The sequence below is a fragment of the Carcharodon carcharias genome, chromosome 9, assembly GCF_017639515.1.
Source record: "Carcharodon carcharias isolate sCarCar2 chromosome 9, sCarCar2.pri, whole genome shotgun sequence".
Taxonomy (NCBI): domain Eukaryota; kingdom Metazoa; phylum Chordata; class Chondrichthyes; order Lamniformes; family Lamnidae; genus Carcharodon; species Carcharodon carcharias.
The window spans coordinates 47,172,396-47,316,574 of NC_054475.1; the positions used below are offsets into that span (position 1 = coordinate 47,172,396).

The 144,179-nt window shown below is 42.1% G+C and overlaps 1 protein-coding gene, 1 non-coding gene and 1 pseudogene across 2 annotated transcripts; 1 reads left to right on the plus strand and 2 right to left on the minus strand.

Moving 5' to 3' along the window:
* Positions 1-2,960: 2,960 nt before the first annotated feature.
* Positions 2,961-99,031, minus strand: pacsin1b (protein kinase C and casein kinase substrate in neurons 1b). The gene is made up of 9 exons (XM_041195610.1): positions 98,972-99,031; positions 39,174-39,330; positions 27,987-28,222; positions 26,036-26,191; positions 18,793-18,968; positions 15,503-15,623; positions 10,617-10,738; positions 3,365-3,558; positions 2,961-3,070 (listed from the first exon to the last, which is right to left on the minus strand). Exons 1-9 carry the CDS (start codon positions 99,029-99,031, stop codon positions 2,961-2,963), a joined length of 1,332 nt encoding a protein of 443 aa, XP_041051544.1.
* Positions 60,920-61,746, plus strand: LOC121282123 (annotated as a pseudogene).
* A 37,601-nt stretch (positions 99,032-136,632) lies between the features above and the next one.
* trnag-gcc lies at positions 136,633-136,703 on the minus strand. Its single transcript has one exon. It is a non-coding gene; the product is annotated as a tRNA-Gly (tRNA).
* Between the last annotated feature and the right edge of the window lie 7,476 nt (positions 136,704-144,179).

Genomic DNA, 144,179 nt, shown 5'->3' on the forward strand with positions numbered 1-144,179 from the left:
CCAAAATGAAATAAAAACAGAGGAAGAATGAGTGAAGGTATCATACAAACTTTACAATAAAGGCTAAGCACTGATGATTAGTGGAATTGCTTTGAGAGTTAAGTAAAAATGGATAACCTCACATTTGACTTAAGTCTCTCAAATTTCCCTTCCTTTCTTTTCCTACCTAAAGTGCACCAGTGAAAGCCAACATTAAACAGGGTAAGAAAGCCATCATTGCTGTATCCAGCTTACATTAAGGATACAAATGTTGGACTCCACTAAAGCTCAAATCTTACATCAAAATATGCTGCTCTTGAGACAGGTGACAATTGCTGGGCATGGTCACTGACATCTGGGTTTTTGTCTTAGTGAGTATTACATAAAGACCTGGAGCTCAAGCATTTCCCCCTTATAATAATTTGAATCAAGTGTCAAGAAAATATTTTTAAAACCCTAAACATGCAAGTTAAGTCATAGCTTAAATGACAACGCCCCTTTCTTTTTATCCATCTTCCACAGAACATTCAAGCTATAACTCCCACTGGACTTAGCTTCATTACATAGCAGCTAACATTCAGAACTGCCAGGCTTCACCTCGGCCTTACAAGAAACTGCTGGGCGCTGGCAAACTTTGTCACTGCAGCAGCTGTGGGAAGTGCAGTATGTTTGAGGAGGTTTGCTCCAAATGAGATGCCACAAATCCATACGACCTTCCCACCCTTAAATTTTATCTATATATGATACCCGGATGCAAAGAGAGAAACGTCTGCACCCATTCCTGTCATCTCATGAGAGTCTAGTAAAATCTGCTGGTTGTTGATGATAGTTCTTTTTCCTCCTCCATATTGACTATTTTGACATTACTGGCCCAAGAAACAGATAGATAACTGAACCATAAAGATGCACACAACGGCTTGCAATTCCTACAAAGTGTGGGGGAAGGCATGGAGCAGAGAACCTGCTCATTAGAAGACCTGGGTTCAATAATTTAAGAAAAATATTGCAGAGAAACTAAACAAACAGACTTTGCACATAGGGAGAGGTGACAAAATGGAGAGGGGACTTTAGATGTAGAAATTATTCTCAAGCATTATTGCTTAATTTACCTTGCATTAAATATGACTTTGCTACTCTAGGTTAGGATTCCATTAGATCTTTGACTTTGCTACTCTAGGTTACGATTCCATTAGTTCTTTAGGTCACATGGTTTTTATTTTAGGACGCGGTAAAGAAAAAATATATGAATTTTCAGAAAATTTGTGTAAAAGTCATTGGATATGTTGAAAATGATGGCCCTTCTAGTATTGTGGTAATGTTTACTTAAATAAAAACAGCAAATGCTGGAAATACATAGCAGGTCTAGCAGGCTCTGTGACCTTTCATCAGTTCTGTCACAGAGCTGAAATGTTAACACTGTTTCACCCTCCACAGATGCTGTCAGAGCAGCTAGGTATTTCCAGAATTTTCGGCTTGAACCTCAGATTTCCAGCTTCTACTGTATTTTGCTTTTGTATTCATGCTTATATTTACTTAGACATCTGAGCCCTCTGGTGACAAAAAAACAGTAAGGGCAGCAGTATAAAAACTGTAAAGACCTTTCTATTTTACTTCAGGACTTGGTTATTTTAACTGCAAAGGTCTAGGGATCACACAGCCTTTACCTTTCAGTGGCATTTACTTTTCAGCTTCTGATTTTAATTCAACTGGATACTCTGGCCTCAGTGTGCATGACAGTTGCATGAACTGTGATACTCTACACTCCCCTGCACTAGTTAGGTTGAATAAGCTAAATATCTTTAAGAAAATATTCCCAACATTGCAATGCACAGCAGCAAAAGGAAATATGGTTACTGGCAACACATAATTCATTCTCCACACTTTCTAACAAGACATTGGCTACCTTTTAAAGGAGACATGATTATTTCAATAGGAAATATTTAGATTATTTGATCTATTGCAGCAGACTTAAATGCATTGACAATTAAATTAGTGGCTGATGGTGGACAACACAATTGTATTAAATCAATCACTTGTACAACAGTCATAAATGGGGCAGTGTCGTTATGAACTTTACACTGAAAATCTTCTTTTAAACACAAAAATGGCCAGTCTCACAGCTGAAACATTAATGTTTAAGTGAATTTAATAATTAGAATTTCATTTGCCTTAACTATCCAAGTGCCGCAATAAACAAGTGATTGGGCCCTTTAATGCCTATGAATGGATTCAGTGCAAATACCTCAACCAATTTTACAATTTCTGATAAATCAATGAAAAGCTGCAGAAATTTTTGAGAACCTAGCGGACACATCACTGTCCAATGGGGTAACCACATTCACCTTTAAATTGATCAATGAGTATTACTGGGCACAGGGAACACATGGCTCTTGGAATAGGCATTCCCATGAATGGCTTTCAATTGGAATCGCAATGAGCAATGGATTTGGTCAAAAAGAAACACACAATGAGCATCAAATTGATGCGTCAAAGTTCTAGCATGTGTGCATGCATCTACACCTATGCCTGTGTACCTTGGCCGTGGCTACGATTTAGTGACCATGCACAGTCAGTCAGTTAAGGGAGCTGGCGAAAGAAAATCAATAACTGGAATCCAAGTGACAGAAACAGACTACCTGTAAGATGGATAAAGGAGAGATGGGAAACTGAGTTCAGAATGAGGCTTCCTGGTAAAACAACGGGAAGAGCAAATGGGGTGCCACTTCAAGAATGGAAGAGGACTCACTATAGAAGTTAAGTAGGTTTCTTTTTAAATAGATGTTTTACATTGACTATTAAAGGATATAGTCTTTTGAGCCCACAGATGAAAGCATGATTTGCACAAATGATAACAGGGCACTATTCTACTAACAAAAAGTACAAAATGAAATGATTTGTCAAATCACCTCAGAACAAGAACAGCAGTATCTATAACACATATATACAGCAGCAGCAACTAGCTCAGCAAGTACAACGTGCAATCAGATAACCTCTACATAATTAGCTGGATACAAGCCAAGCTGTCCATTCTCCAGACGTCCTTTGCACCAACCCTGCTCATCTTCATCTTCGATCTTTGTTAAGAAATCACCTGCATTTGAAAGGGATAAAACAAGTAGTTAGTCCTTTCACTCCCTCTCCCCTCACTGCATCACTCTCAGTTCATGCTTTCAGCAACTTGTCGCACAGAAGACTTTAAAAACCTAATGGCAGACACAGTTAGATGGCCTGTTACAACAAATTCTGGCCATTATGTAAGTGGATAAGAAGTCCAGAAATCTGAGAAGCCTTTTATCTCATATGTGGAACACTGGCAAATATCCAAATGGTGACTTTCCAGTCATGTGACACATACACAAAAATGATCTTTTCTACATAGTCTCACCTGCTTTGAAGCTCAGTTCATCCTGCTCTTGCCCCTCGTAATCATACAGCGCGCGAACTCGCACACCAGGGGTGGGAGATACTTCCTCATCAAATGGATTTGCTCCTCCATTAGCATCATTTGTGCTAGGGTTATTTGTTTCATCATCGGACCATTCGGCAGAGTATGCCTGGTTCTTCTCGTAGCTACTCACACTGCAACAGAATGAGGTGGGCAGTACTGAGCAAAAAACAACCTGCACAATGTTACCAGATCAGCCTTTTCTCTGCCTATGGAAATTAATAAAAAGATGGAGAGAGACTGAATGCTGGAAACTTGAAATAAAAAACAAAGAGGGGAAATGCACTGACAGCCAGCACTGGAAAAAGAGGTTTACCCCCAGGACTTGAACCTATCATAATTGATATTCTACTGAAGGGTCCATTAACAACATTAAATCTCTCTCTCCTTCCCCAACCCTACCACCCCTTCCCCCCAAGAGTTGACTGGCATGCTGTGTGTTTCTGGAATTTTTTGTTTTTACTTCTTTCTAACACAAGGTCATCTAAATAGAATTTGATGGGTAGTAGACAAAGCCAGCTCAAACTACAGAAAAGTGAGTGCAATTTGATGCCAGTTTTAGAATTAGACGTCAGTCCTACTTGAATAGAGTTATGCAATGACAAACATCGTCAGAAAAAAGTGTACAGTACAGGTGGAGGAAAAAAATTCAGCTGAGAATGGTTTTCCTCCACACCTCCAAAAGCCACTGAACAGTCTGTTCAACATCCACCTTGAAGTGGATTCTTTATAAAGCAGAATGAAGTGTAATGTTCTCTCAAAAACAGCTAATCTCATACTACACATTGTTTCCCAGCATAGACAGCAAAATATGTATCAATGGCCTCGAGCCACTGGCAGAGCCCAGAAACTTTGGCTTCCTCTACCTCCATTCTGACTTGGATACTCAAGAAAGTACACTGCGTTATCCATCTACATGTCCTGAGGCGGCACTGTTCCAAGATTTAGAAGGCGTGGCACAGGTAAAGCTTGACCATGAAAGCAAGGCACCTCAAGCAGGTTGTGTCCAGTACTAAAGCTGTAATGGAGGGACTATTGTCATTTCCATGGTGATTTTTGATTCTGGCCTGTGGACAAGTGTTGCCAAAGCTTTTTTGACAAAACCAGAGCCTCCATGACATAGACGGACAAGGGCAGCAGGCACACAGGAAGACAACTACCTCCAAGTTCCTCTGCAAGTCACACACCGTCCTGAATTGGAAATATATCACCATTTCTTCATGGCTGCTGGATGAAAATGCTGGAATTCCCTACCTAACAGCACTATGGGAATACCACACGGACTGCAGCGTTTCAAAAAGGTGCCTTATCACCACCTTCTCAAAGGCAATTAGGGATGGGCAATAAATGTTGGCTTTGCCAGTGATGTCCACATCCCGTAAATAAGGGATATGGTTTTATAACTGCAGTGATGCCAAATGTAAGTGGGATGCACCAAGTAACACACAGAAAACAACTTCCTTCATATGGGCATTGGGTCATAAATGAGCTTTAACTGCCCTTTCACAGTATGACTAGAGGCCATAAACTCATTTGATTTGTAAAGGTTGGTCCAAAGAGAAAATATCAGAACTCCCCATGGTAAAGAAGAAAAGTAGAAAGCAGAAATCAGAAACAAATAGAAAATAAGGAAAATGCACAGATCATTCAATTTCTGAAAGAACACTAATACTAATCTCTCTCTCTTATTAGTTGACCTGCATGTTCAATTCTGACCCTTCTAAAAAATTTTTTACCATTACTAGTGAGCCAGTGTTTAATTTGATGGGTGTGTGGGCCTTGTCATGTCCTCAAATTTATTCTGGGACAATTTACTTCTTCCCACCATCAGTTAAGGGTTATTAAAATTACCTTAACTGGGGGAAGAGTTACAGTGCTAACACATAAGAACAGAAAACACTTCAAAATGCACAGCAAACCAGTCATCATCTGTAGAGAGAAAAGTTAACATTTGAGGTGTAACCATGCATGCCCGTTCTTATTGAAAGGTGCTGAATAAACCGGGTGTGTATTTCAGCATTTTGTTTCTATGCCAGATTTCCAGCATCTGCAGTTTTTTTCTTTCTAATCCCATCTTCAAATATTTTACATCAGTATAATGAAAGTAACACAAAGAAATTTATGACAAGTTTGGTTCAATTAGCATTATTAGGTGCATCCAATAGAGTTGAAGTTAAAGATGTGAGTGAAACACCATTGTTTGATCTGAACAGCCCACAGACCTAAAATAAATGAAGTTCAACTGGTTGATTTTTCATTAAAGGAGAAGGAAGGTACAGAAGATTCCTTTTGTAAGTACTCTCTTTTGTTGTAAAGAATATTCAGTACAAAAGAAAATAGTAACATCCATTTTGGAGCTGTATGAAGAACCTCGACTTCGGTCCTCCAAGGCTGCTCCTCGACATCCTTGGTAAGGACTGTAGAGCCACTCCACTAGTAAATGTGGAGCCAAACTTTGGACCAGCCAAAGTGCTAAACGGGTAGTGCCGCACCCTGGAAAACCAGACTATTGGCTGAAAATTCTCAACATCTGAAACAGAGAGCAGCTTGTGTTTTCTAAGGTTCTGTAGCTATGAATCAGTTTTTGAGTTGGTTCAACTCATGTCCATAAACAGGTTTCTAATGGAGTCATTCCAGAATGCATGATGGCATCATTGATCAGCCTTGCAGGAAGGATGTCTACATGGTCAGAAAAAAAACAAACACTACCTTTTTTGTGTTTAGGTGTAAAATGGGAGTGGAGTTTAAACACAAAGTTTAAACAAAGAGGAGTTTAAACACACAACTTCTTCCCCTTTAAGCTGCACTTGATATTAGAATACTAGAGAAGCACTACCTTTATTTATGAGGCTACATAATGCAGACAACATTCCAGAATATGATAAAAGCAATCCACCCTGGCAGCATTCCGCAGGGATCATTCCCTCTGGGACACCCTGGTCCACTCCTCCATCACACCCTACAGCTCAACCCCCTCCCACGGCACCTTCCCATGCAACCGCAGAAGGTGCAACACCTACCCCTTTACTTCCCCTCTCCTCACCATCCAAGGGCCCAAACATTCCTTTCAAGTGAAGCAGCATTTCACTTGCACTTCCCTCAATTTAGTCTATTGCATTCATTGCTCCCAATGTGGTTTCCTCTACATTGGAGAGACCAAAAGCAGACTGGGTGACCGCTTTGTAGAACACCTTCAGTCTGTCCGCAAGCCTAACCCAGACCTCCCTGTCGCTTGTCATTTCAACACTCCACCCTGCTCTCATGCCCACATGTCCGTCCTTGGCCTGCTGCATTGTTCCAGTGAAGCTCAACGCAAACTGGAGGAACAGCACCTCATCTTCCGACTAGGCACTTTACAGCCTTCCGGATTGAATAGTGAGTTCAACAATTTTAGATCATGAACTCTCTCCTCCATCCCCACCCCCTTTTCGATCCCCCCTTTTTTTTCCCCTAATAATTTATATAGATTTTTCTTTTCCCATCTATTTCCATTTTTTAAAATGTATTTCCATCCATTGTTTTATCTCTGCCTTTTAGCCTATTTCGATTCCTTCACCCCACCCCCACTAGGGCTATCTGTACCTTGCTTGTCCTGCTTTCTACCCTTAATTAGCACATTCCTTAGACAATATCATCACCTTCAACACCTCTTTGTCCTTTTGTCTGTGACATCTCTTGATTATCTCCACCTATCACTGGCCCGCTATCCAGCTCTACCTGTCCCACCCCCTCCCCCCCTCTCCCTTAAACCAGCTTATATTTCACCTCTCTTCTATTTTTACTTAGACCTATTGAAGAGTCATACAGATTCGAAACGTTAACTGTGTTCCTCTCCACAGATGCTGCCAGACCTGAGTTTTTTCAGGTATTTTTTATTTTTATTCCAGAATATGAGCTCATTATGCAGATTTTTATATATAAAAGGAATCTAGAAAGATGGTGAGAAATTCACCCAGATACACAGAACCATTGTGACACAAAGATTAAGGCAAATTAAGTCATTACAGAGACAGTGAGGGGAACACAAGCTAGGGCAACAGTCCTATTAATAGATTTGCCCCACTGAGTAGCTAAACTTAGTGAATGTTAGTGAATGTTAGTGAAAAATTCCCCAAGCAAAGACAGACGGTTTTCACCAACTTTTTCTTTTCCTCTTTCCGGATCTCCTTCACCTCGTGGTTGACTTCATCCTCAGCAAAAGGGTTATTACTGTAACTTCTCTCATTATTCTGGCAGATACTACCTCTGTTCAGAGAGTGAGAAAAGGACACCTGCATTTGTAAAGAATCCCTAGAAACAATTAACTGTTCACTGAGGTCTCAGAAAACTGCGCATTTTAACGAGTCACCAAACTGATCTTTTTCCCTACAATCACTGCGCATCATTACCTGCAAAAGACTTAAGAACACAAGGCCTTATAAATGCAAGTTCTTTCTTTTTTTGAATTATGGAGGAGTGAATTTTGATGAATAAATCCCAATTATTGCATCATTCTTTGAATGAATTTTAGTCTCAATATGTGCACAGGCCTGATTTTGAATACTGGTGAAGAACAGGCAGGCAGAGTGGGCATGCCTAATCTCTGAAATAGGCTCAAACTAACCAGAGGCCCAGGCCTCAATCACATTCTGCTGGTGAGCTATGGGTGGCAAATGGGCTCTCCATTCTGGGAAGGCAGGAAAGTGACCAGCTTCCACAGAGATGGTTGACAGTTGGAGCCCTGTGGGAAGACTGCGGCATTGGCAGAGGAGGGGGTTAAGGCAATTTCCTTCTAATGGATCTAAATGTCTCAACTCTCAGTAACTGTTACATACAGTCAATTCTTGAATGCATTTCCATTGCATGAACCATCTAATATTAGTGTGCTTATGCTTAAAAAACGCCAAAAACTACAATCATTCTCAGGGACTGGGGAGAACAACAGGTAATTTGAAGCAGGATGTCCTTGTGACTGTGGTACTAGTCTAAAAACCCAGAGATCATGAGTTTAAATCCCATTACTACTCACCCTCTTCTGAAGGTCCCCTCCATCAAAAAGGGGAATATCCAGTCAATTAGGTCTACTCAACATGATATTAACAAGTGGCGAGTGCACTAAATACTGTAGACCTGGGCCCTGGTGCTATAACAACATCTGGCAGTGGTGTTGAAAATCAGTGCACCAGAGCGACCTACTGCACTAGCCAAGCTATTCCACTGCGGCTGCCATACTGGCTTCTAGCCAACAATGCAGGCAAATGTCCACGTACGTCACATCCACAAAAAAAAACAGGAAATATGTAACACAACTTGTAGTTATATAGCATTTTTAACATCATAAAACACAGAACACTTCGTAAGAGTATTATCAAACAAAATCAGACGCCAAGCCACAAAAAGAGATATTAGGATGGCAGACGTAGGTTTAAGAGGTGTCTTAAAGGAGGGAAGAGAGATAGAGAGTTAGAAGTTTAAGGAGGCATTCCAGAGCTTGGGACCTTGGCAAATGACGGCATGGCTATCAATGATGAAGCAATTAAAATCCAGGATACTTATGAGGCCAAAATTGGAGGAGCACAGATACCTCAGAGGGCTGAACCAGATTACAGAAACATGAAGGGGCGAGGTCACAGTAGAATCTAAAATAAGGGTGAGAATTTTAAATTTTCAAGAGGGATCCAACGTAGGTCAGACAGCACAGGGTTGACGGGTGAATGGGACTCAGTGCATGTTAGAACATGGGAAGTAGAGTTTTGGATGACTTCAAGTCTATGGAAGGTAGAATATGGTAGGTCAGCCAGGAATACATTGGAATAGTCAAATCTACAGGTAACAAAGGCATGGATGAGGGTTTCAGCAGAAGATAAGCTGAGACACTTCTGACAGATAGGAGAGTCAAGGGTTACGAGGTGGTGGGGGAGGTGGAGGATGGCGGGGGGTGTGGAGCAGACAGGAAAGTGGATTTAAGTCTGCAACCGAATAACTGGGTAGGCTCGAAGGTCCGAATGGCCCGCTTCTACTCCTAACTCTTATGTTCCTATGTCAGAAGTAGAGTCCTAGGATAGGAGTGGCACAGATGTGGTTGGAAGCTCATCTTGAGGTGAAAAATGGCTCCAAAGTTGCAAAGAGTCATGTTCAGCTTCAAATGGTTGGCAGGGACAGCAATGGAGTCAGTGACTAGGGAAGAATATATGTTGGGGGCTGAAAACAGTAGTCTTCTCAATATTTTGTTGGAAGAAATTTCTGCTTATCCAATACTGGGTCTCAAACATGTGCTTGGATCTAGCCACATCATTGGTAAAATGATAAGAGTTGCCAATAATACCATCATGCAACATCGACTTAATAATAACCAGTTCACCAACGCTCAGCTTGGCATCTGATAGAATCACTTGGCTCAAGGCCTTATGATAGGGTTGATCCAGACATGAACACTCGAGCTGAGTGTCAGAGGAGAGCTAAGAGCAGCTTCCCTCAACATCAAGGTGGGATTCAACAGAGTATGGCACCAGGGAGCTTTGATCCTCATTTACTTACATTTTTGCCGAAGAGAGACTCTCCAATTGTTTGAGGCATACCCAATATAAAAAAGGTAGTTGTAGTTGTTGGGACCCAGTCAGGAGTTCCTCCTCGGTTATTTGACAGACGCTCCATCATGAGGAGGCTGTCATATACACAATCCATTGGATAAACTGTACCAATTCACCCAAGTTATTTCAACAGCATTTTCTCTCCTGCGAACACTGCCATTAGGTAGGACAAGAACAACAATATTGTGGGAACACTGACACCTACAAATTTGCCTCAAGGTCACACACTTGGGCAAAAATTGCTGTCATTGTTTTATGGATCTGCCACGTCAATTCCTCATTTTGTGTTTCCAAACTACTGGTCAGAGCAACTAGGAGCAGGCACTTCAGGTACACTTTCCTACCTATTTCACGATATTGCTGCTTCGACACAAATCACACAGCCCAGATCTGACCAGATATGATAAAAACACCAGTAAATATGCAGACATCCCATTTTATAACATTTATTACTAAGTGGTACTACAAGCTTGAAATACATTTGAGAGTGGACCCTTGGGGGACTGTACCTACCCAGTGTACAGATCATGAGGTGGAAGAATCAAACAAAGAAAAAACCAGATCCTTAGTTTTCTACCACAATTACTAATTTTAGAGGAAATCCCACCTTTGAGTGCACCTACCTGCCCCGGTCTACAGCCTGTGTCACCTGCTCTCCTCCTGGTGAGATGTTAGTAACACCTTCATTAACCTTTTTTACTTTCTCTCTTTTAGCAACTGTATGAGTCATGTCTTGAGAATATTCCTGTAAAAGATAAATTTTGCCCCTCTTAGGCACAGCAAGTCAAAATCATTTAACTGCATGCAAATGCATGCAGGCTTATGTTAAAAAAAAACTTCCATTTATATTGGGCTTTTCATGACCAGACATCTCAAAGCATTTTATGACCAATGAGGTGCTTTTTGAAATTAGTCACTGTTGTAATATAGGAAACACGGCAGCCAATTTGCATCAGCAAGCTCCCACAAACAGCAACGTGATAATGACAGATAATCTGATTTTCGTGACATTGATTGAGGGATAAATATTAACCAGGGCACTGGGGATAACTCCCCTGTTGTTCTGCGAGACGGTGCCATGGGATCTTTTACATCCGCCTGGTGGGCAGATGAGGCCTCCATTTAACATCTCATCTGAAAGACAGCACCGGGCTCCAACAGTGCTCTCTCAGTACTGCACTGGAGTGGCAGCCTTGATTTTTGTGCTCAAGCCTTGGATTCAGAGGCTATCAACTGAGCCACAGCAGATCAACAGTTTCCATTTAACTTAAAATTCATGAGGGACCCTTGGTGACAGTCATGTTTCAGGATCTTCAGACCATTTTTCCATAGAAAAGGATCTGGAAAAGTTACTTAATATATCTTTAGGTCTGAGGCAATAGGTTAAGATTTAAACAAACTAATATTGATTTTTCCTCAGACTGTATATAACAAGGAATGTGTTGGCTTATTTCAGTAGTGAATATGTACTTCACACCGACTTTACTAAGAAAGTTTTAAATCTCTTCATGGCTGTGAAGAGAAAGCTCCACAAAACAAAGACAGGGACAGGAACAAGGCAGATCTTTGACATATAATACTCTAAAACGGTGAGACCCAGGAAAAAGGCTGCAATTAGCACACACCAGGGGAGCTAGAGGTTAGTTTGCTTAAATCAAGCAAGGTGACTCACTGATTTGAGGAAGTATGGCTTATTGCTTATTTTCATATTATTACATAAAGACTCATTGCACTGATTGAACCAAATAAATATAATCACAGTTGTCCTTCTCTGTTCACTCACTATGAAAGTGAGTCAAGTTTTTGCTTGATCTGTCTTTAACAAAATCAAAGAAGATCCAACAACACTCAAAAAAGCTTGACACCAACCAGGATAAAGCAGCCTGCTTGATAGGCGCCTCATCCACCCCCTTAAACAATGACAGCAATGTGCACCATCTACAAGATGCACTGCAGTAACTCTTCGGCAGCACCATCTAAACCTGCAACCTCTACCATCTAGAAGGGCAAGGACAGCAGATGCATGGGAACACCACCACCTGCAAGTTCTCCTCCAAGCGACTCACCATCCTGACTTGCAACTATATAGCTGTTCCTTCTCTGTCGCTGTGTCTAAATCCTGGAATTCCCTCCTTAACAGCACTATGGGTGCACCTACACCACATGGACTGCAGCGGTTCAAGGAGATGGCTCACCACTACCTTCTCAAGGGCAGTAAGAGATGGACTTGCTAGTGATGCCCACATCCCATGAATGATAAAAATTAAAACCTCACTGGCAGTCTAGGGTATAGAACATTGTTGTAATGTTTAGTTGTCAAACTGCCTTGTTAAAACCACAGCTGTAGAGAAATCAGCTAATTTTGCAGCCTTTTGTAAATTGATGAGGTCAGTAAATTGCTGGCTTCACCACAGAAGCACCCAATATAAAATGCCTGCTTTTCTCCTTTTCACAAACAAAAAAGACCATCTTGAATCTATGACAAAGTATGATGCCTAAAGTGTGACATGCACTACGCACAAATCTTTTAGATAACCAAAAGTGAGTTGTGACATGTGAGATATACATGCATCATGAATAATTCATTACCAGCAAGCTACAGCAGTACATGCATGTCAGGTCAATGGTCGTCACAATATGATGCATTTAAAATTGATTTTCAAAATTTAAATATTTTGAATATAGACAAGTTAAGACCAATCTTCTGGGCCTGTATGTAGCAGATACTTAAAATTAGTTCATCATTGAGAGTTGGGAGACACTGCTCCTCCAGGTAGAAATCTGGTTAGATATTTGCACATTACCAAGTTTTCCTGGTCTGGCAAAATAGTAAAACATTTAAACATTTATTCCTGAAGAGACAACTTAAGAGGTATAAAAATTAAAACATAAGTTTATTGATTAATCATAGATTAAATTTGGCTTGGGTGGATCCAAAGTATTAACCACGGAAGAAAAATGGGCAACATAAGCACACTCCAAATGGTTGAAATAACTAAAAATGCATTGAAAGACATCCATAGGTTTCACTGAAATTGACACACTGAATATACAATCTCTACAAAAGTCATGTGGAACTACAGTGCAGGCCCATGTAAGTTATGCTTACACTCTAGTCAGTACTCAGGTCATACATCAACTGGTCACCAAGATAAGGATGGCATTTAAGTCCTGGAGATGGTTTAGAAAGATTGATCCCCAATATCAAACTTATGATGGGATAAATCTTAGCTTTGCAGTTTTGGACGGAAGCAATAAAGAGGGTCTTACAAAACAAAAACAGAATTACCTGGAAAAACTCAGCAGGTCTGGCAGCATCGGCGGAGAAGAAAAGAGTTGACGTTTTGAGTCCTCATGACCCTTCGACAGAACCAGGCGAATCCCAGGAAGGGATGAAATATAAGGTGGTGGTGGTGGTGGGGGGGTGTGTGTGTGTGTGGTTGTAGGCAAAAGCAGTGATAGAAGCAGATCATCAAAAGATGTCAGACAGCAGAACAAAAGAACACATAGGTGTCGAAGTTGGTGATATTATCTAAACGAATGTGCTAATTAAGAATGGATGGTAGGGCACTCAAGGTATAGCTCTAGTGGGGGTGGGGGAGCATAAAAGATTTAAAAATATTTTAAAATAATGGAAATAGGTGGGAAAAAGAAAAATCTATATAATTTATTGGAAATAAACAAAAGGAAGGGGGAAGAAACAAAAAGGGGGTGGGGATGGAGGGGGGAGGTCAAGACTTAAAGTTGTTGAATTCAATATTCAGTCCGGAAGGCTGTAAAGCGCTTTGCAGAACACCTGCGGTCTGTCCGCAAGAATGACCCAAACCTCCCTGTCGCTTGCCATTTTACTCTCCACCCTGCTCTCTTGCCCACATGTCTGTCCTTGGCCTGCTGCATTGTTCCAGTGAAGCCCAACGCAAACTGGAGGAACAACACCTCATCTTCCGACTAGGCACTTTACAGCCTTCCGGACTGAATATTGAATTCAACAACTTTAGGTCTTGACCTCCCCCCTCCATCCCCGCCCCCTTTTTGTTTCTTCCCCCTTCCTTTTGTTTTTTTCCAATAAATTATATAGATTTTTCTTTTTCCCAATTATTTCCATTATTTTAAAATATTTTTAAATCTTTTATGCTCCCCCCACGCCCACTAGAGCTATACCTTGAGTGCCCTACCATCCATTCTTAATTAGCACATTCGTTTAGATAATATCACCAACTTCGACACATATGCGTTCTTTTGTTCTGCTGTCTGTGACATCTTTTGATGATCTGCTTCTATCACTGCTTTTGCCTACAACCACACCAACCCCCTCCACTTCTCTCCCCCAACCCAACCCCACCCCCCCCCACCACCTTATATTTCATCCCTTCCTGGGATTCGCCTAGTTCTGTCGAAGGGTCATGAGGACTCGAAACGTCAACTCTTTTCTTCTCCGCCGATGCTGCCAGACCTGCTGAGTTTTTCCAGGTAATTCTGTTTTTGTTTTGTATTTCCAGCATCCGCAGTTTTTTGTTTTTATCAATGAAGAGGGTCTTGTCTGGCCTTAAATGTCATGAGAAAAGTAGACCACTTTTTCAAAATAAAATGTGACAGTAGGACAACTGAATAAGAGACAGAGGCATAGAACAAATGCCATGATGTTCTTCACACAAAGGATAGATCAGCATGTGGAATGGTAGCACAATGGAGGCAAAAAACTCTGGAATCATTTAACAAACTATTGGAGTGCTTTATTGAGGGGTGCTAATGGGTTCCTTTTGGATGCCAAATTGCCTCTGTATATTAACCTTCTGAAATCAAAGAAAATACTAATATTTATTCAACATCTTTCATCTGCTCAGGATATCCCAAAGTACTTTACAGACAATTAATTATTTCTGAATAGGGTCATTGTCTTTCTGCACATAGTCTCACTTAAAGCAATGAGATGAATGACAAGTTAATCTATTTTTCTGGCATTTGTTGAGGGGTGGATGTTGAGCAGAAGTTCCCTAACTTTATTTGAGTAGCACCATAGGATTTTTTTTGTTCACCTGAGCAGGCAGATTTAACATTTCATCCCAAAGATGGAGCTTCCAACAATGCAGCGTGTTTCAGTACTGGCCTGAAGAGGATACCTGAAGTCTTTGAACGGAGGCTTGATTGCACAATCTTCTGACTTAGAAATGCATGCTACCACTGAGCCAAGCTAACACTACCAAATATTTTCACAATAGAAAATACTGTCTCTGATCTACGTTACCAACAGTACAGTTTTATATAATTTTGGTTATTTGTGCTTTGTCAAAAATCTTTTTCTTGTTTAAGTTTACATTTTATTAAGCCACAAAATAGCACTCATGATGTACGTCAGAGCAGGGTTTAGCAATTAGGCCAAGTACACATAAAACAGCTCTTCAAAGTCAAAGCAATATTTAGTCAAAAAAGTAATGTTTTAATTATATATAATTTAAAGTTAAATCTTAAAACATTACATGTGCTATTATGAGGACAAAGAAAACTTTACCTCAAACTGAGGCCAGTTCATTGGCATTCCAGGTCCATGTGTGCTGTTAAACCATTTTAGATCCTCCTGTGAGTCTGCAATCCGGATTACCTGCTCCAGCTCTCGGTAAATGTTGGTGTAACTATAAGAGGACAGATGGATAAATGGTAAATAATAACACACACATTTACGACCAAAAGTGAGTTAACACATGCCCCTGTTGCAGTATTTCACACTCCTCCCAATATTCATAACTGCTTTCACTCAGCTTAATTATGAATATTTCCCCTGCCTGATAAAAGATTGACAACAGAATGTCATGGGCAGGTGGAGGGGGAGGTGGGGAAGAGGGGTTTAGTGGGGAAGAGAAAAGTAGAGAAAATGGTAAGACGGCACTGTTGAGACATCATCCTCTACTTAAAATATTAAAAGTGCATGATATAACAGTCATTCAAGAAAACTCTTGCACTTCCCATGGACTCCAATCCCACTGGGCTATCCTGGTTAATTGAGTTGAGAAATCTAGGTGTAGGAAAAAGCTTATGGCATAAAACACCAAGAGAAAGAGAGATAATGTAAATAAGTAATGGTTGGGGGCAGTCCAACTGTAAATGTCTCAAGGCATTTCACAGAGTTAAAAAAACTAGAAGAGGTCAAAGAAGGAGGTTTTGAGTAGGTTTTGAAGGTGGAAGAGGTCAAAAAAAGGGGCAACTTACGGAGACTGTCAATGAATGTAGGGCCAAGATGGGTCAATTTCTGAAGGCAGACCAGAAGAAGGGCAATGCAAGGAGACCAGAATCAGGTATTGGAGGGTACGCACTCAAATCCAGGACTGATTTCTGAAAAGCCAGTAGTTTTTATAAAAGGAAGGAAGCGTTAAGAAGATCCTATGACAGAATGAGCTTGTTTTTGATATCTCATCGTAGCAACATAGTGCCAATGCAGATTCATTAAGATTGTCTACTCGGCAAAATGTTTCTTTCAAAACACCACTTGCTAATGGCTAATGAATAATATAGTTGTGTTTTTCTGAAATTGCCTTAATGTTAATTGGTTTACCAGAGATGCTCCTGTGCAACCTGGCTCATCTGTATTCTGTAGACAGCGATGTTCCCTTGTTAGTATTCCAGGAACATTGTGATTGAGCAGTCTTATGGTTTGTGCACTAATGGCTGCCATTTGTTGTAATCTGTAATGTAAGAATTTGCCCTAGTTCTATACAAAGCTCACAGATCCTCTGGTTTTATTTAAAGGCTGGTCACTTTAGACTACTCACAGTCAGCGAGTCCCTGATTTTCTTCAAAACTTGCCATCATGTATGTTTCCACATGATACAGCACATATGCTTATGTGGCATTGGTGTGTTTACAGTGTCTAGTTTTGAGCACATCCCTTCACCCAGCTGCATGTAGGGCAGTCAGCCTTCCAACACATGTCTACTGACCTTGGGAGTAGGTGTTATGTTGTGGTTTCACTTGTAGATAGTATTGTTTTAATATGCATATGTACATAATTTTATGATAGATACATTTCTGGAACCAGCAGTTTCTAGCTGTTATATAGAAATAGATGCAGAGATACTCCACTTCTAACCCACCGATTTATCTTTGATGGAAGTGGCGCTGGTGTGCCAATTTCAGATTTTACTATTTAGATCTTCACTATGTCAAGCTAGTACAAAAGGGACCAATTAAAAGTGCCCCCTTGGAAAATCATCCAAACACTTGGCTTTGAGTAAACTGGCCCAGATTTCACTGCCAGCAGTGCAGTGCCTGCATTTGCAGCTGAGCTGGAAGAAAGCTACCCTCAATAGTCTAATGATATTCGATGGCATGGATTCAGCCTTTCCAGATGTTAGCTTGAATCTGGCACCAAGTCAAGGGGATCTCCAGATACAGAGCAACACAGTGGCGTATCAAACAAGGTAAACAATCATCTTGAAGGTTTTTTTCAACAGCAAACCAGGAAGTAAATGCACTGATTTTTTTTTCATTTTTCATTAAATTTTAAATGGAGTGAAATAAATGATTGAGACATTCACATGTGCTTATGCTGCTTAAGAAACTGAAGTATTATAAACAAAATGTTTTTAAAGAGTGTTTTTTTGATCATATTCCACAAATATAAAATTAGTTTTTCAGGGGCAGTGAGACTGTTCAGCAGTAATTACGAACTTAGTATGCCATTTAAAAACCTATTTGCAATTCATTCAACATAACTTTCCCAAGGGTTTTTATAGCGTGATTAATGGTGTAAAATGGCCAGGTCCTCTTCAGAAATTTTTTTAAATTGCAAACTGGAGTGCCTCAGCTGCACAGCTCTGAAGAAGCAAATAATCATTGACAGTATCTTCTGAATTTCTGCTTTTAGCTGAGCTTGTGCAGATCCCAGGAACTGCTGTCAGCTTGAGAGGAGCAATGTTGGAGAATGCTGATAGTTTGACCCTCATTATTACTGCTGAGTCTGGGCCACTATTTTTAAGAAGTTATTTTTCTTCCTGCAAGGCATGATTTTATTACCACACTACACATGTGCTCAGGGATCTTAAAATGTATGAGGCAGTCGCTAGGAGGCACACAAGCAACTTGGGATTACATTAAAGATTTCCTCTCCCTGTGAGAAATACATCTGGCCTGTCCCCAGCAAAATGAAGGACCTTGCAAGGAAACTAAAAGGGTACATTCATGCTCCAGCTCTTGGCAACGTGTGACAAAGACATCCAACCTGCTACACTTGGTTTTGTTTTGTCCAGAAATTGCTCTCTGTAAGAATTAAGCTAACAATCTTTAATATAGAAGTGCTAGTTCCTCTTAAAACAATGATCTTTTCCACAATTCTTAGCACCTACACTTTTGGAATCTCATCCAAAAACAGAGCTCAAACCATGGTCTTAGTTTATGGAAATATTTGCTCTTCTTTCATCCCTTGGCCAAATGTCCTGAAATCTAGTTTCCTGTGTACAATCTCCAAACTGCTGAGGCCAGTACCCAGCTGCAGAATAACTAGTTGTTTAGGTTCCCAATGGCATAATGCATTTTTGAATATGTAACAACATTATCATGCTGTTGCATAAGGCATTCTGGAGTAATCTCCACATCTTCATCTGTGGGGAGATAAACGGAGTTAGCATTTCAGGTCAATAACCTTTCATCAGAACTGATGTTGATCAGACCTGAAATGTTAACTCTGTTTTTCCCTCTACTGATGCGGCCTGACTTACTAAACATTTGCAGCATTTTTTAAGTGAAACATGATTTTGAATGTGTGTGTGATGGATAGTTATGTATTATATAGCTCTAATTAATACTCACTTGTTGTTCTCGGTGAGGTTTAGGTGTCTTTTGATGTCCTGAAGCACTTCCCTGAAGAAAACCAGTCGTTTCTCCTCAAATTGCTGGCACTGTTCAAACACTTGTTCCATATTCTCCATGTACTGCGGTGTGCATTTACTCAATTCATCCAAGGCCTTTTCATATTTCTCTTTTGTCTATACAGGCATTGATCCAACATAATTACAATTAACAAGTTTGCATAAAAATCCTAAGAAATACTAACGAGCCATTGTGGCAGCATAACTATGCACATAATGCCAAAAAGAGGCAGCTGGGATTTAACACAAGGAAAATCCAATCGATAAAAGCCACGTAGTCTAAATCCTTGTGCCATGTTATACGACCTGCCAAGAATCATCAATACATTTCCCATGAACCAGAAACATTTAGCATGGGTACAACGTGTTTCAATATTTTTTGGAAATCTTTCGGAGCCGTTTTATTCAGTTACCATTGGCTCACCTCTAGAGGGCAACAGTATTACAAAAGGAAACACCAGAGAGCCATATCATCATCATGCAAGTACCTGCTCCAGTGTGATACACAACACAAAATAATGGAAGAAGTCACCACCAATGAAGGATTCAGATAACACAATCCTCTTGAGCAGCTTCAGACACCTATATATGTAAATTTTACATACATACAATTATATTTGTTTATACATAGAAGATTTTTGAAAACCCCATTGTGATTATTAGTCTTCAAGTTCCAAGAGTTCAATCCAATTTATTTTGTAATTTTACACTCTATTGTAAGTAAGTTATTTTTGTGAAATTTAGCCTTATTTGCCTTCAAAACAAGTGCTGTCCTAAAATTAAGCATTTTGTATTTATAATGCTGTCCATTAGCTTTTTATTATTCACATACAGTAGTATACCAATAGCATTTATTCACAGCAAGCTTCAAATAATATCACATTATATCATTGTACTCATTAGCCAATTGCAGCTAATATGCCAAAAAGCATCTACAACAAATCAAGGTAAGCCATTACTAGCATTTTAATCAAGGAGCCTTCAACACTATCATATTACAACATCACTGTACAGTTGTACAAACAATATTGAGATGTATTAACAAAGAAACATTGGGGAATATAATGTCCCCAATTTTAACTATCTGCTGCCTGAAGAAAACCAGGTGAGAGGGGCATTTAAAACAAAGGCAGACATTCTGCTCTCCTGATCTTTAACTGCTCTTTTGAGCTGGTGAGTGGAACTAGGGTTGCTAACTGTGATTAAAGGTATTCCTGGAGGTTTCATCACATGACTTGTCCCCACACTCCAGCCATTACTTGGCCAACACATCCATCCTTGTGATGTACAGCCTTCCTATGTCAATTGGAAAGCAAAAAGATTCATTACCCAACTGGATGATGCTCAACTGTCAGCAAACAGTCTTTGTCCATCATTTTCAATATTTTTCTATCTGGTAAAGGGAGTTGAGGAGAAATTTTTTCACCCAGAGGGCGGTGGGAGTCTGGAACTCACTGCCTGAAAGGGTGGTTGTGTCAGAAACACTTGTAACATTTAAGAAGCATTTAGATATTCACTTGCATATTCACTTGCACACCCCAATTTTTTTTAACCAGCCGATGATTTTTCTCCAGGGTTGCACACAGTAGTATTTTGGAAATTGATCTTCAATTCCTGGAGATGTCAGACCAACCCTGGAGAGTTGGCAACCCTAAGTGGGACACCCGCAGGAAGGAATGTAGGTTCTTCTTTAAATATGGAGCTGGGCCCTCATGTCACCTGATCTAGACTGCAATATTAGTTGGAGGCCAAACAGGCGAGTTGGGATGGCTTCAACATCAGGCCATTTGGGAGATGGACCATGGGCAGGAAAATTTAAAAATTTTATTTTAACTGTCTGTAGGGCAGGAATGCTCATCCAGGCCTCACGAAGCAGCTTTGGGCCTCCAGAGCCAACATCACCCTCAGGGATCCATTTGTATGGATCCCTGGCTGCAACCTCCTGTTGCAAAATTCCTGCTTCTGCTTGCTGATCAGCTTGTCAATCTGGCTGGGTACAGTTGGGACTCTCAGAAAATTGAATGGCAATGACATCTGCCCATTAATATTAGCTGGGCTACCATGTCCCCGGATTCACCACCCACATTGCAGCTCACCATACTCAACCCTGTCTCCTCCTTTAAAGTTGGAAGTGTGTAAAAACTCAGATTCAAACGTTTACAGCGCAGAAGGAGGCCATTAGGCCCATCGTGTCCACACCAGTCAATAAAGATCTGACTACAATTTTCCAGCGTTTGGCCCAAAGCCCTGGAGGCTATGGCAATGCAAGTGAATATCTAAATGCTTCTTAAATGTTACAAGTGTTTCTGACACAACCACCCTTTCAGGCAGTGAGTTCCAGACTCCCACCGCCCTCTGGGTGAAAAAATTTCTCCTCAACTCCCCCTTAGCCTTCTACCTCTCACCTTAAATCTATGGGTTATTGACCCCTCTACTAATAGAAAAAGTGCCTTCCTGTCCACCCTATCCATGTCCCTCATAATCTTGTACACCTCTATCAAGTCCCCTCTCAACCTTCGCTGCTCCAAGTAAAACAGCCCAGCCTATCCAATCTTTCCTCATAGCTCAGACCCTGCAGCCCAGGCAGCATCCTGGGGTAAATCTCCTCTGCACCCTCTACAGTGCAATCACATCCTTCCTATAATGTGGTGACCAGAACTATTTGCAGTAGTCCAGCTGTGGTCTAACCAGCGTTTTATACAGTTGCAGCATAACTTCCCTTCTCTGGTATTCTATGCCTCAGCTAATAAAGTATCCCATATGCCCTTCTTAACCACCTTATCTACCTGCCCTTCCACCTTCAGGGATCTGTGGATATGTACACCAAGGTCCCTCTGATCTTCAGTACTTTCCAGGGTCCTACCATTCATAATGTAATCCCTTGCCTTGTTAGCCCTCCCCAAGTGCATTACCTTACACTTTCTGGGTTGAATTCCATTTGCCACTGCTCTGCCCACCTGACCAGGCCACTGATCTCCTCCTGCAATTTACGGCTATCCCCCTCACTATTTACCACCCTACCAATGTTTGTGTCATCCGCGAACTTCTTGATCATACCCCCTACATTTAAGTCCAAATCATGTATGTACACCACAAACAGCAAGGGCCCCAACACTGAGCCCTGTGGAACCCCACTGGAAATAGAGTTCCAGTCACAGAAATATCCCTGTACCATCGCCCTCTGCTTCCTGCCTCTCAGCCAATTTTGGATTCAACGTGCCACTTTGCCTTGGATCTCATGGGCTCTTACTTTCTTGACCAACCTGCCATAAGGGTCTTTACCAAAAGCCTCGCTAAAGTCCACATAGATCACATCAAATGCATTACCTCATCAACACTCCTGCTTACCTCAAAAAATTCAATCAAATTTGTCAAACATGACCTTCCTTAACAAATCCATGCTGACTATCCCTGATTAATCAATGTTTTTCCAAGTGCAGATATATTCTGTCCCTTAGAATTCTTCCTAGTAACTTCCCCATCAACGAGGTTAGATTGACTGGCCTGTAATTTCCTGGTCTATCCCTTCCTCCCGTTTTTTAATGAAGGGACAACATTAGCAGTCCTCCAGTCCTCTGACACCTCATATGTGGCCAGAAAGGATTTGAAAACTACTGCCAGGGCCCCTGGTATCTCTTCCCTTGCCTCCCTCAACAGCCTGGGATACACCTCATCCAGGCCTGCAGATTTATCCACTTTTAAGGCCGCTAAACCCACTAGTACCTCCTCTCGCTAGTATTTCACAGTCCTCCACCCTGATGTCTATATCTGCGTCGTCCTTTTCCATTGTGAAGGCCAACGCAAAGTATTCATTGAGGACTGTACTCATATCTTCTGGGTCCACACAGAGATTACCTCTATGGTCCTTCATTGGCCCTACTCTTTCCCTAGTTATTCTCTTGCTCTTTATATATTTAAAAAACCCTTTTGGGTTTTCCTTTATTCTATCCATCAATGCTTTCTCATGCATTCTCTTAGCTTTCCTAATTTCCTTTTTAAGTTTCCCCCTGCACTTTTTATATTCCTCTAGGGGCTCTGCTGTATTGAGCTCTCGGTACCTGCCCTAACATTACCTTTTTTTCTTAATCCTAACCTTTATGTCCTTGACATCCAGGGTTCTCTGGACTTGGTACCCTCCCTTGTCTTTACAGGAACATATTTGCCCTGTACTCCTGCTATTTCCTTCTTGAATGCCTTCCACTGCTCTGACACAGTTTTATCTGCAAGTAGCTGCTCCCAGGCCACTTGGGCCAAATCGTATCTCACCTTAGTAAAATTAGCCTTTCCCCAGTTTAGAACTTTTATTCCCGGCCCAGCCTTATCCTTTTCCATAACTACCCCAAATCTAACTGAGTTATGGCCGCTATTTCCAAAATGCTCCCCTACTGATATGCCTTCCACCTGCCCGGGCTCATTTGTGAATATCAGGTCCAGAACTGCCCCCTCCCTTATTGGACTTTCTTCGTACTGGCTAAAAAAGTTTTCCTGGATGCAACTTAAGAATTTTGCGCCCTCCCTACCATGCACACTAAAACTATCCTAGTTAATACTTGGGCAGCTAAAATCCCCGACTGTTACTGCCCTATTATTCTTCTGAAATTTGATATTATATATTTGATCCTCTATCTCTCCCTGACTGTTTGGGGGCCTAAAGTACACACCCAAGAGCGTGTTTGCCCTTTTTGTGTTTTTCACTTCTAGCCATATGGCCCAATTTGATGATCCTTCCGGGATATCATCCCTCCTCACTGCTATATTTGATTTCTTGATCAATATTGTGACCCACCCCCCAACCTCCTCTTCTATCCCCTTCTTTATCTCATCTGAATACCCTGTAACCAGTAATGTTGAGCTGCTAATCCTGCCCTTCTTTTAGCCAAGTCGCGGTCATAGCTATATTATCTTACTCCCACTTGCCTACCTGTGCCCTCAGCTCATCTGTCTTGTTCCTCAAGCTCCTTGCATTAAAATATATTCCATTTAGCCTTGCTAAACTCACTTCTTTCTTATTTAGCCTATGTTTCATCTGCCTTCCAGATTCACTTACTAGTGTTTTAACTCATAAATTCCATCTCAACTTCTCTCCCCTCTGAACTACTTTTCAGGATCCCATCCCCCTGCCAATTTAGTTTAAATCTGTCCCAACAGCATTAGCAAATCGCCCCGCGAAGATTTGGTCCGGTTCCTGTTCAGATGTAACCCATCCCCTAGAAATGGTCCCAATGCCCCAGGAATCTAAAGCCCTCCCTCCTGCACCATCTCTCCAGCCATGCATTCATCTGCTCTATCCTTCTGTTCCTATATTCGCTACTGCGTGGCACCGGGAAGAATCCGGAGAATACTATCTTTGAAGTCCTGCTTTTCAATTTCCTACCTAAAACCCTAAAGTCTGCTTGCAGGACCTAAATTTCTCTTTCTTCTTATGTCATTGGTCCCAACATGGACCACAACCTCTGATTGCTCACCATCCCCCTTCAGAATGTCCTGCAGCTGTTTGATAAAATCTTTGACCCTGGCACCCGGGAGGCAACATAGCATCCTGGAGTCACATCTACGGTCGCAGAAGTGCCTGTCTACTCCGCTCACTAACAAATGCCCTTCCACTCTTCTTCCTCTTCACCCTGAGCAGTTGGAACACCCACAGTGACATGGCCTTGGCTCTGGTTGGCCTCCAGAGGAACCATCACTGTCACCGTTTTCTAAGGCCACAAAAGAGTTTGTGAGCGAGATGCACTCAGGGGTTCCCTCACTACCTGCCTGGTCCCCTTCTTCTGTCTGGCAGTCACTCATTCCTGCTCTGCTTGCACTTCCTTAAGCTGCGGGATGTGACATCCTGAAATGGCTACCCACAAAGCTCTCAGCCTTGTGAATGCACCGTAGTGCCCCCAGCTGCAGCTCATGGTCCAAAAACCGGAGCTCGAGTTGTTCCAGTCGGAAGCACCTCCTGTACACATGGTCATCCAGACTACCAGGGGCGTCTAGGATTTTCCACATAGTACAGGATGTGCAAATCACGGGGCTGAGCTCCCCAGACATATATCTCAGCTAAATAGAATATGGGCCCTTGCTTTTATTTTACCCTTATTCCTACTGGAGCATAGACTAGATGCTAGATCCTCTAGATAGACTAGATCCTCTTGGTGCTGCTGGCTGCCTGTCCCAAGGTCCTCCTCTCGCACTCTCCTCTTAAAGGGCAGATTGTTATTCTAGCAGATGAGTGTGTACTGCAGTTATATTGAGTAAACTCTCCATTAATAAGACAGCAGATGTGTGGCTTCAGATAATCGGATGTATTCCTAGCACTGACGAGTCTTTATCTCTCTCTCTCTTTCTCTCATCTCTCATGATTACAATATATAGAAAGGAAGCAAAAGAATGGTAATGAAATTATATATTCATATATTGTCATATAAATATTGCTTTGTGATTTTTATGCTATAGACATCAAAACAGCAAAATTAATGTAAAGTTAGAACTGGTATGGGCTTGTATCAAAGATTTATACTTATCATGAGTTGTTTACAAGGGCTGAATGTTCACTAAGATTATTGTAATCTTTCACTTGCTAAGGAAATAATACCCACAACTGGTTATCCAATGTTAGCTCCAACTCCAAATCATATGGCCTACAAATATTTAAAATGCAATATAAAATGCACACATACAATATTAGTTAAATCAGAATCTCTGAATACAAGCTTATCTTGGATTCTAATCCAATATTTAGACTGAATTTCATTGCCATGTGGATGTATTGTAACTATTTTCTATTTACTTATGCATGTAATACATAAACTAGGACAAATTGGAAGAGAGCTTAGAACAGCAACTGTATATAGCACCTTTAACATCAAAAAACATCCCAAGGTGCTTTACAGGAGTGTTACAAAACAAAATTGACATCAAGCCACACAAGGAAATATTAGGCCAGATAAGTTTGCTCCAGAGATAGCTATCAAGGAACATCTTAAAAGGAGAAAAGTGAGGTAGAGACACGGCAAAAAATAGGGAGGGAATTCCAGAGCTAAGAGTCTAGGCAGCTGAAGGAATAGCCACGAAATGTGGCATGGTTAAAATCAGGAAAGTTCAAGATGCCAGAATTGTTGGAGCACAGGTCCAGGAAATATTGGGAGTTTGTTTGCACCAGGATACATTTATTATATTTCTACACTCAGTAATCTCACCTTCTGTACTTCTTGTTTACATTTCTCCACCTTGTCTAGTAGTTTCTTCTGTTGCTCGGGAGTGACTGACTGCTCTGCCTTACTGTTTGCCTCCCTTGTAGCTGCCATCTTTTCCTCTTTGCAGGCTAGGTGATAAGCTTTCTTGGCTGCTTCCACCTATGGAAAACAGAAAAATATATACATTGAAAAAGATTGGAAACAACTTTTGTGACAGGCCTATATCTACGGGGTACTTCAGATCAAACAGAGACCCAATGGGATTGCAGAGAAACAGAAAGTCATAGCCCAAAAAATAAAAGGCTTTGGGCTCCCATTTTATTTCCCACCTTCTTTCAATACAGTTGCAGAATTTCTAAGTGGCCATGATCATTGCTCATATAGCATATCTCCATAAGTTCCAAATGCCAATGGATGATCCAAGGATGGGAACATGGAGAGATCAAACACAAACTGGTGACCACTTTGCGGAACACCTTCGGTCTGTCTGCAAGCATGACCCAGCTTGCTGTTTCAACACACCATCCTGGTCTAATGCCCACATGTCCATCCTTGGCCTGCTGCAATGTTCCAGTGAAGCTCAACGCAACCTGGAGGAACAGCACCTCATCTTACGACTAGGCACTTTACAGCCTTCTGGACTGAATATTGAGTTCAACAACTTCAGATCGTGAACTCTCTCCTCCTTCCCCACCCCCTTTCCGATCCCCCTTTTTCCAATAATTTATATATATTTTTCTTTTCCCACCTATTTCCATTATTTTTAAATGTATTTCCACCCATTGTTTTATCTTTACCTTTTAGCCTATTTCGATCCCTTCCCCCCACCCCACCCCCACTAGGGCTATCTGTACCTTGCTCGTCCTGCTTTCTACCCTTAATGTCACCATTAGCACATATCTTAGCTAATGTCACCACTGTCAACACCTCATTGTCCTTCTGTCTATGACATCTTTTGACAATCTCCACCTATCACAGGCCCTCTATCCAGCTCTACCTGTCCCAGCTTATATTTCACCTCTTTTCTATTATTCCTTAGTTCTGATGAAGTGTCATTCGGACTCGAAACGTTAACTATGTTCCTCTCCGCAGATGCTGTCAGACCTGCTGAGTTTTTCCAGGTATTTTTGTTTTTGTGTTGTAGTAGAAAAAAAGGATGGGTAGAAATGAAATAAAAAACACTTTCATGAATCCAACTGAAGTAGGCTTTCTACAATGGGAAGTGTGATCTCTTTCACTGCCCCCAGGCCTAGAGTAGCAGATAATTCTTTTTACACAGGACTTTTGGTGACTCCCAGCAATACTGCTATCTATTCACCAGTTGAGTAGATTGGATATGCTCTGTGAACAGGCAAATATATACCTTATTCATCGGAAATGATTAAATATTTTAAATCCAGTTCACTGCATGTTTTCAAACAAATTCACATCTTTACAGATCACTTTCTTGCAGAAGCTGAAATTTTGCTGGAGGCCACATCAGTTCTGGACCTCAGATATCCCACTGTGAATGGAACTAGAAGTGTTTTTTCTATATATAATTGAGAGGCATGGGAAGAGCAAAGGCTGAAAAAAATAGATGAGGTAAGTAGAGTTAGGCAATGCCAAGAAGCTGTTTTAAAACCCTATAGACTGTAGAAGGAAGAAAAAGATGGCAGGAGCCAACAAGTCCCAGTATTACTAATCTGTTTATAATTGGATCATTCCAGGCCACCAGCTATGTAGATTATCTCAGGCACATTAGCTAAATATACCACAAAGTAAAAAGAATTGGTTAAACAGTTGCTAATTTTTGAAGTTGTCAGATAAGTCCTCCATTTTAACACACACTTCATAATCCTACCAGCCTGCAAGAGACATCTCAATTTTACAGCCTTTATGTAAAAGTCAGTAGCAAAACAGTAATGAGATATCACTCAATAAGTCATTTAAATCTGCTGAAGCTGCACATTACCTCCTTCAGCTTTTTAGCCCAGGGTTTTTGTGCTTTCCGGAATCCATCTTCGGCTTCTTTGGTCTCTTTGAAGCCCCCTATCATCTGTTTGTGGAAGGAATCTTTCTGCCAGTTCTTGACCTTTTCAAAATCTTCACTGGTCAGTGCATTTCTCACCTCCAGGTGTAGCTCACTTACTTTGTCTGCCTCAGTCATCAACGCCATCCAGGCTCTCTCCAGAGTGCCATATTGTGGTCCTGCAAGTGGCACAAATATCCATCAGCATAGCTCGTATCTCAATCACCAACAAAGCTGCTTTTTGACACCTAATCTTCTTCGGAGTGACGTTACAGCTGATGTGGAAGATAAACTAGGCTGCACTAGAGCACTAATATAAATCCTTTCAATAGGATGTAGGAGGATGGTCATATCTTCAGCCCAATTAAACTGGCCATAAACATACTCAAAGCAATTGGACTGAAGCACAAATTTCCACGGTGCTAAAAGCCAAAGAGAATCTACTGGTAGTATCAAACCAATGTCACATTCACCTCTTAACCCTGACTCCCCCCCCCAAAATATTTAAACACAAGAAAAATTAAGGTTTATTTAGCTAAATGTTAAAGTAATGTAGCAGTTTTCATGAAATGTTGACTGAATACAATTTTGAATGTAGATTGAAAACAAGAATATGTGACATGTGCAACAGGGTTATACAGGATAAGTTACTGATTTTTAAAAGTCTGCCTATAAACTTGCAAGAATCATTCTGATGCTTTCAATACTAGATTTAAAACCCTACTCTGCAACATGATGCCACAAGTCTGCTGAGCGGCCAGAAGCTCTCAGTAAAGCTCTACTAGGTCCTTACTTACTGGTTAGGCACCTCTTCATACTTACAAAAAAAAATAAAAAGATATTACCCCCAGAAACCAGATGCCATCTGAAGCATTGCATGGTGATGCCAGAGATATCTTAAGTGTCTGTGCCATTTCCCTCCCTTCCGCCCACCAGGATGCAAGGCTGATGATAAATGCAGCGTTAGATACAGAGGGAATTTCCTCACGTAACCAGAGCAGGAACGTGAATTGGGGGTGAGGTGCTTCCTCATGATGGGGAGAACTTGTAGGCAAATAAGTTCAAGTGGCTCTTACCAATATTCTACCAGACAGTTATACAAAATGATAGCAAATTGTCTGAATTGTACACAGTGCTGAGGAAAGTAAACTTAAAAGGAATAAGCCTCAGTGAACTGCATGGATCTCTGAAGAGTTAATTCTAAATGAGTAAACCCTGGTGACTGGCGTAAAAACATAAAAATGCAAGAATTGGTATTACTCTAATGCAAGTCATAACTTTTGGGATAGCTTCTAGTGGCTCCCACTGCTCAACCATAATAGCCCTTTCAGACTTCTGGTTCTGTCTTGCAGCATTCAGTGATGCAATACAACTGGTGACATGATCACATTACTGTCTTCCCTTTGCCTGGATGAAGTAACAGCATTTCGGTAAAAAAAGGAACTTAACACCCAAAAGTCTAATTTCCTGCTTTTGCACAAAAAGCATAAGGAATCACACAATCCCAAAACATCAGATAAAAAAAAAATCACAAACTGCAGGAAAAGGGATACTTAACTTGTTTAGTCACTAAAAAATGATGCCTAAGTTATTCAAGATTTATCAATTTTGCAAAAACACGTTTAATAGGAGAGGATTTCCACCAATAAATAAGTCAGGTGTGGGTTGCACAGATAATTACCAAGAATTTTTAGGGACCAAATTTAACACAATCCATACTCATTAACTTATCTCAAGTTACATAAGTCCAAGGTGATAACATTCTTGCCTCTTGAGGCCAAACCCTACTCCAGAGATTGGAGCACAGTGACAGACGCATTTGTTGCTTTTTTGCATTCATTCATGGGATGTGGGCATCGCCAGTTAGGCCAGCATTTATTGCCCATCCCTAGTTGCCCTTGAGAAGGTGGTGGTGAGCTGCCTCCATCAACTGCTGTAGTCCACGTGGTGTAGATACACCCACGGTGCTGTTATGAAGGGAGTTCCAGGATTTTGACCCAGCTACAGTGGAGGAAGGGCGATTTATTTCTAAGTCAAGATGGTGAGTGGCTTGGAGGTGGTGGTGTTCCTATGTGTCTGCTGCCTTTGTCCTTCTAAGGTGGCAGTGGTCATGGGTTTGGAAGGTGCTGTCTAAAGAGACTTGGTGAGTTCTTGCAGTGAATCATATAGATGGTACTGTCATGATGCTTTTGGGATGTATTGTAAAGTAGGAAAAGTGGGGTGTGTGTGTGTGTGCCTTAATTGAATTAAAAACAGCTGGTCTGAAGGCTTTGATGTATCAGAACAGAAGCTAGGTTTGAAATGCTAAATAAGTAAATGTGGCTGAAGTTTTAGAATGTGAGGTGTAAAGGAAAATTTGCATTTTTAGGTAAACCAAAGTAGTTTGAATTTCAAAAGAGGGAGTTTAACATTACACTTAACCAGAAGACACTAAACAGTATGTTTATTTTTCCCCAAAGCTTACTGATAAAATTGGTACTATGAAAGATTTTTATTATTAGAAAGGTAAAGTCCAAAGACATATTGAAACAATGAAATTTGCATTCAAAGGGGAAATATGTATAAAGGAGGGAAGACTATGTGTAAGAGGAAAGAATTCTAAGATCCAATAAGTGTGAAAAGCCTCCAGCCTCTATATACCAAGCTGCTGCCTATAGGAACTGAAGCTAAGAGAATTCACTGAGTATCCCTGTCCATGGTATCATGTCCTTTTTCTGGGTCTGTTAAAATCTATTTTATTTTTACAGGTGCCTTAACAGGGGTGTAACTGGGAGTCAGATTAATTAGGGGAGCTTGGAGTTATAGTAGAAAGTTGTAGACCTTTGTGCTTAAAATTATTTATTTTATTAATAAATGTTTAATTTAGTTTTGTAAAAAAAACCTCTAAGACTCGGTGGACTTTTTACTACTAAATTCAAGTCATGCATCTCGAAATAAAAATACAAAGCAAAACAGTTGTGACAGTTGTTTCACGTTTTCCTCTTGGGTTAGAGCAGCTTAGCATTTATCATCCACTCTGACTTAACAGTACACACTGCTGCCACAGTGCATCGGTGGATGTGAATATTTGTGGATGGGGTGCCAATGAAGCAGGCTGCTTTGTCCTGGATGGTGTCGAGCTTCTTGAGTTTTGTTGAAGCTGCACTCAGCCAGGCAAGTGGGGAGTATTCCATCACACTCCTGAATTGTGTCCTGTAAATGGTCAACAGGCTTTGGGGAGTCAGGTGGCGAGTTACTCACCACAGGATTCCTAGCCTCTGACCTGCTCTTGTAGCCATAGTATTCATGTGGCTGGTCCAGTTCAGTTTCTGGTCAATGGGAACCCCCAGAATGTTGATAGTGTGGGATTCAGTGATGGTAATGCCATTGAATGTCAAGAGGCGATGGTTAGATTCTCTCTTGTTGGAGGTAGTCATTGCCTAGCACCTGTGTGGCACAAATGTTACTAGTCACTTGACAGTTGAAGCCTGGATATTGTCTAGGTCTTGCTGCATTTGGACATAGACTGCTTCAGTATCTGAGGAGCTGCAAATGGTGCTGAACATTGCACAATCACCAACGAACATCCCCACTTCGGACCTTATGATGGAAGGAAGGTTAATAATGAACAGCTGAAGATGGTTGGACCAAGGACACTACCCTGAGGAACTCCTGCAGTGATGTCCTGGAACTGAGCTGATTAACCACCAACACTACAACCATCTTCCTTTGTAGTAGGTATGACTCCAACCAGCAGAGAGCATTCCCCCCCAATTCCCATCGACTGCAGTTTGCATTGTCATGTTGCTCTATATAAATCACGGTATTGTTATGGTGTAGAAGGAGGTCATTCAGCCCATTGTGTCTGCACTGGTTCTCTGAGCATTTCAACTTTGTGCCAATCTCCTTCCTTTTCCCCACTACCCTGCTCTTTGTTTCTTTTTAGATAATCATCCAATACCCTATCGAATGCCTATTGAACCTGCCTCCACCACACTTCCAGGCAGTGCATTCCAGACCGTAACTACTCGCTGGAGCAGGAACAGTTTCTCCCTATCTACTCTGTCCAGACCGCTCATGAATTTGAAAACTTCTAGCAAGTCTCCTCTTAGCCTTCTCCTCTCCAAGGAAAACAATCCCAACTTCTCCAATCTTTTCTCATAATTGAAGTGTTTCATCCCTGGAACCATTCTCGTAAACATCATTAGGGCCTCCCAATGTACTTCACAGCTAAAGTCATGACAGGTTTTATGAAATTTCAAGCTTTTCTCCTTTCTTTACCAATAATTGAGTTCTAAATGACAATATTATTAATAATGTTACGAAAATAAGAGCAGCCCCTTCCTAACTCACAAAAGCCAAAACTGCAAATAAGAAATATATCCACCATTACAGCCCTCAACTGGGACCTGCTGGCTGTATCAGCAGTTTGGATATCCCTTTTGTCTGTGATGCAATTTAAGACAGAGTGAAGCACTGAACCTACCATAGGGAAACACAGACCACCACAAATAAAGACCAACTGTTATATAAGAGAGAGTGCCTTGAAGAAAAAGCTACAAGTGTGATGGGTTTCAAAACTAAAATCACTGAGCCCAATATAGCACTGTACAGTCACAACCACTCTATAAATGGGATCTTAAAATATTTTCATTAAGGCTGGATTTCCTGCATGTACTGTTTTGCTTTTAAACCTAGGTTTGTAAATTAAACATTGAAGGTATTACTGGCGCTGTACCTATTATGCACATGCATGACTGCTAATCTGCTTATATAATAAAAATGACTTTTTAAAAGAAAACTTTTGAATACCGTTGCAACTTAACCAATTTAAAATACAAAGGAGGCAAAATTCAATACTCCAAAAACTTGTGCAGGGATCATGAAACATGATTAACCAGTGACTGTTGCTTCTAATACATGCAGCAGGCCAACAGTGTGCTGCCTACTAATTTGCTCAACCAGTGCTAAACATACTGTTGAGTGACTGCATAATTCAATAAGAAGCCCATGTTTGTGCAAGTGAGCACCACTTAAAGTTAGCCTGCACCTCTTAAGGGAAAGGTATGCATTCAGATCAGAGCAGGTGCTGGAACTGTTTGCAGAAGAGAGCTTGAGTGAATAATGGCACAACAGTAGAGAGAGAGCGTAATCGAAGGTTCTCTGATGTTGCGTGATACAGGAGGAGAGACGTGATCTATCTACAGGGGCCAGGAAACCCTCCAGACAGACTTTGTATAGGCAATGGAACAAGAGAGCCACGGTGGTTAATGCCAAAGTCAAGTCCTGAAGGCCTCGACGCAGTGCTGCAAAAAGTTCAATGACCTCATACGAGTGGTCAAGGTCAGTGTGTCTATCTTCAAATGCTATATCTCACCAACTGCACTACTGCACTATCCTCACACACTGCTCAATGCACCACACCCTCATCACTCACCTAAAAGCAACTATCAATTACAACTCATAACCAACACTCATAACCTCACCTCACCCTTCTGTACTTAGCACTACCGTATGCCTCACATCTGCAACTCACGGCTTTCACACACTGCCAGCTATTCAATCATGACAGGCACATCATCCCATCAAAACAGATTGCAGCACACTCATTCACACTCTTTCCCACCTCTTGCAGGAAAAATCAGCACATAACAAGAGACAGCAGGAGCTGAATGGCAGGGGCAGGCACAGCTGCATGTCTTAGACCCAATGGGGGTACGAGTGGTCAGCATCATTGGAGCAGCCATCGCTGAGGCCATGGCCGGCAACAAGGACGAGGAAGAGGACAAGATACCATTACTTGCTCTCACACTCACAGGCATGAGCTCAGATACCGTTACTGCGAGTAATTTAGAGGATAGCTTAGGAGGTGGGATCTCCATGTGGTGAGACGCCAGGCACAAGTGGCTGACAGCTAGGGCACTGGACAAGGGTAGTGCAGGTGCCAACTCACTGGAGGGTGAGGTTTCAGACAGGTTCTGCTGCATAGGACTCCAGTGTGCACAGCAAGGAGGCTGCTGTGTACACACAATGAAATGCCTGGTGCATTGGCAGGCCTGCCAGAAAGCCAATGAGCAACCTTGGGGAGCATGAAGGAGCCCTACATCAATCTGGCACAAGGTTTTGCACAGATTTAGAAGCCCATCCTTTCCAGCATGGAAGTGGTGGCCAACTTTATCAGCACATTTGCAAACCCAACCATGACGTTACATTCGATGGTTGGTCTTAACTACCATTACAGCACAAGTAGACACCGCCCAACATTTGGGTACAGCCGTGGAAATTCAGACATCTGGTAATGCAAGGTCAGTTTGCTATCATCATGACTGCAGATTCTTTTTTTATGCAAAGGCTATTACAGCAGTTCAGCAGTCCTCCAACAGGTTACTAGGATTGCGGAGATGCTTGTTTCTGATGAAATCGAATGAAACGCCTTCAGGTCTACTGGAAGGAGAGCTTCAGTGCAACCAAGGATATCAAACTGGAAGACGTCGTAAGCATCATCTGCTCCAGCCTGGAAGCAGCCTGGCACTTGAAGGTTCATGGCTACAGTCACGTTTACAGCCACTGGCAATGCCTTGTACTGTCCAGAGGCTGCTTTCTGGTTTCTGCAGGTGACAGATTTCATTGAAGACATCCTTACTGAGACACAGATTTCTTTCATTCTGTTCAGATTGCTTCCTGAACACCTGGGGTGGATATGGCCCTTTCACCCTCTCTTCCAGCAGCTTATTGTGCTGCGTCACCTCTGTTTATTCTTCCTACCATGCTGTAATCCAAGAAGAATTCATATCACTGAACCCATGTCTGGGGGTTTGTGTATAATTACTGAAGTCAGGACAACGTCCTTAAGCACATGTCACACCCCCTATACACTTTATCAACTTTACAGAACTCCAGGAATCAAACAATCTACAGTCATAGGAAGAGTGTAGAAATCAATCAGCAACTAACTGTAAGTAGTTGATGATCCCTTTAAACAGCTCTGGTGGGCTCTCCTTCTTGCTGATAAACATGTTTCAGCTGTATTCATTGAAGAGACATCTTTAGCTGCACCGTTGAATTCCAAAACAACAGTGCTGCTGTCAAATCAGTGTTACTGGCTGATTGTTATCACAATCTGCCTACGCTCTGCATACTTCCAGTAGCTGCTGCCTGTGCCTGTGCTAATGCCCTCATCAAAATAATACTCACACCAGGATTGTGCATGTGTGACACGGGCACCATTTTGGAGCCAAAATGACACATGTAGCATTGAGAGAAGGGGCACTGAGGAGCCAACTTTTGCAGACAAAATATAAAAACACAAAACACAGGTGGCATTGTGGACAAAGATACAAGGCAAAACTATGCCCGTCAGATCAAAAGGCCCTTGGTTTGATTCCAGGGCTGTACTGAGTTAACTAATCTAAAACAGGGCAACATGCTATAATTATGGATGCTACAATAAATATAATGGATGCTATAAATGATCCTGTGCATAAGGTTGCAAAAAAAGAGAACAGAGCGTAAGTATTCCAATCAGGTTCTGGAAATAGTATTACTGAGTGCCAGAAATAGCTGCTGCAACTGCAATGGCAGACAGCTGGTGATATCTGAAAATACCAATACATCTAGAGTTTAAATATACATCAAAAAATGTCATCCAGTGGTCTACCGTAGTTTCAAACCTAAACATAAGATTGCATCAATGAAATTTATGTATTATAGGAAATTATCATAGGTCAAGCACATCACATTTGTCCTAATGGCAAGATCAAATATTTCCTTTTCCAAAATATATTTTAAATAAAATCTACAATGGATAATTTGTGTTGATTCTATGTAATCAAGTCAGAAATATATTCTTTGTGAAACTGGTTTCCATGGTAACTCAAATTTCACTGCCAATTATTAAGATTTATTCTATCTTGCATCAATGAATTGCACACAGAATTAAATATATAGGAAAAGTATATGTGCGTGATTTCAGTATGGAAAATCAAGTGGAATTAATGGTAAAATATGTTTTTGTTCCTTTTACATGAAAGTCCCTTCCGACAAAAATGATACAAGACCCTTGAAAGGGATACAAAGGAGGATACCCAGTATCTGGTTAACACTAGCCAACCAAAAACATAATGCTTTAACTGGCCAGGACACCAAAGGGGACTCCCTCCTCTTCGAAATAGTGTCAGGGGATGTTTTACATCCACTGAGGGAGCAGACAACCCCTTTGATTAGCGTCTCATCCGAAAGATGGTAACCCCACCTGTGCAGCGCTCTCTCAGTATTGTGTTCAACTGTGTTGTGAGGTACTTGAGATGTCAGTGAAGGGAAAGAAGTTGGAATGCTGAACAACTTTTTGTGTTGTATGTGCGCAATAGAGTGGAAATGTACTCAATAATTGGAATGGTCACTCCCAAAAACACGAGTATATCTTCCACAACTCTACTATAGTCAGCAGGTTAAAAGGACATCAACATCAGGCCTACAAATACACTAATTTTAAAAATGGGCAGGTTCCCTAGATTCTGTGAAACATAGACATTGTTTCCTGTGCTTTTCCACTGTACTGTGCACTTGTAACACAAAACATTTAGAACCCTTTGATGTACCTTGTTCAGCATTCCAACTTCTTCCTCTTCACTGACACTCAAGTACCTTACAACGCAGTCGAACACAATAGTGAGAGCGTGCTGCAAAGGGGGATGTGCCATCTTTTGGAGGAGATGCTAATCCAATGTGTTGTCTGCTCCCTCAGGTGGGTGTAAAACATCCCCTGGCACTATCTTGAAGAGGAGGGAGTCCTCCCTGGTGTCCCAACCAATATTTTTCAACATCACAAAAACTGATTATCCAGTCATAATCACCTTTGCAGTTTGTGGGAGCTTGCAATGCATAAATTAGCTACCACATTTCCTACATTACAATATAAAAGTGCTTAATTGGGCTTAAGGTGCTTTGGGACATCCTGAGGTTGTGAAAGGTGCTATCTAAATACAAATCTTCCTTTACACAAAATACTTGAGGCTTACTGGTGCTTTGCAGACGTTATATGTGGCTTTGAACAGAAGAATCCCTTCACCCTACAGATGGATCTCTTTCCCTTTTAATTAATTCTCCTTTTAAACAAATGATGAATTCTTTGCAGACTGGGAAATTATCCTGAGCTGCTTTTGAAATGAGTAAAAGGCTTTCCCCCCCTTCCCCCGTCTCAAATATCTGTAGGAGTCTATGTAATTATGGCTTGCACATGCGATTCACACGTGGGGGATTCAGCCCTGGTTAGTGTTGGAGAACCATACTGATTCTGCCTAATCATATTATGATTTTCCGAGTACCTTGTTGACACCCCCTTAATTATGGATTCCAGCAATCTCCTGGCAACTGGCCTTTAGTTGCCTGTTTTTTCTCTCCCTCCTTTCTTGAATAGCGATGTACTTTTGCTACCTTCTGATCCGCTGGGAGCAGAATCTAAGGAATTTTGGAAGATCACAATCATAGTAGATAGGGGAGATTCAGATAGTAGTAGTTTCCTCAGTTTATTAGGAAAACAGGAAAAGGTCATCCCGGAGAAGATATTCTCAATTGCACATTAAAAAGCAGACCAATAGAAACCTGCCAAGTTGGCTTTTTGACTGGAAAAGATCCACCTGGATGACATACCCAATGTCCATCCCCAGACAGCTGCCATTGAGCTATGTTGTGATCAGCAGCCTTGCCCAGCCTGGATATTGATTCAGACATGCCAAAGCTCAATGCCAGTTAAGTAGCAAGTGCCAGATGTGAATGGTACGTGTCAGCCATAATTACATAAATTCCTCCAGATATTTTGAAAGAGATAAAGTGAAAATTAATTTTAATTTCAGTACCTCTGCGCCATGTAAGTAGCTTAAGGAAAATTTCCCCATCTGCAGAGAAATTATTTCTTGAAAACTAGACTGTAATAAAAAGGGAAAGAAAGTCATCAGGATAAGGGACTCTCCTGTTCAAAGTACCACACAGCGTTTACATTAAAAAATACAAAAATATACTTAAAAAATTCCATTACAGCCCTAGTGAAGCTGTCTTTTTGGATTTCTTCCTCTTTGTGGCTATTCAGTTCCACTCAGTTTAATAGCATTAGAATTACAGACTGAAGCATTGTTGGAAAAACTCAACTGAAAGCACACACTACTGATTGGTTATGATCCACAATTTGAAGGAAGCATTTTTCATCTACTTTCTTCTCAAATAACGTTAGATTATTTTTTATTCATTTACAGATGTGGGCTTCGCTGGCTGGGCCAGCATTTATTGCCCATCCCTAGAGCTGCCTTCTTGAACCACTGCAGTCCATGTGGTTGGGGTACATCCACAGTGCTGTTAGGGAGGGAGTTCCAGGATTTTGGCCCAGTGACAGTGAAGGAACGGCGATATATTTCCAGGTCAGGATGGTGAATGGCTTGGAGGGGAACTTCCAGGTGGTGGTGTTCCCATGTATCTGTTGCCTTTCTCCTTCTAGATGGTAGTGGTCATGGGATTGGAAGGTGCTGTCTAAGCTGCCTTGGTGAGTTTCTGTAGTGCATCTTGTAGATGTTACACACTGCTGCTACTGGTGGATGGAGTGAATGTTTGTGGATGGTGCGCTAATCAAATGGCCTGCTTTGTCCTGGATGGTGTCAAGCTTCCTGAGTATTGGAGCTTCACTCATTCAAGCAAGTGGAGAATATTCCATCACATTCCTGACTTCTGCCTTGCAGGTGGTGGACAAGCTTTGGGGAGTCAGGAGGTGAGCTACTTACTGCAGGATTCCTAGCCTCTGACTTGCTCTTGTAGCCACAGCATTTATGTGGCTAGTCCAGTTCAGTTTCTGGTCAATGGTAACCCCAGGATGTAGATAGTAGGGGATTCAGCGATGGTAATGCCATTGAGTGTGAAGGGGCAATGGTAAGATTCTCTCTTGTTGCCGATGGTCATTGCTTGGCACTTGTGTGGCACGAATCTGCACAAGATTGCTGTAATAATTGCGATGGTTCAAAAATAACAGCAGCAAAGCAATTCAGCCATTTTAAAATCCAGACCTGTACATTTTTCCCCAATATCAGTACAAATGAAAATACCACTTTTTTAAATTGCGATTACAATTTAACAACACGCATATGCTTAGCCCAATCGTGGTTCACATACCTTTCTCAATGAGTTGTTTCCACCTTTTAGACCAGTCAGTCAGCTGCTGAGAATAAGATTTCTCTATCTTAGCCCGTTCATTGACACAGTTCATAAGATCATTGCACAACCTGTGACCATCATCAATACGCTTCACAGAGCGCTTATAATTCCCAACCTGCAAAGAAAGTGTAGGGTATCATCAGAACCAATAGAACTATGAAAAATTTCAGTTTTCAGCTACTTTACTGGTTGTTGTTCTCTCCCTAGCTTATGTTCATTAAAGCATGGTTACCGCCCTAAAAAAATTGCCAATGACCTTTTGAGACAATAGTGCCAAGCTGAATATTTAGCCAGCTGTTTTCCCATTTACTGACCTATATGGATCCTACCTGTCTGGAAATAACGTCATAGCTTACAACTTTCAAACAAATAAAGTTGAGCAAGAATCTGCATACACAGTTGTTTCCCTGGTACTACTGGTGACGTAGAATCTGTCTCAAAGATGTAAAAATAGAGAGGTGACAGACAAGCAAAGACAGCAAAGTTCCATAGCCCTGAGGGCTCAGGTATGTTATGGAACTTACTTGAAGGGGTTCTGTAAAATGAAAAAGTGATTACTGAAAAAGTAACATCAAGCGCTCCCAATAAAAACATCAGATATATTTTGAGCAATGTTTACAAAACTCTTGTGTACAGAAAAATAACTTACAGCAGTTACACAAAATAAACCAGGAACCCACACTGGAAAGAGCAATAAAGCAGAGATCTGAGCATCAGTTCTACTATTGAAAACTAGCTTGGTTTCTTAATGCCTCTGGAGAGACTCCAGATTCCCAACCTTTAATCCAGCACAATCTGAATCATTGATTAGAAAATGCAAAGTAAGGATACAAGATATGGCTGTTTTTTTTTTAATCAAGCAATGTAAATCACTTGAGGGGATTGTCAAACCCCATTTCAACATTGCACACAAACTAATTCCATGCCTGTGGCCAGAAGTAATATTCAAATACACATCATGGAGAGGAGAGGTGCAGAGTGAAACAGATTACCACAGACTGGATAGTGATTTAACCATCACTGCAGTTTGACTTTCCGAAATACTGCTGCATTCTGATCACCAGATTTTTGAATGCCGCCAAAAATAAATCTATCCGCACTTAATAAAATTCGCTGTAAAAATTAGGTTTTTATTGGAACAGCATATATTAGGTTTCGAGTTACAGACACATTGGTCCTGAAAATCCACTAGGGAATCTTGATTTCAGTGCTGAGGTGGATCCGCCCATAGCTTCCTTTCATGAAGTCAGAGGGGATGGATTTGAGTCTTTTGTGGTTCGGGGTGCATCTTGGGAAAATTCTGGCTCTACTTGAAAACACATTTTGACTATATGCATAAGATCTCCCACCAACACTGATTGAAAGATCATAAAGACAGTCATCACCTAAGCAGCATAGGCTGTCCTGAGTTACTCCATTCTGATGTCACCTGTGTGTGTGTGTGTGTGTGTGTGTGTGTGTGTGTGTGTGTGTGTGTGTGTGTGTGTGTGTGGGGTAGTTTTACCCTGTACAATACCACATTAATTGCATGTTGCAGCCTTGAAAAGCAGAGTGTTTCTCTCGGAAACTGCACTAAGTAACATTGGTGGAATTTAAAAGAATTGAACACCGGGGAGAGAGAGGGTTCCAGGGTGGCAGATGCAGCACTACTGTTGAAGCTGGTCGGGAGAAGAGAAGCAGAGGCCAGGAGGCCCTCAAGGACCACACTCTCAGAAGGGAGTGGGAGTAGGTGGCTAGGAAGGTCAACTTCTACAATCTGAACTCAAGGACCCAGCAGCAGTGCCACAAGAAGTGTAATAACCTCATGTGGGTGGTCAAAAATCAGTGAATGCATCTTCATATGACATCGCCTACCCACCAATGTTCAATACACCACATCCCCATCACTCACTCAGCAACACTCCCAGGCACTCAGGACTTAAACTTAACATCAAAATACTCGACCTCAACTTAACACACCTTCCAATGCTGTTAGCCTCTCAGTGACCTCCCCCTGCCTCCGTATACCTCCAGCTATTCAGCTATGCCAGGAACGTTACTCAAAAACAGTGCTACACAATGAGTGAAATTCTGCCCCCTCTCTTGCAGGGCAAGATGGCACACAGTAGAAGGGAGCAGAGCAGAACTGGCAGGGAACAATGATGCCTGCATCTCCCGAGCTGACGGAGGAGATGACTTTCAGTGTTATGGCGTCGGCAGTGACAGAGCCCACGTCACCTGGTGTCACTGCGAACATCGAGGATGACCAATCCTCAATCTACTCTTGATCCCACTGTCCTTGAAAACTGCCACCCCATCTGAAACCTTCCTTTCTTTCCCAAAGCCCTTGAACATGTTTCCTCCCAAATCCATGCCCATCTTTCCCAGAACTCCATTTTTGAATACCTCCAAAATGGTTTATGCCCCACCACAGCACTGAAACCGATCTTACCAAAGTCACAAATGACATCCCACGTGACTGTGACAAAGGTAAACTATTCTCATCCTCCTGATCCGTCTGCAGCCTTTGACCTGATCAATCACACCATCCTCTTCCAACACCTCTCTTTCAATGAACTGAGTGGGACTATACTTGTTGGGTTCCATTCCTATCTACCTAATCATAGCCAAATTATCACCTGCAGTAGTTTCTCTTCTCACTCTCATAACTTTACCTCTCATGTCCCCAACGCTCTATCCTTGGCTCCCTTCTATTTTTCATTTAGTGTATATGCTGCCCTCTGCTTCATCTGAAAACACGACATTAGTTTTCACATGTATGCTGATGACACCCAGCTCTGCCTCACCATCACCCCTCTTGAATCCTCCACTTTTGCGAATTTATCAAACCTTCATCCATACCTTTGTGTGTTCTACATCCTGTACTGGATGAGAAGCTTCTTCCAGTTAAATACTAGGAAGACCAAAGTCACTGTCTTCAGCTCCCACAACAAACTCTGTTCCATGGTTACCATCCCTCCATTCTTCTCGCTGCCAACTATGGGAGACCGAACCAGACTGTGCGCAACTTTGGTGCCATATTTGACCCCAGCATTAGTTTCCAACAACATATCCATCGTATCAGTAAAGACTGTCTATTCCCATTGCCGTAGCAGCACCCAACTCAGCTCATTTGCTGACCAAACCCTCATCCATGTCTTTGTTACTTCAAGACTTCAATATTCCAATGCATTTCTGGCCAGTCCCCCACATTATATCCTCCACAAACTAGAGGTCATTCAAAGCTCTGCTGCCTTCAGCAGGGTACAAATATATTCAAATTAATATATGTCCATCTTCATGCACAGTCCCATTTACCCAATCACTGTGTACCCACTGACCTAAACTGGCTCTCAATCAAGCATTGCCACAATTTTCTAATTCTCATCCTTGTTTCAAGTTCAGCCACTGCCTCACCCCTCTCTTTCTCTGTAATCACCTTCGCTCCCAAAACTCTGAGATATGGACACTCATCTAATTCTGGCATCTTGAACATTCCCGATTTTAGTCACTCCACCATTGTTAGCCATGCATTCAGCTGCCTAGGCCCTAAAGCTCTGTAATTCCATCCTTAAGCCACTCCATCTCTCTACCTCACTTCTTCTAAGACATGCCTCTTTGACCACGCTTTTGGCTATCTGCCCCCAATATTGCCACAGTGTCAAATATTGCTTTATAACGATCCTGTGAAGCCCACTGGGACATTTTATTAAGTTAATGAATACAAGTAATTTTTGTTAGTCTGCTCCTGCCTCATATCCTAGCTCAACCTCATCCTGCCATCTGGTATGGTGATCATGGATCTCTTGCTTAGCAACCCACTTTACCAACAAAACAGCTAATGCTCCACTAATTTCCCTCAGTGCCTTACGGGTGATTTTCCTGGCTTAGTAGTCCTATGCACTGCGACCCTAGTGGCTGCAGCATGTTTGGTAGAAGGGTGCTAATGTTCAGTGGGGGAGGCTGCAGCTGGCCTTACAGGATGCCCTCCAGCGAGCTCTGAGCTAGAAGGCCTTGCTTCAGGCTGCACCACCTCAGCAACTCATTCTTGCCTGGGGGCTCAGCATGTGCAGATTCCACTTATGTTACCCTCAAGTTCTTTCAGCCTCCTGCACCATGCCAGGCCAGCTCCCAAACGGCAAATTCACAAACAAGTTCTGCTGGAGGGGACTCAAATGAGGGCTTTGATACAGCACTGTACAGAAAAACAAAATGGTTGAGCACGCGCACAGAAGTGCTTGATGTACTGGCAGGCTTGCCAAAAAGCCTGTTATCACTATCAAGGAACACGGAGAGGGCCTGTTCCAACTTGGCACAGGGCTTTGAATCCAGCTTGAATGTGGTGGTCACTCCATGAGAACACATGTGGACCCAACCATCATATCTCAGCTTCCAGGGAAGTATAAGCAGAAGCTATCCAACATCTGAGTGCTGCACTTCTTGGATATCTGAAAGCATAAAAAATAGGGTTGGGCTCAGGGAAGGAGAGAAAAAGGAGAGAGGTGCATAGTTACACCATCTAGTTTGTAAATCATAACAAATTGTGGCATGAGGGCAGTGGAACTTGAGAAGGTGGATTAGGCAGAATATACAGCCATCCAGGATGGTTTCAGCCTCACTGTTGGCTACTGCTTCAGTGACAGTCACTTCAATGATGGCTAGCTCAGTCTCCTCCATTGGGTGCGCACATGCATCTGTGCCAGCCCCTCATGGAGGAGGGCTGCTCGTGATCTATTATAAGCCATCTTGTCCTACAAGAAAGGGGGAACTTTGTTAGTGCACATGGTATAATGTATTTGGTGCATGTGCCTGACACAGTGGAATAGCTGACAGTGGGTATAAGTTGCAAGATGAGAGTGAGCATCTTGCAGTGGTGCTAAGTATACAAGGACGAGGGGTGGCTATTAATGTGAGGTTGATATCAACCAATGTCTTGGTTGATATTGTTGGCAGTCAAGTGAAGATGCATGGGGCAGTGTAGCTAGAGGTGCAGTAGGTAGGATATGGCATATGAAGTTACATTCACCGACCTTGACCATTCACACAAGTCATTAGGCCTCTTGTGGCACTGCATCTGTCCTGCTGGCAATGACTGTAACAGTTAACTGCTCCCAATTCCTTCTTTGGATTTGTCTGGAATACCTCCTGCCCCTCTAAAGGAAAGAGGATCTCTCTCACACAAAAACAAAAATTGCTGGAAAAACTCAGCAGATCTGACAGCATCTGTGGAGAGAAAGACAGAGTTAACGTTAGCTCTGTCTTTCTCTCCATAGACGCTGTCAGACCTGCTGAGTTTTTCCAGCAATTTTTGTTTTTGTTTCAGGTTTCCAGCATCTACAGTATTTTGCTTTTATCTAAGAAGATCTCTCTCCTCCTTTGTTCCTCTTGCAACAAGGTCTCCAATATAGCATCTGTGAATCTTGGAGCAGGCTTTCTAGCCTGTTGCCCCATCTTTATAGATATTTATTGGCTCCTCACTGTTATTTAACCAGCTTTAGCACCTGATTCAGGCAACACCTTTTGCTACCTATATCATTAGTTCCAATTGAACCATGACTTCCAGCTGTTGCCCTTGCAGAATGTTCTGCACCAGTTCAGTAATATCCTTTACCTTCGTATAAGGGTGACAACGTATCATTCAGGAATCACATTGGTGCTTACAGAAACATCTGTTTATTCCCCTACTAAATCCTGTATGGCGAGTGCATTCCTACTCTTCCGTTTCCCCCCCACCATGTGCAGTTAAATCTCCCGTGGTGCTGGGAATTTAATTCCCCCTGCATTCCTCTGAGTTACCATCACCCTCCCCAGCATTCAAAGCTGAAAACTGGTTAGCGAGAGTCACTGGCTTAGGACATTTCTGCTTTACTTGGGTCTTTCTTCTACCCAGTTTGGCGGTCACCCATTCCCTCACCTCCAGCGCCTTCTGTAGCTGTGGGGTGACCATGTTCCGGAATATACAATTGAGGAAACTCTCAGGTTTCTGATGTGCGACAATGACTCCAGCCACTCCTCAAGCCCTTCATACGCAAGCAGTTACCCAGGATGCAGGAAGTGCCCTAAATTTCCCAAGTACAACAGGATATACACGTAACTGCTCCCTGCTGGCCTGCCATGGTCTTCAATCCACTGACCTTCCATTCATTCAGAATTTGGCCAACAAACCACTTGACACTGAATTCTAGAATTCCAAGACATTGACATATAAGACAATGACCTATAAAATTCTGAAATGTCTTCAATTATAATAAAATATTGAGGGAGGAGATTGTAATCTCCTCCCTCAAATGTCTCAGTCTCTATGCCTAACAATCATCAGTTCCAAGAATACTTTTAGGGAAGGTTATTTGTTTTGATAGAGTGAAGAAAATTCCCTGCTAGATTGGTACAGGTTCTTTGACAGACCTGTGTAAATACCTAACTTCTGGGACCTTGCCTGCCTTCCTATGTCCCCCCGGTTGAAAGGTGCAATCTGAAAAATTGACCCACCGCCTCTCTTTTTTAAATCCAGTGAGCATTTCCTGTTTTACTCCAAAATCTATGGATTTCTCTAGCTGCCGCCAGATTTATTATGACATGGAGGGAGAATGTGGATGGGACAAACCATGGTAACTTAATGGTAACAGGACAGGCTTACTACAATAAAACTCGCTAGTGATGGAGATGCCTGGGAAAAAACATTAATCATTTTATTGCAAACATACAGACGATGTCAAGCTGGAGATATATATGAATTCATTTTAGATTTAAATCTACACTATGGCATTATTCATAGCTATTGTAATTAGCAATGAATGTATGCTTGCCCTCATTTAATTGTGGTCTCCAAGGTTAGTGCAGCATTTAATGGGGAACATTGCAGGAATAGAAACTAGAATAAATTAGTCTTATAAATGACAGCAATTGACTGGAACAGGCTTCTTCTAGTTACTTAAAATGTATAGTATGTAGATTGCAGAACATAGATCTTTAAATTGTATACTTAATGCACATAAACTTAAAATTACTAAAGACCAAAATTCAAATCAAATCTCAGAAAAGGTATTCTTTACTTAAAGGATGATAAAGGTTTGGGACGGTCTACCAGTTAAGATAATGAGATCAAAGATATTAGGGGGCTAAAGTTACAGTTGGATGATAGGCTGGAAAAGTTGAAATAAAGCAAACAGTCAAGTTCAATGGGCTAACTGGTCTTGGCTTTTTCCTTATTGCATCACCGAAAGAACAGATGGACAAAAATCACTAAACCAGCATGATCATGCTAGACGTAGATGCAGTAATTAAGGTAAATTATTTCAACCACTCTTAAATTTGAATACCACATTTCATAATTCTTTTCACACTTCTGGGGCTCAGTAGATGCCCTCAAAAATTTTCCCCAACCACTGGGGCATTTACTCTACAAAAAAAAAACCAGGAAGGGCATTAAAGAAAAACACTTCTGATGTTTTAGTTATGTAGTCCAGCACCCACAGTTATTGAGGATTTTTTTTTGGTCATTTTTGGGATGTGGGCATCACTGGCCAGGCTAGCCTTTATTATCCATCCCTAATTGCCCTTGAAAAAGTGGTGGTGAGCTGCCTTCTTGAACCGCTGCAGTCCATGTGATGTAGGTACACCCAAGTGCTGTTAGGTGGGGAGGGGGAGTTCCAGGATTTTGCAGCGAGTGAAGGAACGGAGATATATTTCCAAGTTAGGATGGTGAATGGCTTGGAGGGGAATTTCCAGGTGGTGGGGTTCCCATATATCTGCTGCCCTTGTCCTTCTAGATGGTAGTCGGGAGTTTGGAAGGTGTTATGTAAGGAGCCTTGGTGAGTTCCTGCAGTGCACCTTGTAGATGGTACAAACTGCTGCTACTGTGTCAGTGATGGAGGGAGTGAATGTTTGTGGATGGGGTGCCAATCAAGTGGGCTACTTTGTGCTGGATGGTGTCAAGCTGCTTGACTTGTTGGAGCGGCACTCATCCAGGCAAGTACAGTGTATTCCATCACACTCCCGACCTGTACCTTGTAGATGGTGGATAAACTTTGGGGAGTCAGGTGATGACTTATCACCAGACGATTCCTAGCCTCTGACCTGCTGTTGTAGCCACAGTATTTATATGGTTAGTCCAGTTCAGTTTCTGGTCAATGGTAACCCCCAAGGGCGTTGACAGTGGGGAATTCAGTGATTGTAATGACATTGAATGTCAAGGGATGATTGTTAGATTCTTTCTTGTTGGAGATGGTCATTGTCTGGCACTTGTATGGCACGAATGTTACTTGAAACTTGTTGGCCCAAGCCTGGATATTGTCCAAGTCTTGCTGCCTTTGGATATGAGCTGCTTCAGTATCTGAGGAATCATGAATGGTGCTGAACATTGTGCAATCAGCGAACAGCCCCGATATAAATCTATATTATTGTATGCACATGCAAAACATAATTAGTTCACGTTCAGTATTTCATCAGGTAAATTATTCCTTCTAGTCTAATAACATGCTAAATGGATGTAACCAAGTGATTCAAATACCTACATCATGATATTAACTAAAACATAGGAATGATCGTTGTGCTGCCTGGAACAAATCCAAACAAAATCAAAAATAAGTTTACATACTATTCAGAAAATATTTTACATGGGCACTCTGAATTCCATGTTCTTTTTGAGAAAAGGTGCTCTGAAATAGATCAAAATGAAACCTTTCCTTAAAGTGGTATCCATCACACTGATACTGTCAGTAGAATCGAAATAAATACCACTACCTTTTCTGGCGATCTTGTCATCTTATCCCATATTCATGATGAGCGCTGAGTGTAATTACAAAGGATATATATCCATTTGACAAACCACTATTATGCAATGCAATGTCATGAGATGCCACCTGAGATATCTATTTTCTCTCCTCTCTCCAGTTTTCCCTCGTCACCTGAAGACACTGAATCTAGTCTGCCACATATGCCAGCTACTTTTCAGAACCTTCCCCAAATAAGTATTCTTCAAATGGGACCTTAAATGGCAGGTCATTTCACTGTAGAGGAATCACAACTATGCTCAAACTAAAATGAGTTAGTTCCACCATAGAGCAAGTGAACCTGGTCTGTCAAAGTTTGGATGACTCGCCATATCACTGGGGCTGTATTTATTAGCCAAATCATCATTGTATTGCTGATTTGCCAACAGATTATAAATTACCAAGGTTATTTCTACAAGTATTCTACCAAGCAATCATAATCAAATCTAACTCATAACATATTTTCAATTTGTTGACCTTTGAGAAAATTAATTTTATAGAATCTCTTGATAATACAATTTGCCTTACTGCAGTCAATAAAGCAAAGTCAATGTCAAATATAGTTATATAGTTCAATGAACTCTAGGTCAGATAGATAAATGGAAAATGGGCATTCTTTTGAGAAGAGACCTACGGCATGTAATCACTGGGCACAGCATTAGTAGGAAAGTATAGGAAAAAGCAATAAATAAATCAGACTTAAAGCCAATGCTTTAAGTTCTAGCCTAGCACGTCTCTTGTGTCATGCTTTGAATTTGTTATCTCAAATTGCTCCCACCACTATTATGAGCGGGTGAGAAACAATAACCATCAATAATTCACTCTACTACAGCACAAAATTTTTTTTTCACCAAGTACAACCCCCAAGTTTGGAAGGACAAAATCTGCAAGTGCACTGCCAAATGTTTTCACCTATCCAAATAACAAAAAATTCACATTCATCATTTTGCCACATTGAAATCCACAGTCGTATGTAACGTGCTAATAGCAACGGAGAACTCACTCCTTTTCCTGCTTCCACAATGTGAAAGAGTTGCATTTACATAGCGCCTGTCAAGACCCCTGGGCAACCCAAAGTGCTTTGCAGCCAATGAAGTGCCTTTGAAGTGTAGTCACCACTTTAATCTAGGGGAATGTAACAGCTGGCGACTGCACAGGAAGCACCCACAGACAGAATTTGATAATGACCAGATAATTTGTTTCAGTGATGTTAGTTAAGGGATAACACTGGTCAAGACATTGGAGAGAACTCCCCAGCTCATCACAAAGATGGTATCTGTGTATGAAGGCAGCCCAATACCACAACTTTTTCAAGGCAGTCAAGGATAAGCAGAAATACAGCCTTGCCATAATTGAGAATGAAAACTAGGTTGAAATAACCAGACAGTTGGAATTTTAGATCTCTTTGAAGGCATTGTATAAGCTTATTTTTCCAATCATATGGTTGTTTATTTACAATGTGCCAAGTTCAAGTAATAAAGTGTGTTAATTGGATCCACGCCAGTTGGTGAAGTTAAAACTAAGACACTGCTGCTTTCTTTGCCGGAGAGAGGCTATTGACTTAGTTCACAGTCAATATTACATCCACCCCCCCCAGTATCCCAACACTCCCCATTTATAGGTTTACAAACATCCATCACCTGTTTAACAATGTGAATGCCATTAAACCTTAACAATGTAATACCAAGACATTGACAAAGTGGGTGTGTGGAACATAGGAACAAAGAGTTCTTTCATTTACTAGAATTTACCACAATTAAAAAAAGATGCCTGCAACCAAAATTGCTGTCTTTGTCTCTTTCTCGCTTTCAATTAAAAACTCCTACTGTAGTTATAGCTCCAGTGTAGAGAACATCAGATGCATGTTATACAGTTCCCTGACCCCTTGTGGAATGGTTTAATCACAGGCAATGCTGGAACAGCACAGCAGTGAAAAGCAGTTGCTTCAAAATCAATTTATTATGGCAACTGGGCTAGTGCAAAAGCATCAAGTTCCTTCTATGCTAGAACAAAAGTGCAGAGATTCTTCCTGCAGTTTTCCCCATGCTGTGTTCCTGATATAAACTGGTTCATTGGGGGGAAAGAGAGGAATCAGCAGGCACATAAACCAGCAACACATTAAACAAACATAGCAAAGAGCAGCATGGATGGATTCTTCCAGCAGCTCAGTGCAGCCAAGTATCTATCCTTTGAGCAAAAGCCATGCAGACTCAAAAAGTTCCAGGTTCAATCCCCTGTCAGTTCCTTCATCTCAACCAGGGTAACAGTAGGGGGCATCAGAATGGTGTTCAGAATTCAGGTCTGTGGTGGCAGGGGTGGAGGAGTGAAGAGGAAAAGTGAGGAAAGGGGAATAAATTGTCAGCCAGATATTCTGTTCCCAATTGGATATATCCCAGCAGAGGTCACTGATTGCCAGGATCCATACAGCAATAGTCACTGCCTTAAGATCACAAGGGTGAGAAATGGTCATTCAGTCCATTCCCCCACCCCACCCCCCCCACCTTTTGAGTACTCCCAAGTCTTCCAACCCAACATTCAAATACATATTGAGTCTTTGATTCTTAACTGGCAGATCATTTGAACCATTTATTATCCTTTGAGTAAAGACATTTTTAATATTTGACATCCCTCAGTTCTAGGCTCCAATTACATTTGCTTTGCCCCCTCCAATATACTAACCTCATCTTAAGCTAACTTCTCAACCTTTCTTTTTCCTTATAAACTGCAAACATATCACCCCAAACAACGTGCCACCTCACATGGTTTTGAATCCAAGTAAAAGTCATAGTTCTGCACTTTAACTCGTTCTTTCCCAGGCCCTCAAAACTGTGGAATTCTTTGCCACCCCTCACTCTTCCTTTCTTTCTAAAACCTTCAGGCTTTTAAAACCCAACCACTAACTAGTTACTACATCCTGATTCATCAAGTCTTCTATTTCACTCTTTTTGACCTTGCATCACATGCAATCCGTCTTGGCTCTACACTTTGATTTTTCAAAAACCCTCCATTTGAATGTCAAGAAAGACTTTCTCAATCTTAACTCTAAAGAATTGATCCACCAACTGCATGACAAAATTTGAAAGAACGCAGCATTCATTGGGTTTATTCATAACCTCTTGATAAAGATCAAAATGTCACTTCAGGTCTATTAGTTGTCAGCTGATCAAACTATGACCCAACCTAACTACACAATGCCCTCAGTCTTTTCAAACTGCAGTGAATGAAGTTTACCTTGCAAGAATCCATAACTGATCTGTAAGTCAGATTGTTTTACAAGCTATTGTATTTGAAGCAAGTTGCTTAATAATTGATTGAATGTTCAGCTTGCAATGCAATGCAATGAAGTATTTAGTACTGACCTAAGTAATGAATGAATACCTAGAGGCCATTGACAATACACTAACCTAATTCAGGACTTCAAGAAAAAGTTAAATGAAGGATAATCACATAAATAGAATTACCTGGAAAAACTCAGCAGGTCTGGCAGCATCGGCGGAGAAGAAGAGTTGACGTTTCGAGTCCTCATGACCCTTCGACAGAACCCTGGGTCATGAGGACGCGAAACGTCAACTCTTTTCTTCTCCGCCGATGCTGCCAGACCTGCTGAGTTTATCCAGGTAATTCTGTTTTTGTTTTGGATTTCCAGCATCCGCAGTTTTTTTGTTTTTTAATCACATAAATGTTTGATACATTTTAAAAACCTAGTTAAGATTTTTGTCTCCCCTGCCCAGCTTAGTACAAAGGAATATGGTTGTGGTTGTTGGAGTCAGTCATCTCAGCTCCAGGGTATCACTGCAGGAGTTCCTAAGGGTAGTGTTTTCGGCCCATCTTCAGTTGCTTCATCAACGACCTTCCTTCTATCACAAGGTCAGAAGTGGGGATGTTCGCTGATGATTGCACAATGTTCAGTACTATTCGTGACTCCTCGGATGCTGAAGCAGTCCATGTCCAAATGCAGCAAAACCTGAACAATATCCAGGATTGGGCTGACAAGTGGCAAGTAACATTTGCGCCACCACACAAGTGTCAGACAATGACCATCTCCAGCAAGAGAATCCAGTCATCGTCCCTTGATGTTCAACGGCATTACCATCACTGAATTCCCCCACTATCAACATCCTGGGGGCTACCTTTGACCAGAAACTGAACTGGACTAGCCATATAAATACTGTGGCTACAACAGCAGGTCAAAGGCTAGGAATCGTGCAATGAGTAACTCACCTCCTGACTCCCCAAAGCCTGTCCACCATCTATAAAGACTCAAGTCGGGAGTGTGATGGAATACTTCCCACTTGCCTGGTTGAGTACAGTTCCCACAACACTCAAGAAGTTAGACATCATCCAGGACAAAGCAGCCTGCTTGATTGGCATTGCATCCACATTCACTCCCTCCACCACCGGTGCACAGTAGCAGCAGTGTGTACCATCTACCAATTGCACTGCAGGAATTCACCAAGGCTCCTTCAACAGCACCTTCCAAACCCATGACCACTACCATATAGAAGGACAAGGGCAGCAGATAAATGGGAATACCACCACCTGGAAGTTCCCCTCCAAGTCACTCACCATCATGACTTGGAAATATATCGCCGTTCCTTCACTGTTGCTGGGTCAAAATCCTGGAACTCCCTCCCTAGCAGCACCATGGGTGTACCTACACCACATGGACTGCAGTGGTTCAAGAAGGCAGCTCACCACCACCTTCTCAAGGGCAGCTAGGGATGGGCAATAAATGCTGGCCAGCCTGCGAAGCCCACTTCCCGTGAATGAATTAAAAAAAAAACAAACTAGAACTCTATCAAGACACTGAATGCTTTCAGGGATCAGCAAATGTCACTGTTTGGAACCCATGCAGTAAATGGTAAAAGTGAAGCCTACACTGTCTCTAATACTCCCTACAACTGCTCAGCTTATTTTTCTTCTCCCACTGAGACCAACTCTCCCCGTTCCACAGCCACCCTTAGAAACCCAAGCTTCTTTTCAATACACAGTTCCAACTTACTACCCAAATATTACTCTAATTTTTCTTAGTTCGTTTTCAAGTCCATACATAAAATTTAATTCCACGCTACCTCCAACATATGGCTTTTAAGCAGTTGATTCTATGCATCATTTTGAAACCATTAAGAATCATGTCAACAGTCATATTTTAAAAAAATAATTTTAATCTGTCCAGCATTTTGCACAATTGTCAATGTGAATGTAGCAGTTGAACCCCACCATGTCACATTTCCACTCCACAGACAAGCTGTGTGACAGCCAAATAACAACGAAGCCTTGACTTTCATGGGTTTGGGACATTCTAGTAGGAAACCAGCAGATGGAAGTGAGCAAACAGCTCATGTCATTTTAAAGAATTTATGCAGCCGAACAGAAACAATTCCCTAAACTACTGGATCAGTTAACTGCTGCTTTTGTTGCATTTCCTATGCACTCTTGGATCTCGCTATGCTGCGTAATAAAGAGTTAACCTACTGTCAAGTTATTTACTAATGCTGATAGACCATTAGTTAGATACACAAAAGCAAGTCAAGGTAACAACCTCCAACTTTAGCCCCTTGTGATGGTGGACACTGAGCAAACACAAAGCATTTCCTAGATGCCAAGGTGGCTCAGTTCATGGATGGAAAATCAAGGAAGTAAAACCCATGACCTATCACACAAGAGTACAATGTTCAGAGTTACCAATGCACAGAACAGACACTCCCATCCGAGATATCCTTACCTATTAAATTGCAGTTATCCCGGTTTGGAAGGGGAAGAAAGTTGCAAATCAATACTTCCTCAAGGATGAGGACCAGCCCTTTAATTCTAAGGGAGAATAGGTTAGTAGCCTCTCTGAAGTGAATTTTATTTCTTTTTCTCCTCTTTCCTCCCCACTCTGAAAGAATTTCTGGCCCCATTTCTGAGTGAGAGAAGAAAAAGACCATAGCCTGATAGGGTAGTTTAGTCAGTCAGTCACTCACTCATCACCATGGCTGTGAGATAAAGATTACAAAAGTAGACTGCACCCACATATCACCAAGATTGGTCCTTTTGAAATGTAGATGCTCACAGTTGGGGAGAAGGACAGTGAAAGAGAGGATGGATAATTTGGCGATAACCAAAGCCATCATCAAAGACAGCACTCATTTTTGAGCCCTCTAAGAATGTATCAATGCTATTTTAAAGGTGGGGGTACCCAAAATTACAAGTGGCTATAAATTTATACAAGCCATACAATTAAATGCATGCTAATCCTTGATTGTCCTAGTTGATTACAGCTTCACATCAACTGGCTAGTTTCACTGAATAGCTAATCATTACAACCATACCAAATCCTTGCTCTTTTCACCTTGGATAATTTTTGTGTTACTTTATGTAACCATTACATTAAATAGTTGCTCCACTATTATGGCTGGATTTCAGTCCTACCCCATTTATCTTTGATCAACTCGTGATCCAGCAGATCAAAATATCTTTTACTGGGTCTGTTCCTTGACCTATCTGAGACTGCCTTTAAGTTCAGATAGGATCCTCTAAGAAAATCACTCCAGCTGCTTGCCTCTTGTGCCCTCGTTCGAGGCTGCATGAGTGTCCATGATTATGTTTAGGGCTTTCTGGGATCAGTAAGTAAATGAATATTACAATTTAATATATTTTAGTTCTGTATGGACCACTGAATTAGTGGTGTCCTCCTGTCAGGGGAGGGCATTTGTAGAATGGATTTTTTATTGCGATCACTGGTGGAATCCAAATGCCAGGATATTGAGCCCTCAAAAGAGTCTTGGTGGACAAACCTTGGGACCCAAGATTAATGCTTCCCAAAACTAAAGGGTTGATCAGCCAGTTTTGGGCCATCATTTGACTTGTCCAATTCAGGGACCAGCTCAAAGAGAGTGGAAACAGGTTTTAATTGTGCACATCTGAACTTTCTTACTACTTTGCACTGTTTCAATTTTTAGTTACTGTTGTTATAAAGCAGTGCAATGGCCTTATACATCCAATGGTTTCCAGCTGCTTTTTAGTGGCAATGGGAATAGTGTAAGCTTAAAAACACTGTCACTGGTTTATATATTAAATCTAAGGCAACCATAGTTGTGTAGAGACCATGCTGAAGCTTTAAATTTTGTTTCTGCAATCTTATTTAAGAAAAAATGGCACATCATAAAGCCCTGCTACTTTATTGCAGTTAATTTTTCCATTGAAGTGGCCAAATTTTAAACATTCCAAAACATAGGACATTTGGATATGAATAGCAGATCTCTCAAGACATTGCTCACAGAAAGTCAAGATTAAGACCAGTTTTTAAATTAAGCTGTGTCAGACAGTGGGAGATAATTGGGCCAGAGCTCAGGGAGGAACAGAAGTTTGGAAAGCCAGAATGGGAAAAGTTAGTACATGATCGACAGGGAAGAAGAGATTGAAGGGCACAGTAACAGGGAAGGTAGAGCAGTGCTCATGATGGGTGTAAGATGTGGAGCAAATAAAAAGGTAAAGCAGGGCTACAAGCTGACCTCTTTCTTTGACTACGTACACTGTTGAACTTGTGACCTGATTTCTCTCTCACCCTCACTCTTTTTGACAATTTTTCTAATTAATCTTTCTTTAATAATTTCCCACGCTAGCATCATGTCCTAAAAATTAGGGTAAAGAAATGGATTAATGTGCCAATCTCTCACCTTCTGCTGCTCTCTCTGTAGGTATTTGTCTTCCTCCCATTCCCTTGTCTCTTTTCTACTTTCTCTCACTTTCCCCTTCCTTTGTGTGACAAGTTGTCTCAATAGGCTCATTAATGTTGTGTCAGATTGTGCTTATTCAGGATCCTGTCCATGTCATCACCCCAAAAATGGTAATCAGAACGTGGGGACATTTTATTCATCTCCACAGAACATTCAGAAATATACTTTAGCAAGGCACAGGATTTTTACAACAAAGTGAGACAATGTAGGTTTCATGTACCTGAAATCAATAAAAGAATATTTTGACCAATAAGTCTGAAAGTGATTTTGGCAATGGAAGAAAATCATCTGGGGTGACTTGCACCAGAATGCCATCAGTGGTGGGAAGCCTACTACTACAGGCTGAAGATTCAATATACAGTAGTTCAATATGATTACTGTCCAGGACTCATCAGAACATTAAATCCTGGGGTTTTACTCACAATTGCACCCATAGAATGTGTAACCTGGAAACAAACCAATTTTGTGGCTTAAAAGATTGCCAAGTTTTGGGTATAAGCGAGTTACCTGCATAACTAGAATATGCCCAAGTCTCCGCAATCTTTTACGCCCATTCATCAAGTGCCCAGTTTGAACAAATCTCCACCTATGAAACTTGTCACACCCTGACCTCAAATGTTAGTATCCTCCAATTGCACTTGTGGGGTTTCTTAACATTGTGACCAGATTTCCAGGAAAGAAAGTCATTCATCAGGTATTTGCAATTGTTGAGCATTTAAAAATACCTCACTAAGAGTTGCTCTGTATTTTCTGTTGCTTTGAATTGATTTTTGTGGAATAAGTATCCTGATTGGAGTTCCTAAACATTCTGTACCTGAATGATCGTTAATTGAGCTGAAAGTGAATTTTTTTTTATAGAAGAATGTATGGTTTGGGTTCGGTGCTTTCCTTGGGCTCCAATTGTTTAAGCTAATTTATGCCTATTTAAAATTCGAGTGCCATGTACACAAAAGTGATTCAAATTTAAGTTATGCTGTCCATTAGCTACCTGGGAGAGGAAAGAGATGGGGAATGGTGTGAGAAAAGAGAACATTTTTCCTCAAACTATATAACACTACATCAAAACATGTAGCTGCAAGCAGTCCTGACTGCTATTATATTTGACAGAAGGCAACAAGTGGAGTAAATAAATGCTGGAATAAATGCAGCATTTAATTACATTAACATTGATCTACACTTCCAGGGGCTAGGTTACTGCAAGATTTACAGATTCAGAAATAACCAGCAACATTTTGAATGTTTTCAGTGAGGTTGAACGAAGTGCCCTTAATCAAAGTGCTCTTATTAAAGATCTAGGAGTACCGCAGCTTTAAAGTATCTATCATGCTAATCATAAGGAAATAATGCAACAGTTGGTAGCATGTGTGCCTCATTTTTATAATAGCCATGGCTACAGTGTCTGAACCTGTCAAGAATTTACAAAATGATGCATTGTTATGCTTTAGTCCTGATTAGTATTTGTAAAAATAACCACAGGAATTGCATAACTGAGAACAGCAAGTAAATGAAACCTTACTTGCAAATGTCATGAAAACGACTAGATGAATAACTAAAATATCTCCTTATGTGCATGTACTTTATTTGCAAAGTTGCCTGCCTAGCATTTCCCTCTGTTCTCAGCTCACCAGAATATCTCTAAGCTGTGAAAACATGCATCTGGTTAACACACCGCACAGTATAACTAACATACATTAATCAGGCTATTTTTATCTTCAGCATACTGGCATGGTTTTGCAAAGACCTGATGGTGAGATTTATTCCTGCATTTTAAATGCCCAGGACTAACGCAGTTACATAGGATGTTCTCAGCAGGTCAGCTCCACACAGAATGAATTGTGCGTGTGCTCGCATCTAAGCAATTTCTTTTCTTCCCCTCCATTCTCCTAAACAAATTTAAATCCAAAGTGGTGGCAACAACGAGTCGGTAAGATGATGGTTTCAGGACATGGTAGCTGGAGGGGGTCACAACGGGTGGAAGAGTAGGGAAATTTGGCCTCCAGTCTGCTTCAATGCAGTGACACTACTGTAATAAACACTATAATAGGGTCTCATGCATGCAGAGACTCAGAATTCACATGACAGCATGAATTGATTGTACTGCAGAGGGTGGACTTTAGGGAATGATGTAAACTACTAAAACTAAATATATCCTTTTAAAAAATTAAGGTTTGTTAACTGTAGGTTTACTAAATGACTAACAGTCCCTTTTATAGTGCCTTTCATGTAGAAAATGTTCAAGTGCTGCATGAAGGTATGACTAAAAATACAAATAAATGTTGTGATAAAGGAGATATTAAGATTAAAGAGGTGGGTTTTAAAGAACTTCTCAAAAGGAGAGGTAAGTGGAGATGCAAAGAAATTTAGGGAGGGAACAGCAGAGGCCTAGGCGGATGAAGCCATGGTAAAGGAAGGAAAGTAGCAGAGATCAGAATCAGAGGAAGTGGGGTGTGAGGCTGGGTTATGGAAAGTGCAAAGTTAAGTTGTAGGCTGGTTAGGGAGATAGAGACAAGGAAATGGAGATTTAAACATTGACCATAATAAACACCTCACATTAAAGTCTTGCATATTGACATGTGTCAGTGCACCTTGCCATGTGCTGTATACCTTACAAGGTGCAGAATTATGAAGATATTGTTTCACATTTAAGAAAAGCCTTTGACTGGATCAGAGGACTGAACTGTGCAGAAAATGGAAAGGCTATAAGTTGTTGCAGAAATAAGGCAGGGAAGACTGTAGATGTGGTTTTGAATTCTAATCAGAAGGGGACTTAAGGAATGTATGGTGTTAGAGAAAGGAGATGTGAATCAGGGAGATGTGAACAAGAGTATAATTGAGCAAGAGAATGTAGGAGAGCATAGGATAAGCCTTGGGAGATAGCTATAAAGAATAATTGTGATCAGGGAGTTAGGCCTAGATTTTCATGCCTCCATCCATGTTGGGATGAAGATGGACATTTTTTTATGATGTGGGATAAGGGTGTGGGTAGTGAGTTGGCATTCTGTGCCACTAATTTAAAGAGTTTAATACATTCAGCTCTGGAGGCTTTGTTTATATAATTGTGCAATGGAATCCCATTATAAATGCTGGGCTGAGTTCCAAATCCCAATAATGAATTCAGCTAAGTGGGGTTTGTTGACACAGCTGTCATGGGGGCTGAGTTTACTTATCTTGACGGCTTTATGAGCTGAAAGGATTAAGGTCCTTTGAGGTGGTTTTTGAACAACTTTTGTTTATTTTGACAGTTTCTTCAGTCATCTCAAAGGCTTCCCAATGTGATTATAGGGCTCACGAGTTCTGTAGATAGTAGAAATTGGATGCCTGGAGGAGTTGATACGAGATGGGCAACAAGTACATAGCCCCTTTAATTATAGCAAATTATATGGGAAGGGAAAAGAGGAGAGAAAATACACACAAGCAAGAGAAGGCAATGGCTGGGGAGCAGACAGGAGTTTATGGATTTGGAAGATAAGGAGAGAGATAGCAAAGGAGAGAGTTTAAGAATAGAATTGATGATTGCAAGGTTACCTTGATAATGCTAAATTAATATCAAAAGTGGAGGCTAAAAGCTGTGATTCAAGCCTAAAGTGGGTGAGGTGCAGCAAACCAAGTGGGATTTGCAACTGTGAATAAAGATTTGAAATTTGTATGTTGGACAAACAAGAAGCCAGTGCAGTTCAAAGACATGGGGGGAATAGGGAACTGGACACAGCACAGGAAAAGACAGGGATGGCAGATCAGTAATCCCTGGCATAAATTGAGGTTTATGTAGGGCAGGACTCAGAAACCAAGCAAGGTTCTCTAGTGGAGGAAATGAATGAAGGATCTAAGCAGTCGAAGGAAGCGTGCCAGTAGAAAAATTATTAATTTGGTCGGTGCTGAGGTTAAGGGACCGAGGCCGAGGCGGGTGGGATGGACAGCGAGGCTGAGGCAGGCAGGGTCGTCAGAGGCTCAGGCTGGGCCTGAGTCTGAGAACTGACCAGGAGGGAGCAAAAAAACATAGGGATGTCATTGCACAGGACTCACATGAGGTGAGTCTACAGGTAGACATTACCTTGATTGATTAAATTAAATTTAAACAGGAACAATTAACAAATTCTAAAAGTAGCCAATTTGATAAAATACATAAACATTTACATATTTTGTATAATTATCCTAATTACAGTGTTTATTAATCAGATTTGGGAGATAAAGTTAAAATAAAACAGATTTTATCCCACTGAAAAAACTGAGATTCATAGATAATAAGACAAATATTTTATTTAAGTTTATCTTCCTATAAAGTGATTTCAACAAAAAGGAGCTGATTAATGAGTAGCTGGTGAGGGTTTGTTTAAGTCTATTTCTCTTCATTTAGTTAACAACCTTGTCACACCTAGTATAGGGACGTCATACTATGAACTTTCAGTTAATACTTTTAAAAACTGGACACAAATAAGCTATTAAAATGGCTGTTGCAAATCATGTGATCTTTGGCATTTGAGCTTCAGACAGTGCCAAGTCTCAAGCAAATACCCAATTAAATATGGCCATTCACAGCCAACTGGTGAATTCACACATGTCTTTGCTTAAGGATGAACACACAAAAACACTAGAATTTCCAGACTGCCTTCCTCTTTGCCTCATGCTAGACAAAAGGGAAGGTCGAAACTGAATTGTGGTAGACAGAATTGAATAGACACTATCGACCTTTCATTGTATTCTGATGGTTTACCCCATCCAAATTGGACTCTATGAAACTTAAATACAAGTTGTAGAATCAACATGAACACCAACACCCCCTTTTTAGGAAGATTTTGAACTTGTGAAAAGTCACATGGTGAGACAGCCATGTTTTCTTTGTCTGCTTAAAGCAACAGCTAGAAGTTGTTTGCAGTCAGAACCACCAAAGCCATCAAAACCATCAGTTCAGCCAGTCTGTGAATTAAAGTAAGCTGTGAGACATTAAGCAGCTTAAGTTCGCCTATGAACCAACCTCCTAGCTAGTTGAATATAGGAAACCCCACAACCTATTGTGAATCATTTGCCTTACAAGGCTCACACTTCAACTTTAAAGCCTCAACTTCATTTAAGAAACCAGGCCTGCCACGTGAGAGACTGGTGATCGTAATCCAGAGACTAAGTTAACTATAATAAGTATAAAGTGCACTACCTCATCTCTATCTAATCATTGTGTGTGAGGAAAGTGTATGCCAGAGAAAAGGAGAGACATCACATGTAATTCAGGGTAAGCAGTAAGATGCCGGTGGATTTGCACGAGTGGTCGGGGGCTCTGGCTCTGAATGAAGTGGAGGAGAAGCCGGGGCAGCCCCTGAATGTTAGTTATGGTACGGTGGAGATAGATGAGCTAGGCAAGGTGCTCACCCCCACTCAGGTGCAGGACCGTCCGGTCAGCATTAACTGGTCTGGATGTGATCCAGACAAACTTTACACTCTGATTCTAACTGACCCAGATGCTCCAAGCAGGAAGGCACCAAAGTTTAGGGAATGGCACCACTTCATTGTGATCAACATGAAAGGGAATAACATTAAAAGTGGAGAGATTCAGTCTATGTTGGCTCAGGTCCTCCTAAAGGAACTGGTCTTCACCACTATGTCTGGCTGGTTTACGAACAATCTCAGCCACTGAAATGTGATGAACAGCGTTTGACCAACCGTTCAGGCGATAAACGTGGGACATTTAAAACTGCAGCATTCCGTAAGAAGTACAACCTAGGTGTACCAGTGGCAGGGACAGGCTACCAGGCCGAATGGGTAACTATGTCCCAAAACTCTATGAACAGTTATCTGGAAAGTAATTTGCAAAATCCTAACTAGATTTGTTTTTCTTTTTACAAAAAATATGTATTTCCTCATAACTGTCGTAGCAACACTTGTTTGGCTGTATGGAGCCTGAAACAATATTATTGATGCACAGTGACTTTTGGTTCTATACCCCTAAATAAATGTCAAAGTTCAGTTTTTTGCACCTGAACTGAAAGTACAAGGAAAAGTACTGGTGCCAATTTGATTTTACGTTTACAATAAATTATTCATGACATGGAAAAAAAAGTAAGAGAATAAGCAATCTTTATTTTTAAACTTACAAAAGTTTGCTTATGAATTATTTAATTGGGGAACACACTCCAACAGTAAGAAAATACACATCTCTTTCCATACAAAACATACTGATCACGGGCAGTAAGAGAATCCATAAATTTTGTCTGTGACAGCCAAATAAAATGAGGTTTAGTGGGGCATCTCAGGCCCCAGAAATGCACACCCTGCAGTATATGGGAACTTGTGGACATTTCCAACGTCCTGGGCAACATGATCGGGAAGCATTGACAGTTTTTAGCCTCCACTTTTGACATTTACTTAGCTGGAAGAGCTCGAGCTCCGGGTTTAGAGTTAAGATAGAGCTAAGAGACATTAGAGATGCCAGTACACTACAGGGTGTATTATATAGGCCACCAAATAGTGGAAGGAATATAGAAAAACAAATTAGCAAGAAAATTACAGAAAACCAAATAAGTAGTGATAATGGGAGACTTCACACTATTACTTTCTATATCAGAATATTTAAAGGCCAAAGAAAGGAAGTATTGCTGGAATTGGGTCATATGGATCAAGTGTCAGAAGGAGAACATTTAGGGAAGTGATCATTGTATCGTTTTATGAAGCAATGTGCTCAGCAATAATGCTATATATATTACTCCTTGACATTATTTCCATTGCTGTTAGCTTTGTATTGCACAATATTTTAAGTTTCCCTCAATTAGATTAATTGCAACCTTCAAGATTTCAGGGCAAATGTAGCAATTTTCAGAGATGCCAGTATCTCCTGTTTGTCCAAGAGTTTCTGATCAAGCTGGAGGTGCGAAAGAGTAAAAACTGCAGAATTTGCTGCTGCCTCAATAGCAGCAGGCAATGCTGAAGGACAAGCTATCTCCAATAAGACTTGCATATCTAAGTGACTGGGCTGAAGGGATCAAAACAAAAGCCACACTCAAGATAAATATTTCTAGGGCATGCACGTGACTATTCAAGCAGCAAAGAGATCTGCACTGCAGGGCTATACGTTTCATACAAAATCAAATCAGAAATCAATAATTGAAATGATTTCAGCTTAAATGGTACTGCACAGCATCTGTATAAGTAAACAAAAAAATCTCAGTGCAAAGCTATTTCCTCTAAAACTGAACATGCCTGTTCAAGTGTATTAATCATTTGAATTATTGGATGGAGGGAAAGGTCTGTAAACGTAGCTGAATAGCCACCATAAAGCATAACATGAGCAAACAACATTTCCTTAAAAGAGCAAGACACAAAGATTGACAAAATGCATTGGATGAAAATGTTCTTCACATGTGACAAATGGCCAGGATTTGGCAATCAGTGACGAATAAACGATAATAGAATGCTGGCTTTTGCACTGTGACCTAGGATAACGAGACACAAAAGTGTTGCACCCTTTACAGTGGCGTGTCTTCTCAGCCAGGCTGAAGAATTCTGAGATATGCAGGGGCTAAATTGGATAGACCCCAAAAATGGGTGCAGGGATTGCATCAACTTCGTGCTGCCTGCTCAAACAATCGATGCATATTGTTGCTAACTGCACTGTTGTTTCACTGTGCACATCAGCAGCAGGCCATTAACACAAGTGGTTAGCACCATATAAAACTGGTTAAAACTTAATGCACTTCTCAAAGGGAAGGTGCATTGTGGCTTGGAGCAACTGCTGAAGTTGTGCAGGAAATCAATCTGACCTGGGAAACATTGAAGAACGGCACAACATTGGAGAGAGCAGGCTCTGAGATTTTTGGATGCTGCACTGAAGGCCTTGGTGGGAAAAGTGGAAATTAGGAGTGCCGTCCTACATCCACAGGGACCCAATAGACCCTCCAGACACACACTCAAAAGGCAGTGGGAGCAGCTGGTCGTGCAGTCAAGTTGAGAGCATCTAGATGCAGTGCTACAACCAGTTCAATGATCTCGCCTGAGTGGTCAATGTCAGTGAATGCAACTTCAAATGCTATATGCCCTCCACTGCACCACCAATCTCAGCCACTGCTCAATTCATCACACTGCCAACCCCCGCAACACTTACTGACAAACTATCAATCAACACCAATAACCCAACATCTATAGGCTTCACCTCACTCTCACACTTGGTGCTGTTGTAAGCTCTACACCCACAGTGAAACATAGAAAAGTTACAGTACAAAAAGAGGCCATACAGCCCATCGTGTCTGCACAGCTGAAAAAAACTAACCGCTATTCTAATCCTACCTTCCCGCACGTGGTCTGTAGCCTTGCAGGTTACAGAATTTCAGGTGAAGATCAAGTTAACTTTTAAATGAGTTGAGGGTTTCTGCCTCAATCACCAATCCAGGCAGTGAATTGCAGAGACTCACCACCCTCCGAGTGAAAAAGCATTTCCTCATGTCCCCTCTAATCCTTCTACCAGTCACCTTAAATCTGTGCCCTCTGGTAATTGACCTCTCTGCTGGGAGAAACAAGTCTTTCCTGTCTACCCTATTTAGGCCTCTCATAATTTTGTACACCTCATACACCTCAATCAAGTCATCCTTCAACCTCTTCAGTTCTAAGGAAAACAACCCCAGCCTACCTAATCTTTCCTCATAGTTGCAATTTTCAAGCCTTGGTAACATTCTTGTAAATCTCCTCCGTATTCTCTCCAGAGCAATTATGTATTTCCTGTAATTTGGAACCAGAACTGTACGCAAAACTTCAGTTGTGGCCTAATCAGCATTTTATACAGTTCCAGCACTACATCCCTGCATTTGTATTCTATATGTCATACAATAAAGGAAAACATTGCATATGCTTTCTTTACCACCTTATCCACCTGTCCTACCTTCAGGGACCTGAGAACATGCACTCAAAGGTGTCTCACTTTCTCCACCCCTCTCGAAATCCTCCTGTTTATTGAGTATTCCCTTGCTTTGTTTGCCCTCCCCAAAATGTACTGCCTCACACTTTTTGGGTTTGAATTCTATTTGCTGCTTTTCTGCCAACTCAACCAAACCATTGATATCATTCTGGAGACAACAGCTCTTCACTATCAACTATAAGCCTACCTTTGTGTTATCTGCAAATTTTCAAATTATACCTCCCACATTTAAGTCAAAATCATTAATATATGTCACAAACAGCAAGAGACCCAAGACTGAGGCCGTGGAATGTCACTGAAAACTGCTTTCTGTTCGCTAAAAGATCTGTCAATCATTACTCTTTGTTTCCTGTCACTGAGTCAATTTTGGATCCAACTTGCCACCTTCCCCTGTATTCCATGGACTTTTATTTTTTTGACCAGTCTGCCATGTGGGACCTTGTCAAATGCCTTACTAAAATCCATGCAGACCACATCCACTGCATTACCCTCATCAATCCTCCTTGTTACTTCCTCAAAAAATGTAATTAGGTTAGTAAGACACAATTTTCCCTTAAAAAACCATGCTGACTATCCCTGGTTAATCCGTGCCTAAGTGACAGTTTATCCTGGCTCTCAGAATTGATTCCAATAATTTGCCCACCTCTGAAGTCAGATTGACCAGCCTATAATTATTTGGCCTATCCCTCACACGCCTTTTAAACAGTGGTACAATGTTTACAGATCTTCAGTCCTCTGGTACCTCACCTGTATCCAGTGAGGATTGAAAAATGATCTTCAAAGCATCTGCTATTCCTTCCTTGGCTTTTTTTAAACAGCCTGTGGCAATTTTTAAACAGCCTGGGGTACAATCTAACCAGCCCTGGTGATTTATCCACCTTCAAGGATGTCAGTCCCTCCAGTACTTCCTTTCTCATTATGCTTGTGTTTAATATTTTACATTCCTCCTCATTAACTAGAATGTCTGCATCATCCCTCGCCTTTGTAAAGACAGAAACAAAGTACTCATTAAGAACCCTGCCCACATATCCTGCATCGACACATAAGTTACTTGCACATCCCTGATAGGCCCTACCCTTCCCTTAGTTATCCTCTTAATGTACTGGTAAAACATCTTTGGGTTTTCCTGATTTTACCTGCCAATACTTTTTCATATCCTATCTTTGCTTTCCTAACTTCATTTTTTTACTTCTATATTTCTGTATTTACTTTCTATATTCCTGTAGACTTTCTAATGTATTAATGTTTCTGTGACTGTCATAAGCTTTCTTTTTTCTGCTTTACCTTACCCTGTATGCTCCTGGATAACCAGGAGATTCTAGATTTGGTAGTACCACCCTTTTTCTTTGTGAGGACATGTCTATACTGTGGCCATAGAATCTGGCTTTTGAATGCCTCCCACTGGTCTGCCACTGATTTCCCGTCAAGTAACAGTAACCAGTCCACTTTCACCAGATCACCACTCAGCTTCATAAAATTTACCTTTCCCCAATGTAGAACTTTTACTCCTGCTCTATCTTTATCCTTTTCCATAATTAATCTCACATATCACAGCTTACGCACACTGCCAGCTATTCAATCATAACAGCCACACCATTCAAACAGGCTGCATGACAATTATTGATATACTTCCCTCTCACGTGCAGACAAAGTGGACAGAGAGCAGGAGATGACCAGGCAGCAATAGGCACTGCAGAGGATGAGCACATTAATGGAATAGCACACAACAAAAGAATGCAGATGGGGATGCAGACCAAAATGTGCTTGGTGCATTGGGAATCCTGCAAGAAAGCCTGTGGCCAATGTCAAGCAGCATGAAGTAGTCTAGCACCAATTTGACACAGGGCTTTGCACAAGGTTTGGATCCATCCTCTCCAGCACTGAACTGGTGGCCAACTTCAATCACACACTTATGGTCTAGGCCATAATGCAGTGTCTGGTGTTGCAGCTTCCATTGTAGCACAAGCAGCAGCCATACAATGTTTCAGTGCTGCAGTAGAAGTTCACACTGCAGTCACGCAAGGTCAGTTTGCTGCAAAGCAAGCTCGGACAGATGCTGTCATGGCTGAGCATTACAATGTGTGAAAAGAGCTTACTGGGTATCACAGCAGTCTAGCAATTTGGCCTCCAAAACATTATTAGGATTGCGGAGGTGCAGCCTTTAGGGAGTGGCAGTGTCTCAATGGAGCACAATCTGCTGTCCTCACTCAGGAAAACAGCATTGATCTCCCCACTCACATAATTCAGCCAGTGTCCTTGCTGTTGCCCCTCAGTCAGCTAGCCCAGACTGTGGCCCATGCCTAGATGGTGCAGTCCACAGCTAGGCTTACTAGGCTGAGAGTGGTTAGAAGTCGTCCTCCACAGCCATCAGCAGCCTTCTACCTGCTGTGCTGCAGCCACTGGATTAGTACAGCATAGGACAGACTTTGTCACCTACTAGCCACCCTTTGGTTAGTTTTTGTGGCTCAAATGCAACTGGAACAGCAGACTGCCACAGAAAGAAGACATCAAGACAATACACCAGACATTTACTGGAATGTTTCGCTGGTTATGGTCACACACCAGTGGGACATTGAAGGAATGCAACCTCTTTTGATTGAGATTACATGCAACGGCAGGAAAGCAATGTGCTTGCAGTCAATGGCATCTTGTACTATGGCAAAGCCTGCATTCATTGTATTGCCATAAGCTAGCTCTACATTCTTCTTTCTGGTAAGAGAGAATGAAATGGGGCTAGCTTTCATTGACTAGGGAGCCTCAATAACCTCCCATGTGCAACAGTGGATGGCATGTGTTACAATGATATAAAGGCACCAATCATTCATAAGGGATTGTGCAAACACACAATGGGTTCGTTTGTTAATTCTAGGCACATGTGAACAGATAGTCATGGATAGGAAGCTTGAGGACATCAGAGCTGTGTGTCTGTGCTCTGCTCCAGGCCGAAGTGAAACTGAGGTTGGATCATATGACACACTTCCCTTAAAGTGATGATGTGCTGCTATCCCTTAAAGGCATATTATAACAGCAAACTGAAAAATTTTGCAATTATCTCCAGCCTCAAAGGAACCAGACACCTAAAATTTGGTCACCACAGTCACCTTCACAGCACTGGAAATGTGATACATGCCAGCACTTGTAACTGCTGCAGGTATTAAAGTTCAGTGACACCATCTTTACTGAAGCACATGTGTTTCACACATTGCTCCATTTGCTTAGATTTGGCTAGAATTGCTCCTCAAACATTCTAGACAGATATGATCTCCTGCTGAGAGCCCTTTCCCTCCTCCTTCTAACACCTTGCCCTGCTTTGTGTGACCTCTGTTCACTCCCCAAGTCACTCAGTATTCCAAGGGGGATGCACACTGAAAAAAAACATGTCTGGGAGTAACTAGTTTGTGCAGAAGCCTTGAAGTCAGCAGGTCATTCAGCACCTGCCACTCCACTCCCTGTAGACTTTTTTCAACTTGAAAAACACTATATAATGCACCAAACCTGTGTTGAGCCATAGCAGCAGCTGGAAGAGACCAACCAGCAACTAATCAGTAAGTAGTTGTTGATCCCTTTAAATAGCACTGGTGGGGGTTGGGGACAGAGCTCTTTTTTGCTGCTGAATATGTGTGCAAGATTAAAGAGATGGTGTTAGTGGGACCAAAAAGTTCCAAAATGGCATTGTTGGCATAAATCAGCACTGCATGCTGACTGACATAATGATCTAAAACTCTGGATAGTTCTGGCAGACATTCACTGCCTGCACCAACGTCTCCGACACTATGGTGTCCATCGTGATTCTCCCCAAAAATGTACATGCGTGCACACATACACCATTTTGGAGCTCTAAGGGCATTTGGAATGTCCAAATAATGAGTGCTTTCAAGCCCAATGTCTCACCCAGTGTCTAAGCCAGGAAGTGTTAGTTAGAATATTTAATTCAATTCCAAATCTTTCACAGAACATGGAATAAGCGGGAAAGAAAGATGAGATTAATATAGAAATATAGAAGGGAAAGAAAAAAACATTTTTAAAAAATCTTCAGCAAAAATTAAAATCCAAACGACTGAGACTCCATACTGGTAAAAGTAATTTTTTAGTGCCACAGATGTTGTTTGGCAGTAATTAAGGCTTATCATGTTGTTAGAAGTTCACTTCCACTTGAACGGACAAGCCTCAAATTTTTCTGGCATGTTTAGAGGATATCTATCCTTTAAGTACTACAAACTCACTCCTTTCCATGTATGTGAATACTGGGCAATTTAGCAAGATACTGCTTATAGTGAAGCTTCTGGAAGAGGGGACAACTTGAACAGCAACTTCCTGATTTCTGCATTTAACTGTGCATGTATAAACACTGGAGTTGCTGTTCGATCTACGCCTCATTGATAGTGAGCGTAAATAGTCTGATTGTTATTTCTCCTGCAAGACCAAAGCAATGGAAATGAGCTGGACTACTTTTTTTCTTGTTCTTGCAATATTACAAATGATGAAATGACAGTCCTACAGGAAGGAAATATGGATACACCATCTCTTGATTTCTATCATTATATAAGCTTAAAATTTTGAAACCATTTCTATTTTGTCCCTCAAGAGTACCATCTAGTTCGTTACAGTACACATCCTAGCCAAAAGGTAGGATCGGTGACTGTCCTCTCACTTAGTTAATAAGGAATAGGAGCAGGAGTAGGCCATATGGCTTCTCAAGCCTGTTTCACCATTCAATAAGATCATGGGTGATCTTCTATCTCAAATCCACTTTCCCATCCAATCCCCATATCCTTGGATTCCCTTAAGAGTCCAAAAATCCATCAATCTCAGCCTTGACTATATTCAACAATGGAGCAAACAGCATTTGAAATATTCACACTAGCAGAAGCCTCTAGCAACTCTCTAGCAGATGTGATTAGGATCAATAAATTTTCCTTCCTTTCCTTTATGTAAGGAGAAGAAAGAATACCAGCTTATGCTAGACACCTCTGTTGTATGAGGCCAGAAGCGCAAGTCTGGTCCTGAAGGGTGCAAGAGGTGGATCATGTGCCTTCAGAAATGTTGCTCAACTGATGAATCATTAGGCACAATCATAAATGTTGTGTGCAAACATAATCTTTGGGCCACAGCAATTTCAACATCCTTCTGTCAATGAAGCATGATGATCATAACCTGTTATCTATTAGCTGAAAGGGTACTGGAAGCAGATTCCAAAATAAACTTACAGAAAAGAGATAGATAAATATTTGATGGGGTGAAAATTGCACAGGTCTGGAGAAAGAGCAAGGGAATGTGACTAAATGAGTAGCTCGTTCGAAAAGATACAGGCACAACGTGCTTAGTTACCTCCTTCTGTGCTACAAGATTCTATGTTTGGAGTGTGGAATACAATGCAATCAGCAGATGGTTTTCAAACTGGTGTTTCAGACATAAATCTTGAGCTGACATGTCCTTTAAGCCTTCTGCACTATTTTCTGTTATGAAGGTGAACAGAGTGCATGGGGCAAATTAATATCTGTAAAATCTTTTTTAGCTTGTGGAAATCGAACTCTTAAGAGTTCTTTTGGAGGGGAGAAAGTAAAGAGAAAAAACTGTTAAGAAATAACTAATTTGTGCTGAACATGGAGAGATTCAGCAGGTCCTACAGGTAGTGTTGCTAGATATACAATAGGCCAGATTTGGTAGAATTAATTGACTCACTGTTATAGTCATGATTTTCCTTTGATGGAGGAGCTGGGCCAGCATTGTTATTTCTCCTTCCCCACCCACCATACCAATTCCAAGTTGTTCTTCACACAAGCTTCCAGGAATCCCTGCTAAGCCAGATTGGGAATGGAAGGGAGCCAACACATACCAGGGTATCTTCACTGATGTGCAGAACTTATTCCAAGTTGTCAGGGCTACTGCTTCTGTGGGATGATGGTCCTATTTCAGTTCAGTTTTCTTTACTCTTTCACGGGATGTGCATGTTGCTGGCAAGGCCAGCATTTGTTGCCCATTCCTAATTGCCCTTGTGAGCAGTTAAGAGTCAAGCACATTGCTGTGGATCTGAAGTCACATGTAGGCCAGACCAGGTAAGAATGGCAGATTTCCTTCCATAAAGGACAGTAGTAAACCAGGTGTGTTTTTCCAAGCAAGCGATGGTAGTTTTATAGTCATTACTGCGACTAGGTTTCAATTCCATATCTTTTAATTGTGTTTTTATTAATTAATTCAATTTAGATTCCACCAGCTGTCATGGGAGGGTTTGAAACCATGTTCCCAGAGCATTAGTGTGGACCCCTGGATTACCAGTCCAGTGACAGTACCACTACACCATTGTGTGAGGCTTGGCCTAAATAGCCAAGTGGTTATGGTACTGGGTTTGTAACCCCAAGATCAAGAGTTCAAATCTCACAATGGCAAACTATGAAACAATGTAACTTCATCTGAAACAGATGGAAACAGGTTTGTACTCAAAAGAGTTACACCATTGTGTGCTTTCAAGTTACATAGTGGTTTCATGTTATGTCACAAACTGTAGTACAACTGAGGACTGAATTGCCAAACTGATGGTGCACTGCATAACAACTGGTGTGAAATCTTGGGGCAGTAACCTTACACTGTTGCTGCATTATACTGGTTGGAGTACACAGTCAGTGCAAAAAGATGTTAAAAAATTCAAGTTTAAATGGCACACATTCCCAACTCTGCTATCGGCTCTGGATCACTTGAAAATCCTTTTATACTGTAAATATTTTCTTTAATAATTTTGAACAAAGATAACTGATTCAGGCTGGGTTGGAGTGAAGACAGGAATCTGTTCTGTTAACCACAACTGAAAAAAAACCAAACTAGAGCTTTGAGATATTACCAGTCAAAAGAAAAAGGCTACTTTAAAAATAAGCAGCTCAATTGTTCAATTTACTGGTTTATTTTAAAAAGACCTAACTTGTATTTATTGCTCCTTTCATGATCTCAGCATGTCCCGTGCTTTACATACAATGAAGTATTTTCGAAATGTTGTCAATGATGTAAAAGACCAATATCCTTAAGGGAAGGAAATCTGACATTTGTACCTGATCTGATCCACATGACTGCCAACACACAGCAGCGTGGTTGACTCTTAAGTTGCTCAGTGAAATTGCCTATGTGCTGGGAAAGCCTGTATTTTCTTTTGTGGAATGTCTCTTTAAGAACAAAGTGGACTGGGGAACATTTTGAAAGTGGGTTAAATGGTTCCCAAGAAATGCTCATGTGACCTGCAGTTGCCATGGAGTGAACAGCTAAGAAGCAAAGGGTAAACAGAAAGCTATTTGCAGCAGGGTTAAGTTTTAGCCTGGTGTTTTCTGTCTAGCAGTTCAGAACACTGGGAATTCATGCAAAGGAAGACAAGCAAGGCTCTCTCTGAATGGAACAGTTTTCAGTTCAGCAGTCTTCAAGCAGAACCTGGTATTGAAGGAGGTTTCCTAGAGTAGAACAGGGACTGTGTTACCATGTGTGTTATGCAGTTGTAAAGGACAGAACACTGACCATAGGAAAAATGAGGTTTGTGGATTTGACAATGCTCACTGCTGCTATCAGAGCTCACCAGACCACGTATAAGGATCAGAGAAGGGAGTCCCTGAGGATTGCCATCATGAGCTGAGTTAGCGAGATGTATCAGTGGTAACCGTGTCTGGGGACTTCAGATGGAATACGCCTGCTAGTGAATACAACTCAAGGGCTGAAATAATTAAATGGGAAGTGACAGATCCTAAAAAACAAAGGCCGAGTTGGAAAGATTGAGAGATTACACGTCACTTTTGTGGGGGAACTAATGTGAATGTTTGCAACAACATGAGGCGTACCTTTGTTGAATCAACTATTTAAATAAATTTTTACCTTTTTATTTGAAATATCCTTCACCTGCTAATGTTTGAATTATGTTGAATTTAATTGGCTTGTTACTGTAAAAGTTTTAAAAAGTGGAATTTTGTCCAATAGTTTTCTTTCTGTTGGTGATGTGGGGATTTGTTTCTTTTTAAAAAGATTATTGGTCTCTACCAGGATTATAACAAATTAAACTGGTTGGACCACATCAACCTAAACACATCCAGCCCAGTTGACCCAATGAATTGTCCTCTAACACCTGGGGGCTTATGCCAAAATTGGGAGAGCTGTCCCTCAGACTTGCCAAGAAACAGTCTGTTATAGTCATACTGACAAAATCATACCTTATAGTCAAAGTCCCAAACTTGTGTTGTTTCTCACTGGCAGGATGAGTGTGTCCCTGGGAGTGTTCAGCATTGAATCCAGAACGCATGGGTTCTCATGGCATCAAGTCAAACATTGGCAAGGAGACCTCCTACTAATTATCACCTACCACCCTCCCTCAGCTGATGAATCAGTGCTATTCCATGTTTGAACACCACATGAAAAAGGCTCTGAAGATGGCAAGGGCACAGATGTATTCTGGGGAGGGGGTGGGAGGGAAACAGATGGACAGACTTCAACATTCAGCACCAAAAATAGCTCAGTAGCACCAGTACTGTGTGAGCATCCTGAGTCCTGAAAAACATAGCTGCCAGACTGGGTCTGTGGCAGGTGGGGGAAAAAAAAACAAGGAGAATAGCCTACTTGATTACATCCTCATTATTCTTTGTTGTAGGTGCATCTATCCATGATAACATTGATAGGAATGACCACAGCACAGTTCTTGTGGAGACGAAGTCCTGCCTTCACACTGAGGACACCATCCGTTGTGTGGCACTAACACCGTGCTAAATAAGACAGACTTAGAACAGGTCTAGCAGCTCAAAGCTGGGCATTCAAGAGGTACTAGGGTCATCATAAGCAGCACAATCTATAACCTCATGGCTGGCATATTCCTCACTCTACTGTCATCATCAAGTCAAGGGACCAACCATGGTTCAAACAAGCATGTAGGTGAGCATGCCTGGAACAATACCAGCATACATAAAAATGAGATTCCCAACCTGGTGAAGCTACAACACAGGACTAAGTGCATGTTAAACAGTGGAAGTAGCATATGCTAGATACAGAGCAAAGAAATCCCCCGACCAATGGATTAGATCAAAGTTCTGTAGTCCTGCTACATTGTTAATGATGCTAGACAATTAAGAAACTCGTTGGAAGAGGAGGCTCCATGAACATTCCGATCCTCAATGATGATGGAGCCCAGTGCCTCAATGCAAGAAACAAAGCTGGAACATTTACAACCTTCAGCCAGAAGCAATGAGTGGAAGATCCAAATTGGTCTCCTCCTGAGGTCCCCAGCATTATAGATGCCAGTTTTCAGCCAATTTGATTCACGCTATGCGATATCAAGAAATAACTGAGCACACTGGATACAGCAAAAGCTATGGGACTCAACAAAATTCCTACTGTAGCACTGAAGATCTATCCTCCAGTATTAACCATGCATCTAGCCAAGCCATTCCAGTAAAGCTACAATACTATCTGACCATATGAAAAACTGCTCAGGTATGTCCCATCCACAAAAAGGCAGGATAAATCCAAGACAGCCAATTACTATGGTATCAGCCTATTCTCAAACATCAGCAAATTGATGGAAGGGGCCTTAGATAGTGGTATCAAGCAGTGCTTATTCATCAGGAAGCTGCTCACCAATGTTCAGTCTGGATTCTGCTAGGATCACTCAGCTCCAGACAACATTACAGCTTTGATCTAAACTTGAACAAAAGAAATTCAGAGGTAAGATGAGGGTGACGGCCCTTGATACCAAGGCAGCATTTGACCAAGTGTGGCATCAAGGAACCCTAGTAAAATTCAAAGCAATGGGAACCAGGAGGAAAACTCTCCACTGATTGGAATCATACCTAGCGCAAAGAAAGGTGGTTATGGTTGTTTAAAGATGCCAATCATCTCAGCCCCAAGACAGTGCTGCAAGAGTTCCTCAGGGCAGTGTCTTGGTTGCAACCATCTTCAGCTGCATCATCTTCCCTACATCATAAGCTCAGAAGTGATGTTTGCTGATGGTTGCATGGTGGCCAGTTCCATTTGTGACTCCTCAGTGCATGCCAGCACGCATTAAGACCAGGACCACTCCAGCTTGGTTCGATAAATGGCAAAGTAACATTTGCACTACACAAGTGCCAGGAAATGACCATCTCCAACTAGAGAGAGTCTAACCACATCACTTCAACATTCCAAGGTACTGACATTACCAAATACTCCACCATCAACTTACCATTGGCCAGAAACATAACTGGACAAGCTACATAAATACTGTGGCTATAAAAGCGATTCAGACGATGGGAATAAATACTGTAGCTCCAACCATGGGTCAGATGCTACGAATTCTGTTGTGAGTAACTCACCTCTGACTCCCTAGAGCCTGTCCATCATTTGCAAGGACAAGTCAGAAGTGTGATGGAATACTCCACTTGCCTGGGTGAGTGCAGCAACAACACTCAAGAAGCTTCACACCATCCAGGATGGTGCAATCCGCTTGATTGGCGCATCATGCACCACCTTAAATATCAACCCCCTCCACCACTGAAACACCATGGCTACAGTGCACAATCTAAAGATTCACTGCAGCAATTCATCAAGGCTCTGTTCACAGCATTTTTGAAACTTCTACTGCCTAAAAGAACATGGGCAGTGGCTGAATGGGTACACACTAACTGCAAGCTCCCCTTCAACTCATACACCATCCGGACTTGGAAATATATTGCTGTTCATTCTACGTCACTGGGTCAAAACTCTGGAACTCACAATGTAACAGCCCTGCAGTTGTACATACAATCACATTGATTACAGCAGTTTAAGAAGGCAGCCCACAACAACCTTCTCAAGGGCAATTATGGATGGTCAATAATTTCTGGTCTTGCCAGCAACACCTACAACCTATGAATGAGTAAAAATGCCAGTTAATTTGCACACAGTAAGGCCCCCTAGTAGCAATGTAATAATGATCAGATAATTTGTTTTTTTAAGAAATGTTGGTTAAAACTATTTAACTAGAATAACTCTAGTTAATATGCTGCATTACAAATGAGTGCTAGCAAAAAAAGTCAGAAAGAGAAAGATTTCTTAGTTTTCATATTTTTTTCATACTTCAAGATTTCATACCTCAACGGAAAGATCCCATTAAATACCAGTTGAAGTCTGTCGCACAAAAAGAACTTTCATGTACAAAAATGATGTTTAATAGAGCACAAATTATTTAAGAATCTTACACGTAACACATTCTACAATAGTAGCTTACACTGGCCTTTGTCCTGATGGTATTCCTTTCATTATTAAACACTGCATCCAACACGTGCCGACTTTCTAACCTTCCTTAAAGTTGACATTTCCATCTTACCTATCCAACTAGCCCTTTTTGCAATGTTTCGATCCACAAACCACTTTCAGAAAACCTCCAGTATGTCAGTCAGGAAAGTTTCTAACTCAAAGATCTTTCATAATCTTGAACATTCTGGTTTAATCTAGTATGATTTGGAGAAGGATTATCCACCAGTCATCTTTTTACAGTATTTTATACACTTCTTGGATCTCTGCTCTAGAATGAAAATCATTTTCATTGCTGTAGATGTTTTGAAGCTGATCTTTTTCCCTTAGCTTAGACTTATATTTTGTACCACATACTGCTTCTAGTGTACTTCCAAAAAATATTTTACACAATTGAAGAAAGAAACACTGATCCACTTAATCTTATACCTCTAGTCCCAGTTTATCCAGGTATCAGCCACTGTAGCCACACTGCATGAATAACATAAGGCAATCTTCAGTGAAGAAGTCTCAGAACAGGCATCTGATTTATTCTAAGAAGCAATGGCTAGAACATTTGTAATAAAGAAACTCTTCCTCACGTTTTTTTCAACATTAGAAACATCAATTTTAAATAAAGGACAGTTTTTCTCTCTTGCCCTATTTGAATATTGTTAGTAAAAGGGGCTCCCATAGCTAGTAACACACAACATGAAGTATCACTCTTTCCAACAAGCCTTACGGCCAAAGATTGCAAGGCCTGGATTTTACAGCCTCGCCGCAGCGTGTCTCTTCCCAGTGGATGCAGCAAACCATCCAAATCTCCATTCAGTTCGGCAGGATCCGTAAAATCCCTGGCCCAAGTCTTATTCCAATTATAGCACATCCCTTCAATTTTTAGTCAGCAGATACCACAACAAAGCCCCTTTTTTACTTCCCAAATCTTGAACCTGATACCAGAAGCATTTGGATGCAGTTACACCAGGAATGATGCTGGCTGACTTTGTTCAAAATAACAACTACATTTTTGCCTTTCTGGGTGCTATAGTGCTGGCAGTTTAAATGCTTTCCATTTATCACCCCATGTTCAGACACACTGAATTTGTAGTATCTTCATTTGTCATGTATGTTTAATTACCTATCCACTAATCTTTGACAAGTTGTCATTTAAATACCATAAAATCCTTTACCCATTGTAGCATGTTGCTTGTTAAAACATGTTGATTCATAGCTTCTTGGGTTTTAAATAATTCCCATTGTTGAAATATATGAAATATATGAACTACGTCTTCTGTCAATGTCTTCTTCTGGATTTGAAGACTTTTACTCACATTATTTGAACAAATAGAACAAAATGAAGTACTTTCAGGTATTTATATTAGCTGACTGATTTCACTTTTAACTGAATTAGGGCTAATTCTACATGAGACAAATTGACGCAGAATTCAATGTCCTTCATTTTTAAGAGCTGAGTCTCTTTCAAAAGGTTAAAAGTCTTTCATACACAAATTGGATATTTATTAGAGCAAGAATCTCAGCCCCAAAATGCCCCAGGATAGTCACTTAAACAGGCCTTGGTCCAGTTGGTATTCATTTCACCATTAAATGTCACATCTATCATGCACCATCTTTCTAACGTTCCTCCCAGTCAACCTTTCCTTCTTACCTATCAAACTAGCCTTTTTATGCAACTCTTTTTTACTACTTTGCACACCTCTGGATCTCTGCTCTAGAATACTTAAAAAAAAATTCATTGGCGTAGACATTTCTAAAGCATCTGACAAGTTACTAAACAAGATACTATCGCATGCTCTCCTTCCAAAAAGATGTTAATGCCCCAATAAATAATTGCAATTTTTTAAACCGTTCTTATATTCCTAGGCAGCTATGACCTCTAGGTTACATCTTTCTGGTCATTTTATTGATACCATGTTCAGAGGAGTTCAAACCTTTAATTGTTTTACTTTCCTACATCTTCTTTTGGCTGGGTGATGTTACCAGTTCCATAACCATGCTCACTAGGAACATGATGGACACCACCAAAACTCATTACGCACAGGGCTCTTAGAATCTGAGAAGTGATAAATCCCATCAATCTGGCTTGGATTTGAACGCAGGTCCAAGAGGGGAAACCCATGAACCACCCAGCTTCTCAGAACAGCTTCCCTTCGAACACATAGGAGTGAAACTAGCCTTTGATGGAAGTGCAACATGAATCAGCAACCCACTGTGGAAAAGAAAATTGGGCTGGTTTTAAAATGGGGTCCTGATTTGCAATTGACAAAAAATATTTCAGTTCCACAATTTCAAATCCTCAGGCCATGCAACGACTGCATATTGGTCTCTTCTTCAATCTTACAATTTTAAAAAAATTCTTCAATGTTTCACCCATGTCTCCAAACAGCTATCACACCTTTCCTTTGAAAGAAGATTAAAGTTATTGTTTCCACTATCATTCACTATTGCTATCAATCTCACATGGAACAACAATGTGCTATAGCCTCCTTAATGTACCAAGGTGTTTCACAGAAGTGTAATCAGATATAAATCAACATTGAGCCAAAGCAGATAGTAGGTGGTGTGTTACAGTTCACTTAGAGAATCCGAGTTACTGTGGCAAAATACACTTTCACACACACGTTGTGGTCTGGGAGCTATGGATAGTGATGGTTAATGCTCTGACTTTCTTTCCATCAGATGACGGACCAGGAATCTTTCCTGCTCCTACTGCCTGCACTGGTGTGCACGTTGAGAGGATTTACAAGTTGATACTCAACCTGTTTGGCCAGGTTATGAACACACCTTCCATGGCCATCAAGTCCTGAGGTGGAAAACAAACCTGGAGCTTCTGGTTCAGAGGCAGGGATGCTACCCACTGCACCACAATACCTCCATAAAATGGTAGGAGGAGTGGCTAAAAACTTGGTAAAAAAGGTCTGTGTTAAAGGAAGAATAGGAGATGGTGAGAAAATTCCACAGCTTAGGCTCTAAGGCAGCTGAAGTCCAGCTATCAATTGTGGAGCAAAAAAAGTGCAGAAGCGAAAGATGCCAAAGTTTGAGAAGAGTGGGGTTATAGGGATGGAATAAGTTACATAGATAGCACAGGGTTATACCATGAAGGGATTTAAACATTTGGGTTAGAATTTTAAATTTGAGGTATTGGTGGTTCTGAAGGGAATATGGGTCAGCAAGATTAGCTCCTTCATTATTGGAACTACCTCAAAGAACATGGATACTGATCTCCTACGTAGGGAACTTCTTGCCCTTTCAGCAAACAAGAACAGGTATGACCACTCTCTCCTTCCTGACCATTTCACTGATTCTACGTTCAGAGAAGCCCTAATCTTACCTCACTTTTGCCATTTGCAAAGATACTGTCCCACACTCTTCCCTGCACCCTCACCCGCATTAAAAAAATTACACATCCTCAGAATAGTCCTTTCTTCCCTTTTCCTTGTATATATCTTCAAGCTTTTAAAGTCCAAGCTTGACATGACCAAATTACAACTTCAAACTTAGATCTTTTTAAAACTCCTGTAAAACTGGGCAGTGTCCTGCCTTATGGCCCTTCAAAGTAGATTACTGCAGTAACTGAAGGTATAGCCTCTCCTACTGTCTATCAGGGGTCACGTGATGTTCTTGGAGGCTCTGACCAATGAGCCCTAGTGCGGGTGAATCCAGAGGGGGGGTTCCTGTCGAGAGCCCTGATTGAGTATGTAGCACCTGAAAAGCTCGCTGTAATAAAGTTTCTGTTTCTTGTTGAAACGTGTTTGGTCCATCAAGTCATTGCATTTTCTGACGAGGGTAAAATAGCTCCGATACTGCACCTTGCCTTGAATGTGAGTGCATATAATCTTAAGAAAAAAGACTACTTACTAGTCATGCCACTCTTCGGTAGAATTGATCTTTACGTTGAGGCTATGGAAGACCAGAGCCAGCATGTGGAGTGCCTTGGATTTTATTTAGTAATGAACCAAATTATAGCAGAGAAAAAGCAGAAAACAATTCTCGAGTGTATTGGGTATTGAGACATACAATCTCATCCTCAGTCTCACGGCCCCAGATGCACCCAATTTTACTTCCTTTAATGAATTAGTGGACCTCATGAAAATGCATTTTCAACTGAAGCCAGCTGTAATAATGCAGCAGTTGAAGTTTAATTCCAGTCAGGGCCCCAGGAGAGTCCATCGCAACTTACGTAGTGAAGGTGAAGCAGCTGACAGAACACTGCGACTTCGGGGACACACTCAATGAAATGCTGTGGGGCTGACTAGTTTGTGGAGTTCAGGACGACGCCATTCAGCACCATTTACTTGTACAAGTCAACATCTATTTGAAGCATGCCCTGAAAATATCACTCGCCATGGAAAGTGCTGTGAGAGACTTGCAGGCTTTGCAACACGTACAACATGGTGCTTTTCTTCATGTGGGGCAGGAACCTACTGCCGGGCATGGCACGAAAACTAGAGACATAGCAGCGAAGTGAGATACAATCTCAGCTGCTAGAAAAACAAAAAGGCTAGTGGAAGCATTTCAGCATCGACTCCGAAGTTAATCTGTTATAGATGTGGGGGTAACCATGTACCGGACACATGCAGATTCAAGGAGGCAGAATGCCATTACTGTCATAAGAAAGGTTACGTAATAAAGCAATACAAGGTGAAATCGAAACAGCCCATGAAGCAGCAAACCAAAATGATTGAAGCAAATAATATAACAGAACCTGAAGCTGCTTATGCTGATATCTATTCCCTGTACAACGTCACAAAAACTGAACCTATTAATGCCACAATCTAAGTGAATGGGAAGCCACTAATAATGGAGGTAGATATGGGAGCGTCAACCACAGCGATGGGACAGCACACATTTAAATATTTAAATGAAGGTACCCAGCCACTGAATCTGGAGCGAACAGCGGCTCAATTGAAGACATATACTGGAGAATCCATACAGATAAAAGGCATTGCCACAGTACCTGAGTCCTATAGGCAACAGACAGCCCAGCTTCCAGTGATCATAGTGACAGGTGAATGACCTAGGGCAGAATTTTCATGCCTGCCAGTGTCAGGTGTGTTGGTGGCATGAGCAGATAGTATGGCGTGATCGGTTTTACGATGGTGTGAAAACAGTTCACAATTGTCCGCTCAGCCCGCAGATGGCGAGCCACATTTCCCACCATTGGACGCAGGGAACCATATTGTAATACATCAGCATATCATTATTAGGCCTGCCCACCAGAATCATTCCCCCTGCCGGATCATCCGTCCACGTCAGCGGGAAAACATACTGACATGTTTCGCAACAGCACATAAGCGATGTGCACTTGGCAGGTTGCACTCTGAGGGGAACTTGGAGGTGAGTTCACAGTAACGTTGTGCAGCAATCACCAGGGTCGCCTGTTGGACTTCAAGCTTGAGGGACACTGGGGGGTCGGGGGTTAAGTGCAGCCCTGCCGTTGAGGCAAATTGTGAGGCAGGGGGCAGGCACAGCTCTGCCATTGAGGTGAATTGTGGGTTTTGGTGGGAAGGGTCTGCCATTGAATATAACACACAAGCATTCAGGTTGGGGGTAGGGTGGGCAAGGGAAGTGGCCAGGCATTAGGGAAACCTGTATAAATTGAGACAGTTCAGGCACAGCCACATTGATATGATTGAAATCAGGCTTTTAGATTATCTGCTCACTCAAGCAATGCAGAGGCATCAAAGTGCCGCCAGGTGCTCCAGAGTTATCATCCCCCAGGCACAGACTGCAAATTCATAAGCATTTTAGTGGACGTCAGAACAATTGGGCGACTGCACACGCTGTGCAACCTCCTTGCTAAGGCTGGCCAGTGGAACAGTCACTGGTGGAGGCGCTCACAGCCCCTTGCAACGTCATCATCCCGGTTTGGACCAGTCTCCCCCATGATTCAAGCTAAGAGTGCAGCTTTGCAGTGTGGGTTAGGAGAATGCCTGCGCCTGAGCTGAGAGCACAGCACGCAGTCCAATGGGCAGATCTGCTGTCAATCGGTCAGGTGGAGTGGAGCGGAGGTGGGTGGGGTTTCAGGCAGCCATTCAACGCACTAATATCTGGCTATCCAAGCGGTGACCAGCACTCTCCAGGAATTGTTGAGGGCCCTTTACTCTTAACCAGGACAGGTTCTTAGTACACCCATGCTAACCACTGTCTCTCTCTTCTATCTTGCAGGAGTACAACATCAGGATCATGGAGCCTGGTGAACTAGCTATACGCCTGATGGCCTACAGAGAGTGATGACGTCAGAGGAGAGAGTGACTGAGGCCCCTGGCTGCGCAGAGGGAGGAGCAGCAACCTCAGGAAGAAGGGGCAGCTGGGGCTCCCGCACATGCCACCCAAGAGTCACAGTGAGCCATCGCTGGTCAGCGCCTAGCAACACCCAGGGTCTATAGACGCTGCCTGTCATTCCTGCAGATGACCAAGAACCAGTATCGCTGAAGACTGCGCATGTCTAGGGAACTGGTCACTCACATTTGCCACCTGCTGCAGGATTTGGTGACACGGAGGGCATCCACTGCCAGTGGCTGTGAAAGTGACAGTGGCGCTCCTTTCAGGGCACCACAGGTGACCTCTGTGGGATCTCACAAGCCACCACCCACAAACACATCCATGAGGTAATGGATATCATCCTTGCAAGGGCACACAACTTTGTGCATTTCGCCCAGGACCAGGACAGCCAGGAGGCAAGAGTGAATGGATTCACTCAGAGCTCGGGTTTCCCCACAGGTGCAAGACGTCACCAACTGCACTTACGTGGTACTCAGATCTCCAAGGCAATATACGGTCAACTACATCAACCGCAAGGGATTCCATTAGCTCAATGTGTAGCTGGTGTGCAACCACCAGAAACACATCCTCCAAGTGTGTGTATGGTTTCCAGGGAGTGTGCAAGATTCTTACATCCTCAGTCGGTCACAAATCCCTGGCGTCTTTCAGGGTCCAAAGAAGTTGCAGGGATGTCTCCTCGGGGACAAGGGCTACCCGCTGAAGAAGTGGCTGATGACACATGCGGTGGCCTCGGACTACAGCAGAGCGATGGTATAATAAGGATCATGCAGCAGCTCGCAACTTAGTGGAGCAGGCCATCGGGATGTTGAAGATAAGGTTCAGGTGTCTGGACCAGTCTGGTGGAACCCTGCAATACAGTCCACAGAGGGTGTCACACATCGTTGTCATCTACTGCGTCCTTTACAACCTGGCGCTGCAACGGGGAGACGAGCTGGCTGAGAAGGAGATGGAATAGCTAGAGGTCTCCTCCGATGAGGATGGCGCCAATGGGGATGAGGGTGAGGTCGTCCTCGGAAGCAACGATGATGGGGATGAGGCTCTTACACTGGCTAGATGAGGCAGGCGCACTTGGGAGGCCCTCATAGCTGCTAGATTTGTGGATGATGATGACGCCATGCATTGAGGTGACCCCATAGATCCTCACATTGCATCTGTGAACATTTGACTCCAGTCTGGCTTATGGCAGTGCGAATACCCTCTCTGAGAATGCTCTTGATATGGAGACACGGTAGAGGCTCTAAGAGTCGCTCGGTTGAAGGAGGGTGATGACAACATGCAGTGAGAACACTCCATAGATCTTTACACAGCCTCTGAGAATGTCTGACTCCTATCTGGCCAAGGGCCACTCACTTGCACTCAGAGGTCAGGGTCATATTATAGAGACGCAGCCATGAAACTTTAGAAGCATTTAATCCTTTGTCTGCCTTCAGCACCTGACCCCTTCAGGAGCACAGCATCAGTGGTCACAGATGCTGGTGTGATGGGGACTAGCCCCACATTAAAAGGTGCTGAGAGCACACAGAGAGAACGTGTGCCCACTGCATTCTGGCAACAATGACGAGTGCCACCGAGGTGCAGGCATCAGTAATGTTCCTCGGGATTGTGAGGCCTGACTACCACTTTGGTCTGGAGGCTGCACAGAGCACAGGGAAGGGGCCCAGAACTGAGACACCTGCCTTTATCTTGTGCAGAAAGGTTTCATAACTGAGTGACAAGAACACTGCTCATCTGAACAAGGAGCCATAGACAGGGAGAGATTCTTGGGAGTTTATTGACAATAGTGAACAGTATATACAAGCGATTAACACCCGTGCCCAGGCTGTGCAACTAATTCTTAACTTTCCTAACCCTGCCGCTACAACTTGGTGCTCCCTGAGCATCCACAGTGGAGGTGGAGGCAGCCTGCTGCCTGCAAAGTCCTGTCTAGTATGATCTTGGCAGGCGTCCTCTGGAGGGCCAAGACTTGGAGGGCTCTGGCCTGCTTTCAGGGTCCTGCTGTGTGGCAGTGGCACCCTCCTCAGCCTGTGAAGCTGGAGCTGCTGGAGGTCACAGAAAGAGGGGAGTCAGATAGGCCGGGCATTCTCAGAGTCACCTGGGCAAGATGGCCCTGGAGTGTGCACCTGCTGATCCTCCTCCCTATGGATACCCGAGGGCCCCAAGCAGACTCCTAAGGTAAAGGGGTAGCTGGAGTGAGATCAGGCTGCCCTGCACCCTTCACGAGTACATATTGGTGGAGGCCAACTATAGCCTCAGTTATGGAGTTGAGCCCGCACAGCAGTGCAGGAGTGACGTCCTGCTGTGGATCAGACAGTGCGATGTGCTCACCAGATTGTGATCCCAAGGCTATTCTAAAGCTAAGTTCCACCAAGATGTGTCTCTCTGCATTGTGGAGGGTGTGGGTGAGCGCTGTGATAGGACTTCAGGGAGGGTGCCTTTAGATTCCTCTTCTGAGGGGTCTTTGGGGCTTGACTAGAGGCCCTGAATCATGGACTCTCTTGGCTGGTTCCAAGATGTGCCTGGGGAAGCAAGGGGAGATAATTAATGATGGCAGTGGCCTGTGAAACAAAACATGTTACTCACGGCATGGTTGTCTGACCTATGTTGCATTGCTGGACTCTCACTTGGTACAGCACCACCGACCTCTCCATCAGCACAGGGCCGGTGCATATCATTGCCAGCCAGCTGGATGGCTGTTTTCAAAGTCGGTGAGGACCTTGATCTCAGGCATTCCTCCACCAATCTGTGACCTCTCCCTGTTGTTGTGTGCCAGGTGGTCCTGCATGAATAGAGATGGAAAGAATGTAAGCATGATGCATGCCAGGCCAGGTGATAACTGCAGAGATAAAAACAATAAAACTGCGGATGCTGGAAATCCAAAACAAAAACAGAATTACCTGGAAAAACTCAGCAGGTCTGGCAGCATCGGCGGAGAAGAAAAGAGTTGACGTTTCGAGTCCTCATGACCCTTCGACAGAACTTGCGTTTGAGTCCAAGAAAGAGTTGAAATATGATAACTGCGCCTGGTGTGTGTGTGTGTGGGTGGTGAGTGGTCCCATGGATGGGATGAGGACAATGATGGTGTGTGTGTGAGGGAGTGAATGATGATGTCCCTTGAACTGGTAGCAAGTGAGGGCCCTGAGGATGTGTGATGGGTTTGAGAGTGTGAGAGTTGGAAGTGATGAGAAGAGTGACTTACCCTGGCGGAACGAAAGAGATCATTCATTCACTTACAGCACTGGGTGGCTGTCTTCTTTTAAAGGTGTTGGTGCTGACCACTGCTACCACTGCCTCCCAAGCCCGGTTGGTGATGCTGCTGCCCATCCTGTGGCCAGAGTGGGTTATAGGACATCCTGGCGGGACTCCACTGAATCAAAAAGACATTCCAGAGGCATCGCTGAAGCGGGGGGCTGCAGCCTTTTTGTCTTTCAGGGCCATCCTGTCTTCCATGCAGCAGTCGTGGTCTGGAAGCGCTGAGATGTGTGCTTACGGCTGAACTTTAAATATGGCACCCGGCATGATGAAGCGGCGAGGTGATGGTGGGCAGGCGAATGAGAGCCTGCCCGCCATCGAAATGGCAAATTTCCTTGGAGTGCATAATGTGGCAGGTTTGGGACAATACAGCATAAAAACCCACCATTGCAGCCAGCAAATAAGAAGTCGTTTTACCTGCCTGCTATCGCACTTAGTGCAAATCTGAGATGATTCCACCCCTAGTCTTCTGAGATGAGACTGGTTACAAAAAATTAAGCTCAACTGGTCAGAAATACTTCAGTTGAGAACAGGAGGAGCTCCTGAACTACTAAAGGACCATGACGGTGCATTTCGGAATGAGTTAGGAGAATTGAAGAACCTTCACATGATGCAAGGATCCCTCAGGTTAGAGTTGGTTCCTCTGGAAAATCATATAGAGAAACAAAATGAATTTAGTGCCACACTGAACAAACTGAAGAAACAGTTGGCAAAGAAGACTCAACAATGTTCAATATTCTAGGAGGAAGACAAAAGATACAAAAAAGAGACAGAAGAGCTGAAGAATCAGCTGAATGAAACCGAGGCATTAGAATGACAAGTCGGAGAACTTTCCAAGCTGTGAGTGGGTAATGAAGCCATGGATAACGAAGCCAAGGGTAGCTCAGCTACCGAACTGAGCCAAGTTAAGATTTCACCAGAGAGAAACTTGGCTGACTGTGAAATCAAAATGAAGGACAAGGCAAAGCTCTGCTACAAACAGAAAAAGAAAAGACAGGAATCAGATTAGAAAAAGGCTAACTTGACACTACAACTTGAGGAGCTGGAATGAAGCACATTGAATGCCGCAAACATACCATAAACCATTAATGGGTTTATTCAGTGAAGATAAGGCCATTCCGCCTATAGCATCAACAAGAATACATTGGGCTTTGATATTATCTGCATGAGTATAGCTTTATGTACCATTCTGGCTTACATGTTGTAAATGCGGACGCACTCAGTCATCTCCCATTACCAGTAGGATAGCATTGTACATGCTCCAGTGCCTCAAGAAGCTGTGCAAGTACTGAATTTCTTAGATTCATTGCCTGTGCGAGTGAAGCAAATTAGAAATTGGATGAACAGAGATCCAATTTTGTCCAAAGTCAGAAACCTTGTTTTGCAAAGGTGGTCAAATTTCGCTGTGTCTGAAGAGATGAGATCAGTCCAAGCCAACAGCCAACTATGCTGCCTCTGATTAACATCAAACCATCAGTCCCTGAGGTGACAGATCGACTTAGGATAGACATGCCTGATGTCTTTGTCGAGTTGCCTAACCCAGGACTGCCACTTTCTAAACGATGTATCTCATGCTGCAGTTCCTGACCATGTCAAATCTGTGGAGGAACCTCAAGTGGCAGAGCTACACTGCTCTAACCAAATAAGGAGAGCACCTCAGAGACTTAATCTTTAATCACCTGAAGGTGTATATATGTATATATTGTTGGATATTCAAGTGTCCTCTAAATAGAAACTATAAAAAACTAAAGGGGGGTGAACTGAAGGTATAGCCTCTCCTGCCATCTATCGGGATCACATGATGTTCTTGGAGGCTCCGACCAATGAGTCCTAAGCGTAGGTGAATCCGGGGTACGGGGCTTCTGGACGAGAGTCCTGATCGAGTATTTAGCATCTAAAAGCTCTCTGTAATAAAGTTTACCGGTTTCTTGTTGAAACGCGTCCGGTCCATCAAGTCATTACAAGTATCAATAAAAGAACATATTTAAAACCTGTGGAACAACTAAATCAGTGCTCAGTTTAATTTCCACCCCTCCAACTTTTAAAAACAAGAAAAAAGTTAGTCACTGTTCAAACACTAGGGCAGAATTTTTACTTCATTGACCCATTTGCAGCAGGGCTTAGGGGATAGGGGGTAGGTGGGCAACAGGAGCTAGCAGCAGGTCTGGAACCTGATAGTTCATGGAGCGGGCTTTGCTGTGGTGTTTTAACCCAGCCATGATATTACTTCTGGGTTTCCTGACCAGAGTGTAGCTTACGTGTCGGTCTTCATGTCAGTTGAAGGATCTCTAATTAAAGGAACCCCAGTAGGGACCAGGATGCCTCCACTACAGATCTGAGGATAGAAAGGGTGGCTGCATCAACGCTGCCGATTCTCCGATTCCTTCCTGAACGTCACATTACAGATTGTGAGGGCCCAAAGCTAAATATTATTCCCACCGTCACTAGACAAAGGAGAGAAATGTACCTAACATCACCCTCATCCCGATAGCCAACTTTGTGTGCAGCTACATCAAGCTGTGTGCAGACCCTCAGTACGCAAACACCAATTTCAATTTGTGCTGAGGTTTTCTCTGTCCCAGGTTTTGCAAAGGATTGGTCTGGGCCATGTTGCTGCGCTGTACCATCTGTCCTTTGTGGAGAAGTTTTTGGACAGACCTTTGTCCAGCTCCTCCTGGAAAATGCCTTCGCAAACAAGGTCTAGAAAGAGATACAATGGCTTTTGTCGAGGCTCATCCTGAACAGCTCGGTGATGCAAGACACCACGCTCTACAGGCTGTTTCCAGGAAATCACATGGAGATAAACATCAACTGCGGCTGGAGGACCACAAACTCAGTGAAAGACACTCTTTGGTCTGCCCAAAACTCTCTGTTCTTCTAGTGCAAAGAGCTGTCCTTGACCGAGGGTTGCAGACTGGCACATTCCAAGGACCAGGACTACATGATGAGGGAAGCACTAAATCTTGGGGCAGCTGCTGCAGAGGTACAATGGGAAAAGGAAAAGAAAGTCTGGGCCTCCTGAGACCTGGTACTCAGTCATTTTCAGAAAGCTGATCCTCAGACTGTAAACCTGGCTCCAGGGATATCACTTCCTTCAAGATGGAACACTGTATCTATCCTTTCTGTCCTATGGTTATGGCCAAGGAGAGGGAGCTGCTGCTCTTTCTGTTACAAGGTCCAAGGTACAACTGCATAAGGTGCTCCCATGCTGCAATGAAGGCAGATCATAGGTGAGAGTGAAATCCAAGACAGCAGGAATATTGTCCAAAATGTTGGAAATCATCTCTAAAGCAGTGATGGCACACTCTCAAAACAAGTTTCATGGGCAAAGGCCTTTCATCTAAGCTAGGAAGTAACTGTTTTGTTTCAATAATTAAAGAAATTCCAGACTGCCAATTTCAAAAAGCCATCACAACCTCCACTGTGCTCTCACCTGACTTACCCTGATGAGTTTCAGAGGCAGCTCGAGGAACCAGTGTGTTGGTAGTTAAAGCTGCAATGCTGGGCTAAATGAGCCCTCAATCTCCTTATTCCATAATTAAATATCAGAATATGTCCATGGGGATTCCCGGCACCTCCAAATGCACACCTGTTAAATGTCAAAGTGAGCGCATTTATGTTGGGTTTCCAAAATGTATTTTTTTGATGTTTTAAACCCCTGCATGCAACAGAACCAGAATCCCTGCACCACACCCCCCACCACCCATACACTGCACCCCACATACACATCAACCCCAAGCCCAACACCCCACCCCACCAACCCCATACTCCCTACACCTCACCCCACCAACCCCACACTCCCTACACCTCACCCCACCAACCCCATGCCCCCAACACCTCACCCCACCAACCCCACGCACCCCCAAACCCTCACCACAGTAACCCCATGCCCAACGCCCCACCCCACGCCCCTGCAACATCCCGCCAACCACGTTTCCAACACCACACCCGCCAACCACACACCCCCACCACTACACACCAAAAACCACACGCCACCTACACCTCATGCAACAGAACCAGAATCCCTACACCACACCTCATCAACCCCAAACCCAACACCTCTACAGTGCATCCCAACATCCTACCAACCTCACGCCCCCAACACCCTACCTCACCAATTCCATGCCCCCAAAGACCTCACCCCACCAAGCCTGCACCCCAACACCTCAGCCTACCAAGCCCATGCCCCCAACACCTCACCAACCCCATGCTCCCTAACATCCCACCAACACTATACCCCACAAAGCCCGCGCGCCCCTAAACCTCACCCCACCAACTCCACGCCCCTGACACCTCACCAACTCCACACCCCCGCACCCCTAAACCCCACCCCACCAACTCTACACCCCCGACACCTCACCAACTCCACACCCCCTACACCTCACCCCGCGAACCCCACACCTCACCCCACCAACCCCACGTCCCCAACAACCCACCAACCCCATGTCCCCAACACCCCACCAACCCAACGCCCCCCAACACCCCGCCAACCCAACGCCCCCCAACACCCCGCCAACCCAACGCCCCCCAACACCCCGCCAACCCAACGCCCCCCAACACCCCACCAACCCAACGCCCCCCAACACCCCACCAACCCAACGCCCCCCAACACTTCACACCAAAAATCCTACACCCCCTACACCTCACCCTGCCAACCCCAGGCCCCCCAACACTGCCAACCCAACCACCCCACCAGGCCTACACTGCACCCCTCCAACCCCATGCCCCCCACTACACCGCCCGTCACCCCGCCGACCTCATGCTCCTACCCCTCTCACCTTTACACCCCCCCCCCCCCCACCACCTTTTATAGATATAAACCTTCACCATAATTATGTAGTCAGTATTTTGAAGGCTCTTCCCATGCTGATCTCCTGGGCAGGCAAATGGACTTCCAGGAAGAGGAAACCCTTAAGGAAAGAGTCCCAAACCATCTGGTACTTCCCCAAGCGCAGAAAGCACATTACACCTGACATGCATATTGTAATTATTCTCCACACACTGGTTGGGCTAGGGAGGAGTGGGGTGGGAGGTGGGGCTGCTGTAGAAATGGTGAAAAGACAGATCAGGCAGGGGCAGCAGAGGGCATGTTTTACTACAGTAACAAGATGCATCATCTTGTTGGACGCAGTAGTTACCTCTAAATTTTAATAGTTCAACACCCACTCCAAAAAACTGAGTTTGGAATCTAGGCTAACATTTTTGAAGGAATATTGCATTGTTGGATAGTGCAGTACTTCAAAAACATTTAACCTCGACCTCAGCTGGCTGCTCAGTGGTTCAGCTAGATGTTAAGGTCATTTGGCACTCTTAGTGGCTAAGATTCCTTCCTCATTCACCATAAAAAATGAATTAGTCACTCACTTCAGTGCTATTTGTGGGACAATGCTGTGCACAAAATAGCCATTTCATTTTGCCTCCATAATGGGGACTGCACTTTAATGTAATTCCCTGTTTGAGAATCGATCTGCAGCATTTGAGACATGAGATAGGGTCCTATAGATCCTTTATTTTTTGGCTGCAAAGATAGATCTACACTTCAGGGCTTGGCCAGTAAAAATTGAAAGACTAGTCATGGTGCTGCTCAGATTTATTGAAGAACCTTATTCACCAAATGCCATTTTATAAATGAACAATTGTAGATATCCATTACCTGTTGGTGTTGCCCTTTAACAGTAAGTGACCAAGTTTATTTTTGTTGGTTGCATTTACACACAGGTGTAAACCCTTTAGAGAATTTTTTTTTTACTTTAAGAGGCTATATAAACACAAGTTTTTATCGTACAAGCTGAAGGGGATATTTGATATAACCAGAGTCCTGAGAGGTCACTTAAATCATTTCTGCTAAAATCTGAAAAGTAAAAGCTAAAACTTCTGCATCCTAATTATTGAATCCTGGTTTGGCATGTTGCTAGAGACTAGAATAGTCTTTTAAGAATCTTACATATAAAATGCACTGTTTCTCCAGCTTAAATATAAAGAACCATGTACACATTTGGTATCAATTACTTGGCAATAAGCCCTCCTATAGAGTAAATCTATTAAACTCAGATTTTTCTTTCATCATTGAAGCAACGACCAAGGGCACAAAGCCAAAGTACAGGATGAAACTAAAGGACCATGGACATGTGCAATACTCAGAAATGCAGAGTCTGTAACAGAAGGTCATACTAAGCAATTTGATACAGTATTCTAGTGAAGAGCCAACTATACAGGCTTGTCACCTTGACAAGGCAAAATTGTGATGCAAGATTTTTTCAAAAAGAAAATTATGAATTGTTTTGCCTAAGGAGAAGTTTGTAAGGGCTGAGGAATATAATCCCTTTGTTCAGCATAAAGAATTTCAAAGTTAGGTTTAAACCACCAGATGCTGAGGTAACCACCATCTACTACCCCAGGTGTGTCTTGGCCACAACCTGGAAAAAGCATCCCTTACTGTACTAGTGTGAATTGCTTCCATTTACCAAATAAGTCATTCTTACAGCTTTTCTCTTTAAGATTAACAATGTGTGTCAAATTGTGACCACTTTCTAGTGAGGCTGCACTCACTAGGAAGTCGGCAGAGGCTACCTAAGCTCATTTCATGTATCAGCTTTACTAGGGAGTGATAACTTCAACTGCAATCTGAGCTGCTATCAAAAAGTTTCAGTGTACTACACCTACAAATAGCAAAACCAAGTCATCACATAGGAAAGTGAAGAAAAGGCCAGCCAGCTCATTTCATTTATCCCTTTCACATCACTTCAGCTGAGCTTCCAACTGCATTCTCTCCCCTTAGAAACATTGCCTGCGTTCTCTCTCAATGACACTGAGATTCTAGCCCAGGCTTTTATCACTGTGACATTACGCTTCTCGAATGATTCCATCTGGCCACACGTTTGCATTCTCCGTAAATTACACCTCATTCAGAATTATGTTACTCATGTCCTTATGTCCTTCCTCATTTAAAGTCCTGCACTTTGATTCTCACCAAGCTCCAGAAACTCTCAGTGCCATGCCATATCAGTTTCAAATTCTTTGATCTCACCTTCAAAACCTCAATGGTCTCAGCCAACATTCCTTTAGGCCCATATCTTTGTTTGGACCCTTTGCTTCTCTTTGATACTGGCCTGTTCCTCATTCCTATGTCCTTTGTTCCACCATTGGTAGCCACGCTGAAGATGCCGGCCACTGGAACACCCTCCCCAGCTTTTTGAACTGTTCAGAAAACTATTTTTCTCCCTGACATCTGTGGATTCAGTTCAACAGTTTCTATCACAAATCCAATCCATTTTCTATTTGTGGAAGTCACACCCACTGGACAAAGTAAGAAAGAATAGGCCCCAATAATCAATTCATACTGTAATATGGAAATAGTCATTTTTTCCCCCTTATTTTTCTGGTCAGTTCCAATTAAGTCATTTGGAGTGCCTCCAGATATTACAATTGCCAAAATAAAGTTAGCCAAGCCAGAGAAATACCCAATTCATATCAATTGTTGAAGTTATACCTGCTATATGTAGTAAAACTCAAATATCAACTCATTTTGTGCTTCAAATGCTAAAGATGCCGAGACATCTTGCATGAATCAAGCCTGTTCCACCATTCTGTCCAATCATGATTGACTTGCACCTCGACTCCATTACCTGCCTTTGATTTATATCCCTTAATAACCATGCCTAACAAAAATTTGTCAATCAACTGACACAATAACAATAGCCTTGTGGGGATATTTTCAGATTTCCAATCCCTTTAGAGTAGTGCTAAATGGGATAGATTTCAATCAAATCTAGCAACTCAAAACTGGGCATCTATGAGGCGCTGTGGGCCAGTAGCAACAGCAGCAGCAGAACTGTATATAGCCACAATCTGTAACCTCATGGTCTGGCATATCCCCCACTCTACCATTACCACCCAGCCAGGTGATCAACCCTGGTTCAATGAAGAGTGCAGGAGGCCATGCCAGAAGCAGCACCAGGCATACCTAAAAATGAGGTGTCAACCTGGTGAAGCAACAACACAGGACTACTTGCATGCCAAACAGCATAAAGCAGCATGCGATAGACAGAGCTAAGCAATCCCACAACCAATGGATCAGATCTAAGCTCTGCAGTCCTGCCACATACAGTTGTGAATGGTGGTGGACAATTAAACAACCCACTGGAGGAGAAGGCTCCACAAATATCCCGATCCTCAATGATGGGGGAGCCCAGCACATCAGTGCAAAAGACTGAAGCATTTGTAACAATCTTCAGCCAGAAGTGCTGAGTGGATGATCCATCTCTGTCTCTTCTGGAGGTCCGCAGCATCACAGATGCCAGTCTTCAGCCAATTAGTTATAGCCATGTGATATCAGGAAACAGGAAAAGACTGGCAATCGTTTAAAACAGCATGTCCCTTCCACTGTTCACAACAGGCACAGGACTGCCAACCAGCCTGTTATTACAAAACTCAAAATACAGTGTCTAACATTAAACGTAATTCTGCAATTGGACAACATTTGCTAAATAGCCCTCAGTATGCTAAGAATTACACTGACAACCAATTTAAGATTGTCAGTCGGGCTTGTAGTTGGCACATTTGCGTGTACTGGATGCTACATATATTAATACACAGGGCCCTGTTTTTTGCAGATGGAAAGAACATGTAAACACATTGCCTGTTTCAGCTAAACAAAATAAGTGACAGCCATTCACTGTTCATTCCTCAGGGCAATGCCTTGACCAAAGTTAAGTTGCCTGGTTTGAATTTCAAACAATGCTTGGCAGCTAACTGTTGGTCACCTTCAATCGGTGCATTCTCCATGGCAACACCTCTATCAGAGTCCACATGCCAACCAAATCAGCACTCTCCTCATACAGTATAAATTGGTGTACCCTTTACATTTGATATTCTTGCCAATTGCCCGATGAGTGCAAGATGAAAAGCTTTGACAAAAAAAATTTTTTTTTCAGCTATACTCAAATTCTGTACTACCAAATGACTATTGTTGTGGTTGTTAGAGGTCAATAATCTCAGTCCCTAGACATTACTGTAGGAGTTCCTCAGTGTAGTGTCTTGGGCCTAACCACCTTCAGCTGCTTCATCAAAGACTTTCCCTCCATCATGAGGTCAGAAGTGTGGGTGTTCGCTAATGATTGCACAAATTTCAACACTTGCGACTCCTCAGATACTGAAGCAGTTTGTGCCCATACACAGCAAGACCTGGACAATCTTCAGGCTTGGACTGGCAAGTGGCAAGTAACATTGGTGCCATACAAGTGCCAGGCAATAACCATCTCCAAAAAGAGAGAATCCAACCATCTCCCCCTGACATTTAATGGCATCACCATCGCTGAATCTCCCACTATCAACGTTCTGGGGGTTACCATTGCCCAGAAACTGAAGTGGACTAGCCATATAAATATGTGGTTACAAGAACAGGTCAGAGGCTGTGAATTCTGTGGACAGTGGCTCATCTTTCTGACTCCCCAAAGCCTGTCCAACATCCATTAGGCAAGTCAGGAGTGTGATAGAAAACTCTCCACCTTCCTGGATGAGTGCAACTCCAACAATACTCAAGTAGCTTGACACCATCCAGGACAATGCAGCCACTTGATTGGCAACCCATCCACCACCTGAAACATTCACTCCCTCCACCATCGATGCACAATGGCAGCAGTGTGTATCATTTACAAGATGCACTGCAGCAACTCACCAAGGCTCCTTCGACAGCACCTTCCAAACACCTAACCTCTACCACCTAGAAGGACAAGGACAGCAGATGCATGGGAACTTGACTACCTGCAAATTCCCCTCCAAGCCACACACCATCTTGACTTGGGAATATATTGTCATTCTTGCACTGTCACTGGGTCAAAATCCTGGAACTCCCTTCCTAACAGTACTGTAGGTGTTCCTGCAATACATGGGCTGAAGTTGTTCAAGAAGACAGCTCACCATCATCTTCTCAAGGGCAATTAGGGGTGGGCAATAAATGTTGGCATAGCCAGTAACACCACATCCCGCAAAAGAATATAAAACAGAAAAAGTGTTTCTAGATTTTATTCCTGAATGCCCAGGCTCTAGTTTCTTGTTCTGAATTCCCTCACCCGAGGAAATAATATTCAGTGGTGAAGCTATCACTTTAATCACCTCAACTACTACCTTCTAACCAGCCAGCAACCTTCTAAACAAGGGAATATAAGACAAGTTTATGCAATCTGGCCTTCACTCCTAGCACACAATTGACACATACATCAACACCAAAATTCTCAAAAAATGGTTGACCTGAAGAAGTTTTTCTGCAATGTCATAACACCTCATGCTGATGACGTGTTAATGCTTTGTTGATAGAGCATTAGTCTTGATGCTAAACCTACAAATCTTGGGATTAATATTTTACCTTTGTTAATTTTGTTGATGTTAATATAAACATGGGGAAGTCCAAAATTCAAGTGCAGATTACACTGCTAAATTCACCACCTACATTCATGTCACCCTACTTTCTATCTGCCCCAAATCAGGTATAATATCTGTATTCAGTTATGCTTCTCGTGTTCCTCCACGACTCTTTGGAAGCTGCCAACAATCCTCTATTTAATATGAATGATGGAACAACATCCTTTAATTAGGGAAGATTAATTTGTATGCAATATCAGAGGCACAGCACATAAGCAAGACAGAGCATCCTAGTTTAAAGGAGAGATGGGAACTTCTTAAACCATTCAAAAATAAAGAAAAATGTTAAAGGCAACTGTACTGCAAAAGATATATTAGAATAAGTAGCATTGGCTTGTGCTTGAGAGAAATGTATTTTTAATCTTGCATTAGCCATTTTAAATTGTTGCAATGTTTTGTTATTGAGATGTTCAGGTGTGACTTTCTTCTCTCAAATTGCAGTGTAATGTCAGTGTATCCTGCAACATGGAGGAACAACAGGAGTCCTTCACTCCAGTAGGACCTTCTAAATATAGTGTGTTCTTCACTAAGTGCCACGTTAGCTAATAATATATTATACAATTAGAAACATTTCTCTATAGCCTTAATTTCACAAATGAATATATTTTACTTAAGGACCCTGGATTTTATCAAAAATGGACCCAAGAAAACAAGTCACATTGTCGGGTAGGTTATTAATGTTTTTGCTACGCAGGTCAAAGAAGTCACCTCAAGGTGGTCACTGGCAGAGGGCTATGAGGAGGCAATTTGCCCATTCTCCCAGCTGGGAGAATAAACGACACAAAAGCTTTTCTTTTAAAAGAGAGAACCATTCAAAAATAAGATCAAAGAAGAAAGAAGAAATGAAGAGGATAACATCTTCAGAATAAAATGTCATTTGGATTTGCTATTGTCCTTGAGGAGATCAGTGAAGAATTACACATTTAATTTACTTGTTATTTTTCTAGCCCTACATAGGATTCAGGGTTAGCAATTGAAAGTTTAGCAGGTTTCATTGCAGCAGAAGTTAACTGAAGCTGAGAGATAGCTCACCCATAAGAACAGTACAATCCAAATAACCATGTGTGAAAATGCTACTTGCACAAAAATGATGCCACATCCAGTTTTTTCTTCTTTAAATAGACCTTTGCACAGCTCCATTTATAGGATTCCTCAAGCACCCTCCATGTCCCAGTCTTTGGCCAATACTTAAGTTTAGTAGTTAAAATTAGCAAATCAGTACACAAGAAAACAAAAGAAAGGAATGGTTTCTCATCATAGGGCAACTGCTATTTACAGTACATAGTGTAAAGTGACGCTCACATTGAATTACGTCACACTACCAAATTAAGCTGTTTCTTTGACAGTATTTTCTTTTTCTTCTCCTTGCCCCGTCACCTCTCTCCCCGCACAGTGGAGTCCACTGACTCCTAGTCAAGACTGGTACATTATTAATAATTCTCAGAAAGCTACTGTACTTTAACAGTTTGGTACTGAAGGATCAATTAAAGAATTGTGTTTTAAAATTATCACAGAATTTTACTTTGCAGCATTGTCCAAATCACAGTTATATTGATCCATTTAGAGGGGGCTCAGATCAAGATATCCCATTTATATTGATAATCCAATTCCAAAATATTAAACATTAGAATTCTCAATATTTTTATAACTGGTAGGTGATGGGAATGGGTTATTAGTTTGAAAAATGATTAACTTCCTTCAATTACAGGTACAGGAGATTACAAGTCATTTATTTTATGACTTAAATAATTGCTTTCATTTTCCCGTCATAATAACTAATAGTAAAAGGCCAGATTGATTGTGTTACTCCTCAATGGTTCAGTCCATTTCTGGAATTCTTTTGGTCCTCTTATATTTTTTTTTAAGAAAAATGCTGTTGCTCAGCCCTTCCTACAGTTATGCTTAAGTTAAAACATCTGAAGAGGAGGCTGAAAACCTGTAGCTTAGCTGAGTAAAAAGGAAAGGCACCTGGTAAAGTGTACAATCCCTCCCTCTCGAACAATGAGAGCAGTAGCAGGCAAAACACAGGAAAGGAAGATATAGCTCCATGCATGAAAATGAAGAGAGGGTAGGTCACTCCAAGAGGTCTCATGCAAAAAAAAATTAAGGGCAATACTGGTGGAGATCTCCAAACAGGGAAAGACTGCCTGGGGGTAGTCTATGGATCATGAAAGCTGGGAAATGCAATGGAATAGAAAGTACCATTATTAATAACCATAAACACACTCCTATGATGGCCACTTTTCCCCATACCCAAATCAAGCACTTCTAGATACAGTGGGTCAATACCTTGTATATACTCAGCCAGCATATCATTTGGAGTTCTAAAATAGGTTTCAACATTGTTGAGCTAACTGGAAGAGGGGAGAAGAGTTTAAAAACACACACAAGCAGGGTTCTCAGTTCCCCCTGATGGTTACCCAATGACACTAGGCAAATAGAGCAAGGACAGAGAGAATCTGGCTCAACTAAGATTGTCTCAGTCCAGATTAAATAGCTTACTGACACACAGTCTCCAGGCTCACATAAAGAATAGCCACTTGAGTAAGACGCTGGAGGACCGTAAACCACAGAGGAGATCTCAGTAAAGGTCAGCACCTTGAAGGAGAGAAAATAGGCAAGCAGCTGAGCTTTTTAAGAATGCATTACATTCAAAATAGTTTACTCATCCTTCTACAGCATTTTTAAAAAGCAAGTACTGATAAAATCCCCTGCACTCAAGCATTTACCAGAGTACTTTTTCTCAATGAATAATTTAAAAACACATGAACCAGTTAACGTACATCTTTAGCCACCATAAGTGCACTTTCGATTTGAAGTAAATACACATTATACTCAAGCCTTACACATCCAGCTAAATACCAGGTTATGTCACAAATAGATACAGTGGCTGGTGGGTTCTGACTGGTAGTGAACTGAAATAACAGCGCAATATCATACGTGGTTTCATTAAGAAAAGCTGCAGCACATTTTCTGCAATGCACACAAACTGTTCTAACACATCATCACAATTTCAGATGAATGAATACTTCCCTTAACAGCACTCGACCGTGCATAAAGCATTAGAACCCATTAACCCTTTATCAAACTGCAATTTACCAATGCAGCATGTGGCAAGGAAACAGCTGCAAAATTTACTTTAAAATAATCAGGCATAGTCTAAGTAATTTATCTGGCAATATTCTCATCTTCCAAAGTGTAGCAAGAAAGTTGCAGTACCTCCCAGAAACTGTCAGTCGTTTCCTCTAATCCACTGGATTCATCGTATGAGCCTGACATCTTCTATACGACAGGAAAACCTTGAATTATCTGCACCGTTACTGAGCTTCAAATCTTCATGCACTGTGGAGAAGAAAATGGCCCAAGCATTATAGAAAGCCTCATGCATACAACTAAATGGTCACTGCGAACCTTCACAGCTCAATACCCTCAACCCTTGTAGCCACCACAGATACTGTAGTCTCAAGAACACTGCATCAACAGAACTGGATTGGGATAGAAAATAAATGTCAAACTGAAAAATGTATTAAAAAGCAAACAAGCAAACCTCATCTCATAGAAATCCCCTTGATGGTTTTGTTAATAGCTAAACCATAATTCCCACTTGGCCTATTCTGATGAGTTTGTGCGATAGAGGCTGTGAATTAGTGCCGAGGATTAATCTCTGCCTGGGCATTAGTTGAGCTACATCCCTCAGAGGACATGTGACAGCCTGCACACAGTTTGGCTACACAGGTTCACGGGCCCCAGCAGCAGACGAATTTCAACTATACAGGTTCAGGGCAGTAGCATTCGGGGCAGTTTAGTATACATAATGTAGCCACAGGGATTCCAGTGACATAACTGCTACATGAACAGCTGAAGGGATTTATTTTTCCTTCAAATGGCAGGTTGGCAGAGCCAGGTTGCGAGCCTCAAGACAGGCCCAACATGAAATATTTTATAGGACTGCAAGATTTCTAATGTGTTAGATTTTAGTGCAAACACAATCTAGATTTTTTAGTTAAAAATTTAATTTTTAAAAAGTGATGCTGCAACAAAAATTTTATAGAATTTGATAAATTAAAACAAAAGCATCAATCCAAAGATAAAATTATTAAATATCCAATAGGTTATGTCAATCAAACATAACATTTAGTGGACAGTGACCTATAGGTTTGCATGAATTAATGCATCATATGACTATATTCAAATGGCCTACCTGCAATAAAAGACAGATATTTAAGCCTTTGTATAGAATGTTATTACAAATCTCAAACATCTTCATATTCAGTGAATTGTTTTGAAGTGTCATGGTTATGTTTTGTGCAGAGCAAGATCCCACAAACAGCAGCAAGATGAAGGACCAGAACATGTAATTCAGTTGTGTTGGTTGTGAATATCAGAACTCCCTGCCCTTTAAATATTGGGATACGGGCCAAAAGTTAGCAGAACATTTTAATTGCACAAATATTTTCACCTTCACTTCTCTCTTTCCCTTTCGCCCCACACCCCTGAACAAACACTTAGATCTTTACATCTCTCTCCTGTCACCTGGCTTTTATTTTAAAGAGTTGGTGTGGACATACCTACAACCATCTTCATAATCTCCTAACAGGAAGCACATTCCTGAAGGAGGCCCTGCCAGCTCCTGCACCCCTCACATGAGACACAGAGAGCTGAATTTTCGAGGAGATGCAGGGGTGGAACTGGAGATTGGTATGCCAGCAATTTTCTGCTACTGGCAAGGGATTCTGTCTGTTGCTATAGAACCACCTGCAGGCTATTTTGAGGGGGGGTTTGCATTAGTTGGGGGTGGAGTGGGGTTGGTAGGGGGAAAGATGACAGATATTCACCTGCTAGCAACGGGTAGCCAATTAGGACAATTAAATTGTCCATTGAGTGCAACGATAGAGGTTTTGTTTTGGAAAAATGTACTAATATCTGCAAGAACATTGCAAAACATTTCCAAATGGCCATCACAAGAAGTGCAATCAGATTCAACCCTTACACATGGATTACGAGGTGTTTCAATACAATCAGTGAACACCACAGACACTTCAACATGGTCATTACAGTCAGACAGCGCAATGGAATTGGAATTATCGGCATACATCATATTGCACTCTGCGGTGCTTCAATAGAATTATGATACATTTAGTATTCACTACATACAATCTTTGTGAGCTGTACAGCTCGAGGGGTCTATAACTTTCCCAGTTCCTCGGTGCACTATGGCAGAAAGATCTAAGACAGCGACCTTTCCCCATTGGGCCTTTGCGGCGGCTGCCCCAAGCTTTAGTGCATCCCTAGAGGTATTCAATGATAACACCCGCAGTTACCATTGCCAGAGGCCCAAAGCTGTGACCACAAGCCATCCTGTGGAAGAACTCCCCCTCCACGGTAATGATGTGGCAGCTGTGGCCACTTTTAATTTTTAAACTTTAAAAATTTTTCAGAGCGCTGCAACCTACACCACCTGTAATGGTGGGGCTGCCGATCTCTCAGTACTGGGCCGCATCTTATTAGCCCTCCAGCCATCCTTAATTGGTCAGGACTCCTGTTGGCAGCCTCCTGATTGGCCACCTGCTCCAAAAGCTCCCTGTAGATTCTGCTGCTGACATTTGTGGGTTCCCAACCAGCATTTCATCCTGACAGCCCGATAGGGAGCTGGGATCAAAAATCCTGCCCCGGTCGTGTGAATAGCTATATGGGTTGGAATAGTCTGGTGGAAAGGGGGGATACAAGAGCTGCAGTGAAAGACTTTGGCCTAGAGCAGCATCTGTAGGATTATTATATAAAAACCTGGAAAAGATATCAAATCAAAGCTAACTCCCAAGGAAAGAAGGGTAGCCAAGGAAAGTTACAGGAGCCAGTCTTGAGATTCTGTGGTGAGCATACTTCCCTCCTTGGAAAAATATTCAGTTCCTGCAATATTTGAATTACTTACATAAATACTGCACTGTACACAATGAAAGAACAGGGAAATACTCACTCTGGATACAAGGTACATGATGAAAAAGTGGCATTTTAGCTCGCTTTGCAAATATTAAGTGGGCATATTTGAAAATAAATTTAACAATTTACCGACGACGCAATACTTCACTTTTGAGATAAAATGGAGGTTTAAGAAAGAATTTAATTTGAACATTAATTTAGAGATGGCTTATTTAGGTAAACTGTCACTTAAATTGCATAAACCTTTTTATATGAAATCCTGCCCGGAAGCAGATGTCCTCCCATTTCACTAAAAGCACTTTTTAGTCAATCTGATTTTTCTTCCCACTGCAGCACACTCGATGCTAAATAACTTGAGCCCAACTTGCAATACTTAATTTTGCCACTGATAAACAAAGTCACCCATTCATTAACGAAAACAGAAAATGCTGGAAAAACTCAGCAAGTCTAACAGCATTTGTGAAGAGAAAAACAGAGTTAATGTTTCGAGTCCAAATGACTCTTCTTCAGAGAAGTTGTTGTCATGGGCTCTGAAGAAGAATCATACGGACTCGAAACATTAACTCTGTTTTTCGCTCCACAGATGCTGAGTTTTTCCAGCATTTTCGGTTTCTGTTTCAGATTTCCAACATCCACAGTATTTTGATTTTATCACCCATTCATTTTGCAGACTTGCTTAACGGTGCAGATATCATCATTAATAGTGCCTAATGAGACCAAACAATTACTATTAATTATCTTCAAACTATCTGTCCACCAGTGTTTTAAGTATATTCTAGGCACCAAAAGACTATGTCACAATAAAACATATAGAGAGTGAAATATTCCTCGCTGTGGGTAGCAGAGTGCTTTGGATCTGTATTTGCAATTTCTTGTATCGTGTGTTACCAATCTAACCTATGGCCCTATGAAAGTCCCAGAGAAGAATTAGGAGATAAGAGTTTGTCCACCTGCAAAAGAGCCAGCTACAGAGCACCGTCAAAACTCTATAGCAAGCAGCAATCACCCTTTTGACACAGATAGGTGCACAACATAGAGTTTCAAGTTATGAGAAAGGAAAATAGTATTAAAAGGAAGTTTCACCTTAAAATAAGTCACAATGTACTTTGCATCCAAAAGCAACAAAAAAATGTAGAAAACAAAATTCAAGCAATTATTGTTCTAATTAAATAATCAGCATGGTTTTCTAGTAGAACTCCTGCAAGAAATGCTCAGCTCACATTAATATCTTCTAAACCACCAACAGTCAACAAATGCCACTGATTTTAGAGATAAAACAGTCAGCGACAGAATCAATTCCTGAAAATCAGATCAACTTCTATTGATTGAATGCTAACTGTAGGGGTTAAAACAGGTCAGACCAACAAGGGGAAAAAAAGACATATACAGTATTTCTTAAAAATCTGAAAACAAATCCATTGCTATAGACAAAGGAAGAATAATTGTGTTGAAGTCTCTATGTCTGTAGACATGAGCTACACATCTCAACATGACTGGCATTATGCACATAGGTTTAATAGAAGAACCAGCTTCACTATCAGAGTTGCATGAATTGAAGCGTGAGTGGATCAATTGCAGCATGCAGGCTATTTTGGCTTAAAATTTGGGAAAGAAATTCTGCAGTGACCTAATCAATCTAATCCACCAGCAAATTAAAAAGTTTTGCAAGCAGCAGGTTTCTCTACAACCCAACACTTCATCATGTGCTTCAGGGTTGAATTCATGATAGGTGCTGTGATTGTATCATTAATGCAAGAGAAATCCAAACCTTACCCAGCTGGAATTTCAGTCAGAAGTTTTCCTTCTCAGATTCTATTAGAGTTCTCACATGAATGTGACATTCCTGTGAATATTTTACAGACCTGAAACCCAGCCCAGTTTCTGTGTTACATATAATCCTTGAAAGAATTTATTTGCTTGCAACACGGCATAAGATTTAAGTATGTCAAACCAACAGCTTTTGCATGATACAAGAATCAAACCAACAAGGCATTAATATAAACAGAAAATCTAAGGAAAACTCAGACCAGCCTGTATTATAATGCCACTTGCTCACTGTAGGAGGCCAAATGGAATACACCCTGCCATCATGGCAGCAGCTGGCCTCCCCCTTTTTTCCTCCTCGTTTTCCTCTCTCTGTCTCTGTCTCTCTTGGCCACTGGAGGTTATTTTGCTGACCCCCTGGAAAGTCTTTACGGACCTCCAGAGTCCAGTTTCAAAACCATTGTATTAAGGATTGGGGAATTAAATGAGTTGGCTCACCATCTCTTTCATTTGTGGGACCATGGTTCAGACCTAGTTATGTTGCTGGAATATTTTCCTCACTATTAGCTGTATGAATATAACATTAATTTGGATAGTCTGAGCACAGTTCCCGGTCCACAGCACAAATACTGCTATCAGGAACACCTTGAGGAACACTGTTGCGAGTACCAAGGAGGAATAAGATCATTCCGAGTCCTCCTTTAGAGTTAGGGTTAAGAAATTATTAGCTATACATTGTAATTGGAGTGTTTGGTCCCAATACCGGGAGCCTGAAAGTTTGTAGAATGAAAACCCTTGCCTTGACGAACACCAGAAGAATTCAAAAAGATCCAATTTGTATTCAGTGAATATATTACCCTTAAAATGAAACATAACGATATATTCTGAGTTTCATAGGTGGAAACTATTTTCTAATGTGTGTGTATATTAATATTGAACTATTTAAAAATATTCAAAAATTTAAAATAAACAGGTAACACCAAAATATTAGGCTGCACTTGCACTTGCAACTCTATGTATGCTGCCATTGACAGTAGGCCACAATTCTCTTATATAAGTTTTAGAAGCTAAATAATTTCACAATCCTTTTCTCACAATAAAAGTCACAGGAACTCTCACAAACCAAGTTACATCAGTAACCTCACCTCACTTAAAACTGAAAATAAATAATTCTCCTCCCGTCTCCCCAACAGCAGAACATAGAGGACATTAGTTTGTGAAAAACAAACAAACCTAGCTGAAATCCAATACCTTCAAAGTAGTAAAATTTGCAAAAAGTGACTTTTTATGTTATACAATTTATAAATTAGTAATGGTAAGCATTTGTAGTGAAGCTTTGTACCATCCTTCTAATAGAGAGTTGGCACTTCCCAGTTTAATGAGGTCTTTCCTCAATTCTAAAGCCTTGGAAACAGGAAAGGAGAAAGAAAAGGAGGCCCAAGATCTAAGAATGTTGAACAAAGAGAACCTCCGCTATTATTGTTTGAGCAGCAGTTAAGTGTTAGAAACAATGCAACTTTTTTGGCCAGATGATACCTGGAATAGATAAACCCAACTTATTGAAGGTACATGCATGTTATAACAATGAAAAGGTTTGGGCCGGGATATTCCGTGCCCACCAGTGTCGGGTGTGTTCGTTGGCAGACAATATGGCAAGGCAGCCAAAATTCAGTTTCATTACATCGTGAAACCAGTTTGCAATCGTCCGTACCACCTGCCGATGGCGGGCCGCGTTTCCCGCCATCGGGCATCAGAAATCTCATTGTGATACATCAGCATATCATTATAAGGCCAGCCCACCAGACTCATCCCCCTCACTGGGTCGTCCACCCACGTTGGCAGGAAAACACACCATTTTCACAACAGCACGAGTTGCACTTTAAAGCTGCACTTTACTCGGGATTCCAAGGTTTATTTGCCTACCTTGCTTCCGTCAGCATTAGAAGTCATCAGCGCCAGGCTTCACAGACAGCACCACATCACTGAGGGGCTCACGGGTAGGTCTCTGTCTACCAGATCAGCCATATGTGGGTGGCTTAGCAATGGCTGCAGGGCAAGGACTTGTTTGGGGAAGGGGGAGAAGTGGCCTCAGCCAAGAGGCTTCTGGACAAGAGCTGTACTGGGGAAGGAGTGTATCCCAGGATGTGTGTGGGAGCACATGTTGATCTCTGCAAGTGACCTCAAGATGGTGAAGGCTGAGGAAGCAGTCTCCTCAAGAAATGAGGCCAGATGGAGAGTGTGTGAGAGAGAACGGGTGGTGATGTCCCTTGAGCTGGCAGTGAGATGCCAGTGAATGTGCAATGGGCTTGAGTGAGAGAGTTTAGAGTGATGAGATGGTTGCCATACCCTGGTTGCATGGGTGAGATCATTCATCCTTTATCTGCATTGGATGGCCAACCTCTTCTGTGCAGCATTGGCACTGGCTGACTGCCAGGCTGGATTGGTGATGTTGCTGCCCATCCTGTGGCCAGAGCGGGGGTAGAGGACATCACGGCGGGCCTCCACAGCGTCCAAATGGCATTCCAGTGACGTGTCATTAAACCTGGGGGTTACAGTCTTTTTGCCTTTCGTGGACATTTTCCTTGTAGTAGTCGTGGGATGGAAGCACTGAGATGTGTGCGCGCAGTTGGACTTTAAATATGGCACCCGGTGTGCTGAAGCGGCGATGTAATGGCAAGGCAGGTGAATGAGAGCCTACCCGCCATGAAGCGGCATGTTTCCTGGGAATATATAAGTAAGGTGGTGGGTTTGGGATGATACAGCCTGCAGACCCGCCATCGCGGCCGGTGGATAAAACGTCATTTTACTAGCCCACTACCACACTTAAATGCAAATCTAGGACAATTCCACCCTTGGTGTCAGGGTCCAATGCAGCAATAAAACAAAGGGAAGCAACATTTTCTACAGCAAGCAGTGTCCCTTTTTTTTGGAACCAGTTAAGGTTGTGATTTACACTCCACAGGTTCAGTATTGATGCAAAGCCAAAAGCCACTGCTTCAGTGTTAACTTTATAATGTGAATGCAATGGATTGAATGTATTTTGTAGTGCATTATATTGTAGAAGAATTGTGTAAATGCAGCAGGATGGGGAAAGAGAAAAGAGAAAGGATAAAAGGTAAAGAACAACAGAACGCAGGAGCCATCGTTTTGTTGAATTTCATACAATATAATCGTACCCATTTCAATTTGTACTAAATACCTCTGGCTTAATTAAGCTTTCCATTCATGTTTGCTTTTAAACCAACATAGCAGAGCAACAAATATCTCTACAGTGCACTCTTTGGCACTGTGGTTTATAGTTATCTACTCCAATTAACAGGATGTAGTAACTGACTTACATTGCTACCTGCCACCCACTCAGCACTCAATAAGTTCAAAATAAAGTAACACTGCAGCAATTTTAAACCAATCTCAGCTTGCAGGCAGCTCTCGTATTATAAAAAGGTACTATTGACCATGAGGACTAATGACTGCAGCTAGGAAATCAGACATTTGAAAAGAACTTGAGACAATTACTCAACAAAATTATATGTGATTTTGCATCCACTGTGTGAATCCAACACATGAACCACAAGTGATTAAGTGCTGCAAGCATTGGAGGTGACCTGCACACAATAGTGGACCACAACCTTCTAGGGTTACTGTTGGCCCATGGAAGTGCTTCCTGACAGCTATTTCTGCAGATCAGCAAAATTAAAGTAGACAAGAAAGGTCAGATCATAAAGAAATATGATGTAGTGAATTATATAAATTACAAATTTCACTGTTAGCACTAAGTATGCTCTTGGGTTTAATGTCACTGGTAACATCTGTAAGCAGACCTTGTGATTGTTAATAAGCAGACTACAACTTATTGCCATTATTTGTTAAATAATTGCATAATTGAGGGGGCCTAACATGGACCTCTATTGTGTTCCCTGTGCCGCAAGGTATGCGCGCGAGAGAAAAAGAGCCAGGGCACACATGCACCAGAGAGCCCAGTTCCTAAATAAATGGTAGGTTTGGCTTGAAAACATTAGGAAGAATTTTAACTTGAAGGAGCATGTGGATGCGGTAGTGGGGAGTTAAAAAGTGAGAAAATTGGCAGTACATTGGGAAGTTAGCTCCAACCCACTGACATCTGCATTTAACTGCAACCCTTTAGGCTATGTGCAGTAATCTGCTTGTGAGGAGACCTGTAAACTTCAATATGCTAATTGTGACATTAGTGTGGCTTTTGCAATTTAATGTAGGTGCCCAAGCCTCCTGTAAATCACCAGTAAAATCAAGCTGAGAACACAGCAGCAATGAGGGGGCTGAAGGCACGAAGGGAAATATGTTAATATCTAATGAAACCACACAGTTGCTTTCTTACCTACATGTGTGAAAGCTTCTTATGCTGTTTTACTTAAACCTCAGATGAGGGCCAAGATGACCAGTAGCCTCAGCAGCACAGCAGGAGCAGCAACAGACTGCTGCTCAGAGGCCTATAGTTCCAAAGGCAAGAGGATATTAGCAGTGGGCTGGAACGAGATACCACCTGGCACACAGCACAGAGGGTAAGCTTCCTCGTCATGGGAGACCACCAGTCCCTCAGGAGGCTCAGGGTCTTCCATCAGGTGGTAGAATACATTTGCATCCTTCGAGGATAAGACCTATCAAGTTAATCCAGTGGCCACACTTTGCCAGTGGCTGCCACCACGCTTAACCTCTTTGCCTTTGGCTCCTTCCAAGCATCTGACAGAGATATTTACAGGATCTCACAGTTGACAGCTCAAAAATGCAATTATGTCAACTTTACCAGCAATGATGCCAGTCAGTATGAGCAGGTGCTCAGGTTTGTGGCTCTAAGCTGGCTTCCCTTAGGTGCCAGCTGTCATCGACTGCGCGGATGTGGCAGTTAAATCACATCCTTGATCACCATCAACAGCAAGGGCTTCTACTCCATCAAGGTGCAGCTGATGTGCACCCATAAAAAGATGTTTATCCAAGTGTGCGCAAGATACACAGCTGTTGCTGCCATGATGTTTTAGCCCTGCATAATCTCTTTGCACCTCAGCTGGCTGGTTGGAGGCAAAGGATACCAACTTAAAACTTGGCTGATGACACTAACGAGGAACCAAACAAATGAAGCCCAGGAGCAGTACAATGCAAGCTGTAAAACAACTAGATATGTGTCACTGAGCAAGCCAGATGCTTCAGATGTCTGAACAACTCTGGAAGCATCCTTCAGTGCGCACCAGCTCCAGAATGTTTGTGGTTTGCTGCATTCTGCACAACGTGCACAGCAGAGGGGTTCGGAATTATAGAATAAACTAGGAAAAGAGCATCAAGGAGGAGGAAGACTAGGAGAAACATAGTGCAACCAAAGCACCAGCAGCAGCACACATTGCTGTACGAGATGTCCTCATTATTGGGAAGTTCACTTAGGTTCCACTAGTCCATGCATCTGAGAACCACTTGCAAAAGCTACTCTCCCAGCAGTCCCCTTGCCACTTCCCCATCACAAAGTTGTCCTACAAACAACCAAACATCCCATTTCACAGGCCTCTCATTGCTCAGCATCAATTCTCATCTTACCATTCATCAGAAATGGGAAGGCGGCAACACAGAAAATGTAGTGGAAACATGATAGTTATACAGTTCAAAAGTTAAACAGGTACTTAATTCTAAAATTGTGTAGCATACCAATGCTTATGCCTTTGTGTATCTACCAATCTTTACTCTTCTTCTTCCTAGCAATCCTACTTTGTTTGTGGTTTAAGCAGAGATAGAGGCAGGCTGTTCGGATCCCTGCTCTGACACCCTTGGCTGATATCCTCCCGTGAGGGCTCTGCCAAAGACTGCTCCATCTGTACCTGTGCAGGGTGTAATAAACTTGGAGTGCAGGGCAGGTTTCTTGTAAGAAACAGTAAACTTTATTTACAGAGCTCCTGCTGAAGCTACCAAGACCAAGGCTAGAAAGCTCTGCCCCTAAGATTACCTGAGCTTAGGGCTGATTTGTCTGTACAGTAACATGGTCCCCATAACAGTATGAGAAGTTTAACTTACAGTTACTACATTCCTACCCCTTTAATTTTGTTTTATCACTCTTATTTACAAAAATATCTTAACCCATAACACAATTATATACAGTTCATGCAATTATCGATTTGGTCTTTGAGGAGGTTTTCTGATTCGGGTAGAGTGACACAACTCTACAACTTGAGATTCTTCCATGGGATCAACTTGACCAGGATCTGCAGCATCAGGGACATCCTTAGACAATGGCAGTTCAGAATGATTATTTCAACAGAGACAACAGGTATGTCTATTCTTTGTTGATCTGGCACCTTAGGGATCAGAGGTTCAACTTCAATTTCAGTTGGAATAACTGGTTATTGGAGAGTGGCTTGACTTCTGAGATGACCCACGTGTTTCCTAACAATCCTGTTTTACATTTCCACTTGATACGACAAAGGTCCCGTTTCAGAGACGATTGTACCAGGAACCCATCTCGGTCCAGCTGCAAAATTTCGCACAAAAACTGTCTCTCACACAGCAAATTCTCGACCTTTACTGTGAACATCATGGTTCACTTTCTGATTACTCTGGTTCTTTTCCCCTCAAAATTAGGGAATGCCAGCCTTAATATTATACAAGATCAACATTTCATAAGCAATTCAGAAGGTGTTCAACCTGTAGTTGCATAAAGGTTTGTGCAATAGCTGCCCGGAAATCCTAAACTTCATGTTTCTAACATTCCCTTGGATAATTTCTGCCTGTTCTAAAAGTGCTGTTCTTTCTGCAAACCCATTGGATGAGGGATGATACGGTGCAGTTCTGACATGTTTAATCCCATTTAGGTTCATGACTCTCAGGAATTCCAAGCTAGGGAAAGCAGTACCATTATCCGACACAATAACCTCCGGTAGACCATGTACACTAAAACATTGGCACAGCTTTTCAATAGTTGCACATGATGTAGGCGATCTCACTTCATACACATCTATCTACTTTAACTGTCCATCAATGACCACTAAAAACATGGTACCTAAAGATAGACCTACATAGTTTATATGTTGTCTAACCCAGGGTAAACCAGGCCACTCCTATGGATGCAGTAGAGCTGAAACAGACAACTTCTGCTGTTGGTTGCATACTGTTTCCAGTGTCAGCATTTCTTCTATGTCACTATCTATAGCTGGCCACCAAATATAACTTTGTGCGAGCAGCTTCATTTTCAAAATACCAGAGTGACCACTATGAAGTTCTGTCAATAGAGGTTCTTTTCCTTGCAACAGGATAACGACTCTTGCTCCCCATAATAAGATATCATCTTGACCACTCAGTTTAGACTTATGGGCATAGAATGGTTTTAATTCTTCAGAGGCTTGTGCATTTGACCATCCTTGCAATTTCTGTTCTTGGAATCTTGATAAAATTGTATCCTCATTTGTCCAATTCTTTACCCGTTTTGCAGACTGGTGGTGAGGAGTCCAGGATATTCAAAACAAGTGCTATCTCTCGAGGTACTGGAGCATGTGTAATGCTATCTGGCAAAAGACGACAACTGATGGCTGCATTTGCTATATGCACACCTGGACAGCGCATACTCCTGTGCCATCAAAATTAAAGCCCATCTTTGAATTCTAGCAGAGGCTATCGGTGGGATTGCCCTATCTTCACTAAACAAGCCCAACAGTGGCTTGTGATCTGACACTATGGTGAAGTGACGTGCAAATATTGATGGAACTTCTTTTCTCCAAATATGACGGATAAGCCTTCTTTTTCAATTAGAGAGTAACCTTTCTCCCTTGCAGAAAAGGGTTCTGGATAGATATCCTATTGGTCTTTCAGATCTAGGGAGAGGTACCACAAGTATGTATCAATTCCTTAGACAGGTCATAGTGCACTAGCAGACACGATGATTGTAAAAGCTTCTCGGCTCTTGTGAAGGCTTCCTCTTGTTGTGCCTTCCAGGACCATCCGTGGTTCTTCAATAATAAGTGTAAAGGGGCTAACACTATAGCTAGATTAAGCAAGAAGCGGCTGTAATAATTTACCATGCCCAAAATGGACTTGAGCTCAGTGACATTGGTAGAAGGTGCTTCCTTGGTGCCCTGAATTTCTCCTCTGATGGATGCAACCCTTAGGTATCCACTCGATGACCCAAATACGTGACTTCAGTTGCTTGGAAAGTGGAGTTCTCTTTTTTCAAACGTACGCTGCCAGCCTCCAAAAATCTCTTCAGAACCTCTAGGTTGGCCAAATGTTCTCCTTCTGTTGATCCTGTGATCAGGATGTCATCCAGGTACACCATAACATGGGAAAGTCCTTGTAGTAGGCTTTCCACGATTCTTTGGAAAATCGCAAAGGCAGATGGCACGCCAAAGGGTAGGTGTGTATATTGGTGTAGGCCCTTGTGCATGTTTATAGTGACATACCCTCTTGATGTGTTGCCTAGCTCTAGCTGTTGGTGTGCATGGCTCAAGTCCAGTTTAGTGTAGGATCTTCTTCCTGCATGTTTAGTGTACAGATCTTCAATCCTGGGATTGGGTATTTGGCTAATTTAGAGCCTTGTTCACAGTTAATTTGGAATCTCCACAGATGTGAATGGTTTGATCTGGTTTCATCAAAGGGACTATGGGTGCTGTCCATTCTGAAAATAGGATAGGCTGGATTATTCCTAACTTCTCTAAATAGCACAATTCTGCATCCCCCTTCTCCTTTTAAGGCATAGGGCACAGGTCTTGCCTTAAAAAAACCAGGGTGTTGCTTCAGAATCCACGTATATTTTTATTCATAGACCTTTTATTCTCCCCAACTCACCTCAAAATACTCTGTTATACTTTTTTAAAAATAACTCAGAAAGTCCTCCTTTTCTGACTTGAAAAACTTCTGACCAGATGAGTTTAATTTCTTTCAACCATTCATGGCCCAGAAGACGAGGTCCTTCTCCTGTTACAACAATCACTGGCAGCTGGGCTGCCTATTGCCTGTAGGATACAGGTACAGAGGCAATGCCTTTCACCTGTATTGCCTCTCCAGTATATGGTTTTTAGTTGAGCTGTGGTTTGCTCCAAACTCAACAGCAGGGTACCTTCTGAGGTATTTAAAGATGCGTTCTCTCACCACTGTGGCCAATGCTCCTGTATCAACTCCATGACTAGAGGCTTTCCATTTACTTGAAGGGTAACAGTGATTGGTTCAGTTTTCTTGGCCTTTAGGTTGTGTAGGGAACAGATTTCAGGATCAGCAGCTTCTGGTTCATTATATTGTACACTTCATTCAACTTGGCCTGTTGTTTGAATGGCTGTCTTGATCTAGCCCTGCACTGTTTTACAACATGCCCTTTTCTGTGACAGTAGTGGCATTCTGCCTCTTTAAATCTGCAGGTTTCAGGTACATGATTACACCCACATCAATAACACTAACTTCTGGATTGCTGGTGAGCTGCTTCCAGGATTTATTTTTATTTTTCGAATGATAGGGACCGTGTCCCACTTCACGGTTGCCTCCCAGGTCTTCACGCCATGCCCAGTGGCAGGTTCCCGCCCTAACTGCAGAATGGCACCATGCTGCACACTCTGCAAAACCTGTGAATCCCTTACAGCACTCTCCATTGTTAGCGCTATCTCCATGGTGCGCGTCAGGTCTATATCAACTTGTGCAAGTAAATGGTGCTGAATGGCGTCATCTTTTACGCTGCAAACCAAATGATCTCACAGCACGTCGTTATGAGTGTCACCAAAGTCATAGTACTCAGTTAACTATTTTAATTTCGCGATGCAAGTTGTGATCGACTCACCGGGGGCCCTTACTCTAGAGTTGAACTTGAATCTTTGCATGATCACCGATGGTTTAGGCTGAAAATGTGCCTTCACGAGGTCTACTAGCTCAGTGAAGGATCTGAATTAGGCACGTTCAGAGCTGTGAGATTACAGATTAGGTTATATCTTTTGATCCCACATACATTTAGTAGAATTGCCTTCTGTTTCTCCTCCGCTGTTAATTCATTCACCACAAAGTAAAAACCTAGGCTATGTACTGACTCCAGTCCTCGATGAAGGAGTCATACAGGTCAATTCTGCCGAAGAGTGGCATTGCTGGTGAATATACTTCTTTTCTCTTCCCTTAAAAATCAAAATATTCTCAGTCAAGAGGCAAGGTAGCATTGGAGCTATTTAGCCTTGTCACCAACTGTAATAAACTGGAATGCAGGGCAGGTTTCCGGCAAGAAACAGTAAACTTTATTTACGCAGCTCCTGATGAAGCTACCGAGACCAAGGCTAGGAAGTTCCACCCCTAAGATTACCCACGTTTAGGGTTGATTCGTCTGTACAGTCACGTGATCCCCGTAATAGTATGGTAGGTTTAACTTACAATTAATACAAGGGACAACTCAGCTATTGGGAAACAAGGCAACATGTGGGATACTAACTGGGAGTGATGGGGTGGGGCAAGGCAAGAGATGTGGAAGCACCATTAGCAGACTCCTCATTCCCATATTGCTTTTCATCATCGTACCTCTCATGGTCCAACCGCACTTCCCTGCTGGTAATGAGCTGGAGAGCACTTTGCTGCAGATCAGTGGAGTGATGGGCCATTAAGGTTAGGGTTTCCTGAATCCTATTTAAGGTGGCAATCATGGTATGTATGCAAGCTATTAGTGAGAACCAGCATGTACTCATTTGATGTTCCACACAGGTGACCACTCTTTTCATTGACAACTACTTGACCGCAAAGTCCTCAGGCATAATGCCACTCATGCTCGAAACAGACTCCCCCATTTTTCTATAAGCATATACATTGTGGCGTAATGTCTGCTGTACATCAAATTCTTTGCTGTTGCTCCAGAAGTTCTGCAAAGGCTCCTCGAAGTTCAACATTTGCAGCCAGTTGAACAGGTCTTGGAGAGTCTGGCAGCCTCCAGCAGGAGCTCTCCACTGCTGTCCCTGGCTTCAACATCTGCTCTTGCTCCAATTATGAATCACCACATGAAAACCCAACTACCTTCCTTTCCAGTCTCATTATTGTGAGTATCTGAGCTGGTGCATAATCTGAATGAGTTCTGTGTTGGTGTACCCTGATAGGGAGTGATTTCCTTGGAGGAGTTGTCATTATCCTTCTGCACCACCTCCTGCAGAACACCCTGTGGAAGATTAAAGATGTGAGTTAAAACTGTCAAAATAAACACGTTTTAAGTGATCATTATGCATAGGATCATATTTTACTCACCACTGACATCAAGCCAAATTGATCAAGTGTTGTATACCATGTGGCCATCTGATATACAATTCTATCACCAGGTAGCTGGGAGATCCCCAACCCGATGGCTAAACATGCTGAGACTCCACTGATATTAAGCACCTCCTGCTCTCTAGCCATCAGTTGGGAGAAGACTTCTGGTTCTCTACCTGTTCCACATGTTCTGTGCTTTTTTCTCCTGGAAGGAGGAAAACGAGAGACCTATGAGTGAGAGTAGTAGCATGGTTGAAATGAATAAAATGCGTGTATTTGTTGAGGATGACTATGAGGGAGAGGCATGACATTGCATAAAAGTGGCAGCGATTGTTAGTGCTGTTTGGATAAGGTAGGGATTTGAGGAAGTGCATAAACCAAGAGAATGGGTGCATCTACAAGTTAGGTTGGTGTGAGGAGTGATGTGCTGGCTAGAGAAGGCAGAATGAGGGGGTTCGGGTGATGAAAACATCACAATGTACATCAATGTACCACTCTACTGACCTTTCCCATCTACTTAGGTTGTTAAACTGCTTTTGGCATTGAGTCCAGGAGCATGACATCATGCTTCTGCGGCTGACCACTATCCTCCACTATTTACTTGGTTTTGTTGGTCCCATCAGAAGGGAACAGTATCACCCTGTGGGCCTTTACAGCACACTACCCCCAAAAAAAATTTAGGGAGGTGTCACTAAAACAAGGCGCAGCCTTTGAATATGCATGTTCCATTTAGTCACTTCCTTGTATTCTGTTCCGAGCTCCATAATCCAATAATTTTTAAGTTTATGATGTCACTTTAAATTCTGGAGTTGAAATCAACTCAGGCAGGCTGGCATCATGCCCTGGTAGGGAAACTCAGAAATAATATGATAACATAGTGCTGGATTAAAAAGCAATTGACAGATGTGTTGCACTTACTTCCAGGTTTCCCATATGGTACCGACCTCTCCCCTGTTCCCAGCGTTTCAGCAACTCAAACTCCAGCCCATTAAGTCAGAAAATGCTGTACCTGCTAGTAAATCCTTTCGTAAGATAAATCTGGTCATTGCACAACACTATAACGTCAATTAAGACAAAACTCTTTCCTGGTCAATCAGGAAAGTACCCCAAAATGTTTCTCCTAAGTGTTTCTTTTCCAGAGGCAGTGACTTGTCCTGGACTAAGCAGACATTGGAAACCTTGCTCAAGAATCCAAACTAGATTGGAATCCTGGGCAGTCTGTACCAGCAAGCTGTTTGACCACTATTTGAGGCTGCAGGGAAAAATACAGGCCAAAGCGCCATCACAGCCAAGTCTGGTTCTACCCTCACTTCCAACAAGGATGATGGATAGTAATCACAAGTAGGTGAGGGAAATTAAAAGATCTTCCTACACTATATGGCTCAATTCAAGTACATGTTGCACATTTACCCCATGAGCAATTAGATAAGCAGTTCTATAATAGATTTTAAAAGCAGGTTTTGCACAGTCATCAGATTTCAAGCAACCATTTTTCAGGATTAACTGTTGCTCAAAACAGATACTTCCATGCATACATGAATATCAACCTTATCACTCCACAACCTTTCATTTTCTCTTTACACAACAGTAAGGTGCAGGAAAACTGTGCTAAACACTTTCAAGATGGAGACTCACATTTTGTAGATGCAATCATCACACTAAGACTCTCTCAAAGACTGCATCCATTAAATCATTCCGAAATACAACTACCCTTTTAGTATTTACTACATGCTTATAGGATTGTCAGTCAGCTTTCATTTGTAGCAACACCAAAAGACTGAATGCTGCAATATTACTCAATAGGAAAGGGAGATTTGAATGGAGTTTTGCCAGTGAACAGGTATGTATGAATTGAGTGGTAGAAAAGGAGGGACGTATTGTATAAAGGAAGCAAGGGCAGAATAGGTTAAAAAGTAATACTTAAAATTTCAGTCAACGGTGAAGCAACAACACCCCTGACCTTGAAGGACAAATATCTAGTGATCTCTGTGGTGACGACTGCCCCTTTTCCGATGTTAGTTTGAATCTTACGCCAACTCAAGGGCATCTCTATGCATCCAGCAATTTCCTACCAGAAAACTTTGGCATAGTTTTGCGGTCAACAGGCATCATATGAGCTCATTTGTGATCCTCTGCATTCAAAAGCAATCATTTAACCATCATTTGACATCCCAAGTAATCAAATAAAATCAGCTGACATCATTGGTGATCAACTGACATCAAATGAACTCATACAAGACTCAAACAACATCATTTGTGATCATTTAACGTAATTTAATTGCCTTCAAAGTGCTCAGAAGCATTCAACTGACATCAAAAGCGATCATAGAGAATTTGTCCTCACGAACAAGCTATGTTATAGTGATCATGAGTTTCAAACAACAGCTGACATTAACAATATCATGGCCTGGATTTTTCTAAGTTCCAGCTGATGCAAAATGTTATGCATGCATTGAATAGGTTGTTTAGCGTAGGGTCAGTGCACAAATCACCAGTGGGGGTGTGAAAACATCTCTCTTATGCTCTGCATGTGTGACTTTAAGGAACACCTTTCCTTTCCAATGATAAACATTTTGTCTCACCTCATCCATGCCAATCAGACCTCCCACAGCTTGTAAGATGCCTTGACCAAGCATATCTCTAAGGCAGTAGCCCACTGGACTCCAGGCAAAGCCATTTTACATCTCCCCTTGTCAAAACTCTACTGGTGCCATTGGGAATAACATACATCAGATACTGAAGCAGTCCATACTCAAATGCAGCAAGACCTGAACAACATTCAGGCTTGGCTGATAGGTGGCAATAACATTCATGCCAGGCAATGACCATCTCCAACAATCTCCCCATGACACTCAATGGCATTACCATCGCTGAATCCCCCACAAATCAACATCCTGGGGGTTACCATTGACCTGAAACTGAACTAAATACTCTGGCTATAAGAGCAGGTCAGAAGCTGGGAACTCTGCAGAGCAACTCACCTCCTGATGCCCTAAAGTCTGTCGACCATCTATAAGGCACAAGTCAGGAATGTGATGGAATACTATCCATTTGCCAGGATGAATGCAGCCCTAACAACACTCAAGAAGCTCAGTACCATCCAGGACAAAGCAGTCTGTTTGATTGGCACCCCATCCACTTACTCCACCACCAACACACAGTAGCAGCAGCGTGTGCCATTTACAAGATGCACTGCAGCAACTCACCAAGGCTCCTTCGACAGCACCTTCCAAACCCATGACCTCTACCATCTAGAAGGACAAGGGTAGCAGATATATGGGAACACCACCACCTGCAAGCTCCCCTCCAACCCACATACCATCCTGAATTGGAACCATATCACCATTCCTTCACTGTCTTTGGGTCAAAATCCTTAAAATCCCTTCTTAACAATACTGTAGGTGTTCCTACATCAAATGGACTGCAGCATGGCAGTTCACCACCACCTTCTCAAGGGCAATTAGGGATGGGCAATAAAAATGCTGGCCTAGCCAGCGACGTCCACATCCTATGACAGAATAATTTTTTTAAGTTACATGTATAAGCTTTATAGCTATAATTAAAGTGTATGGAGGGGACACACATTCAACATTGTCTTTTTTTTCAAAATTATCATGGTGGGGTGAATGTTTTTTTTTTCAAAATTATCATGGTGGGGTGAATGTTGAGCTGCTTAATACCTTGACTGTTAAGAAATTAAAATATGATAGATTGTGTAAAGTCATTTATCCAATCCTGAATATAAGTGACCAGACATATACATGCAGTTTATGAGGCCTAATTCCACTTCACAGAGAAAACGCACTGGACATAAAATAGTTATGCACTTGGAGTTAAGTACACGTTCCATATTTTTAGTTCCAAGTAGTTTGGTTCAGCATTCAAAAAAGCCCCCAAAAATTCCTGGAAAACTTAATCAAGGGGGTGACCCGAGAAAAGTCACCATTCCTAAGTGGAGGTGAAAGGTTCTGTAAGGAGCTGCTCCTCCAATTGCAGGATGTTTCTCTCTGAGCCTATTAGCAGCAAACACAGAGAGAAACATCCTGTGATCGGAGAAGCAGCGAACAGTGGAAAGGTGAATGGTGGCAATGAGCGAGGCCCAAGGACTGAAGCAATGATGGTGAACAAGGGCCAGTGCAGCAAAGGCCCGAAGGTGACCAACCGTCCGGATTTGCTGGCATTTCCAGGAATTTGCTGTGCTGCCCCATGTCCTGGGATGTGGTGGTGGCTTTTGAAGGCCCCTCAGTGCTTTGATGACTCCTGAAGTAATCAAGAGCAATCAAAAGGCATATGTTAAAAAGATGGCAATTAAGTGCTTTTGAAAGCAAAAGATCACTAAAATCCCATTCCAAATTGTATCTTTTAATGTCAAATACTAAACATTTTGAGTGTAATTGAACGCAAAATTGCATCAAAATTATCTGATAGATCAGGCAAGGCAAGCAGCCAATCACATTTTGAGAGCACGCAAATCGGGAAGTAAATTGCATTGATTACCCCTCACTTTTAATTTGGTTTTACAGGAGAGTAGAATAAGTGGGACATACTCATGGGGTTAAGGTAGAAATTAAAATCATATATTTTTTAAAATGTGGAATTTATCATGATGGAGAAATTTTACATTCCAAAATATGAAATTAGTTATCATTACCAATGAGGGCATTCAGTTTCATATACCATTAATACCCCAGTTCATCTCATTCAACAAGGTGTAACTTTTTCAAGCCATTTTACAGTGCGACTCATAGTATAAAATGGCAAGCTCTCAGTAGTCCAGTCATTTCTCTAACTGCAGAATGAGGCATCAACAACATAGCCTTTGGCAGGGAATCACCCAATAACGTGATGGGATCCATCTTTCAATTTGTCAAAACTTACTCTTTCCTGCAGCCAACAATACCAGTCTACACTGAGGATCATTTGTACTTACTGTGCAAATTACTATAATTACCATACTTAGTACAGAAGTCCATATCAACAAATGCTAATAATGAAAGATTTTTCATAATACATACTAGGTTGAGATGTGTCCTGAGATGTTTTATGTTAACTTTAATATTAACTGTCCCTTGTCACAGACTTCACCCACCATATTGTTGCGATGCTTTTTGAGTTATAGGAATTTCTGGAATTGGATTACAAGACCTCTATTTTGTAAACAACTTCATTTGTAAGTTTGCATTAGGTATAGATAGATTGAATATATTCACCTGACAAATTTCAAAGAGGATTTTACTTATAATAAGAGGGGAGTCTATTTTTTTAATACGATACACATTCTAATAATTTGAATGACAAGCATTCTTCCAAGATGCAATATTTGAACATGATAAAGTGCAAATGCTTATGTAATAACGATTTCCAGGAAACATTCTCGTAATCTAAAAAGTTAATATATATTTATATCCACCTGCCGGAGCAAGTTTCCCCCCCATCTAGCTATCCAAGCTTTCACACTGAAGCTACCTCCTTCTGTTGTCCAACATCATCCCCCCGCCTGCCAAAATAACTGAGCTACAATGTCCCTTAAAGAAACTTTTCTACAACTAAAGCCAAAGTTTTAATCTTCAGTCAGAACACCAGCTAACACACAAACTCACCCAATGTTTAATGATCAATTAGAGATTCTGTTGCCTTAAATGAATACAACTTCCGTTTAGCAGAACAGTACATTATTCATTACACGGTATTCTGTTTCTTTTCCTCGAACCATCTGCTCACTGTGGACAGTTAGATAGACAACACATACACGCACCCTCCTTGGTTCTCCTGGTCTATTGCAAATGGTGAGTCAAAGAGTTTGCCTATAATGCATCACAGTGAATCACCATAAAATCAATAACTTTGATATGTGAAATTATGCCACAAATAACAAATTAAGGCAGTATTACTCTCCACAGACAGCGTCTGCAGAAGTTACAAAAGTATTCATTATAACACAGAAATTAAACCTTAGTAAAGAGTAAGCGTTCATTAAAAAGGCACTTAAAGTGAAGGTACAGTTCCATCCCAATACTCTGGTGAAGGTCTCCTGTCCTGTACTCACAATGGCTCTCTCAATTAACTCCTCCAGGGGATGTAAATTGCACTGTGTATATTGAACTGATCCTTTATATATACTTGGAAAGACCTGCTACTTTTGATCATAATCTCCAGATAATTAAATTAGCTATATTAAAGCATTATGGAGGCCATGCACAATCATGACAAATACATAACACAAATAATGATGGGTTTAGGGGAGGTTATATTGAATGCGAGTAATTAGGCTACATGTGAAAGTGGGCCTAAAGCAGGAGGTTCCAAGCACTTGGAGAGAGAAAAAATAAATCAAAGGGTTATTAAAATTGCTACCAACTTTCAGATGTTTTTTGTCATTGTGAATCCATTGTACATGCCAAATTGCAATGTTTGTTGCTATATGCAGTTATATAGAGAATAATGTGCCGTAATTGGGCTGAAAGGCTGGTGGGGGGTGGGGGGTGAAAGGAAGGAAGTGCCAATATGATGGCTTCCACTACTTTTTCTGATACAACATTGCATGTCCAAGTCCAATAATTATGCCTAACCTTTAACAAATTTGTTCTTTTGGTGGTCTGCTAAATTTATCCCCTCCAGTTACTGACTCAATCAGTGGAAATACTTCTTCCCTATTTGCCCAATCTCTCAATTTTGAGCAAATGAACCTGCTTCTAACCTTCATTCTAATGAAGGGCCCGAGTTTCTCATCATAAGTAAAGCTTCTCATTTCTTCTCGCATCAACAATCTTTGTTACCAAGGTCAATCCAACAATGGAACAAACTGCCAAAGGAAATAGTCACAGCCCCATCATTTGAAATCTTCAAGTCTCACCTTTAGATTATTTCCAATTAAAAGTTTTCATTATCGGGACTACCATTTCAGCAGGTCGTACCTGGTTAGCTAGTACTGCCCAAATAAATGTTGGCGGAATATGGATGTAAGTCTGTGATGCTGACTCAACTAAAGCAGAAGATATCCTTTGAGTAGGATGTCCAAAACTGGATTCTAAGTATGGCCTAACAAATAAGTTTTATTGGTTTATGTATTATTCCTTTTGTTTTTGCACTCAATGCCCCAACTTATAAAACACAATTCTACGTATGTTTTTATTTTATAAAACAATTGGCAATTTGTTCTCCTAGTTTTAAAGCTGTGTATTTGAAGTGCCCTCAGTCTCCCTGCTCCCCAACTCTTTTGAAGTTTCACCACCAAGAGCATGATTCCATTCATTCTTCCTCGTAAGATGCATCAAATCATATTTATCCATACCTATTGACCAAATGTCCTCAAAGTTGCTTAGAAAAAGAATTTTTAAAAACTTGCATTTACACAGCACCTTTTACAAGCCCAGGTCATTCCAAAGTCAACACAGACCATCAAATACTTTTGAAAAGTATTAACTGTTATTTAGGGCCTTTTCCTACACGTAATTAAGTACACTCCTTATGTTTGTATTGTCTACAAACCTGAAAGTTAGGTAATTTTTAATACAGATTGAAGAAAACTGGCCAACCCCCTTCAGCCACTGTTTAAATCTTACCAATATGAACAACATCCATTAACCATTACTTTTTAGTCCTTTAGTCAACTCCATCAATGCACATTTCTTTTAATATACTGTACTTTTTATCTGAACAAGATTCCTATGCAGCACTTCAAAAGATTCCTTTATTCTGCTCCAATGCCACAGGCAGAATTTTACGTCCAGTGGGTGGGCCAGAGCCCGACACAATTAGGCATGAATCAGGCAAGTATCCCGACTTCATCGCGAATTCTCGTGATATTTCACTCGGCAGGCGCGTGCAAAAGTCGGAAGTGCGCCCACCAACAATGAAGCAGGCAATTAAGGCCATTAACGGCGCAATCATCTGCGATTTTTTTGTGGCCTGTCCAACCTTACAGTTGGTGGATAGGCAAATTGGCCAGGTGGTCTTTGCATTTTTCACGAAACCTCATCCAAGGGCAGGCTGAAATCTCTGTTAGGAAATAAAATAAAAATAAATATTTGGGGACAGCATTTTTATGGGATGTGCTTGATTGTGCTGTATGGGCAATTATTTTTGCAGATTTTTTATGCTTTATTTCATTGTTTGCAGTTCCCTGAGGCAACTGTCTGCCTTCAGGGAGCTTTCTTGGAACGCTCACCTGCGCCCATGGTGACATCTTCACCTGCCCTCTTCCCACCCCCACCCCAGCAGCGCTGAGCTTTTCAGCATGCGTTTCATGCTGCCTGGCCATTAATTCCCAGCTGCTCCCGGGCCCGCCAACTGCGCGTGCCCGACGGCCGAAAAATTCAGGCCCATGTTCCAATCATAACCTCCGAAGTACATTCATTGCTTAAATTGTTTCTTTCGGGCATTGTCACCTCTCCTATTCCCACATTAGGGACCAGATTTTCACGATAGAGGCAGGTAGCTTGGGTTTGGAAATTTCCTGACTTGGCAGACCTACCTTAGTAGGAAGTGCCCCCTCAAGCCCAATTTTCTCTCCAGGTGGGGAAAAAATACAACAAACAAACAAAAAATGCAGATTGGAAGCATCCACAGGGGCACCCTGGTTAAGGCCTGCCTCAGTTCTCTGGAATTTGTCCAGTTTGTTGTGTCAAACTTTAGGCTCTCTATCCCTCACCCCTCATAACCCATCACCCCTCCCCATCCACTCCCCACGTCACCCCAAATGGCTCCTCATACTCGCCAATGCCAACTCATCCCACCCACCCACATTGCTCATTATAGACCCATAACACCAACTCATGGCCCCTCAGCCATCACTCAATCCACCAGGGGCAGACCTCAGGAGCCATGTTGAGATTAAATAAGGTTTAAATATCTATTACAGCCTTCATTATATTATATAACAATCCCATTCATGAAAGCCCATTCAAATTTTTAGAATTTCTTCAGTTCTTAATCCCTTATAAAAACAGACTTCTATTCATAACCCCACAAGGACGGCAAATCCTTCAACAACTTCTTTGAGATGTCAATCAACTTGTAAATTTAGGACACCGCCCCCGAGCATTCATAATGACATAATCATAGCCCTTGGGGAAATGTCAATAAATAGCTGTTGTAACTATTAGAAGAGTTTCTTCAACACTGACTGAGACAAGCAGCTTGGTTTTTTTTACATTTTTCAAGGGCTGAGCATTTATATAACTTCATATCCTAACAGACCTTATCCGACCTTCAGCAGCATTTACATCCATTTCAAAAAGTTATGACACTCACACTGTGGATCAAGGTCCTTGCTACAGCCAGAATGGGGGTATGTTTGAACTTAGCACGGAGTTCAAACGGCCCTGTTGAGTTTGGGTTTCCCTTCTGTGCGTGTCACGCTCCGTCCCCTTTTCTCTACCGGTGAAAATTGTATCCGTCAGAAATGTGGGTAATATCCGGGTCCCGCTATTTTTAAAGGTGGAGATTCTGCGAAAATCTGGGTCTCATGGTCTCTGGCAATTTAGCACCAAATAGCGCCACCTGTGCTGGGATCTCTATTGGAAACAGTTATATGGACAACCTCGAAAAGCCACATTTTCTGCGCACCCGTAACTGCCCAGAGAAGATGGCAATGATCAGCCTTCTTAAACCACTGCACTCCTGGTGAGATGCTCAGTCAGTGATGTAAGGTACAGAATCCTTTGATTCTAACCCAGTGATGCAGAAGGAACAGCAGCAATACATGTTCAAGCTGCTAGCTGTAACAATGTGCAACCTATGTCTAGGTTGGAATTGCATACAGGTCTCAGAGGTAAGAGCACTAATTCACTGCAAAAGGCAACCTTAAAACAATGTTTTACTGCATGCTGTTCTCTCAAAAAAAAAATCAACAAATAACTAGCTGCAAAGCACATTGTGCTAACGTCTCTCTTTTCTTTAGGAGAATAGATACAGCATTCAACTGCGCAGCCTAATTGCGAACTGCCTGAAGTCATCCCATCATTAATACCTTGTTTACCAAGTGCGAGCATCTAGAACCAGGCTTTCATTAAATCCAATGAGGAATATTGAGTTGACCCAGTTTTAACTGCTAACTCATTAGCATGTAGCCATAGATAGCGTTTTTTTCCCTGTATGTTCTTGTATGTACACAAATACTATCCCCCACCCCACCCTCAATCCTTCCTATTTAAGGGATAGTGAACAGCATGGAGAACAGACGGAAGAATGTGAAAATGACAAAGACAAAATAAAAGGGGTCACAGATCAAAGAGCCACTTCTGCTTCAGCAAACCTGCCCCTAGGAAGGAAGACTCAAATCATTTATGCCAGCAAGTAGAAAATTGGATTTAAGCAGGTACTCAGTCATGCTAACTAAAACCTCCAGTTTCCGATATAAACCGTGCAGCTGCAACCAGCTGCCTGCAACACAACCTCCCGTCATTTTTACTAAGGAACTTGAACGCTATTCTATAATGCAATTACTGAACCATATTACAATTAATTGAATAGCAGGATGTGGAGTTCTTTAGCACCATCAAATACTTTAAAGAGATTTCTGTATTGTGTACATAGACACATGTATATCATACATCCACTTGATTCTTCATCAGAACTAGAACTTACCGATAAACAGTATTTCTAAAAAAAAAGGAAAAAGTGGAAAGAAAAGCACAAAGACTTGAGAGAAAGCAGAATAACTTGTAAAGTCCGTGAAATGGGAAAGATCAGTTAATTAATATAATTTCAGCCATTTAACTAACACAAGACAAGGGCAATTAGGGATGGGCAATAAATGCTGGCCTAGCCAGTCAAGCCCACATCCCATGAATGAATAAAAATAATGAGGCAGAATGAGAGAAATCAAAGTCGCTGGAGATACATGATGTGGGAATAAATGATGGGCGATAGGTAAAACAGGTAAAAATGAAATTAAGAAAAAAACTGAAGGAGTGAACCAGGAGCAGGGAAAGTTGGTTGATAGGTCGATACTGCCCCATCAGCAGCATGTTCTTACAGCAGATTCCCCTCCTTCCAACCCATCCAGAAGAGAAACTGGGAGCTATAGTTAAGGTGTGAAATTAAAGGCCATATTAAAAGGAGCTAGTCCTATTACCTGGAAGAGTGTGGATAATGAAAAACAGAGGTAGGAGTGACAGTGGAAATTAGAGTGGGAAATTACCCTGAAGTTACAGGGAGGTGACATTTGCAGACAAAGTGACCAACTTAATTTGCTTGTGGTCACCCTAATGTAGAAGATAGAAGAGGGTGCATGGTGAACAGCTGAAATAGTATACTAGGTTAGTATATTAAAATACAAGGAGTGTTTGGGATCCTGGACAGTGTTATGCGAGGAGCTGAATGAACATGTATTGCAAATTCTGCGCCGTCCTTGCAGTACAAGGTAAGTAAAACATGCATTGCTGGAGTGAAAAATTGAGGGAAATCAGCCAATTTCAGTGGGATGAAATGGACCTAGTCTAGAATTGGCATCAAAAACAAACGCTGGACAGGCAATGTGACATAAGAAATAATAACTGGAGTAAGCCATTTGGCCCTTCGAGCCTGCTCTGCCATTCCACAAGATTATTCTTGATCTTTGACATCCACACTATTCCTATATCCCTTTGTCCCCAAAAATCTATCCACCTGGCTCTTGAATATGCTCAGCTACCAAGCATGCACAACTCTCTGGGGTAGAGAATTCCAAAAATTCATAACCCTCTCAGTAAAGAAATTCCTCCTCATTTCAGTCCTAAATGGCTGATACCCTATTCTGGGCCTGTGAACCCATGTTTTAGATTCCCCTGCCAGGAGAAACATCTTCTCAGCATCTACCGTAGATTGCAGAGTATAAATTGACCTTTGAAGCCTCCAAAAAACGGAGGTTAGCTAATACGCAGAGTATAAAAATGTGAACTGCCAGCATAGGCAGTCACCATTCTGAAATATTCATTCAATAAATTTATTGTGCAGATACCTTTAACCACAATCAAAGCACTTTTAACCTGTCAAATTCATTGTCGTCAGCATTCAACAGATTTAGTCTAATTCATTCCAAGTCTCTCTGGCTATGTCATCATCGGAAGGATCCCACTTTAGATCAGTTGGCACTTCCATCTTCAGAATCATCCCTCCACCCATTGACTTGGATATATTGCATTTTTTGCACAATCTGATGACACTGTGCACAAATGGCATCCTATAATTTGATACAGAAACCACACAAAACATCAAGCAGGGCAGTACACACATTTCCACTGTTTGAGAATTTATTTTCCTCGATTAACCATCTACCTATTCCATTCGGCATGAACACGATCCCTCAATGCCTTGTTGAGGCACACATCCAAAGAGGTTAAACTATGGATGTCAGACCCCAGTATAACTAATGTGGATGTTCAGGCACCTCTCGATCTCAGTAACATTGAATCCGAACATGTTTCACACTAATAAGCTACATTCTTTTATGTTGGCCACCAGGACACCTATTCCACATATTTTTGATCCATAACTTCACTCCAACCCCATCCATCCTACTGGTGTCACGTCCATGCACAAAAACTTCTGCAGGGAACTGGATGTTCACCATGGGTTTTACAATTGAAAATTGCCAAAAGCTTTAAGTTCATTCCATCAGCTGTGCAGGCTAGTACCACCGTGAATCTGATCTTCTCATGCCCCATCATTTTCACGAAAACTGTTTCCGAACCTTTCCGCTCCACAGTTTGGCTGCTGGGCATATCAAAATTCATGGATGCTTCATTCATGTTGCCGATGCAATTAATGGACGCTTGTGTTTCTGCCTCTTTCTAATGATGAACCGCTGGAAACTGGTACATGGCCATCAAGGTCACTTGGTAGACTCTAAGCAATCTTGGACTTGTCATTCCATAAAGCGGCTACACCAACTAGCTGTTGGTCTGAAATACTAGCTGAACTCAAGTTTGATTTGGTGCACTTAAATACGTATATACGCACTACATTTCTGATGACAATGTAACCATTCCGAAACATGCTTCAAGATCAGGCCAGTGGCTGGTCAATGTTCTCACAGCACATTTGGTTTTGGGCATTTTCTTCAGGGCAGATTCCTTCTTCTCCTATTCTATCACCAGTTTTAACACAAACATCGAATTCCCTCACTGCAGCACAGTTATTTGACAAGTAAGCAAATATTACGACTTATAGCTTGAAAGCAGCTTCGAACTTCACTCTTTTTGCTGGAGGACCCATTTATGTTCATTACTCGCCATGCCATGTGCAGTCTGCTCTGTGTGTGCATGTCTTAAAATCCCATGCATCTTCTTCACAACATAGCCCATATCGCTCGCTGGATCACATACTCCCTGCTGGATCCCATGTGTCCACTTGCAGTACAAGTAAAATGTGCATTGGTGGAGTGAAAAGTTGAGGCAGACTACTAATACAAGTATTGCATTTTGTAGCTGAAAGGTTGGGGGAGGTAGGGGAGGTCTGTGGATTTATATGCCAAGTACATGCAAAGGCATAATTTTTGGCACTGAAAGAAAAATGGAGTCATTTTATATGCTACTGTCTATGGTATCCACCTTTATCTATAGTATCCTGTGAACCCCCTTTAAATTACCTCATCTAAACTCAAAGGAATAAAAACTAGAGATAAAAACAAAAAAACTGCGGATGCTGGAAATCCAAAACAAAAACAGAATTACCTGGAAAAACTCAGCAGGTCTGGCAGCATCGGCGGAGAAGAAAAGAGTTGACGTTTCGAGTCCTCATGACCCAAGTTCTGTCGAAGGGTCATGAGGACTCGAAACGTCAACTCTTTTCTTCTCCGCCGATGCTGCCAGACCTGCTGAGTTTTTCCAGGTAATTCTGTTTTTGTTTTGGAATAAAAACCTAGTTTACTCAATCTCTCCTCATAAAATAATCCCCTCATTCCATGAACCATTCTAAGAAACCTGTGTCACACTTCCTCTAGGCCAAGTATGAGCTTCCTTAGGTAAGATTACCAGAGCCCCACACAGTTCTCCAGGTGTGGCCTCATAGCTTGTACAACTGCAGTAAGATATTTTTCCTTTAATACTCCAGAAGCTTACATACCATTTGCCTTCCTGACTGCTTGCTTGTTGTGTATGCTTTATAATTCATATAGAAGGACACCCTATCTGTATTCATGAGGTGAACAATGCATAGGTTAAATATATTCTTCTTTGGAGTAAAGGATTGTTTCAAAGGCTAGGGGAAAAATGAATTTCTAAAAAAAGGGGTTTAATACAGAATTGCTGTTGAGAATTTTGTAATTTTTAAAAAAGCAAAAAAGATTAGAAAGGTTAAGATGCAGGATGTCAGCACAAGAGTGAAGTGGTAAAGGCTTTTATAAACAAATTTAAAATGGATAGTTGAAAGAAGGGGTGAGGTTATTTACTATGTACAAGATCACTGAGTAAAGTGATTGATACATCAATACAATAAATGCATTTCGTGACACACGTTGTAAAAGTTGAACCTGATGGTATTTTTGTGATGGTGATTTTGAAATGGTTTGAAATGTTGTTGAAGATATTTTATGAATAAAGTATATTTTTGCAAAAAAATGTGATTGAATGCTTATTGATTTATTTTTTAACAGAAGAGTAAAAGTGGGACTAATGGAATACTGAAGAACACATGGAGAGATAAATATTCATAAAAGGAAGTGAAAGTAGAAAAGTCAACAGGCCAAAATAGCATGCATCCTAGAATATTCAAGATTGGGAATGAGATAGTACTAATGCGGAATTTTCCCACAGCTTTAGAAATGAAAACTGCATCAGAACATTAGTTAACATCGCTGCTCAAAAAAGGAGAAAGAGACAAGACCAGAAGTCTTAACTTCAGTTATGATAATTATCACACATGGCATCATAGAAAATGTAGCAATATATGAATGGAGAGATGGTTAGATGGCAGAATGTAGCAGTAAGTGGATTAACAGGGTGTTGGGGACTTTTCATTTCTCATTTACATAAGCGATTTGAGCATAGACACAAAGTGAATAATATTGAAATTTACCAATAGCCAGTTAGTTTAGACAGCAACAAAGCTATGGAAATAATGCAGAAGGGCAACAGATTAGTGGATTGAGAAGATGCAATTAAATGTAGAGAAATGTCAAGTAATATATTTGGGGAAAAACCAAAAATAAACACACCTTAAATGATAACAGTATTCACTAAACAGCAAATTTCTCCACAGAAAGAAGGTATGAAAACTTTGAGATTTAAAGGTAGGAGTACAAGTAGAAAAGGCCATAAAAAATAGGATTCGAGATTTATACTCACAGTTACAGAGTCCTAGGGCAGAATTTTGCCCTTGGCAGGCAGGCTTGGCAAGGTCGGAAAGCCAACCGCCACCCGCTATCAGCACCACACCGTGATTTCACAGAGCGAGGGCGCTGTCTCTGTGTTTGGGGTGGGGGGGGGAAAAGAGAGAGAGGAGGGCAAGCGGGCTGAATGCAAGCTTTGCGCATGCACGTGTGTGAGCGCTGCATAACCTCCGAGGCACGGAGCTGCTTTATGGAGATGAGATATAACAAAAAAAAAAATAAAAATGTAATAAAACACGCCCCAGAGTCAAATGACAGTCACATGAGCTGGAACATGTTATTAATTCAATTGCAAAAGTTTTGTTATATTTTTATTTACTTTTGGAAACATCATCCCGCCTGTGGATGAGGTTTCCAAAAAAATGCAAAGGCCGCTTGGGCATTTTTGCCTGCCTGCCAACCGTTAGGTTGGATGGACTGTGAAAAATTTACCTTAATTGATTATTTAATGACCTTAACAGGCCTTTTAATTGTTCGCTGACTGAACTATCGCGTGACTGTGCGTTGACGTCAGCATGATTGGCTGACATCAACGCGCAACATTTCATGCTTGAGTGGGTCAGGCGCGCACACGCCCACTGAGTGAAAATTTCTGCCCCTACTGTCCTAGGCCCAACCTTCTCCAGCTGCTTCCTTCCATCAGAAGGTCAGAAGCGGGGATGTTCGCTGATGATTGCACAATGTTCAGCATCATTTGCAGCTCCTCAGATACTGAAGTAATCCATGTCTAAATGCTGCAAGGCTTGGGTAATATCCAGGCTTGGGCTGATAAGTGGCAAGTAATATTTGCGCCACACGAGTGCCAGGCAATGACCACCTCTAATAAGAGAGAATCTAATCATTGCCCCTTGGCACTGAATGGCATTACCATCAATGAATCAGCCACTATCAATATCCTGGGTGTTACCATTGACCAGAAACTGAACCGGACTAGCCATATAAATACTGTGGCTACTAGAGCAGGTCAGAGGCTGGGAATCCTGCGGTGAGCAACTCGCCTCCTGACTCCTCAAAGCCTGTCCATCATCTACAAGGCACAGGTTAGGAATGAGATGGAATACTCATCAGTTGCCTGGATGAGTGCAGCTCCAACAACAATCAAGAAGCTTGACACCATCCAGGGCAAAGCAACCCACTTGACTGGCATCCCATCCACAAACAAACAAACATTCACTCTCTCCACCACCGACGCACAGTGGCACCAATGTGTACCATCTACAAGATGCACTGCTGGAACTCAATGTTCCTTAGACAGCACCTTCCAAACACATGACCACTACCATCTAGAAGCACAAGGGCAGCAGACACACGGGAACACCACCACCTGCAATTTCTCCTGCAAGTCACTCACCTTGGAAATATATCACCGTTCCTTCACTATCGCTGGGTCAAAATCCTGGAACTCCCTTCTGAACAGCACTGGATGTACCTACACCACGTGGACTGCAGCGGTTCAAGGAGGTAGCTCACCACCAACTTTTCAGTGGCAATTGGGAATAGGCAATAAATGCCAGCCTAACCAGCGATGCTCACATCCCATTAATAAAGAAAAAACAACAAATACCAGGGCAAAGACGTAATGTTGAATTTGCACATCACATTGGAAAGGTCAGATTGCTGTTTTGTGTACAATGTTCACATAAAAAATGAGCTGGGTCACAGGAGATGGGTCAGGGAGTGGGACTAGCTAAATTGCTCTTGTAGAGAGCCAGCGTAGACTCAATGGGTCAAATAGCTTCCTTTGTGCCTTAACCATTTGATTAATTCACGCCATCCAATTTTAGGGAGCGTTTGGAGCCATGGGAAGGATGCAGTGGATGGAATTGCACCAGATTTTTACAAAGTGCATTAGCGGGCAAGAAAAAAATAATTTTACCCGTCAGCCGCTATGGTGAGTTTTCATGCCGTATGGCCCCAATCCTGATGCGTCCCACCTCATTAATAATGCATTCATGAGAAACACTCCAGATCGCTGGCAGGCAGGTTCGGATTTGCTTGCCCCGGCATGACCTCAGCGCTTCCTCACTCTGGGTGCCATATTTAAAGTGCACCAGAGCGCATGCCTACTTCATGTCTACAGTCCAGGGCTGCTCCAGGCAACAGATGTCCCTGAAAGCAAAGAAGATGGCAGCCCCCAAATTTAGTGATGCCTCTCTGGAGCGCCTGTTGGATGCAGTAAAAGGCCGCCGAGATGTCCTCTGTCCCCACAATGGCCGCAGGAGGTCCACCAGCATCACCAATCCAGCCTGGGAAGCAATGGCAGTGGTGGTCAGTGCCACCAGAGCACAGAGGAAGTCAGCCATCCAGTGCAGGGAGAGGATGAATGTTCTCATCTGTTCAGTCAGGGTACCTTAACCACCTCATCACTCTCAACTCACACACTCACAAACCCATCACACATCCACAGGGATCTCACACCTCAAGAGACAACACCACTAACTCTCACACACCCTCACATCTCCTTTGGAGCTCACGTCCTTATCTCATCCATGGTTCCACTCACCACACAAACATTCCATGCAGTGCCATGCATCCTGCTCTCACACTCTCATGCAGGAGAAGGTGGCTCACAACAGCAGGGAGGGGTCCTGACTGGGGGTGGAGTGGCCCACATTAAGCCCCTCACTCACTTTGAGCTGTGTGCCATCGCACCGACTGGTGAGGATGTGGACCATGACTGTGGTGACAGTGAAGTTGGCAGCAGTGAAGTCCTGCACCACATCATCTTTTTCTCAACGCAACTATGAGTGCTCTCTCTCCTGCTTTTGACTCTGCTGCTGCTGTGCACAAATTATCTCTACTTTGGTTCACAGGGAGCTCTGCCAAGCAACTGACACCGTCAGCTAGCCAGTCCATCAGCTCCATCCCAGGTCCTCACCTCCAGCGAAGAGGATACCTTGTCCATTGAAGAGCTGGAAATAAGGAGCCTGGAAGACCCGTCGCAGTGCTTACCCAGAGTCTCCATTAGCGCAGAGACACAGACCTCGTTGGGACCTAGATCGAGAGCAGGCCCAGGTTCACAATCTAGCATTCAGCACAAGGACATGTGTCCACAGCAGGAGGAGACAGGTTCAGCTGAGCTCCCCTACACTCAGAGGACTGCTGGGAAAGAGACATCTGTGAGGTACAAACCTCTGGATTCAGCCTACCAATTCATTGTGGAGAGTCAGCAGAAGGCGGAGCTGTTGGAAGCCCTCAATGGAGTGACACACAAGTGTGAGGAGTGTGTCTACCTGCTCTCTGATGAATTGGTGCCCACATGGGCGTGTATGGAGATGTCCATGGGAAGGATGGTGGATGCCATGGAGACCCTGGTCCAGCAGAATGCAGAGATGCACACAGACCTGCACTCCATCGGGGTAGCTATGGGTGGGTTCCTGCAGATGCAACACGAGGGGGAAACAGGGCACCTCCATGTCCCTCCAGGTGTTTCTTTCCTTCAAGGAGTCAGGCCAGGGTCCACGGGCCCTGAAGGGAGGAAGACTGACAGCCAGACACCCCTGGATCATCCATTCAGGAATCTCAGGAGGCTGTTATCCCCCTCCGTGTCCTCTTTGCCTGTGACCCCCTCAACCTCATCCTCTGTCACCGCAGAGAGTGCAGCTGGTCCACAGAAGGTCAGCCAAAGCTAGCAGGGCCCTCGAGGCCTCAGCTCTCCAGAGGACGCATGGTCATTAGAGGCACAAGGCCTAGCATTGCATAGACTGATGTCAGGGCAGCACCTAGAAGTGTTAGGCCTAGAAAAGTTCAGAAATTCTGATCACACATGGTTACACAGGTGAACACATTTTGTTACTATATAATCTGAAAACATATTCACTTTCACTGAATAGTGTAATGTCTTTCAGCTTCAATGACAGACTTTTGCGAGTCCTCCCAGTGCATCACCCCCACTTCCACTAGCAGTTCAGCTCAACGCAGCCAGACCACAAGTGACTCTGGAAGAAGTATGTGTGTGTGGCAGGGCCTTTTGGAGCCTTGCGTAAGCACTGCCCCCACACACGCAGAGCCTTCACCCATCACACCGTCCTGAGCATTTTCAACGCCGCATGCTGGGGTTCTCTTTCAGTTGTCCATCTGAGCTGACTTGTATCTCTGCCCATTGATTGCGCTACCATGCAACACCTGTGCCTGTCCAATACGAGGCTCCGCTCACTTTCGATAACCATGGTCATAGTCAAGTTTTTGATCAGCACCCCCCATCCTTTCCCCTCCCCCAGTCACCCATGTCCTTTCCCCCATCACTATTGACCCATCTGACTTCACCTTCCACCTCTCCACCATCACCTACCAACCTAAACCCTTGTATTTTCAGGATGTCCAGGTGAATGTGCACATTCCCTACCTTCCTGAGAATTCCACCCCATCCACATTGACACCCCCAACTTCGTCCTTCCCACCCCCAGGGGCCATGTCTGTCTCCGAGTCCCCAGCAACCACCATCGTCCATCTTATCACTACCAACACACCCTCACCCTCCCAGCTCCCCCTGCCCCCCTCAAACTCACCATTCCCTCCTACCACAACCAAACTCAGTTCACTTCCCAGGGGGCAGTGACTCCACAGACCCTGCCATTGCACATTCACCTGGACACAACCCCAACCCTTACTCCCTCCTCCACCCTTATTCCTAACTACCTCCAAACTCCTTCCCTTATACCTATCTTCCCACTTGCTGCATTCTCCCCATTACACCCTCCACTCCTTCCCAAACTCACCCTCCCCCCACCCCAGTACACCTTCCTCTCCCACTCACAACTAGACCTTCTCAACCACTACCACACCCCTGCCAATCATCTGTAGCAGCCCATGGCCAGGACCGTGATGTTCTGAAGCAGATCCAAGACATCAAAGGAGACCTCACACCTTGCGTGAGCTGCTTCTCGGCGGAGCCATATCCATGAGAATCCACCCAGCATGTGATGCACATGCTCCTCCAGTGTCCAGTAGCTGTAGGGCTCCAGCATCTTCTGCTTCTCGGATGTCCACAATCTGAGCCAGTCCCTAAAGGTAAGTTGTGACTTCTGCACGTCACATTTATCTAGATGTGTTCAGGGCCAATGTGCTTTTCCGCCAACACAATGGTAAATCTGGCATGTGGGGGAAATTCCAGTCATGGGGGAAATTCCAGTCGGGCCTTACTTTGCATTAGCGGGATGCAAATTGGGTTCACGTCGACCTCCAGCCGGATTCACATTCCGCCATGGTGGACACCTACTGTGCTTTCAAGCCGGTGTGAAACCAATTTTTGGCTTTCTCGCCATATTGTTGCCACACCCCACCTCCCCTCCACCGCCAATCCTGCCATGACGCCAACAGGGCAGGAAAGTTCCGGCCAGTAAACGTTATGATACCAGGACCGAGGGGTTATAGCTATTCATTAAAATTAAGGCTTTTTCACTGAAATAGAGAATTTAAAATGAGAATGTGAGGGGTTTTCAAAATTATACAAGATATTGAAAGCTTAAAAAGGTGAAAGATTATAACTGTCTTCGCTGATTAATAAATCAAAGAGCAGCACAAATGCAGGATTAACATTATGAGGAGAAAGAGGGAAAGAACTAAAAGAATTTTAAAGGATTTTCAGCCCTCCTTCCAGTAATAGGTTCACCTAGCAAAAAGAGCCAGCTCAGTCACAATGGTTCCTCTTCCCTTCCCAGTGTAAAGCATTCTTAGAGACAGATTGATGGATTGTCAGAGACAGATAGAGGAGAGAGAGATAGATAGATATAAATAGAAAGATAAGTCCAATTGCAATTGACCTAGATTAGAAACATAATGCACCAGAGAACATTTCCAAACAAGATACATTTAATCAACAGGAATAAATTAGTTCCAGAAATGTACAAAGTAAACCAATTCATCAAATTACTTCCAATTTTCCCCAATCAGACAGGGCCAGCAAATGCAATTTCCCCTTATTTATTTTGTGATCCTGGTGTTCAGGGCATACCACTATCTGGGAGTAGGAGCAGCAGCAAAGCAACCCACATAGCTTTGAGCTCCCACCTGCCTCTATGGCTGGTGAGAGAGGCAGGCCAGCCTTTTCTCAAGCCGAGCAGTGGGCACCAATTATTTAAAGTCACTTAATCCATTTTTGTAAATTATCTAGTAATTGGAATTATGTCAGTAGTGGACTGTCCACCCTTACGGAACTATGCTGTTTAGTACCTGACTTGTAACAGCCCTTTCAGGGGGCACAGTCTGTGTATTCTTTGTAGAACACAATATGCAATTATAAACACACAAGGATTCAAATTCCAGTTCGCCCAACATGAGTTTTAAATGTTTTTGTCACAATTACAAGTGAATTCCAGAGTTAATAGCTTGCAGTCAAAGGTACCATATATAAAAGGATTATTGCACAGAAAAATGAATCTGCAATTGTCTGCTAATAGTCTGGGTTCAGAGTAGCTGCCAAGGCCTTTTCAGTGTAACTCTTTCGAGTACAAACACGTTTCCATCTGTTCCTATTCAGATGAAGTTACATTGTTTCATAGTTTGCCTTTGTGAGATTTGAACTCTTGATCTTGGAGTTACAAGCCCAATACCATAACCACTTGGCTATTTAGGCCAAGCTTCAATGACATTGAGTGGCTGCACAGGACTCAGTGACATTGCAAGCAAGAGTGCAGGAAGAATTTAAAGAGCAACTAAATGCTGACCTTGCAATGGCCGGAAATTGAACCCGGGCCTCCCGTGTGGCAGGCGAGAATTCTACCACTGAACCACCAATGCAACCGTTGCAGAACATTTACCCTGGGTCTCTGGATTACCAGTCCAGTGACAATACCACTATGCCACCATCTTCCTGCACTTAAGGGAGATCTTGTCTAATTTCCAATTATCCCAATCTTGACTGGCTTCAACGGTAGACATTCCAATACTGACATAATTCCAATTACTAGATAATTTACAAAAATGGATTAAGTGCCTTTAAATAATTGGTGCCACACAAATTAAACCCTTGAGTGTTACAATCCCCACGAGGATCCACAAACCAAAGAATCAAATTTGCTGAACAACCCCTGAATGAAGAAATTGGCAAACGAGGTTTCACTTTTGTAACTCTTACACTATTCAGAATCAATACAAATCAAACATGATATAACGGGCAAATCATGGTTGGTATGAACTATAAATTACATGTGGAATAGTAAATACAAAGACCATCCTGTGGAGGAAGTAGACAGTTTACTCTGGCTATATGGTCCCAGTTTCAGCCACACAGAATTCCTGGCCCTTTCCTTCAAGAACTCAGCCAATTCTCCACAGGCAGAAGTGTCTGCAAAACAGAATTGTGTCTGTCCAAATTTCCACACAATGGTGCATTTTCTTATCAACTTTCAGCTCCTCTCTTTTCTTGTTTTCTCTCTCAGCGTCTGCATTTTTAACTTCTTTCCTGTTGGTACCGCTTCCAGGACAAGGGTCTCCTGGTCACATGGACCAGTATTTTTCAATATCCAAAAATTATAATGGATCCCTCTACTGTTGATACAAATTCGTAAAGTCCATCCAGGTTCCTCAAACATTTTAAAATAATTTTGACTTTTCTTTACTGTTACTGTTTCCAGGTCAAAAGGTTGCCAGAACAAACTTTAAAAAATGTTTGCATTGTTTAATTATTTTATTTGAATGTATTCTGTCTGTAAATTTATCTAATCGTGTATTACCTTCAATGCAATTGGTATGCCATCATGTTATTTAGTACCTTTGAAAGTGGTAGAATGTGAAGAACGGTGCATGTATTCTACGAGAAGCAGTTTACTGTGATTAAGGATCAACTGCTGAACATGGGCACATGACACAGTGTGCACTAGAAAATGTGCTGCAAATTTCAGTAAATAAGGGACTTATGGAAATAATGTCTAGCTGAAAACACAAGCAAACAAAGAGTAAATGTTTGTGGAAAAAGTCCCCAACTGTTACCATGACTACTCAACATGTTTCCTCAACATTATATTCACATCATCCCTTAGCTAACCACAGAGTGTGCATGGAACTTCCATTTGCAATTATTTGATTGCATATGGAATCCAATGCAAATCTCGCTCTCTTCAGGTACCATGCTCCAGGAAGGCTTTGGAGACCATGGACCTTTATGATAATCTTGCTAATGGAAGAGTGGATCATTTTCATTGGTGGTACATTAATCCAGTTTGTGAGGTTGCTTAGAAAGATCACTCTGTCTACCTTGACCTCTTTTACCATTAATCTTTCCCATCAGCATCAGACTTTCTAAATTATGATTTCTTATTACATGTCCAATCGTCTATTCCTGATCTTGGTCAGTAGAGTTCTTTTAGTCTCAGATTTTGCTAGCATCTCTTCATTGGTAGTGTGACTTGTCCAAGATATCTTCATTATTCACCCCAAAAACCACAACTCTGCAACCTCAGTTCTTTGCACTGCTTCACTGAGAGTCCAACACATGCTTCTGTTTGTCAAAATTCCAGGATTACCAGCTTTGTTTTCATGGCCAATTTTAAATTGACTATAATCTTATTCCTTTTTTGAAATGCATCTTTGGCCATTCCAATCCTTTCTTGGTCACACTTTCCATCTGATGTTAACATATTTCCTCGGTAACAAAATTTGTCTACCTGTGTGGTCTTTTTATTCCTCACTATGATCTTACATTCTGGTAGGATTTTCCTTTTGGACACAACTGGACATTTTGTTTACTTACAATTTGTGCTCGGCCCTTTCTTCTCACTTTTACTTACTACTCTATCCAAAACCTTCTTCAGTCTCTCTTCAGAGGTGGCAATAGGAACAGTGTCATCGGCATACCTTATATTATTAAGGTTGGAACCTCTAACTAATAATCCATGAAGGTCTTCAATTTCTCCAAGAATATTTTCACTATACAAATTGAATAAATCTGGGGAGAAAATACACCCTTGTCTGGCCCTGTTTTTAATCTTCACAAAATCGCTTAGCTCTTTCTCAACCTTTACAGCTGCAGTTTGTTCCCAATAAACATTTCTTATCACTCTAAGATCTTTGCCATCAAGTTCAAGAGGCTCTAACATATTCATCGGCTCTTCACGTTTCACCTTACTTCAAATGCTTTACTATGACCAATAAAACACATGAATACATCTTTTTTCATCTTTATGGCTCTGATAGCATGCATGCCAATAAGATAGCATTTCTCATTCCTCTATCATCTACAAAATCACACTGAAGAACTGAAATTTCTGACTTATCTTTCTTCAGATCCTATTCATCAGTGCTTGAAGGAGGATCTCAGTAAGGTGACTCAGACGGATGGTGCAATGGAGTCCACGTTCAATTGATGATCCTAACACTGATGCATTGAACATTTCCCATGTTAAATGCTTTCAAGCTGTTCGAAACGGTTTTGAACTTCCACTTTAAATTCTCCTTTAATTGAGCTCTCAAGATTCACTAACTCATAATCTAGTCTCTTTATGGTCGCTATTTTTCTCAACTTCCTTGGCTTTATTTTGATGGTGCAAACTACAGGTATTCGTCAGTTTTACAGTCAGTGGCCAGGTGGGTCTTTGCTTGTTGAACTGCAAATTCAAAATCTGCTGCTTATTGTCACATAATCAGTTTGATTCTGGTCATGTTGCCAGGACTTTTCCAGGTGTATTTCCTTCTTGGACGCTCCTTGAACCAGGTATTTAGAATAACTCCAACATTTGCTGTATACCACTTGATCCACATTTCTCCTCCTTCACTGGGATCACCCAGGCCATGAGGTCCAACTATGTTGCCTTTCCTGATAGAACCTACTTTTGTATTTAGATCACCCATTACAAAAATCACCTCATTGGTTTTACATTGATGTTTGGTTTTAACCAGGTCTTTATAGAAGTGAACAATATCCTCTTTTTCACTGTCAATGTTGGTGCATAGACTTAGATGGTAGCAAGATTGAAAGATTGGGCTCCAATTTTAACTAGGATCATTCTGTCCAAGATAGACTAGCACACAGTTTGAAACAACTTCATGTGCAAGGATTCCTACATCTCTCTTGTGCTTTTGAGCTCAAGGAGATGAATCCAATGCAAATATCTTAATAAAAAGCTCAAGTCCAAATCCATTGATCCAATATACTTTTTAAAATGGCAACATACAAGGAAAAGGAAAGATTATAAGTGCAGTCAACAGCAAACTTCCATTCTCTCACCAGCAGCTTGGTAATGTAAGTTGCCTGACTCACCTCATTGAAGCAGCAGTGGATTCTCCATGAGTCTTCAGAAACTGCCACCAATTTGCCACCTCTGCTTCTCTTGGTGCACCCTGGGAGCATGGACCCAGGTGGGAATACAAATCAAGGATAGCAGTGGTGGGTGGCTAGTACATAGCTGCTCTCCCAAAACCAGTGCAACACAGAAAGCAATTTTAGGTCCAAGCTGAAGGACAGTGGCAGGGTCGGCACTGGGAAACAAAATAAAAGACAGGAGATAAAAATCTGAAAGAGAAAGTAATTTCTGCTACCAAATACTGGCGAATGAAGCTTTGAAGAAAAAAGTTGTTCAGCTTTTAAGGTTGAGCCAAATCTTCCATCTATGCTGATGAAGCAAATGCTCAGCTCACAATACTGTAAACCTTTATTTGTTGCTGCTGATTAATGAAACGAGATGCGCAGTCTAATTCTGGAAGCAAAACCAAGTGTGTCATTTGCTAGGATCACACAAATAGTGTCTTCCTTTGTGAGGCTCCAGCTGCTGTGGTAAAGAGAAAAGGCAGCTGCTATTTTAGGAAGTAGATTACGCATCTATTAATTAGATGCAAAGCAGCATAAAATGAATGTTGAATACAGTCAGTCTTTCACACAGCCTTAACTTTTTTTAATTAGGCATCTTTTAAAGATCCAGCAAATAAGTAAGTATCTCCGGTACCATTTACTGGAACCAAGACAAGTTTTATCACTAACCTTTGGTGTTAAATAGCTGTTCTGGGGGCTGGATCGGAAATAATTTCATTGAGACATTCATTTTATACAACAGCTCAAAAAGCAGGCAAGCTTACTGTAGTACAAGAGCAAAGTACTGCAGATGCTGGAAATAAAAACAGAAAATTCTTGAAATCCTCAAGTTTGGCAGGATTGAGTTAACGGCAATGTTCCCTCTAGGTTTTGTGGATGTCTGGCCCCGGAGCAGTCGAGGAACAAAGAGGCTGCGCACAAGCAAGGTTCCATTTAAGATTTGTGCATGGCTCCAAGTTAATCTTAAAGGGACTGCATAGTGCAACAAGCCAGCTGCACACCACAAACAGAAGTTAGAGGGAGTATTGGTCAACGGACCCAATTTTAACTCATTCACTTGCAGAGTGTTAAAATCGGGCCCAGGTTAATAAGGGGTGGGGAGAGTCAATCTGCAACTGCCTTCATGTTGCCAGGCCTGCTGAGTGTTTCTTTCATTGTTTTTATTGAAGTTATTCCTGGTCAGTATTTATTCCTCAGCCATCATTAAAACAGATTATCTGGTCATTAGCTTATTGCTGTGCACACAAATTGGCCTCTATTTCCTACATTACAACAGTAACTATACACCATAGCCTGTAAAGTGCTTTGGATGTCTTGAGTTTATATAGCGTTTTTCACAACCTCAAGTTCTTTCTTTTCTTTTAATATTCAGTGGCATGAAACCTGTGGGCAAATGGCTTGTGGAGGGTCAGGGTATAGTCCGTTACAGTATGTGGTATTACATATAAAACCCTACAATCAGCTCTCAGTAAAGCACTGCAGATGCCGAGCATTGGTGTTTCTTGGGTGCATCCATTTGTCAATGTCTGCTGTTAACTATCAGTGCAGGATCTAAAAGCCTGTTGCCCCCGAACTTGTAGCTGCCGGATGGAGAAAATCAATTCTAGATCAGCCATTTCTGAAACCACACTGATTCTGGATAGATGTGTTTAGCCAGGATCTGCAGTCTGACATGGGCAACTTTTCCCACAATGCTCAGCAGGGAGATGCTCTGATAATTGTTGCAATTGCTGCAGTCACCCTTCTTGTACAGGATCACAATCTTTGCATCACGCCTATCCTGGGGCACTGACCCTTCCATCCAGCAGAGGCAAAAGTTTGTGCAGAAGCTGCAGGAGTGCCGGTATTTTGTGTTTGATGAATTCAGGGAGGTATAGCATCAGCACTTGGAGCTTTGCCCATGGCAAGTGAGTATATAACATTGCTAAGCTCCTGTTTTGGAGCAGGTGTAGACCATTCAGCACTTCTGAGCCATCTCTACCATTCAACACAATCATGGTATCTTAAGTCCACTTTACCACACTATTCCCATATACCTTGGTATCCAAAAATCTATCAAGCTTTCTCTTAAATAACAACAACTTATATTTATACAGCGCTTTTAACTCAAAACATCCCAAGGTGCTTCACAGGAGCATTATAGAACAAAAGCATGACACTGAGCCACATAAGGAGATACAAGGTCAGATGACCAAAAGCTTAATCAGAGTTAGGCTTTAAGAAGTGTTTTAAAGGAAGAAAGTAAGATAGAGGTGGAGAGATGTAGGGAGTGTATTCCAAAGTTTGGGGTCTAGGCAACTGAAGGTGCAACCACCCTTGGTGGAGCAATTAAAACAGGGGATACACAAGAGGCCAGAATTTGAGGAGTCCAGATATCTCAGAGGGTTATGAGGTTGGAGGAGATTACAGAGATATGGAACGGTGAGACCATGGAGGGATTTGATTTTAAAATTCTCATCTTTGTTTTCAAGATGTTGCTTGAAAGGGAACTAATGTAGGTCAGTGAGCACAGGGTGGGAGGAGAACAGGGCTTCCTGTGAGTTAAGGCACAGGCAGCAGAGTTTTGAATGACTTCAAGTTTATAGAAGGTGGCATGTGGGAGATCAGCCAGCAGTGTGTCAGTATAGTTGAATCTAGAGATAACAAAGGCATGGATGAGGGCTTCAACATCAGCTGAGCAGAGATGGGTTAAGTTGGGCAACATTACAGCAGTGCAAACAAGTGTGGTCTTATGACATGAATATTATGTCAGAAGGTCATCTCAGGATAAAATGTGACACCAAGATTGCAAACAAACTGTTTTAATCTCAGGGAGAGGGATGGAGTTGGTAGCTGGGGAATGGAGTTTGAGCGGGGACTGAAAACAATGGTCCTTAAATATATTCAACCACTGAGCATTTTCAGACCTCTGGATTCCAAAGATTGATAACCTTTTGAGTCTGAGAGCCAGAATCATTTTGGCATAGAAGGTGGCTATTTGGCTCATCCTGTCCAAGTAAGTGCACAGAGGTCATCTCAGAGTGCTACTAGACAGAGTATAGAACTCAGAAATTTGGGGAATGTAGGAAGAGGTGCTATTCTAGTCTTTTACAGAACAAGGAGTGGTGCGAGAGATAGCGAGATCTGAGAGCTGAAGTCCAGAGGTATAATTAGGTAAGCAGGTAAGTGATTGGTTGGTGAGGTTTATAGTTATTTCTTCTCTAAGCTGGGACAGTAGTTTAAAGTACCAGGGTGATACCATGTGATGTATTGAATTTATCAATTAAACTAGTTAAACTACATAATATAACCACAAATCATAGTTGAGTAGCATTTCTAAACTTCAAATGTTAATTACTTAAACAAAACACAGTAAAGATGGTAGGGCAGGTGATGAGTTGCATCTGTAGCATGTGGGAGAAGGTGGACACTAGCATCTACAACTCAAGGAACTTTGGAGAATTTCTGACACAGTGATGAAACAGGGAGGTGGAAAGTTATCGGGAGGGGGAAAGTTACCTGAACACTGTTCCAGGAAGCAGTCATACCCGAGGCTAGGTACTTCAGATTTGGTCCGTGATCTGGAACAGGAGGTGTGACAAATGAGGCAGGTATGGAGGTCCAGAAAGTCATACCAGAGGAGCCTCAGCTCTTGCATTTGTCCAACAGGTTTGATGCTCTTACAGTTTGTGTGGAGGAGAGCAGGGACTGTAGGGAGGATGAGCAAACTGACCATGGCAAGGTGCTGCATAAGTCAATTCAAGCGAGGGGAGTAGATGAGAAAATAGTTGTATTAGGGGACAAAATAGGTAGGGGGATAGATAATTTTATCTGCAGCCTTGCAGCTGAGCGTGAGAGTCCTGAATACTATGTTGCCTACCCAGTGCCAGGATTAAGGGTATCTCCTCAGGTCTGGAGAGGAGCTTGGAGCGGGAGGGGAAGGGTCCAGTTATCGTGATCCATGAAGGTACCAATGACATGGGTAGTGCTAA

Excerpts from the sequence above, each read along its gene's own strand:
- pacsin1b (XM_041195610.1), bottom strand. The coding sequence starts at position 99,031 with ATGTCAGGCTCATACGATGAATCCAGTGGATTAGAGGAAACGACTGAC. Across the intron at positions 26,192-27,986 it reads GGGCTAAAAAGCTGAAGGAG|GTGGAAGCAGCCAAGAAAGC; the intron begins GTAATGTGCAGC and ends TGTTTTCCATAG. Across the intron at positions 3,559-10,616 it reads CAGGCTGTAGACCGGGGCAG|TGTGAGTAGCTACGAGAAGA; the intron begins GTAGGTGCACTC and ends ATTCTGTTGCAG.